Genomic DNA, 144,179 nt, shown 5'->3' with positions numbered 1-144,179 from the left:
AATCGACACGGGTTTCTCCTGGTCTTTAGGAAGGAGGGTTTAGCACGGAATGCGGATGGAGCAGGCTCCGGAAGCCTGGAAGTGGACAGTTTTCATCGGCGGGGATGAAATGGAGGGGATATTCAGATTTTAACGGCAAAGATGAGGACTTCTGCGATATGGCAGAGAAAAGTTGTTTCTTCAGCCTCTTTGCCGCTGCCAGAAATTGTGTGCTGGGGCCCATCACGAGAGGCCTTGCCTAAACTCTCAGAACTGGGCAATGCGGGCACCTTTGGGACGGGCCGAGGAATGATTCGCAGCTCGTTCCGTTTCCATTTTTCCCAAATTGGGGGTGGCAGGTTTATATTTCCAAAACATCACCCGGACCCCCATCAAGCCCGCTCGACCCTTTCAGACAACAAAAGAGTTCACCAAAAGAATAAAATGCAAAAAAAAAAAAAAAAAAGGACAGCACACACGTCTCGGGAATTGAGGGGGTGGGGGGCAACCAATAATAATAATAATAATAATAATAATAATAATAATAATAATAATAACAATAATAATAATGTTAATAATAATGTTAATAATAAAATAATAAAAATAAAATAATTAATAAAATAATAAAAATAATAAAAATAATAAAATAATAAAAATAAAAAAATAATAAAAATAATAAAAATAATAAAAATAATAAAAATAATAAAAAATAATAAAAAATAATAAAAAATAATAAAAATAATAAAAATAATAAAAATAATAAAAATAATAAAAATAAATACAGATACAGAAGCCCACAGGCGTCGCCTCCCAGCCGCATTTAGCCCCCAAACCTTTCCGCAAACTTTTTGTTGAAAATGATGGACAAGACGACTTCCGAAAGAATTTTTTTTTTTCGGGCGAGAGTTGCTTGAAAGAACGAAACCAACAAAGGTGTCGATAAAGACCATAATCCCAAATAAGCAAAGTGGTAGAACCTGTTTCAAAAAAAAAGGAGCATAATTTCCTTTGATATATTTTTTTAAACCAGCCTGCAATCTGGGGGAAAGGCGGACTTTGACCCCTTTAGAGAAAGGGGGAAGGTGCTGCCAAGCCGAGGCCACCCTAAGCTATGCCAGGCGTTGTCAGAGGCGAAAGAAATACAATGCAAAACAAAACAAAATGGTGGGGAAAGCAGCCCCTTGGCCTGAATGGTTGTGAAACCCCAAGGCCCGGTTGAGGCCGACTTAAAGCAGATCAAACATTTCTTTCTTTCTTTCTTTCTTTCTTTCTTTCTTTCTTTCTTTCTTTCTTTCTTTCTTTCTTTCTTTCTTTCTTTCTTTCTTTCTTTCTTTCTTTCTTCCTTCCTTCCTTCCTTCCTTCCTTCCTTCCTTCCTTCCTTTCTTTCTTTCTTTCTTTCTTTCTTTCTTTCTTTCTTTCTCTTTGGCTGGGATGAAATTTAAAGTATCTTTAGCAGCTTCCGGATCCAGGAGTGGGGTTGAAAACCCTGGCTCCTACCCATTTCCCTGCCCACTCCAGCAGTTTCCCTCCCTCTCGGGATGGCCTCAAGTGGGTAACGGGCGAAAGTGAGTCAGTCAAAGCGCCCTATGCGTGTAGTTCTTATTGTACAATACAATACAATAGCAGAGTTGGAAGGGACCTTGGAGGTCTTCTAGTCCAACCCCCTGCCTAGGCAGGAAACCCTATACCATTTCAGACAGATGGCTATCCAACATCTTCTTAAAGACTTCCAGAGTTGGAACATTCACAACTTCTAGAGGCAAGTTGTTCCACTGATGAATTGTTCTAACTGTCAGGAAATTTCTCCTCAGTTCTAAGTTGCTTCTCTCCTTGATTAGTTTCCACCCATTGCTTCTTGGGGGAATAGTTTCACTCCCTCTTCTTTGTGGCAACCCCTGAGATATTGGATCACTGTTATCATGTCTCCCCTAGTCCTTCTTTTCACTAAACTAGACTAGCTTGTGGATGAAAAATCCTCCTTTGAAAAGTGCTTTCGCGCACCCGCTATTCAATCTGCATCAATTACGGCGCAGATCCCACCCGAACTGCTTTCAGGACCTTATAGACTAGATGAGTGTGTAAGGTAGGTGTGCCCCTTATATTTGCACTCTCAAAACTTACGTTTTTTTCCCCTATCTGTTACACTCACATGCACACACCTAGCAGCTACTTTCAGGACCTTATAAAATAGATGAGTGTATAGGTAGGTGTGCCCCTTATATTTGCACTCTCAAAACTTATGCTCTTCTCTCTGTTACACTCACTCACACGCGCGCACACCCCTAGCTGCAGTCCATTGGCGCTGGATTTCGTCAGCTGCCATCCAGGGACGCCCACGGCGTAGGGGACTGGCAGTTCTCGGCCGGTTCGAGACAAAATGCTTTATTTTCCGAAGCGGCCCACGCCAGCCCCTCCTCCAGACAGCCCTGGCTCTGACACCCCGTCTCTCTTGGGGGTAACCTTGGCTCTGAAAGCGCCTTCCGTCCTTCTGGTGCTTCCTGGCCTCAGATCTGGAGCACCAGCCGCCACCCCGAAATCCCCACCCGGTTCCCCCAACTTTAAACCAGGTTTCCTTTCAAAGGGGAAAGAACTTCAGGGATCCCTTCGCAGATGCCCTGTTATTTGCCACCAAAATCGCAGCTTTGCGTCTTGTGGCTCGGGGTATTTTAGCCATCTCTCTCACGCGCGCACACACCCCGTAACCCCCCCTCCCCTTTAAAGGCATAAAGCCAAACCCCGAATGTAAAGTGAGACCAAGCTACGTTTTCTCTCCGGGGCTCCCGAATAAAATCCGGCACTCCAATAGTTCCGTGGACAGGAGAAAAGATAGCGAAGCTGGCTTCCCTAAGTGCCAAGAACCACTTAGGGAAGGAGATTTGCTGCCTCCCGCCTGGCACGGGAATCTGGTTGGTTTCGACGGGGTTTGCTTGTGCGGAGAGCCAACTTTCCGTAGGGTTTGAGAAAGGGGAAATTAGGATAAGGGGGTCCTTTCCACGCAGAAAACTCGCTCCTCTTCCTAAGAGAGTTCTCGGACCGGCTCTTGCCGTCCTTGGTCTCGAGGAAGGCCTGGGCCAAGGTCGAGCCAGGAGCCCCAGGTTCCTACCTTAGGAGCGCCCTTCAAATCTACTTTGTTGGGGGAGGGGGAAGAACAGATCGCGGGGTATTGGATGACTCCAGCTATCCGCCCATCTCTTTCTCTTCCCGCTTAAAAGTTCGGCGGCTTCATTTCAGAGGCTTCTCGTCGACCGAAATAATCTCTGTCTCGATTCTGCAAGCCGATCTTTATTTTAAAGGGATGCGTCTCCCTTTAAGATCTTGGACTTGGGGTACACTTCATTTTCCCACCACCACCTGGGGAAAAGAAAAGGGGGCCACGAGGAGGTGGAGAAGGAACCTGGGGAATGATCTTTTTAAGGAGGCAGTAGCGAGAAGTGCCCCATTTCGTTCTCGAAGGGGGAAATGTTTGTTTTTATATAGAATATAGAATTCTTTATTGGCCGAGTGCGATTGGACGCACAAGGAATTTGTCTTTACACACTTACACACTTGCCTTGCCTTTATCTCTGTGTGTCTATATGTTCAGTGGGAAGATCTATGTCCGTAATTTCTCTCACACACACGCCACCCCTGCTTTTTCTCTTTATTTTGCCGGCCTCCAAATTTCCTCCTTATCCCTTCCCTTGCTCTGCTCCTTCCTTCCTTCCTTCCTTCCTTCCTTCCTTCCTTCCTTCCTTCCTTCCTTCCTTCCTTCCTCCCTTCCTTCCTTCCTTCCTTCCTCCTTCCCTCCCTCCCTCCCTTCCTTTCTTCCTCCCTCCCCTGCCCTCTCCTTATCATTTCTTTATCATTTCCTTCTCCTTTATTCTTTCTTTCTCTCTCCCTCCCTTCCTTTCCTCCTTTTTCTTTTCCTTCTTATCCCTTCCCTTGCTCTGCTCCTTCCTTCCTTCCTTCCTTCCTTCCTTCCTCCCCTGCCCTCCCCTTATCATTTCTTTATCATTTCCTTCTCCTTTATTCTTTCTTTCTCTCTCCCTCCCTTCTTTTCCTCCTTTTTCTTTTCCTTCTTATCCCTTCCCTTGCTCTGCTCCTTCCTTCCTTCCTTCCTTCCTCCCCTGCCCTCCCCTTATCATTTCTTTATCATTTCCTTCTCCTTTATTCTTTCTTTCTCTCTCCCTCCCTTCCTTTCCTCATTTTTCTTTTCCTTCTTATCCCTTCCCTTGCTCTGCTTCTTCCTTCCTTCTTTCCTTCTTTCCTTCTTTCCTTCCTTTCTTCCCTCCCCTTTTCTTTTCCTTCTTAGCCCTTCCCTTGCTCTATTCCTTCCTTCCCTCCCTCCCTCCCTCCCTCTCTCTCTCTCTTCCTTCCTCCTCACTTTCTGAATTTTCCTAGAATTAATTTGGTTAATGAATTGTCTTTGTTTCGAAATTATTTCTGACACCTCCGTACATCTCATTATTGGGACTTTTCCCGCATCCTCCGCCTCCGTTTGAGGAAGCCTCGGCTCACAGCAAGAGTCACAAACTGAAAACGAACGTGGATTTTTCTGCGGGGGACGGGGGACGGGACGCTGGCAGGAACCCCACCATCTATAAAACGGCACCTGTGAGATTCCTGCCTTTAGCTGAAGGGAGTAACTTCTGAGCTTGCTCACTTGGGCGTTTAATAGGGCGCAGCTGAGGCGCAGATTGTCCCAGTGGCAACCAGTTGAATATTTGAGGGGGGTCAAACCCACTTGTTGCTTTGTTAGCGCCATCCCCACCAGATTTACTCCAAAGTAAGCCGACTAGAGTCCAAGGGTGGGTTGCAGTTTGGACCCACTTTTCAGCGCGTGTGGTTGACTGAGCGCGGTAAAACTTAATGTTGAAGAGTTGGGTATAGGATCGCGTTGCGCTGTTATTACCTTGTGTCACTCCTTTCTCCCTTTTTGGGTAGCCAGCCCTTTTGTTGAAGTTGACATTTAGGGATCCACTCCAGTCTATCCCAACGGTGTTTCTCCCCCCCCCCCCCCCGACGCCGCTGGATTTCCTGTTTTTTCTTTGAAGATTGCGCTTCTCATCCGTGAAGCTTCTTCAGCTTCTTGGATGAGAAGCGAAACGTCTTCAAAAGCAAAAAGAGTCCAGTGGCCCCTTGAAAAAAAGCCCCTTTGGGACAACCTCGTCCTGGTTGACTGAGAGTCTCCATAGACACTCTCCAGCCTGTGCTAAATGCCCCCATCCTACTCAAGGTTATTGTATTCTTCAATTAGATCTTCTAATCCCTAAGAAATATATTGAAATTTTGCGGCAAAAATGATTGTCCTGTGTATCTCTTGGGGAGGGAGCGGAGAATCCATAAAATAACTTGTAGAGGAAGGGGGGATAAACCCAATCAATTTGAAAGACGTATTGAAATGCAAATAAAATATTGCATCCTGTGGTGGATGCAACAATAAATAAAGAAAATGTCGACTCTTTTTTTAAAACGTGCGAATAAAACCGATTGAAATAAATTTAGGAGCTTTTCGCTTTTGAAGCCAGCCAGGAAGAAGAAAATCATACAGGCATTTCATCCTCCCAAAAATATTAAAGCGGTTTATTTCTCCTCCTCCTCCTCCTCCTCCTCCTCCTCCTCCTCCTCCTCCTCAACCACCACCACCACCACCACCACCACCACCTTCTGTAAAAGTTTGGAGCAAGTAAAAGTGAAAGGGGGAGAGAATGGCCAGAGCAAACTGATGAATTTTCTTGTTTTACCTTTAACTTTACAGAAGTTTCCGCATCTGTATATTATATTGTATTGTATTGTATTGTATTGTATTGTATTGTATTGTATTGTATTGTATTGTATTGTATTGTATTGTATTGTATTGTATTGTATTGTATTGTATTGTATTGTATTATATTATATTATATTATATTATATTATATTATATTATATTATATTATATTATATTATATTATATTATATTATATTATATTATATTATTATATTTATTATATTATATTTATTATATTTATTATATTATATTATATTATATTATATTATATTATATTATATTATATTATATTATATTATATTATATTATATTATATTATATTATATTATATTATATTATATTATATTATATTATATTATATTATATTATATTATATTATATTATATTATATTATATTATATTATATTATATTATATTATATTATATTATATTATATTATATTATATTATATTATATTATATTATATTATATTATATTATTATATTATATTATATTATATTATATTATATTATATTATATTATATTATATTATATTATATTATATTATATTATATTATATTATATTATATTATATTATATTATATTATATTAATTATATTAATTATATTATATTATTTCCACACGCTAATGAAAATTATAAAGGATACACAATCCCGATCTGTCTGCGCGAAATCTTGTACTCGCATTTGCAGACCATACAAACGCGATACACAATACGAAAAAGCTGCCTTAACTCTAAAAAAAGTTAGAGGCAAGGCTAAACAACGGCAGGGAAGTATTTTTCTAATACCCAGAATTTACATTCACATATGATCATTTCGGAAAACAACCCAAAAAGCTGAAATGTTTTGCACTCCTAAACCACAGGAGACCGATCTGGAAAGTGAGGAAATTTAATTGTGCACCATGAATATAATTTTTAATGCGTTCTGCCTTTATTATTATTTTTATGGTCGGGATCAAAAACTTCAGGCTTTTCAAAAGAAGGGGATCTCAGCCTTCAATTTGGGAGGAAGGAAGGAATATTGTAGGTATCCCATGCATTATTTATAAGGTTATAGTCGCACAGTCAGCCAGATGTTCAAACTGGATTTGGCATTTTTGTCCACCCATCGAGTCCTTCCCAAGGACCTGGGATAGGCAGATGTGGATGTTTGGCGTCGCAGAATGTAAGCTGTTCCGAGTAATAGCAAAAGGCAGCTTTTGCTATTTTGTCAATGCCGATGGTATTTATTATTATTACTATTACTATTATTGGGATTGCATGCTGTTGTTTACTCGTGAGTAAAAATCCCATACTCTCTTATGTCCACCCACCAAGGATAGCCTTTTAGTCCTCACCCTCTTCTTCCTCGCTATATACAGACCGGAGGGGAAAATTTAGGTTCCCGGGTTAAGCATTCGGGCTGGACTCGCACGGGCCCAGAGCTCTCCTTCCACGACGGGGCGACGGGGCCCTCACAACTTTCCCAGACTTACAAACTCATAAGGCCAAGGCTTGCAAAAACGAGCTCCACATATTTTGTCTTCGCATAAGGTGGCCGCGGGGTTAAGTCGTGGCGTTATTTCTTTGCCTATGGCAAACTTGGATACGGAATTAGATAGCCGTGGGAATCTAACCCTCCCTCCCTTTCGCTTTTTTCAGAAAGTATCTGAAGGTTCAGCTCTCCACCAGCTCCGATATCGGCTGATGTGACTTTTTGTTCTTTCTTTAACGCTGAGAAAATAGAATATCTGAAGGAAATAAGTTGCATTCCCCAAGTCTTCTTTATGTGGCTTCTCAAAATCCGGATGTGGCGTCCTTCTGGTTTTGACTATCAAAGACTTTTCCTTCTCCATGAAAGGAAAGACTTAAAATGAGAATTTATATAGGAATCCTTTATGATACTGGAGTTCATATTATAATTCGTGGATTCAATGCCATTTAATTGTATGTATGTATGTATGTATGTATGTATGTATGTATGTATGTATGTAGAAAGTGGGAGGGAAGGAGGAGGAAGAAGAAGAAGAGATCGATAGATACGATAGATGAGAGATGATGGATGAACGGATGGATGGATGGACAGATGGACGGACGGACTAGATAGATAGAAAGATAGATGACAGACAGATAGATAGGTAGATAAGTAGATAGATAGATGATAGATAGATAGATAGATAGATAGATAGATAGATAGATAGATGATAGATAGATAGATAGATAGATAGATAGATAGATAGATGATAGATGGATGGATGGATGGATGGATGATAGATAGATAGATGATAGATAGATAGATAGATAGATGGATGGATGGATGGATGGATGGATGGATGGATGATAGATAGATAGATAGATGATAGATAGATAGATAGATAGATAGATAGATAGATAGATAGATATGATAGATAGATAGATAGATAGATAGATAGATAGATAGATAGATAGATAGATAGATGATAGATGGATGGATGGATGGATGGATGGATGGATGATAGATAGATAGATAGATAGATGGATGGATGGATGGATGGATGGATGGATGGATGGATGGATGATAGATAGATAGATAGATGATAGATAGATAGATAGATAGATAGATAGATAGATAGATAGATATAGATGATAGATAGATAGATAGATAGATAGATAGATAGATAGATAGATAGATAGATAGATAGATAGATAGATAGATAGATAGATAGATAGATAGAGATGAGAGAGAGAGAGAGATGAGAGAGAGAGACAGAGACAGAGACAGATGAGAGACAGAGACAGACACACATAGACATAGCTAGATAGCTGGCTGGCTGGCTGGCTGGCTGGCTGGCTGGCTGGCTGGCTGGCTGGCTGGATGGATGGATATAGATGAGAGAGATAGAGAGAAAGAAAGAAAGAAAGGAAGGAAGGAAGAAAGAAAGAAAGAAAGAAAGAAAGAAAGAAAGAAAGAAAGAAAGAAAAAGAAAAATATCTGCCTGGCAAAGTGCTAAGGACATGGTGCCCCCTTTCTGTTTCCCATATCCTAATTCGATAAATTCCGTATTTCTACATTTATATCCCACTTTTTTTTTACAGGCGCTTCCAAGGGAGAAAGGGTTCCCGGAAGCTGACCCTTCCTCTAACCTGCGAGGGAGGACATTCCGAGACCGAAACTGCTCCAGTTTCCCAGCTGAAGGAAGAGCAGTCCCAGCCCCGGGCGAAGCAGCTCCCCTCTGGGACCCCCGAATGTCTTAAGGGTCGCCACGAAGCGGCCTTTTTCGGGGATCAGGGAGAGGCACGAGATTCCCCCTCTCCAAGGGGGCGGGAAGAGCCCCACCGCCCCCAGTCTCGGCCGCAAGGTCTCTTCTCCTTCGGCCCCAGACTTTCCCGGAGGTTTTCCAGGCGGAGGTCTTGGGAAGTTCTCGGCCTCTCCCAAATCTGGCCCCGGCTGCCCTCCTTTCGGCCGGGGTGGGCGGGGGGGCGCCAGCAGAGGCGCCGGGATGGATTTTCCCCGGGCACCAATCGATCGCCCAGGAGAGGAAACCAATCTTTACGTGTCGGAGCTGGAGCGTTTATGATGGATCTGCGGAATGTGGGAGTGGAAGGAATCCAGTGGAGCCCGCAGAAGGACCGGTCCCACTCTTTCCTTTCCTCGCCTTTTTCATTCGCGTTTTCATACTTTACTTGTACATGTTCTGTCATTCTCCCTCCCTCCCTCCCTCCCTCCCTTCCTTCCTTCCTTCCTTCCTTCCCTCCCCTCCCTTTTCTTATCCTTCCCTTATCTTTCATTTCTGTATCCATTGTTCTTTCTTTGTTTGTTTTTCTTCCTTCCTTTCTTTTTTCTTTCTCTCTCTCTCTCCCTTCCTTTTTCTTTTCCTTCTTATCCCTTCCCATGCTCTGCTTCTTCCTTCCTTCCTTCCTTCCTTCCTTCTTTCCCTCCCTCCCCTCCCTTTCCTTCCCTTTCCTTATCCTTTCCTTATCTTTCATTCCCTTATCCATTATTCCTTCTTTCTTTGTTTTTCTTCCTTCCTTCCTTTTTTTCTTTTTCTCTCTCTCCCTTCCTTCCTTTTTCTTTTCCTTCTTATCCCTTCCCATGCTCTGCTTCTTCCTTCCTTCCTTCCTTCCTTCCTTCCCTCCCTCCCCTCCCTTCCCTTTTCTTATCCTTTCCTTATCCTTTCACTTCCTTATCCATTGTTCCTTCTTTCTTTCTCTTTTTCTTTCTTTCTTTTTCTCTCTCTCTCTCTCCCTCCCTTCCTTTTTCTTTTCCTTCTTATCCCTTCCCTTGCTCTGCTCCTTCCTTCCTTTGCTCCCTCTCTCCCCTCCCCTTCCTCCCTCCCCTTTTCTTTTCCTTCTTAACCCTTCCCTTGCTCTGTTCCTTCCTTCCTTCTCTCTCTTTCTTTTCTTTCTTTCTTTTTCGGCCTTCCTCTTCCCTTCCTGAATTTTCCTGGAATTAACTTCCCGTAATCTCCAGCCCAGAAAACAACTTGATGCCTACCTGAGAAGCTAAAATGATTCCTTTTAGTGCAACAGCTCAAATGGGGGCCTTTGGAGTCACACATCATGGGGAAGCCAAGAACTGCCTTATTTGCAGGGGGAAGCATTTGCACTTGTGCCCAGATAGCTTTGATCTCAGAACTTGTTTCACTGAGAGATATTTTCTGTGAAGAAGATTGAATATCTGCCTCAGAGAGTTTGCAACAAATGACAGAATGTTCACTGCCCCAGTAATACCCCAGAGTCAGCATTACATCAAATACTATACCAAGTTCAAGGATCTATTAACATGGTGGGAGAATTGAAAATATGCTTTCAATTATTTCAGCCAACTATTTTAAATTTTTGCTGTTCATAAGCCACGGAACCTATAGGTGTGTGTGTGTGTGTGTGTGTGTGTGTGTGTGTGTGTGTGTGTCTGTCTGTCTATATCCTGAAATATAAACAGAGACAGAACCTACCCCAGACATTTTGGCTATGCCCACATATTTTGCCTGTTATGTTGGTTGGGACTAAGGATGCTGAGTTTACCCGGGCAGCATAATTTGCACTGAGCCAGTCAGATATATGGATGAAAATGCTGGACAAAATCCTTCCTTCATCCGTGCAAGCTCATTGGCTGACTTTGGGGCAGTTCCATCCCCTAAGCCAAGGAGCCAATCAAGTGCAGCAGGTAAAAGTGGAGCAAGCCAGAAGTTCATTGTGCCATCCCTTGCTTCCCTTCTCTACATCTAAATGATTAACTATATATTCATTCTTAGCTGCCCACACTAATGCTGCATGTAACGTTGTAGCCTTTAAACTAGGTGCAAAGACCTCATCATAGTCATTGGCTGCCTGAGCAAACCCTTGTGCAACTAACCTGGCTTTATGGGTTACAGTCCCATCTTCACTATTTTTAATTTTGAAAATCCATTTACAACCAATGGCATGTTTACCTGGTGGTAACTTTACATTTTCATATACTTCTAACTTTTGCAATGATTTTAATTCCTTTTCCATTGGATCTTTCCAAGCTTTCTGTTCTTCAGTTGGATATAGAGTTAATTCTTGGTAATTAGCAGGAACCTTATTTGCCTGACATGCTATAGACGCCTGATACCTGTCAGGTGGTCTCGTTACATGAGTTGAACATCTAGGTATTTCAGGACTCACCAGTGGACTCTCCTGTATAACCTGCTCTTGTTCTGGTTCGTCCTGTACTTCTTCCTTAATTTCTTTAATTACTGGTTTTCCTACCTCATCATTAGGGACTACTTGGGTGTCGATAATTACATTATCATTTGTTTCTAATTTATTCCACCCCATGTGTTCTATAAACCTAGCACTAGCGCTACAGTAAACCTTAGCTGTGCCTTTCTCCCAAAACCTAAATGATCTATGGTTAGCCTCATTTCCTACAAAAAATAACTGTCGAGCTCTATGTTGCCCTTTCAGTCTCACTTGTGATGGTATATGCACCCATGCTGGGGCTTCCAAATGTATGTAGGTAACTCAAATCTGGTTTTCTGCCATGCCACCTAGTGAATGGCAATTCACCGGTTGTTGTATTCACCACATTATTTAAAACATGGTTACTACACATCATAGCTTCACCCCACAGTGTTTCCGGCAAACCTGAATCAGCTATCATAATTCGAGCCATGGCCTGTAATGTTTGCCCCCTTCGTTCTACAAATGAGTTATGTTGTGGCCTATAAGAAGCAGAACATTTGTGCTCGATTCCAGCTGTTTTTAACATTGTTTGGAATTTATAATTGGTAAACTCAGTAACTAAAGTAATAACCTTGGCTTTCATCTTTCTTTCTGCAAACCTCAGCCAATTAAAGAAATGCTGAAACGTTTCTGTTTTGTTTTTCATTAAGTAACAGAAACCGTATCGTGAATAATGATCCATGATATTCAAAATATAACAGGCACCTCCCAAACTGGGTTTCTTAGGTCCTATTATATCAGCAAAATCAACCTCCAGAGGTTCTTTTGTTTTAAAACCATTCAGTCTGTTTGCTGGAGTAACTTTGCTTTTCTCCTGATTGCAAACATTGCAGTTTAAATATTTTCCACATGGTTTTATTTTTACTCCCTCTGCCAACTTAACAGTTTGTTGCAGCAACTTGAAATTAATGTGCCCCATGCGTCTATGAAGTAAATATATACATTCATCATGGGGTTTAACATTATGATCAGCTGTGTTAGCCATCTGGTATAACATACAAACCATTTTTTTAAGTAGCAGTAACCCTGTTATCCTCCTTTTCAATAATACAGATATCTCCCCTAAAGGTTACCATATAGCGAATGTTAACCAGAGCCCTAACCAATAGTAAGTTGAACTTCAGGTTAGGTACATATATCATTGGTAACTGCTCATTTAGGAATGAACAATATGCATTATTTTCACCAGATGCCCTCACCTTCCATCCATTTGCCAAAAATACATGTTCTTTGCACGTGGTCATTTTTACAAACCTTTTTCTATCTCTAGCAATGCACTGTGATGCTCCACTATCAACAACCCACAAATCATGGTTTACAGGCACATTGCTAGACATAGCCAAAGTAGACTTAGCTAAGTTGACATTATCATTTTTTCTAGCTCTTCCGGCATTCTGTTGTTTTGCCTTTTTACAGAATCTAGCTATATGTCCCTTAGCCCCACAAGAAAAATATTTTCGAACAGTATAAGCAGTAGAAGGTGACTCCTCATGTTGTGGTGGTTTCTCTCTCAGTTGTTCTCTTTTCATCCTTCTTCTAGACTCTTCCAACAGTCGTGCAGTAATGTCAGTCAATGTTCATTTTGGGTTAGGACTTCAAGAGAAGATACAAAAACATCATAACTCTCATCCAGTGATGTAGCTCAGAAAAAAATAGTTCTTTTTCATGTAGCTCCTGGAAAACCCCTTTCATAAAGATTAAATGAGCTAACATATCTCCACCTTTCAGAAGACGTGCCCTAAACATTTTGCGTGTGAGATGTATGTGTGCACCTACAGTGTCACGTACATAAATCCTCTTCAAATTTTCCCAACATCTTGCAGCAGAATTTTCTCCACGAATATGTACTAATTGTTGGTCATTCAGTGTTAGACCAATTATACACAACACCCATTCGTTGCATCGCTGAAAATCTGCTATCTTCTTGGCATCATCACCATTATCTAGATCCCAAGCAGTTACATCCAGTGGACTCTGTACAGCATCCCATAAACCTTCCCTACGCAGGAGTAGACTGCATTTCATAGACCAGGAAACATAGTTTGTTTCATCCAACCGGATTGTCATCGAGAAGCTTGTTGATGGGTCGCTCGCAATCTTCTCCTGGATAGTAACAATCACTAATGAAAACAGCTGTCTATATTTGGTATTGCGTATCAACACCAACTCTTCTTTAGCTACGTCTGGTATAACCTGGGTCCATAACCAGTGTTAGGTAAGCTCCCCGTTGGGAGAGAGAGTGCGTTCAGAGAAGCGTTGTGAGAGTAGTGTTGGAGAACACACAAACCAGCAGTTTAAATAGGCTTTTACTTTCGTGGAAATAGAGGTATCAGAGTCCATCAAACAGTCCAAGTCATACACGGTTAAGACAGTCAGTCATCATTTAAGGGATAATCCAAATTACACAGTCCATAATCATACAAACAGTCCGGTACACAAAGTTTGCTAGCAGTTGCAAAACTTACAATAGCTCACACGGATCACTATACGGCACTTCTCACAGCCAGCTTCCAAACACTCAGATCAGATCAGCATCTAACAGTGATTTTGGCTCCCTCTTATGGCTGATTGAGGAAACAGCAACCAATCACATTTACAGCATGATTTAAAGAAACAGGTACAGCATTGTTTTACATATTGCCAACCCAACCATTAGAATTATATTCCTAACAAAGTCCACAAGTCTTAAAGTGGTCAAGGTTGAAAACCCATGAACAAGAAAGAAAACTAAATAAATAAATAGGCCTGAGATCAAGAATGACAGGGACACACAGGTGATACCAATTGCTGTCCCATCTCTTCCTTCTTTTCAGTTTTATAAAAATATTTCTTTGATACAAAGGAATTGGTAGAGCAGTAAATGCTCCAGTTTGAATATGTATGCATTCTATGTATTTCCCTTTTCTTTTCTCCCCTCCTCTCCCCTCTCCTTCCTCCCTCCCCTCCCTTCCTCTCCCCTTCCCTTAGCCGCTCCCTGCCCCTTCTCCTTACTGCCCCCTTCTCTTCTCTTCCCTTTCCTTCTCCCCACTCCTTCCTCCCTCTCATTTCCGATCCCTCTTCTTCCCTCCTCTCTTCTCCTTACTCTGTCCCTCTCCCCCCTCTCTTTACTCGCTCCTTCCCCTCCCTCCCTCCACCCATTCCATTTCTCATCCCTCCCCTAACCCCCCTTCCCTCTCCTTCCTCCAATTTCCCTTCCCTCTCCTCTCCCTTCTCTTCCCCTCCTCTCCTCATTTAGTCATTTACTTTCTCCTCTGTCCACCTGAAAACAAAATGGTGCTTATTTTCAAGACTTGAATATCTTCCCACACACACATTACAACCAGGATGAAGAGCTACCACCTACCTGGGCCAGTGATTGGATATGCAAAATCCATATATTCAAGTCCCAGTTGCTGCAGTTACAAAATATTCCTCCAGATCCCCCATCTGAAATTTTGATAAGCGGCTGACAATTCTGTCTTGCCAGTCGTCAGCAACATGGGCTACCTGGTGAAAAGCAGCTTCTTAACTGGCCTCAAAAGCAATCCTGCTCTTCTGTAGCCTTGGTCAGCTGTGAGGACTCACCACAGAAGAGGCTTCGGCCTTCAATGTGCCGCTTCCCTGCATCACAGAGCCATTTTGTTGAATCATGCAGCGTTACGGGATGAAGGACTGTTGATATGTACTTTATTCAGCCGTGCTACGTTGAACAACAAGGCTGCATCTATTTAATAATTCATTTTTTTGCAAAGAAATAAATTATTACTATTAATGGGCGATTAATAATAAATTAATCCACCTTGGATAAGGGCCAGGACGTTTCCTGACCTGTTTCTTAACCAGTTTGAAAGTTGGGCTGAAGGGAAGGGAAGGAACTGAAGCCATGACAATTCGAGATGGCTGGGCGGTTTTTTCTTCTTCTTCCTGTTTGAAACGCTGGGAGGGAAGTAAAATGTGAATTCCTGCAGCATTTTTCCAAGCCAATAAAAGATGCGCGATCACATATGTTCCATTAGAAAGAGTGAGAACACTGCATTGCCAAAGTTTATTTCTTCAGATATTTATAACTTGACCCGTATCAATAGATTTGAGTGGTTGGCTCTATATATAACCATTCAGAAGATTTTTTTAAATAAAAAAAAAACCTACCAAGTGAGGATGTAGGGCAGGGATGTCAAACTCGATTTCATTGAGGGCTGAGTTAGAGTTGTGTTTGACCTCAGGGGCCGGGCTGGGCTGGGCGTGGCCAGCTTGACATCACTCCTGTCAGGGGCCCAAGCATTCCTGCCAGTGAAAACAGGCTCCAAAGCTCCATTTTCAGCTGCGACAGCCTCCTGCCATCCTCTGCCAGTAAAAATGGAACTCGGGGGGTGGGGGGCAGCGCGTGTGCCCCCCCGAGCTTCGTTTTCCCTAGCAGACAGCAGCAGGAGGCCGTTGCAGCTGAAAATGGAGCCTGTGGCCCTCCCGAGATCTGCTTTTGCTGGCAGAAGCACTGCAGGCTGATCTTTTGCTGTTTCTAGGGTGGCCCCACGGGTCAGATCTAAGTACCCCATGGGCCTGATCCAGCCCCTGGGCCTTGAGGTTGACACCCATGCTGTAGGGCCAGGCCAGAGGTGGTATTCAGCCAGTTCGGACCGGTTTGCCCAAAGCGGTAGTAGAAATCATGGGTGAGCCATCTACCTGCCCCGGCTGTTTGCCGTCATATTTAGGCACGTTTTTGATGTCGGACACAAGTGTGGAAGGCGTGCGGGTGAGCAAAGCGTATGCACAGAAGGCCAGGCACATTCATGGAAGGGGTGCGAACCAGTGGTAACAAAATGTGAAACCCACAACTTGGCCAGGCAATGAAATAAAGTAAGCAGTTGTGCTGGAACATAGATGAACATAATATCCAAGTCCCGATGAAAACAAGATCCAAGCAAATTAATACCATGGTATTTCTGCCTTAAGATTCCCATTGATGTATGATGCAAAAGTGAGACAGATGTGTCCAAATGGCAAAAATATAAATACAGGTAGTCCTCAATTTACGACCACCGTTGAGCCTGAAATTTCTGTTGCTAAGTGAAATATTTAGGCCTGTTTGCTCCCATTTTATGACCTTCCTTGCCACCATTGTTAAGTGCAATCACTGCAGTTATTAAGTTAGTAACACGGTTGTTCAATGAATCTGGCTTTTCCCTTGACTCTGCTTCTCAGAAGGTTGCAGAAGGTGATATTTGGATACGGCAACCATCATAAATAGGAGTCCATTGCCAAGCACCTGAATTGTGATCACGTGATTGTGGAGATGCTACAACGTTCGTAAGTGTGAAAACTGGTCATAAGTCCCTTCTTTCAGTGCCCTTGTAAATTTGAATGGTCGCTAAATGAAATGTGGTAAGTTGAGAACTACCTGTAATTAATTTTTTTGTCGTTCCTATCACCCATCTCCTCCCACTTATGACTGTATGACTGAAACTTTGTTGCTTGTTTCCTTACGATTTATATTGATAAATCGTAAGGAAACACAGCTGACTTTTGAACACCATTTGTCAACTGTGACCAGGGGGGCATTTGCCCAGGTTCGCCTGGTGCACCAGTTGCGTCCCTACCTGAACCGGGAGGCTCTCACAACAGTCACTCGTGCCCTTGTGACCTCTAGACTGGATTACTGCAACGTGCTCTACATGGGGCTGCCCTTGAAGAGTATTCGGCGACTTCAGCTTGTCCAGAATGCAGCCGCGCGAGCGATCTTGGGTGCGCCTCGGTTCACCCACGTAACACCTATCCTCCGTGAGCTGCACTGGCTGCCTGTTGGTCTCCGGGTACGCTTCAAGGTGCTAGTCGTCACCTACAAAGCCCTTCATGGTATTGGATCTGGGTACTTGAGAGACCGCCTACTGCCAATTACCTCCACTAGACCAATTAGATCCCACAGACTAGGCCTCCTCCGAATCCCATCGGCTGGCCAGTGTCGACTGGCGACTACCCGGAGGAGGGCCTTCTCCGTGGCTGCTCCGACCCTCTGGAACAAACTCCCCGTGGAGATTCGTACCCTCACCACCCTCCAGGCCTTCCGCACAGCCCTTAAAACCTGGCTGTTCCGACAGGCCTGGGGCTAAAGACTCGCTGCCCCACTTCGAACGGTATGATTGTTGTGTTTTTTTTAACTATGTATGGTTTTATGTTTTGTAACTTTGTTGGTATTTCCCCTCCCTTTCTGAGTTGTGAGCCGCCCTGAGTCCCTTTAGGGAAAAGGGCGGCATACAAATAAATAAATCAAAAATCAAATCAAATCAAATCAAATCAAATCAAATTGTTTCCTTGTATGATTTGATTGCTTATTTGTACCCTATGGCTATCATTAAGGGTTGCACCTTGTGATTCATGACGAAGGTATCTTTTCTTTTATGTACAGGGTCAGGGTTCCAAATAGCATCCAAAAGTAAGTCAGAGTCCAAGGCAAAGTAATGCTCAAAGTTCCAATTTATTTGGCACATCTGGGAAAGCTTCCCGGTTTTCCACACCTGGCTGAAAGTTCAAGGTCTTGCCCCCACACCCACAAGTCCATCACACGGTCCAATCTCCCACTGCCATGCTGGCAGTTCCACCCATCCAGTTTCGGTCAGGTGCAGAGGTGCAGAGACAAAGGATGACCTTGGCTTTCGAGAAAGAATTTTGTTATGGCTACATCGCATCTCACTCCTTACAATCCCCCTCTCCCATTTTCCCACAATAGAGAATGCATAGTCGAATAATAGAAAGTGTGGCAGGCCAAAGATCCAAAAGAAAGGATGGCTGCCGGCCTGACACTGAGAGCCTATGCACCAAAGGGAAATTCCTTGGGTGTCCAATCACACTTGGCCAATAAAGAATTCTATTCTGTTCTGTTCTGTTCTGTTCTGTTCTGTTCTGTTCTGTTCTGTTCTGTTCTGTTCTGTTCTGTTCTGTTCCGTTCCGTTCCGTTCCGTACTGTACTGTACTGTACTGTACTGTACTGTTCTATTCTAATAGTGAAGTGACTGTTGGAAACTCAGCATCATTTGCTGTCTACGTGCAGAGAAAACCAGGGATCAATTATGGAGATGTTTCATCCCAGCATACACCAAAATTAGGCGACCCAATGGGGTGCAGTGGTGAAGTTGCTGGCCCAGGAAGAGGCAGAACCCAAGTTTTAGTCTCCCAAAGTTCCCAATTGTGTTTTGGTACCTACAGTCCTTCTTTCTCAGCCCAGCATATTTCACAAAGCTGTTAGGAAAAAACAAATAGGAAGAGGGGGGCCTTACGTTTCTGACCGTGGGGTGCCTTGAACTCCTGACTGTAAGGTGAAATATAAATCTAATCGATCGATCAATCAATCAATCTGGCTCGACCCCTGCGGTTTCCCCAGCTTGACCTGCTTCCTTGACCCTGAGACCTTTGCATTGGCTTTCCAGGATAAGGAATTATAGGGATCCAGGGGTAGCCAATGCAAACCGCAATAGGTTAGCTACAGTGGTGGGATGTTGGTGTTTAGAAGCTCTCCCACTTTTGGGGATGATAGAACTTATTTTCTGTTCCTTTTTGTGGTGTTGGAAAATGGCTTCTATCTGTCTGTCTGTCTGTCTGTCTGTCTGTCTGTCTGTCTGTCTGTCTGTCTGTCTATCTATCTATCTATCTATCTATCTATCTATCTATCTATCTATCTATCTATCTATCTATCTATCTATCTATCCTCTATCTATCTTTATCTAATCTCTATCTATCTATCTATCTATCTATCTATCTATCTATCTATCTATCTATCTATCTATCTATCATCTATCTATCTATCTATCTATCTATCTATCTATCTATCTATCTATCTATCTAATGTCTATTTATCTCTATCCATCTAATGTCTGTATATCTATCTATCTATCTATCTATCCATCCATCCATCATCTATCTATCTATCTATCTATCTATCTATCTATCTATCTATCTATCTATCTATCTATCATCTATCTATCTAATCTATCTAATGTCTATTTATCTCTGCCTATCTAATGTCTATCTATCTATACTCTATGTATGTATGTATGTATGTATGTATGTATGTATGTATGTATGTATGTATCTATCTATCTATCTATCTATCTATCTATCTATCTATCTATCTATCTATCTATCTATCTAATGTCTATTTAACTATCTATATCTAATATCTATCTATCTATCTATCTATCTATCTATCTATCTATCTATCTATCTATCTATCTAATCTATCTAATGTCTATTTATCTCTATCTAATGTCTATCTATACTCTATGTATGTATGTATGTATGTATGTATGTATGTATGTATGTATCTATCTCTATCTATCTATCTATCTATCTATCTATCTATCTATCTATCTATCTATCTATCCTGTATGTATGTTGTATGTATGTATGTATGTATGTATGTATGTATCTATCTATCTATCTATCTATCTATCTATCTATCTATCTATCTATCTATCTATCTATCTATCTATATCTAATGTCTGTCTATCTATCTATCTATCTATCTATCTATCTATCTATCTATCTATCTATCTATCTATCTATCTATCTATCTATCTATCTATCTATCTATCTATCTATCTATCAATCTATCTATCTATCTATCTATCTATCTATCTATCTACCTACCTACCTACCTACCTACCTACCTACCTACCTACCTACCTACCTACCTACCTACCTATCTATCTATCTATCTATCTATCTATCTATCTATCTATCTAATGTCTATTTATCTCTATCTATCTAATGTCTGTCTGTCTGTCTGTCTGTCTGTCTGTCTGTCTATCTATCTATCTATCTATCTATCTATCTATCTATCTATCTATCTATCCTTCCTGTATGTATGTATGTATGTATGTATGTATGTATGTATGTATGTATCTATCTATCTATCTATCTATCTATCTATCTATCTATCTATCTATCTAATGTCTATTTATCTCTATCTATCTAATGTCTGTCTATCTATCTATCTATCTATCTATCTATCTATCTATCTATCTATCTATCTATCTATCTATCTATCTACCTACCTACCTACCTACCTACCTACCTACCTACCTACCTACCTACCTATCTCTCTATCTCTCTATCTCTCTATCTCTCTATCTCTCTATCTCTATCTCTATTTATCTAATCTCTATGTCTATATAGATTGGATTGAGTGACTAGTCCAAAGTCACCCCTGGCTTTCATGTCTAAGGCTGGATTATAATTCACCATTTCTTGGTTATTGACCCAAAGTCACTCAGCCAGTTTTTATGCCTAAAGTGGGATGGGACTATAACTCATGATCCTGCCATTTCTTGTCTGGTGCTTTAACCACTAGACCAAACTGGCTTGGTAGAAGAGCAGATTCAGTCTGCAGAATTCTCTGCGAATCGTACTAGAATAAAGTAGGAAAGATTCTTCTCTACTTGCCTCTCGGGAGATCGATTGTCATTTAAAACAGGCTATCTTAGGGATACATGGATGACATGCTTTACTTGGCCAGTGAAGTAACCCATTTTATGGATTCAAACAATATGCTGCTGCTTGGGTGGGGTTCATGCATTAGTCTAAGCTGCAGGGAAATGAACCAAGGGTAATACTAACCATACATTGCATGCAAAAGAGCCCTGGTAGCGCAGTGTTTAGAATGCAGTATTGCAGGCAAATTCTGCTCACAGCCAGCAGTTTGATTCTCACTGGCTCAAAGTTGACTCGTCCTTCCATCCTTCCAAGGTTAGTAAAATGAGAACCCAGATTGTTGGGGGCAACATGCTGACATTGTAAACTGTTCATAGAAGGCTGTAAAGCACTATGGGGAGGTAAGTGCTATTGCTACGTTGTGCAAATGCAACTGGAAGCTTTTAGTTGTGTGCGACATGCCAACACTGCCCTAAACAAGGAAAGGACCTCTGCACATATTTCATTTATTGACATGATTATGGAGGAGGGGTAGGTGACTATGACAGCTTTAAGACTTGCAGACTTCAACTCCCAGAATTCCTGAGCCAGCAAGAACTTCACAGGTTGCAAAGTTGCCCTGCTATAGAGGGAAACTTTGTATTCCAGATGGGTTACATGGGTCTTGTCCCTAATGTGTTCTACAGCAGGGGTCTCCAACCTTGGCAATTTAAGACTTGTGGACTTCAACTCCCAGAATTCCTCAGCCAACAAGCAGTAGTCCACAAGTCTTAAAGTTGCCAAGTTTGGAGACCCCTACTCTCAGCAATGCCGAGACATGTGGGTCTCCCTGGTCAGCATGACTGGGGAATTCTGGGAACTGAAGTCCACATACCTTAAAGTCCCTGCGGTGGAGAAACACTGCTTTAGAGAAGAGAGGCAACTTGCCCCATCCACCCATTTGGTTGCCTGTCAAGGATCTCGAATTCATTTCAGCTTCTCACCGCCAACCTGACAATTCCCCACTCAGCAAAATCAGACAGTGAAAAGATTTCTGAGCTTTTTTGTGTCCCAAAATCCAAAAGTGTCTGGCAGTATCTTTTCCAAGTGACAAATTGCATTAAATTGTAAAATTAAGTACCATACTCATGAATCATTTAACAAAATGTGCCAGTCAGAAAAGGTGACACTGGAATCCTTCCAATTTTTTGTTAACAAGACTAGTACGGCTCTCTTACAATAATAAGGGCTGAGTTTTTCATAGGCTTGGTGGGTGATTTGCTACAAGATATGGTACACTCTGCCAACTGAGATGACCATCATTGGTCAAAAGTGAAAGAAATCATGGTGAAGATGTCTAACGCAGTGTTTTTCAACCACTGTGCCGCGGCACACTAGTGTGCCGTGACATAGTGTAAGGTGTGCCGTGGGAAAAACACCCACCGGGTGTTTTTGCCTCGGGACATCTCTGTGTCCCAAAAGTTGCTTTCGGGACACAGGGATGCCTCTATTAAGTCCCTGCGGCCCCGAATATCAGCTTTGTGTTTAGAAAAACAGGCCCAGGTTTCGCACTGAGTAAGTAAACAGAAATATGAACAATTATAAAATAATTTCTTTTTGTTTATTTGATTCCTATTCAAGAGAATTACTTTATATATAGTCAATATAGGCACAGAGTTAAAAATTTTTAACATTTTCTAATGGTGGTGTGCCTTGTGATTTTTTTCATGAAAAAAGTGTGCCTTTGCACAAAAAAGGTTGAAAAACACTGGTCTAACGACAGCTGTTCACTGCAAATTTTGGTATAGTGATTAAGACGCTGGCTTAGAAACCAGATGACTATAAATTCTAGTCCTGCCTTTAAGCATGAAAGCCAGTTGAGGAATTTGGGGCCAATCACAGGAGACTGTGAGTTCTACTCCCACCTTAGGCATGAAAGATGGATGGATGACTTTGGGCCAATCAGAGGAGGTGGTGAGTTCTACTCCTGCCTTAGGCATGAAAGATGGATGGATGACTTTGGGTCAATCACAGGAGACTGTGAGTTCTACTCCCACCTTAGGCATGAAAGATGGATGGGTAACTTTGGGCCAATCAGAGGAGGTGGTGAGTTCTACTCCCGCCTTAGGCATGAAAGATGGATGGATGACTTTGGGCCAATCAGAGGAGGTGGTGAGTTCTACTCCCGCCTTAGGCATGAAAGATGGATGGGTGACTTTGGGCCAATCACAGGAGACTGTGAGTTCTACTCTCGCCTTAGGCATGAAAGATGGATGGATGACTTTAGGCCAATCAGAGGAGGTGGTGAGTTCTACTCCCGCCTTAAGCATGAAAGATGGATGGATGACTTTGGGCCAATCACAGGAGTTGATAACTTCTACTCCCACCCTAGGCATGGAAATGGATGGGTGACCATGCCAATCACCAGGAGGTGGTGGCTTCTAGTCCCACTTAGACAGGAAAGTCTGGGTGCTTTTGGGCCAGTCACTCTCTCTCAGCCAAACTCACCTTGCAGAATTGTTGCAGGAAAGATAGGAGGCAAAAATATTAGGTACATTCACTGTCTTGAATAGACCAAAATTTCTAAAAAAGATAGCATAGAAATATAATAGTTATATAGCATATTGATATTATAATAATTATTGGCACAGTGGGTGCCATTCCAAAAAATCTTGGACAGCACTTTGAAAATCTGCTTATTGACAAAATGTCCGTCTGTCAATTACAAAAGGCCATACTGCTTGGATCTGCACATATGCTAGCTACACCGATACATTACAACATCTTAGGTTCTTGGAAAGAACTCAATGCATATGGAAAGCCAATATCAGCTAAGAATTGGCAATTGCGACTTCACACTGTTGTGTGTGTATAATCACAATTTTGAATAGTTCTTCCATGATGGAAGATCTCCCACTTAAGGGGGAAAAAATTATTGATTTGTGGAAAAGAATATTAGATTAAATCAACCTGACACCTGATCCAACAGGCCTCTTCCTATACAGCAGGGGTGTCAAACTCAAGGCCTGGACCCCCAATCTGGACCCCCACAGATCTGGCCTGTGGGGCCGCCCTGGAAACAGTGAAGGACCTGCCCACGGTGCCTTTGACAGAAAAAACAGAGCTTGAGACAGTGGTGGGTTTCAAAAATTGTTCGAACCTACTCTGTGGGCGTGGCCTCCTTTGTGGGAGTGGCTTGCTGCCCATGTAACCAGATATGAAGATGTCGACGACACATGTCAGAACCACCTTAAATTACCTCACACGCAGCACTGGGATGCATAAGAATAGGATGTAAACTTGTTTTTTAAAAGGCATCTTTGGTTTGCGTTAAAACAACTTCAACACACGCAATGTTCTGATTGCACCACAAACGCAGCAGTCATCCTTACCTTTCACAGAGGCACTGAGTTTTATAAATATGAGCATGATAGTGTAGAATAATCATATCCAAGGACCAGTGGTGGGTTTCAAAATTTTTTGGAACCTCTTCTGTAGGTGTGGCCTACTTAGCAGTTAGCCATAGCAGTTAGACTTATATACCGCTTCATAGGGCTTTCAGCCCTCTCTAAGCGGTTTACAGAGTCAGCATATCGCCCCCACAGTCTGGGTCATCATTTCACCCACCTCGGAAGGATGGAAGGCTGAGTCAACCTTGAGCCGGTGAGATTTGAACCGCCGAACTGCAGATAACAGTCAGCTGAAGTGGCCTGCAGTACTGCACTCTAACCACTGCGCCACTTCGGCTCTTTCTGGGTCCACTGGTGGAACCTCTTCTAATCGGTTCGGTAGATTTGACGAACCGGTTCTACCGAATAGGTGCGAACTGGTAGGAACCCACCTCTGGCTTGGGAGTGCTGCGGGCGGCTCTCCCAAGCTCCATTTTTATTGCAGCTGAAAATGGACCTCATGAGGGCCACAGACGGCCCGCCAGAGGTCCGTTTTCACTGGCAGAGGGTTGCAGGTCGCAGTAGCTTCCCAAGCTCTGTTTTCACAGGCAGACCGCTTAGGCCTCCACAGGTGCCCCTGGCGTGAGTGACATCGAGCTGGCCCCCCTGGCCTCACCCACCCCAGCCCCCCCTGAGGTCAAACACAACCCTGATTTGGCCCTCAATGAAATTGAGTTTGACCCTCCTGCTATACAGGCAGCCCTCGACTTATGGCCACAGTTAAATCTCAAATTTCTGTTGCTGAGTGAGACCGTTGTTAAGTGAGCTTTGTCTCATTTTACGGCCTTTCTTGCCATGATTGTTAAGTGAATCGGGCCTCCTCGTTGCCTTTGCTTGTCAGAAGGTCACAAAAAGTTGACCACAGGACCCGGGGGACACTGCAACCGTCATAAATATGAGTCAGTTGCCGAGCATCTGAATTTTGATCACGTGACTGTAGGAGTGCGGCAATGGCCGTTAAGTGTGAAAGATTGTCATGTCACTTTTTTCAGAGCCATTGTAACTTTGAACAGTCCCTAAACAAAACGGTTGTAAGTCAGGGACTATCCATATTACCCTCGCTAAAAGCAAAGGCCTTTGGAGAAATTCTGAAATTTAACTTTTGTCCCGAATGGTATATTTTTTAATATTTGGGGCCTGTGGGGTAAACCTAGGTGGTGGGATTGCAAATAATATGCCCCAGAGCAGTTGTCCCCAACCTTTCGGATCTCAGGGACCACTGAACTCATAATTTTAAATCCCCCAAACCACTAATATGATCTGCCTAATGACTGGCTGGGTGGGCGTGGCTAGGTGGTCATGGGACTGGGTGGGCGGGGCCAAATTCATGTCACTCATGTCAAGGGGCGCCTCACTGGCCTCTACTTGCCCCTCCCTTCCCAGCTACTCCTCGCGTGCCTGCCTGGATTCCTTAGGACCCCAACAGGAAGCAGTTGTTGGAGCTAAGCAGCCACCACGAGAAAGCATTAGCAAAATAGCTGGCTCAGTTCAAACTGGATCTGACCGAGAAGGAGACTCAGCAGAAGCACCTCACTGAGGACTATGAGCACAGGTTTTCCAACTAGAGGGAAGACCTGTGGGAGTGCAAGGCCAGGTACTGGCACCTGGAGGCTCAGCGTGGTGAGATGGTCAGCCAGTTCCAGGCCATGATACAGTCCCACTGGAACGAGGCTCTCTGGCTCTTCGCAATTAGTGGCACTTCCCTCCAGCCTTCGCCCAAAACCTCACACCAGGAGGCTGAAGCAGACCCCAAGTCAGAGTTTCTGCCCCCCTCTGCCACCACCCCCAAAAAACCCCATATGGGGGACTCTCTGCAGCAACACAAGCATTCATTGCACGTATCTGGCCCAGGGGATGTAGTTTGAGGATCCCTGATTTAATGTAATATAAAAAATACAAATAATTTTTCTGCAAACCACCGAAATTTTCTCAAGGCCACCAGTCGATGACTGCTGACCAGGGGTGGGTTCCTGCCAGTTCTAACCTCTTCTATAGAAGAGGTTCCACAAATATACAGTGCCGTTTAGAACCGGTTCCAGCTCCCTCCCCCCACCCATCTGCACATCATCAAGGTGAAGAGCGAGAGGAGGAATCCTGGGAGTTGAAGTCCACAAATCTTAAAGCTGTCAAGTTTGAACACCCCTGGGGTTTTTTTCCTAAAGGGTTAGGAGTACAAGGGTCTTGTAACTTGACAGCTTTAAGATTTGCGTGCTTCAAATGCCAGAGTTTCTGAGCCAACATTTGGTTTGCTAAGAAAAAGCGTTGTTAAGTGAGTTTCACCACATTTTACGCCCACCCAATCACATGGCTGGCAAGCCACTCCCACAAAGCAGGCCACACCTACAGAAGAGGTTCTAAAATATTTTGAAACCTACCACTGCCGCTGACCCAGAGAAAATAATTGTATTGCGCATGGAAAAGAGCCAAGACAAACCACTCCAAGAATCTGTAATTAATAAAGAAAAGAGAAGAAAAGTTTAAACATGCCAAGGCTATAGAGGAAAGAAACTTCTTCGAAAGGCCTCTTTTAGGACTCAGGATCCTTCCATTGTTTCATGTCTTTTTCTGGGAAAGAGTGCCCCTCCCCCCTCCCTCAACCAGCCCCCACCCCATCCATGCTTTAGCACATTTTCTTCCCCTTTGCCTAATGACATTGTATTGATTAAATTGGAGCAACGGGGTGTCACTGCCCAGTGGAAAGGCGAACAGGCAAGCACAGCTCAATTATATTTTATTAATTACAGAGCGGAGGGAAGGAAGGTCCGGCTCACACTGCACAGAAAGCCAAAGACCTACTGCGGCCAATCCAGGCATTTTAGAAAGGGGGTGGAGGGGTGGAGGATGGGTAAGGGGGTGGGGCTTTCACAGGGTGGAATTATTTCTTTAATAAAGGAAATGAGGAGGAATGCTTTATACTCAGCTCTTTGCCTGTACTTTGCAAAGTTATAAGACATAAGCCTACAGAATATCCTTGATGAACGGCCATGATTGAGCCCAAAATCTCTGTTGCTAAGCAAGACAGTTGCTCAGTGAGTTGCACTCCATTTTACAACCTTTTTTGCCACAGTTCTTAAGCAAATCATGGCAATTGTTAAGTGAATCGTGCGGTCGTTAAGTGAACCTGGCTTCCCCCCATTGACTTTTGCTTGTTGGAAACCAGCTGGGAAGGTTACAAATGGTGATCACACCATCCCGGGACATTGCAACTGTCCTAAATACATGCCAGTTGCCAAGTGCCTAAATTTTGATCACATGACCATGGGGATGCTACAATGGCCATAATTGTGAAAAACAGTCATAAGTCCCTTTTTTCAGCATCGTTGTAACTCCAAACCATTGCTAACCAATGGTTGTAAGTCAAAGACTATCCTGTATCTATATGTATAAAAGCGAAATACCACTCACGCATCATCACAAAATCTCCAGAACCATAAAGCCTACAAACTTGAAATTTGTCATGTATGTTCCTCTTGGCTTCCATGTGCTCGCTAAGAAAGGATTTTTCAAAATGACCATCACATCATTACTACTTCTTATATTATTATTATTATTAACACACTGATGCTAAGGCATTAGATGTTCTACTCCCTCTCCCCACCTGAAAAGAACTCTGTTCCAACTGCCACTTAGGCATACGTGTGGCGAGTATGTGACTCATCCGGCTTTCAGGCTGGCAGTTTAGACATTGTACTCCCAGTCCTCACCTGAAAAACACTCTGATGGTAAAGAATTATACAGAGGGAGTGAAAGGGATAAGATAGGTGAGGCCTCTGTGCGGCAAACCTAAGGGAGAGAAGGGGAGATCAATGGAGCCAGGCTGAGGGAGAGAAGGGGGATAGGAGAAGAAAAAAATGGGGCATGCAGAGGGTTTGGGAGGCCTGCAGAGTGCTCCTGGGGGCTGGGGAGGCAAAAACTTTTTTAAAAATTTACTTCTTGCGTCTTATACTCCAGTATGTCTTATAGTCCGAAAAATAGTGGGGCATGGGTATCTAGCTAGCAATCAATATGGAAAAAGGCAACAATCGTAGGCCAACAGAAAAGAATAGAATAACAGTTGGAATGGATCTTGGAGGTCTTCTAGTCCAACCTTTGGCTCAAACAGGAAACCCTACACCACTTCAGACAAATGGTTGTCCAATCTCTTCTTTAAAACCTCCAATGTTGGAGCTCCCACAAATTCTGTAGGCAAGTCTTTCCACTGATTAATTGTTCTAACTATCAGGAAATTTCTCCTTAGTTTTAGGTTGCTTCTCTCCTTGATTAGTTTTTATCCATTGCTTCTTGTCCTGCCCTCAGATGCTTTGAAAAATAGGTTGACCCCCTCTTTTTTATGGCAATCCTTCAAATATTAGAACACTGTTGTCATGTCACAAATAGTCCTTGTTTTCACTAGACTAGATATAACCAGTTCCTGCAACCGTTCTTCATATATCTTAGCTTCCAGTCCCCTAATCATTTTTGTTGCTCTTCTCTGCACTACTTGTAGTTTAAATATCTTTTTTATATCGTGGCGACCAAAACTGGACAGACAGTAATACTGGAAGGAAATTAATTTATTTGCTTCCTTGCCATCATAAATTGTCTGGTCGCATTTTTTTCTCATTAACAAATGTTATTAAAAGACATAAGCTTTTGTGAGCTGTAACAAAAGCTAATAATGTTTCTTAATAAAACATGCTAGTTGGAAAAAATGTAATCAAATTGTTGTTGATTTGCTATCATAGCAAGTAGCTTTCTTCCTACAGTGTGTTTTTAAAGGATTCGGAGGGGGGGTGGGGTATTGCAGGTCTGCGGAAAGTGGAACATATGAACTATAAAGAGAGGTTCCAAGAAGCAAGAGAGGAGATTAACGCAGTTCAGAGCAAAAAAGACAGGAAGAAATAGCTTTTGTGGGAGAGATCTAGTTGGTTTCTGCAAGAATGTTCCAATCCGAAAAGCCAGCAAAGGGGAAGAAGCAGAGATGAAAATATATGAATCTCTAAAGGATTCCAGATATCAAGGCGTTGAGAGAGAAAGTACAGCACCTTTTGAAAAAGCAGGAGATCGATGGGGCTTTAAAAAGACAACCCAAAGATAAGGAATGATGGGTACTTCAAGCCAAAGCAGGACAAGAAGCAATGGGTGGAAACTGATCAAAGAGAGAACTGATCTAGAAATCAGGAGAAATAGTCTGACAGAACAATTAACCAGTGGAATAGCTTGCCTTTAGAAGTTGTGGATGCTTCATCACTTGTTTTAAAAAAAGATAGCAATAGCAATAGCAGTTAGACTTATATACCGCTTCATAGGGCTTTCAGCCCTCTCTAAGCGGTTTACAGAGTCAGCATATTGCCCCCAACAACAATCCGGGTCCTCATTTCACCCACCTCGGAAGGATGGAAGGCTGAGTCAACCCTGAGCCGGTGAGATTTGAACAGCCGAACTGCAGAACTGCAGTCAGCTGAAGTAGCTGCAGTGCTACATTTAACCACTGCACCACCTCGGCATGATTCGACAACCATTTGTCTGAAATAGGGCTTTCCTGTGGGGGGTGGGGTTGGACTAGAAGACCTCCAAGGTCCTTTCCAACACTGTGATTCTGTTATTCTATGTGATGTGTGCTCTGCTACCCTCTGTCCCAGAGGGAAGCATCACAACCAACAAAGGAAGGATGTTGTTGTTGTTAGTTGCAAAGTCATGTCTGACAGATTGCGACGCCATGGACAACTTTCCCCCAGGTCTTCCTATCCTCTAACATGGAGTCTATTTAAACTCACCCCGACTTCTTCGGTGATTCCCTCCAGCCACCTCATTCTCTGCCGCCCCCTTCTTCTTTTGCCCCCAGTCGTTCTCAGCATTAGGCTCTTCTCCAGGGAGTCCTTCCTTCTCATGAGGTGGCCAAAGTATCTGAGTTTCCTCTTCAGGATCTGGCCTTCTAAAGAGCAGTCAGGGTTGATCTCCTCTAGGACTGACCGGTTTGATGGCCTTGCAGTCCAAGGGACTCACAGAAGTCTTCTCCAGCACCAGTTCAAAAGCCTCAATTCTTTGGCGCTCGCCTTTCTTGTGGTCCAACTTTCACAGCCATACATTGCAACTGGGAAAACCATAGCCTTGACTATACACACTTTTGTTGGCAGGGTGATGTCTCTGCTTTTTAGTAAGGAAGGATACAAGCACCCAATGGGCTTTCATCTATTTTGCTCATCTGGATTGGGGGTTGGCAGCTGAATAAGAGATATGAGTCTCCTAAAGAAACTGTTTTCCTCTTCCACTTAGTTTGCAGACTCAACCAAGGCCTGGGCGAACCAACCTCATTGGGAATCATCTAGGAAGGGCTAATGAATAGAACTGACCCATTATTGGAAGACGTTTCGCTTCTCATCCAAGAAGCTTCTTGGTTGAGAGGTGAAACGTCTTCAAAGAAAAACCAGGAAGCCCAGTTGCCTCTTGAAAAAGCACATTTGGGGCAACCATGACCTGGATGACTGAGAATCTCCATTGATCGATCCATTAGTGCCTCTGCTGATAAAGACATCCTCAAATTGAGCTCAGATTCAAGCCATTACATGGTCACATTCATAAAGTGATTTTAGCAGCAATAGGGACATGCTTTACTTCAAACATGATTGACAGGCTCCACCAAGACCCAGGAGATTCCTGGCTGGAAATAGTAGCTTCATGGTATTCCAGGAAATGAACAGTTGTCAGGAAATAGTAATTGGGGATTTATATTGGGTCAGATCTGAAGCGTTTGCACTCTTTTTTGCTCTATCACTTTCAGAAATGGACATAGCAATAGCAATAGCAATAGCAGTTAGACTTCTATACCGCTTCATAGGGGTTTCAGCCCTCTCTATGCGGTTTACAGAGTCAGCATATTGCCCCCAACAACAATCCGGGTCCTCATGATTTGCCTGTTAAGCAACCATTGTTGATGGGTGTTTGTTTACGTGCGTCGTATTCCTGCCTTCCCATTTAACAAGTTTTGCGCAAAATAGGAGGAAGGGTGCTCTATATGCCAGTTTGAGCTCCTGAATTTAATCTCTCAAAATCAACCAATAAATTAGACTGAAATCTTCACCACCCATCCAGCCCTGTCAACACCAGCCTATCTACCTGAAATGAAACTACTGGTGCTCTCGCATCTGATGCTACCCCAGTTTGATTCTACATATTGCAGCATGGTCTATCATATTTATTAGCTTTATAGTCCACCTTTCTGTCAAGAGCTCAAGGTGACAAACATCAGTTTCTCTATTTAGTTTAACCCCACAGTGGCAAACCTCTGAGTAGGTTAGACTGAGAGGGTCACTGCTTTAAAGTCTCCAGTGACTCTCCATGGCTAAGGGTAGACTTGAACCTAGTTCCTCCAAGTCCTAGTCCAACATCTTAACCACTACTAAAAGTTCCCTGATCATGGAATATCTAGATGCACCTTGCACAACCTAGTCAATCTTAGTGTCAGGCCTGAAAGACATCTTTTGCATTGGTGCTTCAGGCCTGCCACATTTAATCCTGTGAGAAAATGTGAGGGGGGATTATATGGCGTATGGGAGATATATAGTCAAAATAGCATTCCTTTCTCAGAAAGTCAAGGACATCGTGCCCTGCACCATGGAGTGATGTGACTGGGAGGCATCTCCACTTTTGGATGGTGCCTCATTGGGCCATGTGATGGGCATGTGGGTGCTGGGCAGGGACTTGGACTTTCTTTTGGGTGGGGAAAACCTGGAAGCTTTCAGATTCTTGTTTTCCCAGTTGTGCCAGTATGACATCTCTAATAAAATGGAACTTTGAGGAACCTCAAGCCTTGGAGTCATCTTTAGTTGGGGGTGTTACTTGGAACCCTGACACCTAGCTGGTTTCAAAAACAAAGTGGAATTGAACCTGGTTAGTACTTACTATAGATGAAAAGTTACCAGAAAATGTCAAAGCCGTGGAGTGGAAATAACTTCCTAGAAGAAGGCACTTCTGAACTGTTTCCAAAACACCACATGGACCTTTCCCTGAAATTACCAGGAGTTAATTCCAATATACTTCACCTTTCTGTTCGTTGTCTGTCTTCAGTGGAGATGTTGCCATATTCTGCAATACTATTAGGTGCCACAGGAACAATGGAAGCACCACTTGCATGCCTTCCTCCACTTGTGGGCTCCCCACAACTATGTGGTCTACAGTTCAAAAGAGAACCATGGTTGGAAATGACTTTAGATATCATCTAATCTAATCCTCACCTTCAGTGTGGAATCCATTAAGACCAAGATTGTTTCTCAATCTTGGCAATGATGAACTTCAAGTCCCAGAATTGCCTACTGTAGCGAGCTATCTGAGAATTCTAGGAGTTGAAGTCTATATATCCTTTTTTTATATATATAATTTTTTTTTATTACATAGACAACATATACACACAATAGAAAAAGAAAAGCAAAATAAAAAATAAAAAAAACAAAATAAAAAAAAACCAAGCCCATCCTCACATACAGTATGTCGTTTGGTTACAGGTCTTTTAACATTTATCATTCTTATACATTCATTGTTTCATTTAATAGATTACAATTTAGTATCGTTTCTTATTCCCCTACCTGTGACAGTCCATCCCAGCTATGTTTCCCCCCACATACACAACCCGTATCTCTCTGTTATATATTTAATAGACACAACAATAAAATAAAATTAAAAAGAAAGAAAAAGAAAAAAAAGAAAAAAACACACAAAAAGAAAAAAACACCATCATCACATGCAACATGTCGTTTGGTTACAAGTGTTTTAACATCCACATCCTCGAATAATATTTACCATCTCAAACTTTTCATCTAGTAAAATTAAAAACCTCATTTTCATTCTACAATATATATTCAGTTAACATTAGTATTATTTTTTTCAGAAAACATACATGTTCATTATTGTCCTTGTATTTCATACCTTCAAACAAAGATCTTATTCCTTCATTTTTCATCAAAACGTCACTGCATATATATACCAGTTTTCAATTATTCCCTTGTTAAAATTGTTTATCAGCAGCGAAATATCATTATAATACGTTCTTAACATTATACATGTCTATATATCTTGAAGTTGTCAGTTGAGAAACACTGCCCTAAAGCATCTCTGATAGATGATCATCCAGCATCAATTTGAAGACGTCCAACAAAAAAAGAACTCACCATGGTATGTGGTAGGCTATTTAATTGACCGACAACTCATGTGGTCAAGAAGCCTGATGTCTTAGCTGAAACTCCTTCCATTGGATCTGGTCCTTCCATTGTCCACTTTTCCTTCTGTGTGGCAACCATTTATGTATATAAAATGATGGCTATCATATTGCCCCTTACGTTCTTCTGCAGGTCAAACCTCCTTTTAAGGACTTTTGATAAGCCTTGGTTTTCAGACTCTTCTCCGTTGTGACAGCCCTCCTTTGAATTTGTTCCAATTTGTTGCTGTCCTTTTAGGACAATGTTGCCCAAAGTTTAAACAGTTCTCCAAGTGAAATTTGAACCAGGGCAGAAGAGAATAGCAATAACAACAGCATTAGACTTATATAGCGCTTTTACAGTCCTCTAAGCAGTTTCCGGAGTCAGCCTATTGCCCCCAACAATCTTGGTCCTCATTTTACCCATCTTGGAAAGATGGAAGACCGAGTCATCCTTTGTGCCAGTGAGATTTGAACTGCCCAACTGCAGTTGAAGTAGCTTGCAGTACTGCACTCTATCCACTGCGCCACCTTGGCTCTTGGAATAGAACAATTATTTCTTAGGATCCAGACTTTATGCTCCTGTAGCATTTACCTTTTTGGCAACTGCATCCTACAGCAGATTCAAATTTAGCTTGTGATTGATAAGGATGATCTGATCTGAGATTGCCAAGTTTGTCTTTTAACTTAAATATCAGTACTTGGGACAGTTCCGCTATTTAAATTCATCAAGGCCCAGTCTTCAAGGATGCCTCTTCTGTCTCCAGATAGGCCAGAGACTGATCCAAAAATATTCCTCAAGGAGCTTTTTGTTAGTTATGAAGTCGTGTCTGACCCATCGCAACCCCATGGACAATATTCCTCTAGACCTTCCTGTCTTCTACCATCCTCTGGAGTCCATTTAAGCTCATACCGACTGCTTCGATGACTCCATCCAGCCACCTCATTCTCTGTCGTCCCCTTTTTCTTCTGCCCTCAATCTTTCCATCATCAGGCTGTTCTCCAGTGAGTCCTTCCTTCTCATTAGGTGGCCAAAGTACTTGAGTTTCCTCTTCAGGATCTGGCCTTCTAAAGAGCTGTCAGGGTTGATCTCCTCTAGAACTGACCAGTTTGATCGCCTTGCAGTCCAACGGACTTGGAGGAGTCTTCTCCAGCACCAAAGGTCCTGATTCTTTGGCGTTCAATCTTTCTTAGGGTCCAGCTTTCACAGCCATACATTGCAACTGGGAAAACCATAGCCTTGACTATACGTACTTTTGTTGGCAGGGTGATGTCTCTGCTTTTTAGTATGTTGTATAGATTTGCCATAGCCTTCCTCCCCAGGAGCGAGCGTCTTTTAATTTATTTACTTTAATTTCCTCAAGGAGCAGCACCGTATTAAGCAGGTCATTGCTCTGGTGGTATCCTATGGAGCCAAAGTACCCCTATAACATTGATCCATCTAAGTCCCAAAACGGGGCATGGGGAGGGGCTTCACGAGACCCCAGAATTAGGGGACATTTCCATATCACAAGAGTGATAGGGACAATAGAATAGAACTGGAGTAGGAGATAGTTGCCATTCCTTCACTAACTGTATTTAAACAGAGTCTGGATGTCAGTTATCTGAAATTGCATAGTTGCAAGATCCTGCGTAGAACTTCCTGCTGAAACCAGAAAGACAGACTAAAAGACTTCCAAGAATCTGAATAAAATACTATTTTTTCAATGGATCCCAGAATTCCTCTCTCGGTGTACAGTTCTGTCTCATCACCTCCCTTCACTCTCTAGCCACACTCTAAGCCTACCAAAGTTGACATAGCATGATTCATTGTGCTAGCCATGGTTTGTTTACTCATTATTCTTTTAATAAGTCGGAACGGATTGCCTTCTGTTCTAAGCCAACGTTTCTCAATCTCAGCAACTTGAAGATTGTGCACTTCAACTCCCAGAATTGCCCAGCCAACAATTCCCAGCAATTCCCCAGGCAACCCAAACAAGCAAACACCTTAAGGTTTAGAGCACTGAACAACATGTTCTAAAACTATGCCTCAGATTGAAGTGTCAGTTGGTTGCAGAAAAATCAAATCCAGAAAGCACACACAGATAACGGATTCAGCTGCATTCATTAACTTCTTTATATACATAAGAATAGATGAATAAGTGTACAATACCAACAGGTGGTTCTTCCAAGTAAACACAAGGCAGGAGAGTTACAGGCAAACACAAGCAGTTAGTTTCATTTCAGTGGACAAGCCCATACAGACTGCTAGTTTACTTCTCAGAACAGCAGACTGCTTAAGTTTCTGTTTCAATTCTCTGCACAGACTCAGATCTATGTAAGCTCCCATTGGCTGACTTAGTTGCTATGCCCCTATTCATTGGCTGACCTTGTTCCCATGTCTCTCCCAGTCTTGAATATTTTAACACAAAGGTAGCCCCTTTTCTTCCATTCCAAAAGTTAGAGGTAGCCTTTCCAGTATTGTCTGCTGACGATATCACCCTAGCCTGGTAATGAAACATCTGCAGGAAAACTACCAAACTCAGGGAGCCAAGAACCCAGTTCAACACTGAGCTACTGATATTCTCTACTGTTTCTGGTATTACAGGAGGACTCATCTTGCTCTGGAAGATTATTGTGAGATATTTGGGCTGTCCTGTCCAATCCCCTGTTCAGGGCATGGCTTCAAAATCAAACCCTCCCAAATAGGTGGCATTCCAGTCTGGCTCGAGGACAACCGAGAAAAGATCAAAATGGTCTTACAGGTGGGAGCTTTTCTTAACGCTCAGGTGGGAAAGACCAACCTCCTGCCTGTTCAGGGGGTTCTAAGTCTTTTATATTAACTTTCTCACAGAATTGATTTCTGAGATGAAAATAAGCTAGGTTTTGCTGAAGAGCAAAAGTGTTTGAGATACCTTTGGTTGAACCTCACAGGAGAGAGTCTAAGCGGAATCAAGCTAGGCGGTATTTGGTTGGGAGGCACCAGAGCAATAGATGGGATGAAGGGACACATCCAGGTGTGGTCCTGTCATCTGACAGGAGGTTTTCCAGCTTTCCATCTATTGCCAGTGTGGTTCCTCTGGTGTCCCCCACCCAAAATATTACCCAGCCTGACTCTGCTTAGCTTCCAAGCTAAGTTACAACATCCGAATCATGATGTGAATATAAGGTAGATAGATGATGTTAGATAGGCAGACAAGCAGGCAGAGAGACTTAGAGACAGATAAGATAGATAAGATGATGATAGATAGATAGATAGATAGATAGATAGATAGATAGATAGATAGATAGATAGATAGATAGATGATATAGATGGATGGATGGATGGATGGATGGGTGGATGGATGATAGATAGATGATAGATAGATAGATAGATAGATAGATAGATAGATAGATAGATAGATAGATAGATAGATAGATAGATATAAATAGAACAGATGAGAGATGGGAGAGAAAGAGAGAGAAAGCTAGAGATACAATCTCAAAGGTGCTTTTTCAGGAGGCAACTGGACTCTTTTCTTTTGTTTTCTTCTTCTTCTGAGGATAGTGAAGAGTGGAAGGATCCTGTCAGAGTCGAAGAAGCTTCTTGGATGAGAAGTGAAAGGTCTTCAAAAGAAAAAACAAGAAAGTCCAGTTGCCTTCTGAAAAAAAACACCTTTGGGACAAGCATGCCCTGGATAACTGAGAATCTCTAGAGATACAATCCTTTATCAGTATGGATGACATCTGGAGAACCCTGGGGAGGGAGAGGGGAATAGGTAGCCTTATATTCCATAGGTTGCCTTAACTTATATTCAAAATATTGGGTAGACTCAGAACAAATAGTAACTGGTCCTAAGGATAGATGTCAGTCTCCCCAAGTTTAAAAAAAAGAAACCTTTTTTTGTTGTTTTGAATGACTTTCGTTCTTAAAAGTAGTTAGCAGCCTTGACACACACACCCCACACACACACCAATGGAGAGCAGCGCCGTGTAAATCAAATAAATAAACCGGGGCTGCTTTTCCACCTAGAAGGTAAATATCATCGAGGAGGGACCTCGAATCTTTAACGCAGGGGTGCCCAAATTTGGGAACTTTAAGACTTGTGGACTTCAACTCCCAGAATTCCCCAGCCAGCCATGCTTCATTGACAGCGTGCTTGTGTTGTTGTCGTAGTCATTGTCGTTGTTGTGGGAAGGAGGGCCCTTTCTTTTTCAAACTCACCCTCTCTCCCCCCCTTCCGAGCCAGACCGTTGGACTTGCCAAAGTTCACTACCACAATATCAACAGGGAACTCGGGGCTGAACTTGGGCAGCTGCTGCTCAGAGGCTGGCGGGGTGGGGGGTGGAGGTGGGGGGGGTGGAGAGCGAAGAGGGAAGGACGGGGGTCTTCATGAACAGCTTCACACGTCGGCCAGAGCTCAGCAACGCCCGGCTGTGGGTTCCTCCTTCAGCCTTCGACGGCTAGGCTTTTGTCCGCCTTGAGTTTGGGCTGAAGACCTGTTTGAAGCGAGCCTCCGGATACAGCGCAAGGGCTGGGCGGAGGGAGTTGTGTGTGTGTGTGTGTGTGTGTGTGTGTTCGCGCGCGTGGGGCGGGGGGGGGTTATTTCAAACCGTGCCCCTCCATCCTCACCAAGCATCCTTCCTCCCCCCTCCTCCCTGAAGGCTGCCTACAGAGCATCTGCAGCCTCAAGTAAAAGCTTTTCATCCCCCCCCTCCATTCCCAGCGAGCTGCGCGATCGATAAGGGCAGCGCAGGAGGGGGCCGTGCCGCGGAGCCGGAGAAGCCCCCCCCCTCTCAGCGCCCTCAGCTAGCTCCAAAAGCGGAGAAGCGCGCGGGGGGGGGGGGGGAGGCAGGACCGAGGAAGGGAGCTCGGTTTGGGACTGGGGGGGTTGTGTGTGCGTGTGTGTGTGTTTGTGCGTGTGTCTGTCTGTCTGTCTGTCTGTCTGTCTGCAGGGCGGACGGAAGGGCGATCCACACAAAGGCAGAAGTGGAACAAGACGGGGTGGGGGGGGGGAGTGGAGCGCAGTGGCGGCTGCTAGGCTGCTGGGTGGACATCAGGCGCTCTCCCCGACCTGGATGGATCGAGCAATAAAGCAGAAACGCCCGTGATAGATGGACCGGGAGATTAGGCGCGATGGAGTGCCGTGATGTATGGCTTGCTGATACAGTCCGGGGCGGAGGGGCCGGCAGGCAAAGAACTGAGTGCCGTCCTCCCACCTCCGCCAACCTGTCCCAAGACAAGCCTTCCTACTCTGGCTTTCCTCTATCTGCCTTCCTCCCTCGCTCGCTCGCTTGCTTGCAAATCTCTTTCCCTCTTCTTTCTCCAGGGACCAATCGATCATCTTTCCATTCTTGCTTCCTTTTTTTCCTCAGCTTTCTTCTTTACTGGAACCTTCCTTCCTCCCTCCCTCCCTCCCTTATTTCCTTCCTTATTTCCTTTCCTTCCTCCCCCTCCCTCATTTCCTCCTTTCCTTCCTCCCTCCCTTCCCCCTCCCTTTCCTTCCTTATTTCCTTTCCTTCCTCCCTCCCTCATTTCCTCCCTCCCTTATTTCCTCCCTCCTTTATTTCCTTCCCTCCCTCCCTCCCTTTCTTCCACCCTCCGTTCCCTATCTCCTTCCTTATTTCCTTTCCTTCCTCCTTCCCTTATTTCCTCCTTTCCTTCCTCCCTCCCTCCCTCCCTTATTTCCTCCTTTCCTTCCTCCCTCCCTTCCCCCTCCCTTTCCTTCCTTATTTCCTTTCCTTCCTCCCTCCCTCATTTCCTCCCTCCCTTATTTCCTCCCTCCTTTATTTCCTTCCCTCCCTCCCTCCCTTTCTTCCACCCTCCGTTCCCTATCTCCTTCCTTATTTCCTTTCCTTCCTCCTTCCCTTATTTCCTCCTTTCCTTCCTCCCTCCCTCCCTCCCTTATTTCCTCCTTTCCTTCCTCCCTCCCTTCCCCCTCCCTTTCCTTCCTTATTTCCTTTCCTTCCTCCCTCCCTCATTTCCTCCCTCCCTTATTTCCTCCCTCTTTTATTTCCTTCCCTCCCTCCCTCCCTTTCTTCCACCCTCCGTTCCCTATCTCCTTCCTTATTTCCTTTCCTTCCTCCTTCCCTTATTTCCTCCTTTCCTTCCTCCCTCCCTCCCTCCCTTATTTCCTCCCTTATTTCCTTCTCTTCTCCCTCCCTTATTTCCTCCCTCCCTCATTCCCTTCCTTATTCCCTTTCCTCCCTCCTTTCCCCTTCCCTCCTTTCCCCCTCCCTTATTTCCTTCCTTTCCTTCCTTGCTTACTTCCTCCCGCTCTTATTTCCTTCCCTCCCTCCCTCCCTTCTTTCCCTCTCCACACCAACATATCTCAGCGCTTTCCCAACACTTCCAGTCGGCCAACTCCGGGTGGGCCGGCTTCCCCTTCCCAACCTGTAGTGGGCGACGTAGCTCAGCCCGCCCCGGAGGGCCTCAGGTTGGGGACGGCTGGCGTCGAGCCTGCGCTTGGCTCAACCTCCAGCAGCCAGAATTGATTTTCTCCAGCCTCCTTGCCCGAGCCGCCACCGCCGCCTCCTCCTCTTGTCTTCTCCCTCGCCGCCTTCCTTCCCCCCGTGCAGCTGCCTTCAACTTTCCCATTTTTCTCGCGTGAGGTGGAGGCAGAGCCCGGCCGCCGCTGGGGCACCGGAGCCGAGAGTCCCGGCAGGCGAGGGGAGCCGGCAGGTGGGCGCTCCGTCCTCTCCCAGCGGTGGGTCCGAGGCGCGAGCAAGCGCGCGGCCCTGTGGCTTCGGGGCGCGCGCGCGCGCGTCCGTGGGCGGGAGAGGCGGACAGTCCGGGGCTGAGGAGCCGTGACGTCAAGGCGAGAGGGAGGCAGAGCTGAGAGGCAGCGCGGCGATTCGCAGCCCGGGCGAAGGTTGGAGGAGGCGGAGGCGAGAGCAGGAGTGAGAGGCGAGCGCCCAGCTCCGCAGCCTCGGGCAGGAGGGGAGCCGCCGCCGCCGCCGCCGCCGCTCGCGTGTCCAGCTGTCGCCGCTGCTTCTCCCGCTGTGGCTGCTGCCGCTCTGGCCGCCGAGGCTGCGGGCGTCGGGCCCCGCGGATGGCGCTCTCTTGAGATGGCCGGCCATCTGGCTTGAGGCGGCGGGGCAGGAGGCGGGAGGCGGAGATCCGGAGGGGGCGGGCGGGAGGGGTGGAGGAGGCGGGGGGGACCCTCGCTGCCAGGGGGAGACCGAGCGAGCGATGGAGCTGAACCTCGACGGACTGGGCAACCTCCACCAAGCCGGGGAGCTCTTGAGCCCCGCCGGGGCGCACGCCAGGCAGCCACCGCCTCCCCCGCCGCCTCCCCCGCCGCCGCCGTCGACCCACCGCAACTTGGTCTCCTCGCACGGCCGGCCGGCCATGGTCTCCAGCATGGCCTCCATCCTGGACGGGGCGGGCGACTACCGAGCCGAGCACAGCCTGGGCGGCCCGCTGCACCCGGCCATGAGCATGGCCTGCGAGTCCCCGTCGGGCATGAGCACTTACACCACGCTGACGCCGCTGCAGCACCTGCCGCCCATCTCCACCGTCTCGGAGAAGTTTCCCCACCCGCACCACCACCACCACCACCATCACCACCATCACCACCCGCCGCACCAGCGCCTGGCCGGCAACGTTAGCGGCAGCTTCGCCCTCATGCGCGAGGAGCGCAGCCTCGCCGCCTCCATGGGCAACCTCTACGGCCACTACCCCAAAGACATGCCGGCCATGGGGCAGCCCCTCTCCCCGCTGGCCAACGGGCTGGGCGGCCTCCACAACGGGCAGCAGTCCCTGGCCCCCTACGGTCCCGGCGGCCACCTGGCCGGAGACAAGCTGCTCTCCCCCAACGGCTTCGAGCCCCACCTGCTCTCCCGCAGCGAGGAGCACCTGGCCCGGGGGCTGGGCGCGCCGGGCGCCGGCATGATGCCCGCCCTCAACGGCCTCCACCCGCACGCCCACCCGCACGCCCAGGCCAACGGCTCGCTGCTGGCCGAGCGGGAGCGGCAGGTCTCGGCCTCGGGCTCGGCGGGCGGCGGCGGCGGGGCCGGCCAGGTGGAGGAGATCAACACCAAGGAAGTGGCGCAGCGCATCACGGCCGAGCTGAAGCGCTACAGCATCCCGCAGGCCATCTTCGCCCAGCGGATCTTGTGCCGCTCGCAGGGCACCCTCTCCGACCTGCTGCGGAACCCCAAGCCCTGGAGTAAACTCAAGTCCGGCCGGGAGACCTTCCGCAGGATGTGGAAATGGCTGCAGGAGCCCGAGTTCCAGCGCATGTCTGCCCTCAGGCTGGCCGGTAAGGGGGCTGAGCGGGCGGGCGAAGCGCCGGGGAAGGGACCCAGAGGGGCGCGCGGGTCGGGCTCAGCCGGCTTGGCAGGCGGGGACGCAGGAAGCGAGGAGCGGGGCGAGCCAGCAACTGGCAGGGGGGCTGGAGGCCGGGAAGGAGTGGAGGAAGGGAAGGGAACGCGGCGCCTTGCTCTGGGAGTCTGGACCCGGGGGGCGGGGGGTGAGGTAGCCGTGGCGCCCAGGGCATTCCAGTCTGCGCCCAGCACGCAAAGCCTTTGTTTTGGCGCTTCAGCCGACCCCTGGCTCACCCTCTTCAAGGCGCGTGTGTGAGTGTTTGTGTGTTTTGTGTGCGTGTGTGAGTGGGAGTGAGTGGTGTGTTTTGTGTGCGTGTTTGTATGTGAGAGTGGGTGTTTGTGAATGAGTGTGTGTGTGTGTGTGTGTGTGTGTGTGTGTGAGAGAGTACAGTATGCCGATCCACGGGGCGCACCCCGCGTCGGGATCGATTTTTGCTGGAGCTCCATCAAATCTTCCTTTCCACCGCACCTCCCTTCTTTTCCCTCGTTCCGCCTGGGGGTGGGTGGGTAAGGTCTCCCCGAGGCGCTCGGCGTTCCTTGCCTTGCGAAGGTGCCGCTGGAGAAGCGTCTGAAGGCGCAAAGTGTCCGTCGCTGCCCGGCTGAGGGAAAGGAGTTTGGTCCGCGGACTGGTCAGCAGATATGCCTCCCCTACCCACCCACAATCCCGCTGCTTAAAAACGTTCGTGGTTGAGGAAGGACTTGCCCTGCTGCGTATTTGGAATCCGTTCCGTTCTGTCTTGGGATGTCAGGAGTTGAAAAATCAACCCACCTAGAAGGAGCCAGGAGAGGGAAAACGGGGGTATATGATTGGGCATAAACAGATGCACCACATCCTCTATGTCTACACGGGTGTAGGCACACGCGCGCCTAACAATGCGTGGAGGCGTCCCTACAACCCACGGCCAGGCGAGCAGATCGTGTTTGAAGGGAAGATTCTGTGTGTGTTTTTCATCCACGCGCCTGTCCATCCATTCCAGATCTTTTCCCCTCTCTGGACGAGTTCCGCAATAGGTTCCGGTGGCTGGATCCGCCAACGGTTCAATGCCTTGTGGGAACCAGGCCATTGTCTTAGCCGCGGGGTTGTGCGAACTAGGAATCCACTTCGAGCCGGTTTCTTTGTTTGGACACCGCGCGCTCGCTCGGCCAAGGCAGCTGCTCGGTAAACCCTGCTTTTGAAGATTGAACGCGGGGTGTAGGAACCGTGTGTGCGTGCGACGTGTGTGTGTGTGTGTGACAGAGTGTGTGTGTGTGTGTGTGTGTGTGTGTGTGTGTGAGAGAGAGAGAGAGAGAGAGAGAGAGAGAGAGAGAGAGAGAGTTGCAGGGTGCGGGCACTTGTAGTCACCAAATAGGTTGCTCTAGATCAGGGGTCTCAGGGGGCGCCTTAAACACTCAGAGCTACAATGGTCCTAACTGGAAGCCCCCCACCCCACCCCTTCAATTCTGAACCAGAAGTCCGGTTCCCCCTCTATAGAGTCTCCTCCCGGCATTTTTTCCTCTAGCTGTCCTAACCAAAAGCCCTATCAATTGTAGAACTGACCCGCCATAGGGAGTCGCAGCAGAGGGATGAAAGAGCCACATGCGGCTCCAGAGCACTTTCGCTCTCGCCAAGTCAGCGGCAGGATCTCGGCTACTACTTTTTCAACTTATTTCATGTGCTGCTAGGTTTGCTTGTGTTTGTTTATTCAGGGTGAGTGTGTGTGTGTATATGTGTGTGTGTGTGTGTGCACCCCGAACACCTCTTTGGACACCGCCTTTGCCAAAGGGGAATCACAGAGGGCCCCTGTGTACCGATTCCCACGCCCAGTTATTTGTGGCGGCAAAGGAAAGGAAGGGCAGAGTTAATTTCTAGTATTATTATTTTTTAATTCTCTGGGTGAAAAGAGAAGATGGGCATCCTTTCGCCTATAGTCGGGATATTCGGTGTGTGGTGCTTTAAATTATTAGTGTGGCCTCCACGCATTTTTAAGAGAGAGAAAAGGATTGTTGGGGGAAATAGGCTGACTCTGTAAATTGCTTTAGAGGGGGCTGTAAAAGCACCATGAAAAGCGGTATAGAAGCCCAAGTGCTATTGCTATTAGTAGCTTTATTTTAAAAATCCACATTCCACTATTATTAGGTGTTAAAGGTGTGTGAGAGAGAGAAGGGATGAAAGGGAATACCTGGAAGAGGGGGGGGGAGGATCCTTAGTGCTCTCTGAGCTTGGTTGTTTTCTTGCAGGCGTTTCATTACTCAAACTAAATGACGCACCATCATGCTAGTCCACATGATGTTACCTAATTTGGGTAATGAAACGCCTGCAAGAAAACAGACAAGCTCAGAGCGGCCCAAGGACCCTCTCAGCGTGTCAACCCTGAGCTACAAATACGCTCATCCTCAGCGCCCTCTGTTCTCTGTGAGAGATGAGTCTCCTCCAAGAAATATTCACTGCTCAGGGTATCTCGCCTTTCTCTGCCTGGCCCAAACGTCAATCTTGCCTGAGGAAGTAGGTGGTCTACTTTAGGCAAGATCTAGGAAAGAAAAGACAATTTGTCCATGAGAAAATGTTGGTGCTCCGCAGAAAAATTACTTGCATTTTTTAAAAAAATATTGCACTAAATACTATTTATCTTTTAAGAAAATTCATATTAGTGGTCCGCTGGGTTTAAAATGGTGAATTTAGTGGTCCCTGAGGCCCGTCTGCTTTAAAGTATCCTGAATCGCAAACCCAATTTACTTTTGCTAACAATGACCTATGTCGTCTCTAGAAGGACAGGATAATGGCTGGATAGGCCTATTTGTTTGTTTCGCCTCTAAGGTATACTGCCCCTGAACATGGGAGCTCCATTGCCTTATCATACCTGATCCTGGTGGGCAGACTGTTCTCCTCTCCTCCCGGGGGGGGGGCTTTCTAAAGCCGTAGGGTCACTTTGGCTGTGGGTAGAGGAGGAGCGGGGGTCGGAGGAGCGGGGGTCGCCTTGATTTCTGTCTTGTCGGAGAGCAAATAGTTAGCCTTCTTTTTTGTCCTTCTTGAATCTGTTGCCAGATCGATTCCGAGGATGAGACGGAATTCTTGTGGAATGGGAGCGGGAAATCGGGAAATCCCCCCCCCCCCGTTTGTCATTTGGAAGCCTAGAGTTCAAAGGTGGGGGCTCTGGGGATCCAGCCCCTTCCTCTTTCTTGAGACAACCTCCCCTTCCTCCTCCAATGCAGGGATTCCCTCCCCCCTTTTTTCTTTAGCTGCTGCTTTTTTGGGGGGAGGTATTTTGGGCAGTGGGAGGATGGCTTATCTCTTTCTTTCCTACAATCCTTCTTTCCTTCCTTCCTTCCTTCCTCTTTCTCTTCTCCTTCCACTCTTTCTTTTTATCTATATACCCATTCTCTTCACCCTTCCGTAGCTTCCCCCCACCGTAGCTTTCTATTAGTTTTCCATAAACAGCCCTCGTTTCTTTTTTTCTGTTCTTTTTTCTTCCTTCCTCCCCCCCTCCTTCCTTTGTTGCTCCCCTGCAAAGCAAAAAACGGGACAAACCTGACGAATTTTGCTACCCACAAACACACCAGGCCTAACCACACGCAGCCCTGCAGGTCCAACAGCCTCTGACCTCTTCTTCCCCTCCCTCCCTCCCCTCCCCTACCCACCCCACCCCTACCCACCATCATTCTCTCTTTCCTCTCCCTCCAGCTTCATCCTCCATGCTCCTTCATGGGGGTTTCTGCAAGTTGTGGACTAATGAGAGTTGATGTAGCCACCATCTTGACTTATTTAACCACAATATGCAGACACTCCAGATGTTATCAATGGCGGCGCAGATCAATCCTCTTTCTCTCTCTATATATATATATAGATATAATAGCCAAAAAGGTAAACTTGGCTAAAAGGAAACAACAGCTACATTTTGGCTACTTCTGTTGAGGAGGAAACCAATTTCATCCAGGAGCTGATAGAACATAATTTAATTGCTTATCTTACTTATCAATGGGAGAAAAACATATTTTAATAGCCTTATTAGGAACCTTTTATCTCCTCTTAGATAGTTCTCCCTCTTTGCCCCAGTTTCTCCTGCCCTGGACTTCAACATCCCCAGCTATCACTGTCACATTTTCTTGTGGCGCTGAGTTAGTGAGTTCCGTGTTTTATTCTTTACTTCTGTCCTTATTCTCTTCCTCCCCTTCTCCCTTCCTTCCTTCCTTCCTTCCTTCTTTTGTACACCTCAAGGTAGCACATATAATCTTGATCTTGGGTTGACCCCCAAGTTCTTCTACTGTAAGGAAAAACACATTTTTCTCCCCACTGTTCATACATGCCCACGTTTAAACACAAGCACTTCTAAAGATACACCTGAGACTGTAACTGCGATGCAGCATTATCACACTATTATTATACACACCCAACACACTATAAGAAAGACTTTCCTCCCACATTGCTTGTGTGGCTAATCAGGCGCCAACACGATGTCTTCATTCTTATAACTTCTGAACCGTTGCTGGATTTGGGGGCAGGTGAAAGCAGCTTTTCCATTTGGGCAAACCCGACCTCTTGGGTTAACATATGGTTCCATGTACTGTGCGAATCTGGAAAATGAGTAATTCCCCGGGTTAAGCTGATGTCTTCTATGGTGCTAACAAACTATGAACAATTGTCAAGAATTTCTGCAGGAAAACTACCAGGCTCACACTGACAGGGGCTTGATCCAAAATGCCAGCCAGGAATTCTTTCTCCAGAAAAGAAACGTCCTCTAGGTCTAGGATAAATGAAGAAGTTGGGAGGTCTTTACGTGTGACCCATTTCTTAGGCCATTTCCCACAACCTGGTGTCCAGAAGGGTTGGACTACAACTGCTATTTCCCAGCCTGCAAAGACTTGGCACCTTCTTATCTGGTTTGTGAACAGAATTTTCCTTCTCCCTCCTTTCCCTTCACTCAACCCCCCACCCCACCCCAATCGATAACATGGCCGATTAACTCCATCCCCACCTTCTCCCTCCCGCCTTTTCTGCCTTTGTCTTCTCCTATCAGGGCTCCACCATCTCTGTCCTTCTCTGGTGGCCATGGTGTTTCGTCTTACCAAGGTGTAAGCCTAGCTTTCCCTTTGCTCCCTTAGAACCGAGGAAATGCAGACAAAGAGGCGTGCAAACTCTTCTTTTTTTTAAAAAAAAAATCCGGCTCTACCTTGTCCCCTCATCCTTGCTTTCATTTCCGCCCCCCCCCCCATGTTTTATTTATTTTATTTATATTACTTTCCACTTCCACTGAACAGTTTGAGATCTGGGTTTTAAACAATCAAAATCCACATACTTGTTATAATATTCATCTCAATAATATTAATAATATAACTATAGATCAATACAATTGCAATAGTCCATAACATCTTCACCATCAAATTCTCTCCATCTTAACATTTACATACATACATACATACATACATACATACATACATACATACATACATACACACACACACATACACATACACATACACATACACACACACACACACACACACACACACACACACACACACACACACACACGCTTTAAGCCCAAAACCCAGCCTGAAGATAGCGAGTGAGACCTGGCCTAAACATTGCCAAAATAATCTCAATCTTACATGGGAAAAGACACAAATATAACAAGACCAGCATACACACACACACACACACACACACACACACACACACACACACACATCCTCCTTTCTAACTTCTGTTTTTATTGTCTAACCATTGGTAAAATACATCCCACATCAAGAAATATTCATTTTTTTTCTTTTTCTTTAATAGTCTTCCCTTTCATTTTGGTTTACTTTCTTCCTGCAGTTCGGTTTGTACGTTTTCTGAGAACGGTAAGGGTTTTCCTTTAGTGTTGAGGTGTTGCTTGATGGCAGACGGTGGAGGAAAAAATAAGAAGGGGGTAAAAGATGAGGACTTGAAATCATATTTATCTATTGCAGAGTTGTGACCCAGCCATTGTCACCCGAAGAGAGGCATGTTAAAGTGTTGTAAAATAGAAACCATTAAGACATCAAAAGCAGTGCGATTCCAAGAAAAGTCAATCCTGAAATAGGACTTTATTTAATTCCTTCCAGGCAGGGAGAGCTACCTATAGGATTTTGGGTAAGAAATGTAAAAAAAGCCAAAGCTGGATGACTGAACAATCAAAACCATGGGTGATATAGCCAAATACATACAGTGATAACAGTAACAGTTTTGGCTGCAGCAAATGATACGGTAGATGTAAAAGAAAACACCACTGAGATATATGTGTGATATTCTAAATCTAAAAGAAATGCGAGTGGGAGACAGACACACAGAGAATTCAGATTTTAAAAAAAATCAGCTAGATTGTTCCAACCATTCATAATCTGATTTTATGGGGGATTTTTTTTTTTTGCATGCTTAAATTTGAAGGATTGGACGCATTCCGATGCTGTTCCTATCCTGCCCACTGTTAAGAAAATGAGCGGAATAGTCCCAGCTTTAAAATAAGTCAAGAACCCTCATTGGTTTAAAGCGGTCTTCCTTAAATATGGCTGCCCTGAATTCAGCGGGATCTACTTTGAAGCTCGAGCCTGTAACCTTTTCAGTCGTTTCCCCTCCTTTCATCCTCAAAAAAATATCATTTGGAGCGGATCAATTGCCTTTCAATAGGGCTCTTGTCATGCTCAGGTGGTAAAAGAGAACTAAATAAAGCCAATAGTGACATCCGTTACTTATTCCCAGGTCTTGCGTACAATTTAGAAAGACAGATCAGTCAGGGTAATGAATATAAATGGAAAGCTGATATTACGCTGTGCCTAACACGAAGCCCAGCACTAGCACATAATCTGTTAAGGGCCCTTCAAGATAAGCAATAATTCACTGGATAAAAAAAATAATGACTGGGGAAAGAAGGCACAAGGATTCTCAGCACACTTAAACGTTCTGTACAGAGCTGAAGATTTCCATTATGGAATGAGTTGCTGTATAAGTCCCCCCCCCCGCCACATCTGGACACCCGCAGCTTTTCTTGCAATGGGAGCGCCTCTGATTTTCCAAGACTTCCCATCGTCCACTGTGAAATGGGTGTCTTGAAAATGGGAGGCTCTGAGTTTGGAATTTGGTCTCTCAGCTCCCCGAGCCAATCTGAGTCCCCCTCCCACAATTCAGTGCCAATTGGTGGCACTGAATTCCCCCTCCCTATTATCCAAGATCGACCCTCCATTGCTGAGGGAACTACTATTATCCTCCCTTTGCCCACGCTTGGTATTTTTTTTGTTTTGTTTTTATGCTATTTATTACTGTGACTTTTCAAATTTTCATCACTTTTATATTGGCTATTTTATCTGTGGTTGTTTGCTGCCAAAAATCCCCATTGGCACAGTTAGGCTGTTCTATAAATTTGATAGATAGATGATAGATAGATAGATAGATAGATAGATAGATAGATAGATAGATAGATGGATGGATGGATGGATGGATGGATGGATGGATGGATGGATGGATGGATGGATGGATGGATGGATGGATGGATGGATGATTGATAGATAGACAGACAGACAGACAGACACAGACAATAGATAGATAGATAGATAGATAGATAGATAGATAGATAGATAGATAGATAGATAGATAGATAGATGATACATAAATGATAGACAGACAGACAATACATAGATGATAATAGATTGGTATGTATGTATGTATGTAGGTAGGTAGGTAGGTAGGTAGGTAGGTAGATGATAGACATACAGATAAGATAGTAATAGAGAAAGAGATGAGAGAGAGAAATGAAACACACACATACATGCGGGCGCATGTGTGTGTGTGTGTGTGTGTGTGTGTGTGTGTGTGTGTGTGTGTAAAGTGTTATGTCAAAGCACCCGGTGTGCCCAAATATGGGAGGGAGCATACTGCTTCCCTTTTGCCTTTCAGCTTCACCCTAGGAGCCTTCCAGGCAGAAAACCATTTTTGTGTTTCATTTGTGCTGATAAATAAATAAATCTATACTAGTCTCCCTTTATTTATTTATCAGCACAAATGCTCTGTGTGTGTGATATGAAAGACTGATATATACAAATGACAGAGAGAGATCTATAAATATGAGAGAGGGGGGAGGGAGGGAGAGAGGGAGGGAGGGAGGGAGGGAGGGAGAGAGAGAGAGAGAGAGAGAGAGAGAGAGAGAGAGAGAGAGAGAGAGAGAGAGAGAGATGTACATGACACCCTTTTTCTCATTGATCCCACAACAACCTGGAACAGGGGGAACAGGCTGAGCATGAGAGACTGATTCATATTCCCCTAATGAACTTTTGTGGCTAACAGAGGATCTCCCTGTTCTTGAGTCATATACCGCACCTTCTCAGGCTCTGTCTTTAACGCCGGGGGAAAGCATGATGCTGGGGATAAACTTCCTGTTCAAGCCCAGAACTGTTGACCTTGGTGCAACAGGCCAATGGAAAGTTTGTGAAGGCGCTTAAAGTGCGTACGTCAAGAAATGTTGTAATATCAATCTCTTGTTGAGTCCTATTGTTCTTCTGCAACAATAGAAAGGTGGCTGGGTCTGGAGCTAAAGGTGCCGTCCCAGGTTTCTCTATTGTTGTTGCATTAACTTCTTACAGCTAGCAAAGGAGACCCATAGACTCCTGTGAATCTACAGCCGGTTTTTTTCCCCTTCCTTCTGCAATCTGTTGCCTGCCAATGTAAATTGGCTATTATGTAGTGACATATACAGAGAAGCTGGGGCGATATCGTTCTCTAAGGCAATGCTTCTTAATCTTAGCAGGTCGAAGAGGGATGGACTTCAACTCCCAGAATTCCCCAGCCAGTAAACTGGCTGGGGAATTCTGGAAGTTGAAGTCCACCCCTCTTCCAATCTGCTAAGGCTGAGAAACATTGGTTTTTTTAGTATAGTATAGCCTTTATTGTCATTGTACGCAGTGGTGGGATTCAGTGTTTTTTTTTTTGCTACCGATTCTGTGGGCGTGGCAGGGGAAGGATGCTGTAAAATCCCCATTTTATTAATAATAATAAATGAAAATCTCCATTCCCTCCCCATTTCAGGGGAAGGTTACTGCAAAATCCCCATTTCCTCCCGATGAGCTGGGAGTCGGGAGGCAGAGAACAGATGGGGGCGTGGCCAGTCAGAGGTGCTATTTACCGGTTTTCTGAACTACTCAACATTTATCCTACCGGTTCTCCAGAACTGGTCAGAACCTGCTCCACACCACCTCTGATTGTACGTCACGTATACAACGAAATTGTTCCGAGGTGTATAGAGAGAGAGTGCATGATGATGTGCAAAGCCACTGCGTTTCCTGCTGGTCGACTGGAATACTTTACTTATTAAATGTAGAATAAGAATGACAACCCATGGACTCCCTTCCTAGGAGCCACCCAGCTGGGGGTGATGTTTGATAGGAAAAAATGCCAAGACCATCATAGGGACAACAGGACAACTCTTCCAATGCATAGCTAATTTATTGTGTTGTCCTTTTCTGCCATCACATTGAACAATGCTCTTACATCCATGCACATAAAGAGGTGCAGTGGGCCAAATAAACTGTTTCTTATTCAGGTGGGTTGGAATTTACCCTAACCCTGTCTTACTGCCCCATTTATCTCTATTTACTTCCTTTGTTATGATCATACCTATTCTTTTTTTTTAAAGAATAGAATTCTTCATTGGCCAAGTACGATTGGACACACAGGGAATTTGTCTTCAGTGCCTATGCTCTCGGTGTGCATAAAGAAAAATAAAATAGAATACATTCATCAAGAATCATAAGATACAACTTTTTTATCTTGTACATGTTTGACAAATAAATAAATAAATTTCAGGTGATGAATCTACAAAGAGATTCACAAGGCTCACTCCCACTTCTATGGGTGTCTACTCCCTGATATCTGGGCTCTCGCCACTGGTGAATTCTAAACCCAGTTCAACAAAATCTGATGGCTGTGTTTGATCGAATATGTAGTTCTTATCCTGAGTTGAGATGATGGTTTGGTTCATGTAACTAGGAGGATATCAGTAACAGTTAAATGTAACTAACCAACCATGTTGTACCTGGGTATATAGAGCCTGTTGTATAAAGCACAGTGATTGTTTCTATCAGGATTAGAAAGGCCGGTTGTGTTTTAAATAAGATTAGTTGAAAGACCAGCACAGTGTTTTCTCAACCATGGCAACTTTTAAGACATCTGGACTTCAACTCCCATAATTCCACAGCCACCCATGCTACCTGGGGAATTCTGGGAGTTGAAGTCTACATGTTGCAAAGTTGCCAAGATTGAAAAAAAGATAGGTTTAGTGGATGCATTTACATCATGTCGGTAATTTGGATCATTGTGCAATCCACAAAATGGATTAATTCACTAACCGAATGATATCACATAGGGGTTTTTCTGGTATCGTTTTCTCTGATTTAAGGAAGGAGGAAAAACCATCCATTTTGAATCCACTGGATTCTCACCAGCACTTCTGTCCAAACAGAGTGAAACCAATTGGGGTTAGCTTCCTCCTGACAGGGGTAGTGACCACACTTCAAGGTGTGGTAAAAAAAAAAATCAAGATGGCGGTGACAACCGTGTGATCACTGCGGGGATTGTACCATTGTAGTCTCTGTCTTGACTTTTTTATTTTGTTTTGTTTGAGTACCCCATCAGGGGAAGTCTACAGCAGAATTTCAAAGCATACCTTTGACAACAAGGCATCCAAGAATGCATAGCAGTCCTTTTTAGATCAGTGTCTTTCAAACTTTAAGATGTATGGACTTCAACTCCCAGAATTCCCTGGTGAACTTGCTGACTGGGGAATTCTGGGAACAGAAGTCCATACTTATTAAAGTTGCCATGTTTTGAAAAATAGTGGTCTCCATACTTGCCATTCATTCACACAATGCATTTCCTAGACATGGGAGGGGTAATGACACCCAAATAGCACACCTGATCATTTGCCCTCTTTTTACATGACTCCGGTCTCATAAAAACCAAAGAACTCAAGATATAGTCATCCAAAGACCATGCAGTAAAAACATTCAGCCTTAGGCTTCAGAAAACACTTAAAGAAATCTACTCAAAAATAACTCCCAAGATTTACTGAGATATATCCATAACAAATATGAACAGAAATGGTAATTCAAAATGTGTCCCTTTTGGTGGATGGATGGATGGATGAATGGACTTTAAGTTTTTTTGTGTGTGGAACTACATTTATATTTGATACATTTATTATTTTTACATTTATTCTTAGAGTTATCTTTATTATGTATTTACTATCACCCATAACAGGTGGAAATAAATCCGTAATTTATAGTAGGTCATATGTTCTTGATTTCTTGTGAATCTTGGGAGAGAAAGTATAAAAATATATTTACACTATATATTTACACTGCATATATTTATATATTCTATATATTTACACTGCAAATACAACATAATTTATTTTGATAACTAACACAAAGAAGCAAGTATGTGTCTGTATATGTGCTTGTGTATTTAAAGGGAATGAAACATATGTGAATCTCACAATAATATTTCTAGAATATTAGAATAATTCCAATATCTCTTGGAATATTTTTAGAAGGATTGTCTTTTGTGAAGTGTGGTGGATTAGACCATGTTTTAAGTTTACTTATTTTATTAAGAGTAGAGATTTGGTAGAATTTTTGTGTGTGTTTTTTTTTTAAAGGATAAAGGGCTAGATCAGAATTGTGTGTGAAAAATATGAAAAAAGGAACAGATGTCCACGCAGAAAGTGATCGATAGGAAGACAAGAAGAACAGATTGGAGAAAAAGAGGAGGAGGAAAGAAAAATCTTTCAGGGCGCGCGCGCACACACACACACACGCACGCACACACTGACACCGACCAGCCAGGCTTTCCTGAAGTAATTTATGTAGAAGCAATCCACATCGATTCTAGTGGAATTTATTTAACTGCTGTGGTGGAGAGGTGGTGGGAGAGAGAGCAAGCAAGCGTTATGCCTTGCTGTTAACCACGTTCGGCTAATCGGGAGTTCGTAGGCCGCAGTGTCAGTGAGCCAATCTGACGCCAGGCAATATATAAAAAGCGGTTCTTTAGAAATGAGGTGGGGCTTGGCGTGGTGAGGGTGGCCATTGATTCAGCTGGAAGTCTCCATGTGGGTGGTGGGGGGGATGGAGGGAAGAGAAGGAGGGCAGAAAAGAAAGAGAAAGGAAAGGAATCAGGGAGGAAAGAGGAGAGGAGAGGAAGAAGATAAGGAGAGTGGGAGGAAGAAAAGAAGGAAAGAGCAGGAAATGAGGGAGGGAGGGAAGAAGAAAAAAGAAAAGAAAAGAGGATTGGTTGCAGAAAAGGAAATAAGAGATAATAGAAAAGATGGGGGAAAGTTACCAAAGGGTTAAGAGAATGGATATATAGATTTAAAAAAAAGAAAGAGAGGAAAAGAGAGGAAGGAGAAGGAAAGGAAGGAAAGGGAACGGATGGGAAGGGAAGGGAAAGGAAAGGAAAAGGGAAAGGGAAAAAGAAGGGGAAAGGGAAAAAGAAAGGGAAAGGGAAAAGAAAGGGAAAAAGAAAGGGAAAAAGAAAGGGAAAGGGAAAAAGAAAGGGAAAAAGGAAAGGGAAAAAAGAAAGGGAAAGGGAAAAAGAAAGGGAAAAAGAAAGGGAAAGGGAAGGGCTCCCCGCCATTCCTTCTCTCCCTGTTTTCCTCTCTTCCCTCCTTTAGAAACGCGCGTGGCTCTCCTGAGAGTCCACGAGGCACCACCAGCCGCGCGCCGAGCTGAACCCGGACCGGCGGAGACTTGGGCGGCGGGGCGCGCTCGGCCGGCGGCGCTTCTTCGGACGGGGCCCGCCTTTTCCTTCCAGGTGTCTCAAGCGGATGATTTACGGGGGGCGAAGGACGCGTCTTCCTCCTCTTCTTCCCTCGGCCTCCGTGTCGAGAGCGGTGCCGGCGGTGTTTAATTAGGGCGGGCGAGTGGCATCTTTTAGTTCCAGTCGATGCCCTATTGAAAAGCCGTTAATAGCATGCAAATTGTCCCCCAGCCTTTACAAGGTTCTGGTAAATAAAGATTTAAACACTCGCCACAATTGGCTCTTTAAGTACCCCCGTTGTTCACTCTAATTGACCGTCCTGTTTTATTTCCGATGCTGCTAAATAAATAATAATTTAAAAGGTGGAGAGGAAAGAGCGGGTGGGGGGGGAGGGGGACCCACAGCAACCAGGAGGAAAGTGGAGCCGCTCAGGATCCAAAGCGACCTTGAAGGACTCCAGGAGACGGAAGGGTTTTGAACACTCCCGCCCCACACGCAGAGGCACCCCGAGTTTCTGCGTGGACTCAAGAAATCAGCCCGACCGCTTTATTCTTGAGTAGTCGTGATCCTAAGCATTGGGAGAATTAAATGTACGGTTCACCCTCTCCGAGGCATTTTTAAAAATGTGGTGGTGGGGGGGGGGTTGCGTAGGTTTAAAGGATTATTTAAAGGATTATTGGTGCTGGAGAAGACTCCTGCGAGTCCCTTGGACTGCAAGGCGATCCAACCAGTCAGTCCTAGAGGAGATCAACCCTGACTGCTCTTTAGAAGGCCAGATCCTGAAGAGGAAACTCGGATATTTTGGCCACCTAATGAGAAGGAAGGACTCATTGGAGCCTAATGCTGGGAACGGTTGAGGGCAGAAGAAGGAGAGAGAGAATGAGATGGCTGGATGGAGTCACCGAAGCAGTCGGCGTGAGCTTAAATGGACTCCAGAGGATGGTAGAGGACAGGAAGGCTGTCCATGGGGTCAAGTTGGATCAGACAGACTTCACAACTAACAACAACAGGATTACGTCCACCCTGCTTTTTTTAAAAAAAAATCAGGCCTGGGAGCAAGCAAATCGGAATCCTGTATTATTTCTGTATTTGTCTTTTGGATATAAATACAGTTTCGCCTTGCAGTTTCTAGTTCCTTGTTGCCAAGAATCACGATCTGAAGCGAACGACCGCAGTCGGGAGTTTTAAAAAATACAAACCAAATTTGATTTCATCCGCATCAATTAAAATCAAGGCGAGGAAAAAAAGCAAGTTTGCCATCCAAGCTTTATTCGTGGTGAAAACATTGCAACTCCGTGATACCATAATTTGGGGAAAGTTTAGGAGGGGAGTCTCTCTTCCTCCCTCCCTCCCTCCCCCGAATTTTGCACTTTTGAAGGATGGGGATTCTTAGCTCCTGGCGACTCGGTTAGATTTACTAGGAAGCCAAAACTGGTTGGTATCATTTGCAAGCCAATTCGGACTCCAGGCCTACATTTTCACCCTCTCTTTTCGCCTCCTCAAACTGACAGCTCCTCCTTTGATATCCGAGGCTGCGTTTCTCCCAGCCGGTTATTTGGGCGCAAACAAAGGAAGCGGACTGAATTTCCAAGAGGAAAATCCGAGCCACCGAACACAGCTCCTCTCCTACAGCAAAAGGTTTGGATGAAGAAGCCAACGAAAAAGTGCCTACTTTTCTTAAAAACCTTATTCCCCCCTGCACTCGCCCCTCTCTTACACTCACATACTCCCACACTCACACAAACAGTTTCTAAATTTGTCTGGGTCTTACCTACCTCGCGGTGCTATATAAGTATCTAAATTTTAATTGGGAGCGGAATGGTTGGAAAATGGAACGACTGGAACGAAACGAAAGCAAACCGGGCCATCACTGATTAACAAAGCAATGTTTAAGTATTTTAAACAGCGCATTAAGCTCCGATTCCCTAGATTTGTGTGCCGATCTTTCTCGGCTCCGAAGGGAATTTCTCCGGATAGCGTTTTAAGAAACCTGATATGTTTTGAAGTTATATTCAACAAACAAAGAATAAATACGAAATAAAACTGAAGCAAAATATAGTGCCTGCCTGCCTGCCTGCCAGCCTTCGTCTGCAGTTTCTCCGTCCAGCTTCCCTTCCTTGCGGTCTCTAAAGGAACTAAAGCGGACACTTCAAGAAGGGGAAATATCGGAGGCCTATGAACCTGGTTCTCTTCCCCAGATGGAAGAGAAGTTGTCCGCATCTGAGATTTCTTAGTCACCCTAGTCCTGCAAATTGCAACTCCCTTCGGACGAGCAAATGCGAAGCCAGAGTCTTAGGGATACTTAATAGAGAATTCTTGTTTTGGAAACCGATTTGAAAAGGGTTCTGACTGGTGCCAGCCTCCGTCTCTGCAGAAATAGATGTTTCTGAAAAGGATGAAGCAACCCCCTCCTATTATTCCCCCTCTTTTCTTCTTCGTAGTATACCCATTGGGGAAGTCAAATCGAATTTATTTTATAGTCTAATTAAAATTTTATTTTGTTTTATTTATCTCCCTTCTCCTCCTCCTCCTCCTCCTCCTCCTCCTCCTCCTCCTCCTCCTCCTCCTCCTCCTCCTCTCTCTTTCACTTCCAACCAGCCTGCCTACCTACCTACCTTCCTTCCTTCCTTCCTTCCTTCCACCAGTTTTCCCAGCCTCCCCTCAGTCTGCAGCTATTTCTTTTCTCCCTCCTTTCTCTTCCCCACAACTACCTATTAGGCATCCAGAAGATATCGCCGACGTGGGGGCCCCACCATTTGGATGAGCCCAAAGATCTCAAAATGCAGAGCCCTCCGTCCTCCGTCCAACCTCAAAATAATTTCAAAGATACCCCCCCCTCCCACACACACGCACACCTCAGTCTGGTCCCAAATAAATGCATTTATGACCTAAGGCGGAGGAAAAGAGGTCACTAGGCGAGAAGGGTGTCCTTTTCTTCCCGCAAGAAAACCAAGTTTGTAAACTCTGACTTTTAAAACACTTTCATTTTTTTAAAAAAAATGCCCTCCCACCCACTGCCACCACCAAAACCACATATCCACGCCCGTTCAGTCAACACAGTCGCCGAGCCACAAACCCAGCCACCCGTGGATGGTTTATCCACCCCATTTGTCCACCCAGAAAAAAATAGGTTAATTGAATAAAGCCACGGTTAAATTAAGCATGACGCGCGAACTCCGACTTCTCCGGGTATTTCTATACCAGGCACGCTTTCCCGGGAATAGGCCTCTCTTGAATGCGACGGGAGTGAATTTTAAGCAGAGCGACCCGGGGTCGGACAGCTCCTCTAGGGGTGGTTCCTTCTTCACCCCCACCCCCCAAGAAAAAAAAGGGGGCTTTCTTGGGACGGAAGTGTCCGAGATTCCTGAAAATCTCGGCAGCGGCAAGAGGCACAGACCCGGCGTTCACAAATAATCCTCTAAGGATTGTTTATTATTTATTCATTATTTATTTAGTTTGTCAAGCATGTACGAGATAACAGGTATAAGTTATAAACATGGATATGAACACAGAAAATGGGTACGATAAATGGGGACAGTAGGACAGGGGGGGTAGGCACGCTGGTGCACTTATGCACGCCCCCTTTATGGACCTCTTAGGAAAGGGGTGAGGTCCACGCTAGATAGTTTAAGGCAGTGGTTCCCAACGTTCCCAATTTGATTTTTAATGGGGACAATTGGAACCTTGTTTAAACCAAGTTAATGGCCTTTTAGGCTTCCTCCCCATGAGTAGAGTTTGCCGACTGGCGACCCCCCCCCCGGGGGGGGGAGAGCCTTCTCTGTTGCTGCTCCGGCCCTCTGGAACGAGCTCCCCGTGGAGATCCGGACCCTTACTACCCTCCCGGCCTTCCGTAAAGCTACTAAGTCCTGGCTGTTCCGGTAGGCTGGGGGGCTGTTAAAGCACCCAGCCCTGTCTTAATTGTGACTGTTGTGGATTTGAAAATTGTTGTATTCTCTTATTTATTCCCTCCCCTGTTTATTGTGAGCCGCCAGGAGTCCTTCGGGAGTGGGCTGCATACAAAACCAATAAACCTAAACCTAAACCTAGAGTTTATTTTTTGAGTAAAGTAAGAATTATATGTTTGGGGGGGGGAGAGATCAGGATTTTAGAGATGCTTAGGTGGGGCATGGCCAAAAAAAGCTTGGGAACCACTGGTTTAAGATTAAAGTAATGGGGGTTTGAAGATGTAACAACAGAGTCGGATAGTGCATTCCAGGCATTGACCACTGAAATGTATTTTCTGCAATCGAGTTTGGAGCGGTTTACCTTGAGGTGGTACCTATTGTTTGCCCGAGTATTATTGCGGTTGAAGCTGAAGTAGCCGCTGACAGGTAGGACAGCAGACAATTTTGTGTACTACACTCAGGTCAGACCGTAGTTGTACGTTATATAGTTCCAGATCTGTGGAGCCGGGCGATCTTACAGGCTAAAAATCAGCAGGGTTACATCTACACAGTCTGTTAATTGTGTGAGATCAGAAGGCATATTCATTTTCAGGCACCTCCGTCTTTTTTACGTAGTAGCATGAGATACCGCTCCTTGATTTACCTGGAGTCGCCAATCTCTATTTGCGTTGTTGTTTTGGTAGTGGTTTTAATTGTTACAACGGCCCAGCGTCTCTGGTTTGCATTTGGGGTGGGGTGGAAGATATATCCCGGTGTTTCTCAACCTTGGCAACTTGAAGATGTCCGGACTTCAACCCCCAGAATTCCCCAGCCAGCTGGCTGGGGAATTCTGGGAGTTGAAGTCCGGACATCTTCAAGTTGCCAAGGTTGAGAAACACTGATATATCCCATGAATTGAACGAATAAATACTAACTTTCCCTATAGTGATTGTGGGAAAGTCGTCTTACTTTACTACAAGCTACACAGGTTTGACTGCTTAGGAATGAAATCCGCTGACTTTCATAGGACTTGATGTGGTCAGGGAAATGCGCACGGAATTGCAGAGCCAAGCGAGAAAGCAATGCCGATGAATATAATATTGAGTTGAAAATGTATTTGAATGGTAGTAATAACATTGAGTTCATTGCCTTGAAAATGCAGGATGTAAAACACTACCAGTTGATGTGACAGGCTACGGTTGCTACTTACCATACTACGAACGGCTACTACTACCACTAATAGAAACTATATATTTTCCTAGCAGCTCAGTCCTATACGCGCTTAAGCAGCGGTAAATCAGGCGGCGTTGAATTGGGTTAGCGCCCGGCTAAGGTTTCCTTCGATTGGCGTTTATCGCTTATTTACTTGGGACTAAATGCCAATTAAATCGCAGATAGGATCCAGGGAGCCGTGGCTGGAGGATGGGGCTCTGAACGTTAAAATTCAAAGGAAGCAAGATAGATCTGTGGAGCATTTGAAATTCACCGGGAATACGGTAATACATCTTTTGAAAACATCATAATGATGTTAAAAACCAGAAAGCGTCCGGTAACACTTTTGAAGACCAGCAAATTTCATTATAAGGCAAGACAACCGGTATAAACCTGACAGCTTATAATGAAGTGTTTCCTCTTGACAGATGCTACTAGACGTTTTCTGATTTTTGGAACAAAAATATCCCACACAGGCCTGCAATAATGTTTAGGGATCGAGAGACGAGGATTTGCGGGTTTTGTTTTTTTAAAAACGAAAATGAAAAGGGAGTTCTTAAAAAAATAACTTCGTGAAGACAAAGTAATATCCTAATCTATTGCAGGATACAGGGATAAAATAAACATATGTGCAGGCCTTTTCAGTACTTGATAGCAGAGAATCACAGATAAAATTAAGGGTAGTTTTATTATTTTTAAGCTCCCAATTTCAGCTGGCCGGCACCGGCGCCAAAGTATTTGTGAATTAGTAAAGATCGTGTGTGCGTATGTTAAAACTCTTCTTTTTTTTTCCCCACCCGACCAAAACATAGAAGGAGTCATTCTTCCAGGCCCTCTTCGGCAGCGGCTGTAGCTGGTTCGCCAGGGATTTACTCCCCAGTAGTAGTAGGAAAATCAGCTCCGCTGTTCTTTTTCCACGCCTCCCTCCCTGGAAAGAAACCCGGCCTGGGCCACCGGCTCCGCAGGCGAGTTGCATTACAGGATCCTAGATCTGTTGGAGGGATTCTGGCATCATTCTCAGAGTGAACGTGTATTCCAGAAGGCCCAAGTTGTGAGGGGAAAAAAATAAAAATAAAAGATAAGGGGGTGGAGAGGAAAGGAAAAGGTAAAAAAGGAGCATAAAAAGAGAAAGAGAGGGAGGAGAGAGACAGACAGACAGACAGAGACAGAGACAGAGAGTGAGAGTGAGAGACAGAGACATAAATAAGGCAGGCAGACAGGCAGACAGGGAAAGAAAGAAAGAAAAAAGAAAGAAAGAAGGAAAGAAGAGAGAAAGACAGAGATAAAAAGCCAGACAGGGAGGGGAAAAAGAAGAAAGGAAGAGAAAGAAAGAGAGAGAGAGATAAAAAGGCAGGCAGACAGGAAGGCAGGCAGGGAAAGAAAGAAAGAGAGAAAGAAGGAAGGAAGGAAGGAAAAGAAAGAAGAGAGAGACATAAAAAGGCAGGGAGGGAAAGAAAGAGAAAGAAAGGAAGAAAGGAAGGAAGGAAGGAAAGAAAAGAGAGAATAGAGAGAGACATAAAAAAGGCAGGCAGGCAGGTAAAGAAAGAAAGAAAGAAAGAGAGAGAGAGAGAAAGAAAGAGAAAGAAAGAGAAAGAAAGAAAGAAAGAAAGAAAGGCGGGTGATGCGAATGTGTATCTCTCAGAGAAAGAAGGAATATCCAGAATGAAAGCCAAAGAAAGAAACGGAGAAAAGTGACGAGGAGGAAGAGTGGGATATTGGGGGGGGGGGGGGGGGAGGAGAAGAAGAGCGGTCAAACTCAGCGCGGGGCGAGCCAGTCTTCCTTTGGGGAGGGGTGTGTGTGTCAGTCCCTGTCAGATCGAGAGCCAGAGTTGGCGTTTCTGCCTTTGCTCGGCCGGGGCGGGGACGGAGGGAAGCCGCGCCGCCGAAAGGCGAGCCCCAGGGGACGCCGTCGGGGGAACCCAGCCGGAAAAGGCTCCGCTTTTCCTCCGTTGGCACCTTTTGTGTCTGGAGAGCTGCGCGCTCCCCCGCAGACACGTGCGGAGGGGAAGAGGATGAGGGGAGGAAACGCCAGGGGGAAAGGGACGGCCCTTTGGGAGGAGGGGAAGGTGGAGGCGAGAATAGCGGCGATCGGGACTAAGAAAGTGGGGTGTGTGGGAAGTAAAGGGGTAGCCAAAGGGGGCGTGGAGCGTGACTCTCTGGTTCCATACTCCCCCTCCCTCCCATTTCCCAGGGATCTGCTTCAGGCCTTTACAAATCAAGGATTAAGACGAACAGCTTAATAGAGTTGGAAGGGACTTTGTAGGTAATCTAGTCCAGGGGTCTCCAACCTTGACAACTTTAAGCCTGGAGGACTTCAACTCCCAGAATTCCCCAGCTGGGGAATTCTGGGAGTTGAAGTCCTCCAGGCTTAAAGTTGCCAAGGTTGGAGACTCTGATCTAGTCCAATCCCCCCCACCCAAGCAGGAGACCCTACACACCATTGTAGATGGCACAGATGGCAGTCCAGTCTCTTCTTGAAAGCCTCCAGTGATGAAGCTCCCACAACTTCCGAAGGCAACTTCTGTTCCATGGGTTGATTGTTCTCAGGGTCAGAAAGTTCCTCCTTGTTTCCAGGTTGAATCTCTCCTTGGTTAGTTTCCATCCATTGTCTGACCTTCAGGTGCTTTGGAAAATAGCTTGACCCCCCCTCCTCTCTGTGGCAGCCCCCCCAAATATTGGCACACTGCGATCATGTCTCCCCTGGTCCTTCTCTTCACTAGACTAGCCATGCCACCAGCCTCCTCTTCCTCGCCTCTCCCCCCCTCACTCCCCAGTCTTTCTCCGGCCGGTGGGGCTCCCATTTGCCTGATTGCCTTTAAACGCGTCATTATCCCGGGTGAGGGCGGCCGGGCGCGGGGAGGTTGCTTAGGCCTCCCTAATTCATCAGCATGTCCCTGATCGATCCATCGATCGATCGATCCCTGGCTTCCTCTCAGCTGCAGCTTCCGCTCGCCGCGGCTCCTCGCCCTGGGGGCTCCCGAGACGGGCCTGACTCCGGCGAGGGAGGGGGGGGGGGCAGGCGAAGATCCTCTCGAGACGCTCCAAAGCGAGAGAGTCCGGGCTGAGCAGGAGGGGGGGGGCGGGACGGAAAGATGTACTCTGCGTATAGCAATAGCAATAGCAGTTAGACTTATATACCGCTTCATAGGGCTTTCAGCCCTCTCTAAGCGGTTTACAGAGAGTCAGCATATTGCCCCCAACAACAATCTGGGTCCTCATTTTACCCACCTCGGAAGGATGGAAGGCTGAGTCAACCTTGAGCCGGTGAGATTTGAACCGCTGAACTGCAGATAGCAGTCAGCTCAAGTGGCCTGCAGTACTGCACTCTAACCACTGCGCCACCTCGGCTCCTGTATGCTCAGGAGTCGCGGCTGCTTTCGCCCCGGGAGTGCTTATTGGCACAGCCTGCTTCGCCTTGGTTGGCTTTCGCTGGCTCGGGCCTCCCGTTTATTATTGGCTTCGTTCCATCTCTGCAGAATCCAGACACGCGAAATCGACCATCGGGTGACGCGGGTTGTGTGAACGCAGCAGTCTTTGAGCGTTGGCTGGGGAAAGAAAAAGGGCGCCTATTGAAGATGTGCCTCCCCCCACTTCTCTCTCTCCAGGGACTCGGAGCCTTGACAAAAATCTGGAGATGCCAAATCAAGCAAGGAAAAAGAAATGAAATTGCAAACGTCAAAACAATTTATTCCCCTTGCAAAAAGGCTTCCCAGAAAAAGACAAAAAAATGAGACGTTTATTTTCACTACGGTTCCAATTTGGAGATCTGACAAACAAAATGCATGTTTGTCAGAATTTCTCACCAGCCACAATTAAATGTAGTTTCTTTGAGGATGACACCCACATCCCAAATTCCAAGGGGGGCATATTTAAATAGAATAACAGAGTTGGAAGGGACCTGGGAGGTTTTCTAGTCCAGCTCACTGCTCGGGCAGGAAACCCTATACCATTTCAGGCAAATGGTTGTCCAATCTCTTCTTAAAAACTTCCAGCGTTGGAGAATTCACAACTTCTAGAGGCAAGTTGTTCCGCTGATTAATTGTTCTTATTGTCAGGAAATTTCTTCTTAGTTCTAAGTTGCTTCTCTCCTTGATTAGTTTTCACTCATTGGTTCTTGTTCTACCCTTTGGAGAACAGCTTGACTTCCTCTTCTTTGGGGCAGCTCTTGAGATATTGGAAGACTGCTATCATGTCTCCCCTAGTCCTTCTTTTCATTAAACTAGAGATACTCAGTTCCTGCAACCGTTCTTCCTATGTTTCAGCCTCCAATCCCCTAATCATTTTTGTTGCTCTTCTCTGCACTCTTTCTGGTGTTTTTTTCCTGTTCATTTTTCCTGTTCAGCTCAAGCAGCCAGCCTGGGCTCCAGCTGTTAAGGAAAGACACAGCTGCCTTCTTTTAAAACCCCAGCTGGGTCGTCTGTAGCCTCTCCATAGACTGTTCTCAGTCTTAATTCTTACTTTATGAGTTTCACCGCACTTCCATTTATAAACAAGGCTTAAATTGCAGCATATAATTGATGGTTTGGCCCATTTGCCAAGCAATCGCTTAATTAACCACATGGCATTCGATAAGCCACAATTTACTGGGTTCATGTGACGCACTAAACCATTTTTCATGGTTTACTAACCACCGCAGCTGAGTTAATGCAGGTCAAAAGCGAACCCATTGAGGCTTAAGGTGATGTGCCACCCTGGCCTCTCTGCATTGTTTGCTGACATATTAGATCTCTTTCCAGCAATGTAGTTTGCCTGTATCAGAGGTGGCCTGCATGATCAAATGCTTCCCCCACCATAAATATTCCCTTGTAGAACCTGATTTTTTCTTCTCTCTGCCTGCTTTAGAGCAGGGGTTTCCGACCTTGGCAACATTAAACAATGGAATTCTGGGAGTTGAAGTCCACAAGTCTTCACTTTGCCAAGGTTGGCCATCCCTGCTAGAGAGATTTAATTCTAAATTACATTTCTATTCTAGTCTATTCTATCCTATTCTATTTTACTCTACTCTATTCTATTCCCATGTTCTATTCTCTTCTATTTTATTCCATTCCTATATTCTATTCTATTCTATTCCTATGTTCTATGTTCTATTCTGTTCTATTTTATTCTATTCTATTCCTATGTTACATTCTATGTTTTATTCTGTTCTGTTCTATTTTATTCTTTCCATGCACTTCAAAGAACAGAGCAGAATATTTCAACTATTGATGGGGGTCAGAAGAAACCTCTGGGGTGAACATAAAGGGCAATTGTGAATCTAATGGCTGGGTTTGTAGAATTGCTGAACTCCCTAAAGGGTAGCTTGCTAGGTTTTTTTTAAAGTGGATTTAATATGTGTATTGTGTGAATGTAAACTATAGAGATAGTTTATAATGCAGTGCATGAAGCTGGTTCAGGGAAGGTTTGAATGTTGTTGTTTTTTTGTTTGTTTTTTTAGCCATTAGGCCAAACCTAATGCCAAGCAGGGTTCAGGGTGGCAACACTGGTCTTTCGTTGCTGGCATGTTAATTAGTCTAAATACAAGTAACGGTGTGGTTACATCAGCCAATTTTCTTAATGGCCCTCCTCGGAATTGCAGAGCTGAGAATCTGGGGTGAGGCAGAAGCTGCATAAGAGCTTAATCCGGCCCCTTTAAGACCCAGTAGCTTTCTTTCTTTTCTTTTTTTTCTTTCCTTCTTTCTTCCTTCCCTCCCCCTTTTCTTTCTTTCCTTCCTTTCATCCTTCCTTCCATCCTTCCTCTATGTCCCTTTTTTCTTTCCTTCCTTCCTTCCTTTCATCCTTCCTTCCGTCCTTCCTCTATGTCCCTTTCTTTTTCCTTTTTTCCTTCCCCCTCCCTCTTGCCCTTTCTTTCCTTCATTCCATCCTTCCCTCCCTCCTTCCTCTATGTCCCTTTCTTTCTTTCTTTCCTTTCTTTTTTCCTCCCTTCTGCTCTTTCTTCCTTTCCTTCTTTCCTTCCTTCCCTCTTTCTTCTCTTTTTCTTTCTTTTCTTTCTTTTTCCTTCCTCCAGCTTTTTCTTTCTTTCCTTCCTTTCATCCTTCCTTCCATCCTTCCTCTATGTCCCTTTTTTCTTTCCTTCCTTCCTTCCTTTCATCCTTCCTTCCGTCCTTCCTCTATGTCCCTTTCTTTTTCCTTTTTTCCTTCCCCCTCCCTCTTGCCCTTTCTTTCCTTCATTCCATCCTTCCCTCCCTCCTTCCTCTATGTCCCTTTCTTTCTTTCTTTCCTTTCTTTTTTCCTCCCTTCTGCTCTTTCTTCCTTTCCTTCTTTCCTTCCTTCCCTCTTTCTTCTCTTTTTCTTTCTTTTCTTTCTTTTTCCTTCCTCCAGCTTTTTCTTTCCTTCCTTCCTTGTCCTTTCTGTCTTTCTTTCTTCTTTCTTTTTTCCTCCCTCCTGTTTTCTTTTCTCTTTCTTTCTTTCTTTCTTTCTTTCTTTCTTTCTTTCTTTCTTTCTTTCTTTCTTTAGTTTTAATGGATTTATGGCTTGTGAGGGCCAGTTTCATGTAGCGATTAAGGCATCAGGTTAGAAACCAGGATGCTGGGAGTTCTAGTGCTTCCCTTGGTACAAAATCAGCTGGGTGACCTTAGGCCAGACTCTCTTTTCTCAACCCTACAAAGGAGGCAATGGAAAATCACTTCTGAAAAAAAATCCTTGCCAATTAAACTGCAGAGATTTATCCAAACCATCTCCAAGAGTCAGACACAATAGAATGAAAGTATTCTATTAGTATGGCTTAGCACTGGGATGGCAAATCTATGGCATGTGTGCCAGAGGTGGCATGCAGAGCCCTCTCTGTGGGCACTTGTGCCATTGCCAGCTGCTCTTCTGGTTTCCAGTGCAGCCAGCTGGTCTTCACAGGCGCTGGAGCACCGGAAAACAGCTTGAAAACACCCCCAAATCAGGCCATTTTTGGGCCATTTCTGGGCCTTTTTAGGCTGGTTTAGCAGGGGTGGGTTCCTGCCAGTTCTAACCTCTTCTATAGAAGAGGTTCCACAAATCTACAGTGCCGTTTAGAACCGGTTCCAGCTTCCTCCCCCCGCCTGTCCGCACATCATCAAGATGAAGAGCGAGAGGAAGAATTCTGGGAATTGAACTCCACAAGTCTTAAAGCTGCCAAGTTTGAACACCCCTGGGTTTTTTTTTTCTAAAGGGTTACGGGTGCAAGGGTCTTGTAACTTGACAGATTTAAGACTTGCATGCTTCAAATGCCAGAGTTTCTGAGCCAACATTTTGGTTGCTAAGCAAGAGCGTTGTTAAGTGAGTTTCACCACATTTTACAAATTGGCCACGCCCGCCCAGTCACATGACTGCCAAGCCACTCTCATTTGGTCACATGGCTGGCAAGCCACTCCCACCCAGTCACATGGCCAGCAAGCCACTCCCACAAAGCAGGCCACACCTACAGAAGAGGTTCTAAAAAATTTTGAAACCCACCACTGCAGTTTTGGGACCATTTTTGGCCCTGAAAACAGCTTGAAAAATGGCCAAAAACCAGACATGTGCACGTTGGCCAGCTGGCCTTCTGGTTTCCAGCACGTACACATGCACATGCGTTCTGGTTTGAGCACTCAGTGCTGAAAAGGTTTGCCATCACTGGCTTAGCATGTTGCACAAAGGGGGCCTATTTGCTTAATCTAGGGTCCTATGTACAGTGAGAGTCCCTCAACTGAGTTTGTTCAATAATTGGCTGAAGCTTATTTTGGAAACTCAGGCCAGTTTCAGAAAGCTGATCTCTGGATGTTAAAAAAGAGGGGAAAGGATTCCGTGTTCAGAAAAGCAAGGGGATGGGTTATTTGAAGAAGAAAAGACCAAGATGGTGGCTATGATCATGTGATAAGTGTCCCACTCCTCTATTGTTGGCATCACATGTGACTTTGGCGTGAGGTTTGGCTGCCATCTAGACTTTTTGGACTCTCTCTATAGGCACCTCTGCAGAAATACTATATATCTCTATGTACCTTTTTAGGGCCACATAGAGGTAGTCCTTGTCTTATGACCACAACTGAGTCCTTGTCTTATGACCACAATTGAATGTTATGACCATAACATTCCTCTTGTTAAGCAAGACATTTTAAAGTGAGTTTTGCCCCATTTTACTATCTTTTTTAACAGATTTTTTATTATTTTTTCCTTTCTACAACACCTTAGTCATTACATCAACATTGTTATGTCATCATACCTGTACATGTATATAATATTTCGCTTCTATATTTCCGCTCCTTTATACACAGTTCTATATATATTTATATATAGTTTTTTTGGCTTCATTAATTTTATTCTTGTTTTGCAGCCATTTGTACCAATTGTTCCAAATTTCATAATATTCCGACTCTTCTTTATCTTTTAATTTCAGTGTTAATTTGTCCATCTCTGCACAATCCAAAGTTTTTTTTATCACTAATTCGTGCCCATTTTACTATCTTTTTTGGCCTTGGTTGTTAAGTGAATCACTGTAGTTGATAATTTAGTAACCCGGTTGATAAGTGAATCCGGCTTCCCCATTGACTTTGCTCATCAGAAGGTCACAAAAGGGGATCACATGATCGCAGGACACAGCAACCGTCATAAGTATGAACCAGTTGCCAACCCTCTGACTTATGAACACATGATCATGGGGATGCTGCAAAGGTCGGATCTGTGAAAAGCTAGCATTTTTTTCAGCATTGTAACTTTGAATGGTCACTAAATGAACTGTTGTAAGTTGAGAACTACCTGTCATATGGCCACTGTGACAGCAACAACTTTGTTTATCTTATGGGCAGCCACTGGTTGTGTCTGCGCAATTACCTGAACGTGGTCATTGAATTAGCTTGGTTTTTTTTTTATCCTTTGCACAGCAGATTGAACCAAAAATTAAGCAAATGATTTTGATTCATACAGCATATTAAGCCCACATGTAGTAAGCTCACCACACAGACACACTGACCAAGTTTAAGTGCAGTAAGGTTCAACATATTTTGTGAAGGCAACTGCTAAAGTTTGTTCCCAACTTTCGTAAGCAGCCCATTCTCTTTTATTAGTTTTATTGTTATATAACATACATACATACATTCATACATTCTTGTAAGCCTCCTTGAATCACTATGTGCAAATAGACAATATAAATTTCGGTCTAAAAGTGAATGAGTTGGGTGGATTAACCCATGACGAATGCTAAATATAGGTACTCTTGGCTTTGCAGTGGGTCAATAGACTTCTGAAGAAAATCCCCATAGCATTTCTTGCCCAGTACTTATTAGTTTTATTTCATTATCAAGTTTTATTACTGTTATTGATGAATAGCTAATCATGATTAATCCTCTATAGAAATCCCCTATCAGGGAAGTGGCTAAAATGTTCTCCAACTCTTTACTAGTTCTCTTCCATTTAAGAAAGCATTCTCAGTCATGTGATAAATCAAGGGAAGTTGAGAGAACATGCTGTCTATGTATGTTCAGACATGTGCTAGTATGTAGTGGGCTTGCACCTACAAAAGGCTTAAGTCTGCCAGCAGTCAGTTTTACAGAAAACATGATAAAACATGCAGAGACTCTGGAAAGAGTGCAGAAAAAAGCAACAAAGATGATTAGAGGACTGGAGGCTAAAACAAATGAAGAACAGTTGCAGGAACTGGGTACATCTAGTTTAATGAAAATAAGGACTAGGGTGACATGACAGCAATGTTCCAATATTTGAGGGGCAGCCTATTCTCCAAAGCACCTGGGGACAGGTCAAGAATCAATGGATGGAAAGCAATCAAGGAGAGAAGCAATCCTAGAACTAAGGAGAAATTTCCTGACAGTGAGAACAATTAATCATTGGAACAACTTGCCTCCAGAAGTTGTGAATACTCTCCAACACTGGAGATTTTCAAAAAGAGATTGGACAACCTTTGTCTGGAATGGTATAAGATCACCTCCTTGTGCATGGGGCTGGACTAGAAGGCCTCCAAGGTCCCTTCCAACTCTGTTGTTCTGTTAAAGGCTCTGATAGGATCTTCCAATCTAACATCTCTATTATCACATCTCAGTCTACAGGTTTTTGGTCACATGGTATTGAAGGTCAAATGTGAGGATATTTTGCGGTTACTACTCAGTGTGCTGGAGAGTTTGTAAACTGGTGTCTCTTTGGTGTTTTCCCCTCCTCCTCTTTCCCCTCCCTTTCCCCATTACAATCAGTTGTAACTGCAGGCTGCCTAATTTGTCCTTGCTGTCTTTCCTGTTAGATTATTTTCCCACGAACAGAGGCGGGTGAGGGTTTTTAAAGGCAGCGAAGGAAGCATTATTTGTTTGTTTCAGCAATTCCTCCTTCTTTAAAGAGATGGAGTCATCGGGGTGGGAGAGAAAAAGGAAGAAGAAATCAGACCGATAAGCTTCGGCTATGGTAGATGAAACAAACGGGCCAGAAATCTAAAAAAGAAAAAAAAAATCAGCTTAGCGGATCGATCGATTCAAAGCACAAAACAGCAAGCGTGGTATTGACAAATACATCTCCTCAACGCCCCCGCCCCCAAATCTGGGAGGGAGGGAATGAAAGGGTGGAGAGGGGGAGAGGGAAGAGTTGGGAGGACAAAGGAAGAAAGAAAGAGAGAGAAAGACACAGAGGTGGAAGAAGCAGAGTGCATAACCTAGGTGTTTTCTTGCATGCGGTGTGAAATATGGGTGTCATAAACACCCAGCTAAAATATTTTCTGTCTCTAGCATGTAAATATGTGGCTGTGAGTAATAAAGAGCAAGGGAATAGAAATGCAAGGTGATCTATAGAAAAGGAGATCTCTCCATCTGAATCTATACCCACAGACGATTTGCAAATTCTTATGCTGTGTGAATGGGAATGCAATTCCTGAGCCACAAGCTGGAAGGGTAGAAGATGCAGGCCAATGGAGTGAAATAGTAATAGTAATAGCAGTAGTAATAGTAATAAAAATAGAATAGAATAGAATAGAATTCTTTATTGGCCAAGTGTGATTGGTCACACGAGGAATTTGTCTTTGGTGCATATGCTCTCAGTGTACATAAAGAAAAATAGAATACATTCATCGAGAATCATAACATACAACACTTAGTGATAGTCATAGGTTACTAATTAGCAATCGAATTATACTAGGAAACAAAACAATACAAGTTGTAAAGATACAAGCAACATGGTGATAGTCATAAGTGGGAAGAGATAAGTACTAGGAAGGAAGAGAATAATAATAGTAATACAGTCTTACTAGGTAATATTATATATAATATACACGAACATTAACATATATGAATTGGATCAGAGATTTCTCCACCTCTGGGGATTCAACCCCCCCCCCCCCAATCCAGTGAAATAAACTCGCAATATAGCCCCAAAAAACAGGCAAGAACAATATTTTAATATTTTAACATTCTCTGCCAGGAACATTATGGGAGACAATAGAAAAAAACGGAGGGGGCGGAGATAGAAACCAGGCACTTTTATTATAATTTCTCGCCATTTATAAGAAAGCAATCAAGTGGCACCATTTCTTACAGCAGTTTTCAGAAGATCTCGTTTCTGTGGCATAATTTCTATAATGTTGATCCCTTGCCATAATTTACTTTTATTGCATTCATTTTTTTTTAAAGGAAAATTGCAACTCTGAGATTAAGTGGAGGATCTTTGCTGTTAGCAAAGATTGGCTGTCCAATCTTCTTCCTCGGACCTCAGTTTTGATAGAAAACAGCTATTTAAGAGGCAAAGAATATTCCTACCCCTCCCCTTTCCCATTAGAAAATAGTGGTTGGTCTAATCATCTCTTTCAAAATGACTGGGATTTTATTATTAATAATAAAAAATAATAACAATGGAAAAATAGGGACCTTTAGACTTCCTGCATAGATGGAAACATCTATGGAAACTCCCTAAAACTCTCTCTCTCTCTCTGTCACTAAAATACTATTTAAACCCAATTTAAATGGTCTCAATAATTCCCTTCCTTCCTTCTTCCTCCTTCCTGTTAGAGAGGCCTTGCAACTTTTCCAGGCTGCCATTGGCAGTGATGAATTTCTATTAAATAGCACTATTAAATCTATGCTGGAAAACTCTTGACAGCCATTAAATAGCATTAGCGAGATGCAGAACAGAGACTGCATAAATTCTAAAACATGCAAGTCAAAGATGATTTCTCCTTTACTTTGGTTTTGCGCATTCAAAGAACCTCTCCCCGGGTTTTCTATCACGTCCGTCGCTCTGGTTTGGAATCCCGTTGCGATTCTGTGCAAATCCGGGTAAGCGCTCTCACTGCTTGCGAACATACGAGACAATCGTCACCACCATCCCACGTGGAAATGGCCCCAATTCCATAATTCACTTGCTTCTAAATCGAATTGACACGCGGCTACTCGTCCCGAGGGGGTCTCTGTTGCTCGTGAAAAACGCACAAAGGAAGTGAGGAATTGAAACCACACTGGAAGCGTAATTGCGAATTTACGAGTTGGATTAATTCCCACTTTGGGCTTGCGTAGTGTGTGTGTTTGTGTGTGTGTGTTTTTTGGCAACCTCGGATCTGTGTTTTACATCCTTTTCTTTGCTACTTGCTCTGCTCCCTCACCCTTTGGGCTTGCGGAGTGTGTGTGTTTTTGTGTGGGTTTTTTTGGCAATCTTGGACCTATGTTTTCATCCTTTTCTTTGCTACTTGCTCATCTATTAACCGGAAAATAAGGCTCCGGTTTTTTAAACAATTTATCTTTAAACTGGAAGGGCTGTCCTAGCTTTGCTGAGAGTAAAAGGAAGCCAAGGCTTATTTTTCTATTTCAACTTCCTTTTGGGAAGTTAGGTTGCTTTCCAGCGCGTGTAGTTGTGTATTTACACTCTTCTGACGATCGGGATCCCCGGACGCTTGCGTATTCCCAAACAAGCCAGGATGGAAACATTTTATAGGAAAGAAGAAAACTAGAAACCTGGGTAGGTGGAAATTTTAGCTCTGTTCCTCGGACACACGCATTCCCTGAGAATTACTGTACACACGAACTAAGGCTAGGATCGCGCTGTACACGTGCACATATACGTGGGAACGAGGCCAATTCCAGTTAAGAGAGCTGTTTAAGGTTTGCCTCGGTCTCTTCTCTAATCCTGGGCGGAGACAAACAGAGAAGACGGCTGGTGCCGTTAATTAATTCTTCGTCTAGTTAGTTGAACCGATGGGGAACTTTTGGATCGATGAATGCAGAAGTAAAGGCGTCCCTTTCAGGTTGGTGAGTCTTGTTTTTAATAGGAGAGTACAAAATTGCCCGCGTGTGCAACCCAAAGACTATTCTGCTGATTTCTCAAGGCAAATTGCATTTGCCAGACTGCGACCTTGATGCAGTGCTAGAACGTACCGGTAGTAGCTACTTAGAAGTTCCGTCCTCTCTCCCCCCCCCTCTTTACTCTAATGCAAGCAGCCTAGAACCTGCCTCCCAAGCGACGCCCACGTACTTAAAAGAAACAGAATTAGAAGGGATCTTGGAGGTCATCTAATCCAACCCCCCCCTGTTCACGCAGGAGACCCATTCTAGGGATTCGAACTGCCGAGGTGTCCTAAGCACTGACAAATTTTGGTGCCCCCCTCCTTTGTACATACTGTGCAAATCTTCATTGGTTTCTTTTTTTCCTTTCTCAACTTTGGGGTGCTTCCTTTGGGCCTGGTGCCCTAAGCACGGGCTTAGTCTGCTTAATGGTTAATACACCACTGCTCAGGAGCCCCAAGCCCCCAAGTTCAAAAGAATAAACCTGCAATTTGTAGACTACGGAGCTAGAGAGGTGCCAAGGGGTGGGGCCTAAAAGAAAGAGAGAGGCGGGTGCTGGCGCTCGGCAAATTGGGGGGAGCACTGGGGGGCGGGGAGTCATTGCTTGAACTTCTGGACTGGTGACTTTGTGAATGGATGCACTTGAGTTGGTGGCTTGGGTAAATCTTGGTTTGGGGTGCAGTGACCATACTGCACAGCCTTCATTATAAAGGGGGAACACTTTGCTTCTGAAACCTGGTCTTTAGATTTATTTATTTTTCAAAAAAACACTGACTTTTGTCCTTTACTTTGGTTGCTTAACGTTGACTGTACCACTTAATGCGCACTCCTTCGCATTCATATGAAAAACAAATGGGGAAGTTGGTTTGTCTTTTAAAATCAATATACACATGCTGTTTAATTTTGGATATTTTTTTTAATCAGACTATGCCGTTTGTACAGTTTTTCTTGGCTTTGCTCTTGAGTTTTTCTTTAGAAAGTATAGCTATAAAAATAATCCTTCCGAGCCTCTTAAAGACTTTCTCAAGTCGGTCCTTCAATTTTTCCAAGAAAACATGGTCAGTGTACTTTAGGGGTGTTTGTGAGTTCACTGGCAGCTTGATGTCAGAATGCCAAGGGAATCCTAGCTGTGCAAAGCAAAATAATTTATGCTGATACCTAATCAGATACGTTCATATTCCTGTCTTAACCTGGAGTTCTAGGTGTCCTGTAACAAAGCATATAATTTATCAGTCAAAAGCTATAAGTTGGCAATTCAACCCCTTGAGTCTGAATCCCACCCACTTTTGCCATTTCACCTGCATTATTACTGCAATAACAATCCCGTGAGCTAGGTCTGCATTCCTTCCCCATCCTCTCTGTAATATGGACATTCACACTGAACTGGAAGGTCCCCTGGACAGAAAACAGCTTACTTCTGAGTAAATGCACAATAGCATCCAAGAGGTAGCATCCTTGGAAAATAGGTGCTGGGATGTCCAAATAAAATATAGTTGGAAGATGCCTCCCAGCTGAATCCCTGCTATTCCATAAGGATTTCAGTCTATTCTCACTAGATGCCTGTTTTCAATTGAAATATCTCAAGTTTTGAAAAGAAAGTAAGGCAGAGGAGGAAGCCAAAACATAATCCTTTAACTGTGAGTGTATCTCCAAACAGTATTGCTTCTGTCCACACACAGATATGATATGCCACACTTAGACCTGTGAGTAACATTTCAGTATATGATATGGAAGAAAAGAGTTAAACATTGCAGCTGATTTCAGAATAATTTCAGCTTCCTTCCCTCTTTTGGTCATCAATTACATGCGTTCATAAATGGCGCTTTATTTCCCCCCAATTTATTTTCTTGTATGACAAGACAAAGCAAGGTCTCTATTTAATGGTTTTGTACCCATAACACTTTCAACCTGGTTAATGAATAAATCCATTTTCTGGGATCTCACAGTACATCAAAACTAAATTGCAGATTCTGCCAGTCATAAATGTACCTGTTTCCTTAAAAACAGAAAGGGAGGGGGGCGTGTTAAATTTGTGATTGATTTACAACATCATGTGAAGTTGCAACCCCAGCGACTCTCCTGTAAAAGCAGTGGAGCCTTTAGTAATCCACCCAGCCTGCTCGGGAGAAGCAAACAAGTGGATTGTGGATCGTCCCCAGGATCTTTTCTTGAAGCAAGAATAGAAGCAAGGAGGAATGGGAAGGAGAGGAAGGAAAATAACATTACAAAGATGTTAGGGGGAAAAAAAACACAATAGCCCTGAATATATTTCTAAGATCTGAGTAGAGGAAGAATGTATAAAAGAAGCTGTTTTCTTTTTTTTAATGTATGATTTCTATCTAAGCCTTCATGTTGCAGTTTGTATGGTCATTTTGATGGTTCCCCACCAAGGGGGGAAAAAAGAGCTCTTTGACTTCTGACTTCCTTTAATGTATTTGAATGTCTGTTTGCATGAGGCTATCCCATTATCCCCAATGTTTGATTCTGGGCTCCATTAATTTGTAAAGTTCCCAGTATGAGCTTTCACTAGGAGAATGAGAAAGATTGTGTCCTCACTTCCCCATCCCTCCCTTACATTGGATTGATGGCTTTCAAGCATGTGGGCTCTGTTTTCCTTCTTTGCACCAAAGACAAATTCCTTATGTGTCCAATCACATTTGGCCAATAAAGAATTCTATGCTATGCTATGCCATGCCATGCCATGCCATGCCATGCCATGCCATGCCATTCTATTCTATTCTATTCTATTCTATTCTATTCTATTCTATTCTATTCTATTCTATTCTATTCATAGAATATTAAAAAAACCCAAATCTTTTGGAGCCCAGTTGGAAGGATTTTAAATTCTTCTTTGCTCTTCATTACCCAAATACAAACATATTCCAAGTGGCAGAAGAGTAATCTTTTTCAAAATGGCCCAGCCTTCCTGAAACACAATTCTAAATGTGTTGATTCTCTTTCTCAAGGTTTCGTAATTTTCCCTAGTGGTAGAGAATATTCCAAGAAGGCCATTTTTTTTAAAAAAAATGATGGTGGTGATCTTCCTAGCAATATTACCTACTTAAAGATGGGGGAAATTACAGGCCCTTTTTTAAAATCAGCATGCTGTGTCAGTTAGAAGTGGGTTACAATGCCTTTCTATGCCTGTTTACTCAGAAGTAACTTCATTTTCCATTCTTGAAAATGCCAGCCTAGAATTTCAATTTCAATTTTACTTGGGTCGGAAACCCCATAGAACTTAATAGGCTTACTTTCAAAAAGATATGCATCGTAAACCAATATGCAAAGTGTAGGAAAAACAACAAAGTCAGAAAGATTTGGCTGTGAACTGGAGTAAAGATATAAATGCAGGGCGTTTAAAATATTTTCCCAGGAATATTTAATTGCGGAAAAGAGTTTTTGGTTAAAAGGTGGAGGTGATTTTAAGCAATGGTCACTAAAAAAATAACATCTTCAAGGGGTCACATAATTAATTTTAAGCCTTGATTCCTATTATTTTAGAAGCCGCTTTGAATTTGTACCTAGAACTGCGTGCTGGAATGGTATAGGTATAGCAAATGAACCTGTAAAGAAATTCTCATGAATGTTTCATTTCTAGGATTAAGATTTCCCAACTTGTTTTGTTTCATTAATCTCAGTTGAAGGGAAGGGAGAGAAGAAGAAAAAAGGGAGGGAGGAAAGGAAGGAAAAGAAGGAAGGAAGGAAGAAAGATGGCAGAAGGAAAGCTTCCACTTAAACATCTTCTAATTTACTATTTCATGTGTTAATTATAAATAGAAATATCCTCAGAACCACAGCTGCCCCACCTATTAGCAGGACTTAATTATGATAAATAATTAACAGATAAATCTTTGCTGGCTACTCCAGAGGCCTTGTTAAATTCATATCAGGCTTTCCATTTAATTCCCTTGCAGCAAAATAAAATATTTTTTTCTCTCTGCTTGCTTGAGCTCTGTTAGTTTCAATTTCTTTCCCCTCTCTTTCTCATCCATCTTTCCAAGTCCTTGTTTTTAGTACCATCGACTGTATTTACATCTCCCTATATTTTAATATAAAAAGATATAAATATAAAAAAAGCAAATTAGCGTTCTGTACATAAGCTAGCACATGAAATTAAACATAATGGTTTTTCCATCTTCCTGCTTTTTCTCTGCCTGCTGTGGTATTCTCACATTGTTCATTGTTTTTGTGCTGAGTTTTCACATTTCCTTTACAGAATAAGAGAGTTGGAAGGGACCTTGTGGGTCATCTAGTCCAACCCCCAGCTCAAGCAGGAGACTCTAACTTTCTTCCTCTGATCTTGTTTGTTTCTTTGCAAAACACACCTTTTATTGTCCTTATTTTATTAAGTAGTATTTCTTTATTTACCCACTAAAATGTCCTTTCCTTCCCTTTTCCCTTCCCTTCCCCAACCTGTTTCATCTCTCCCTGAGCTTTGCCTTCCCCGCTGCCCGTTGCCACTGGTACCTTACTGGAGAGATAACAGAGATGTGGAAACTTCTCTGGTGACCTTTGAATCAATTTGAAAAAGCTCATTTAACTGATAAGTCCTGAAAGCCACAAAACTAATTTGAAAATACATCTATTAAAATCCCATCGCTGGTGCCTGAGCAGGGCTGGGAGGCGGTCGCCCATTTCTCTACCCGCCACCCTGTCTGCTCTTGGTCGGGACCGTTGGCAGAAATGGTCAACAAAGAAATTATACTTTTAGTGGGGGTGGATGGGGGTTATGAAGGTTGAAGGATACAAAGGCCTTTCTCCTCTTTTATTTTAATGGAAGAGGCTGGGCCAGGAACCATTCATTCCCCCCTCCCCCCAGGAATCGGAGACAGAATGTTGAGTTTAAGTAAATGCAATATGTTTTTATTTAGAAAAGCTGAACAGTAAGGATAGGCTTTGTTGAAGAAAAAACAGAAATCTCAGGATTTCTATTAAAATAATTCCTATAAAAATAAATGTTTCCCTTTTGTGCAGCAGGTAAAAGTTTAAGGTGTAACCCATTTCACGTTTGTACCAAATTTTTCACACAACCTTTAACCAAGTCAGGTGTTTAACCTGACCATATTTAACCACCTTCCCCCAAAATAAGAGGGTCTTATTTTCTTTTGACCCCCCGAAATAAGCGCTTGGCCTTATTTTCAGGGAGGTCTTATTATTTTTGAGGTTCAGGAGGCGGTGAGCATGGTCACCTCATGGCTGCTGCTGTGTTGCAATATTTTTCGGGGGAGGGCTTATTTTCGAGGGAGGGCTTATTTTCACGCATGCCCTCAGAAGCCTGATTGGGCTTATTTTCAGGGAAACAGGGTAGCAAGCATCCAAAATAATTAAAATTAAAAGTTGTTTTTCTTTTGTGCAACAGGTTTAACCCAGTTCCCTTTTGGTACACATTTGGCCTACTGCTTCCTTTCTCTTGTCTATCGGCTCATCACAAGAGACCATCCAGACAGAAACCCAATATTTTTACTGTTGCATTTTAACAATTGCTTTACTCTTCCAATAGTTTCACTACCGTACCAGGTAACACCATCAATGCGCTGTTGATGTTACCTAGTTGGGTAATGAAAGATCCACGGGAAAACAGCCAAGTTCAGAGAGCATCGGAGACCACGCACAGCAAAACGTTTTGGAGTAGGGGTCTGCCATCACCTATCCCTTTGTCCTCGTCCCACTTTGGGGGAGACTATCCCCTGGCTTGAGGTATGCAAAATACTGTATTTTGATGTCAGAATGTTTGGACTTAGAAATGTCCACTCTGAGTTTGGAATACTGGTAATTGGTTTAGCCTTAAGAGAGAGAGGATGGTCTAATTTTGAACTGGATTGTTTCTAATGCAGTGTGCTTCAGCAACAAACTCAGTTTGCAAGGTTGAATTCAGACAGGGTTTAACAAGGATGGCCTTCCATTTCTGGAGTGCAAAAATTCAGAGTTAGATTAGAACAGGGGTGTCAAATTCAAGCACCATGGGCCGCATCCATCCCATGGGGTGCTTAGATCCAGCCCACAAGGCCTCTCTGGAAACAGCGAAGGACTGGCTTGTGGTGCCTCTGCCAGCGAAAACGGGCTGCCGATCTCCATTTGCAGCTAGGATGGCCTCCTACAACCCTCTGCCAGTGAAAATAGAGCTTGGGAGGGCTGCTTGTTTCCTCTGGCAGATCGCTTGGGCCATAACAGGCTCCCCCAACACGAATGACGTCAAGCTGGTCACGCCTACCCTGGCCACGCCCGCCCCCCTGAGGTCAAATGCAACACTGATGCCGCAGTGGCCCAGTGGTTAGAGTGCAGAACTGCAGGCTACTTCTGCTGACTGCCAGCTGCCTGCAATTTGGCAGTTCCAATCTCACCAGGCTCAAAATTGACTCAGCCTTCCATCCTTCCCAGGTGGGTAAAATGAGGACCCAAATTGTTGGGAGCAATATACTGATTCTGTAAACTGCTTAGAGAGGGCTGCAAAAGCACTGTAAAGCGGTATATAAGTCTAAGTGGTATTGCTATTGACGTGGGCCTCAATGAAATCGAGTTTGACACCCCTGGATTAGACGGTAGCAGAAATACACAATGCCTAAGTTTTGCTACCATTCAGTGGACAACTGACAAGTTAAAACCATTTGTTTAGTGACTATTTAAAGTTACAATGGCTCTGAAAAAAAGTAACTTAGAACTGTTTTCACACTTACGACCATTGCGGTCACATGATCAACATTTGGATGCTTGGCAACTGGCATGTATTTATGACAGTTTCAGTTTCCTGTGGTCAAGTGATCACTTTTTGCAACCTTCTGACCAGCAAAGTCAATGGCGAAACCATGTTCCCTTAACAACCGTGTTACTAACTGAACGACTGAGGTAGTCTCCTTAACAACTGTGGCAAGAAAAGTTGTGGAAAGGAACAAAACCCATTTAGCAACGGTCTCGCTTAGCAATGAAAGTTTTGGGCCCAAAATTGTCGGCGTAAATCGAGGAGTATCTATGGAGTGACTCTGGATAAGGCCATGGATTTCCTAGTGAAACCGAAACTTCCTAAGTTACACCTGGATGTAGAGGTCAAATGGCCGTCTTCTAATTTTAGAAATTATGTCCCTAATCAAGCTGCAATAAAGGCAGTACAAAGGGATGGTTCTGAATGATGTTCTCAAACAATAAAAAGAATGAAATGAGGGCTTAATCTGCTTAATCTGTTGTTTAGAAACAAACAGGCTGTAATTGGTAGGAAGAGGAAATAGCACCATAAATAGCTGTGTGTGTGTTTGTGTGTGTGTGTGTGTTTCTGTGGCCACTGATTTCCATCGCAATTATTAATGACCCAACGCTGGGCCTGTGAGCCAAGAGACAGGCTGGATTTGCTGATTGAATGGAAATTTGAAAACTCGTTAATACCTCAACTGATATAGATCATCTGGAGGAAGATTTAAACTTGGCTAAGGAGTGACTGATGGATTTTAACACCTCTTGGATCTTTAAATTATGTTTATCATACAGTAAAGCTAAAATGGAGTTTGCCTTGGTCGCTGGAAAGCCAGGGGTGAGATTCGCAAGTTATCTAGACCGGTGTTTTTCAACCTTGACAACTTTAAGATGTGTGGACTTCAACTCCCAGAATTCCTCAGCTAGCTTAGGAGTTGAAGTTCACATGTCTTAAAATGGTCAACGTTACAAAACATAGGTCTAGATCAGGGGTACCAAACTCAAGGCCCGGGGGATGGATCTGGCCCACAGGGTGCTTAGATCTGGCCCGCAGGACCAGCTTGGAAATAGCGAAGGACAGGCCCATGGTGCCTCTGCCTGGGGAAATAGAGCTCGGGAGGGCCGTGGGCAGCCCTCCCGAGCTCCATTTTCCCTGGCAGAGGGTTGCAGGAAGCCGTCGCAGCTGAAAACGGAACGTGGGAGCCCGTTTTCACTGGCAAGTGCCCCCAACGCGAGTGACATCGAGCTGGCCATACCCACCCTGCCCCGCCACGAGGTCAAACACAACCCTGATGTGGCCCTCCAATGAAATTGAGTTGGACACCCCTGGTGTAGTTGCAGAGAGTAGATTCAGATTTGTTCATGAAGATGTCGTCTTTTTATTTTGCGCATCTTCGGTTGATCTGCTTCTCACTGGCTACAACTGAGGATGTTCTTTTATGGCAACTCAACGGAGCTGCTGGCCTTTTGGCTTGGAGAAAACAGGTTTGGAGTCAACCGGTCTAATTCAGAATCCGCTAGAGTTGAGCTGCAGATCCTGAAGCCATAGGACCACTTGCGATTCCCCCAGGCCCTAAGGGATGGCCGCGGAGACTTTCAAAAATTTCTTAATCAGACCCATTAAAAATTTATCCCTTAGTTAATGCTTGCATTAGTTTTGCTTCATGCCCTTGGATTCCTTTTTTTTTTTTTTTGGATTCTGCATTTTATCGATTGCTCGCCTCCTTGAGTGCTCAAATGGAGCAGAGAAGCAGGATATAGATGAAATAAATTGACTAAATTGTAATTTTTAATGCGATTGGGGTGGGGTGTGGGGGAGAAGGAACTATGAAATACTCAACTCTTTGGGTTTTGTCCTGGTCCATCTCACTCTCTTTTGGAGGATGGCCTCTGGCATGTCAACACGAAGCTCAGGTCCAGCCTGAATCTGCAGAAAGCAACGGACACTGTTCTGCACCAAAAAAAGAGATGGATTTTCAGACTCCTTGGCATTGATAATTGGAGTAGCCACTCAGTTGGCCTCTTTGGTTCCACTTCATTCGCTCATCCCTCCGAACCCCATCGCTCTTCTGTTTAAGGAAGGCCCATCAAGGCTAAAGCAGAGTTTGTGGTGTAATCCATAAAGGCAATTGCTTTTATTTATTTAGGAGATTGATATCTTGCCCTTGGGTCAGTTAACCGCTAATAACAAATTGCAATACAAGTAATCCTCGACTTGCAACCATTTGCAAGGAGGTTGCAAGGATTTAACAACCATTTGAAGTTATAACGGCAGATTCAGCCCAGTGGTAGGTTCCTACCTGCGCTGCTACCGCTTCGCTTTGTGCGCACTTCGCCCGAACCGGTGCAAACTGGTAGAAACTCATCTCTGATCCCATGACAACACCCCCGCCGGGACACTGCATCCATCATAAACATGACCCAGTTTTGATCAGGTGAGCATGGGGATGCTGCAATGGTTGCAAGTGTGAAAAATGGTCGCAAGTCACTTTTTTCAGTGCTGTTGTAACATTGAACGGCCACTAAATGAACTTGTCAAGGTCTACCTGTAGAATTCTTATCAGGAAATTTTTCTTCTGGTGTAAGGATTCGGGCTGTGAATGTTGTTGCTTATGGGGAATGGCATGTCTGTGTGTAAAACAAAGGGTGCGGCTTTGATTACACAGTTCCAAACACCTTCTTGGCTTTTTTTGCCCCTTGTGTAAATATTCCCCCCCCCCCCCCAGAGGTGGGTTCCTACTGGTTTGGTCCGTTTTGGCCGAATAGGTAGTAACTCAGCTGGACATGTGATCATACTGGTTCTATCCTGGGCGCCGCCATCTTTATTTACTGTTTTGCACATGTGCAGAACAATCTTCATTGAAAAAATGTTATTCCCCCCCCTGTTTTTTGCAATCTGTTTTTTTATTTAAAAAAAAACTATATATATATATGAAATCATATATAAAATGATCTCATCCACTACATACAGCATAGCAATAGCAATAGCAGTTAGACTTATATACCGCTTCATAGGGCTTTCAGCCCTCTCTAAGCGGTTTACAGAGTCAGCATATTGCCCCCACAGTCTGGGTCCTCATTTCACCAACCTCAGAAGGATGGAAGGCTGAGTCAACCTTGAGCCGGTGAGATTAGAACCGCTGAACTGCAGATAACAGTCAGCTGAAGTGGCCTGCAGTACTGCACCCTAACCACTGCGCCACCTCGGCTCCATATAAATGTCGTTTGGTTACAAGTGTTTTTGCATCCATATTCTCAATTACATTTACAATCACAAAATTTTCATCTAATATAACTAAATACCTCATTTTCATTGTACAATGTATATTCAATTACAATTAATATCTTTTTTTCAATAAACCTAATTCCCTTACATTCTTGATTGTCTGTTTAATAACAATATACCTTTATATAATTGCAGATCCCGATATGAAAGAGACTTACCAACCATTTATATTTGTATATCACTGTTTTCAATTATGTATAATCCCACCAATCAACTACCCTTTATTAATGATGTGTGCATGCGCAGACCTTTCTAAGTGCAAATGCGCATGTGTGCACATAATTTTTGGGGCATCGAATTGGTAGCAATGCCGGCAGGAAACCACCCGTGCCCCCCACCCCTGCCTGCACACATAAAAACTAAAATTGGGGATGTGGAGAATGGAGCAAAACACTTCAACAGAGTCTATGTGTTATTGTGAGAGGATGACATAAATGAATCTCAGGAAATCTGCCACAACTTACAACTATTCATTTAGTGACTGTCCAAAGTTGCAGCAGCACTGAAAAAAGGGACTTCCAACCGTTCCTCGCACTTAACGACTGTCGCGCCATCTCCACGGTCACATGATACTAAATTTCGGGCACTTGGCAACCGCCATGTATTTAGGACAGTTGCAACGTGACAGGGTTGTGTAATTGCCATTTGTAACCTTCCCAGCTGGCTACCGACAGGCAAAGTCAAGTGGGGAAGCTGGACTTGCTTAACAACGATGCGATTCACTTAACAACTTCAGTGATTCGCTTAATAATGGTGGTGGAAAAGGTGGTAAAATCGGGCATGACTCACTTGACAACAGACTTGCTTAACAATGGAAACTGTGATTGTAAGTTAAGCATTACCTGTATTTGTAATCCTGAGCAAGGGATTGGTTGCAGATCCATTTGTAACAGAGTGTCTGTTAATTAACAGGATTAACATGAAATATTTATATAATGAAATTAGGAGCCGTGGTGGAGCAGTGGTTAGAGTGCAGTATTGCAAGCTAACTCACTGTTCACTGCCAGGAGTTTGATTCTGACTGGTTGAAGGTTGACTCAGCCTTCCATCCTTCTGAGGTTGGTGAAATGAGGATCCAGATTGTTGTGGGTGATAGGCTGACTCTGTAAACCTCTTAAAGCACTGTGAAGTGGTATACAAGTCTAAGTGCTATTGCTATTGTTGTTAGTTGCGAAGTTGTGTGCGACACATCTTGACCCCATGGACAACGTTTCTCCAGGCCTTCCTATCCTCTGCCATCCCATGGAGTTCATTTAAGCTCACGCTGACTACTTCGGTGATTCCATCCAGCCACCTCATTCTTTGGCGCTCAGCCTTTCTTATTGTCCAACTTTCACAGCCATGCATTGCAACTGGGGAAACCATAGCCTTGACTATACGCACTTCTGCTATTTACTGCTCAGTAAATTCTCTCTGAAATCAAATCCTATTCATTTTGATGCAACTCCCTTTCAAGCATACATTGAAAAGGCTGTAACTATTTTAATTTCTACTTTGCCATTCGTCTCTCCTACCTTGTCTGTGAAAACAATGTCTTTGTTTTCCCTGGGAAAATTCAGCCAATTGGAGAACGGGGGAATACTGTAACCCATTTGCCCAACATCCTGCTGATTTTTCCAGCTTCCTCCTGAAATGCATGCTACTTTGACTTTTTGGTGTGCAAAGGAAAAAGCCCCCCCCCCCACCTGAGAAATATCATAGGTGATTGCTTTGTGCCGTCCTCCTTAGGAGAACAAAACTTCCCAGCTGACGTTGCCTTTAAAAAATGACCTCCATACAAAGCTCCTGCTTTAGGTGAAGAAGCTATAAATCATGGGGAGTGGGTGATAGATTTCCAATCAAATTTTTCTTCCCACAGCCCCCTTCAACCCGGCTACAGGAGGAGGCTCTTGTTCTCACCTTCCCTTCCTTTCCCTCCTCATCCCTACCTCCGTCGTGATTTCTGTGCACACGGGTGGGTGGAGTAACACACACACACAAAAAAAACCCCCCTCCAGGATGGAAAATTGATCCCTGAACCTGTCAATTTTATTGAACAGCCCCCCCCGCCCCCCCGAGTAGTTTTAGAAACAAAAGTGTTGAATGTTGTGGCTGGCCTGCTTTGATTGCAACACGATCAAAGGGAGGTGTGTGTGGGAGTGGGGGAGGCAGAGGAAGCCTGGCGAAAAATCTAGGGAGGGAGGGGGAGGGATTGCGATCGAGGAAGGGGAGGCATTGGGTGAGTGATGGGAACTGGGGACGTCTCTTGACAGGTGAGTAGAAAAATGACTGGTTGGGCCTGGATTTGGGCCTCTTGGGTGCAGGGTATTGGAAGGGAAATTGGAGGTCCTTGCTCAGCACAAGAGCTAAATGTAGGATTTTGAAGGTGTTGTAGCATCTTTGAGGGACAGTTGGCTGGGCTGTGATTAAACATGTCCTACGAAGGAGGCCCAGCTGCCCCCCAGGGGTGGGTTCCGGCAGAGACTGTTACTGGTTTGCTCAGGGACGTGCTGTGTATGTGTGTGTGCATGCACAGTACAACTAAAATTGCTTCGGCATGTGCGTAGAAGCAAAAAAACAAGATGGCGGTGCCTACGGCGCTGCCAGGAGAACTGGTTCAGGGATGTGGCAGGCCTGGGTCTCTGCCGGTTCCAGCGACCCAGGCCACCAAGCTACTACTGGTTCAGCCTAACCAGTCCAAACCGGTAGGAACCCACCACTTCAGCTGCCTTTTGTGCAGCCTGTTCTGCGGATCTCAATTTATACAAACTGTGTTTCTCAACCTTAGCAACTTTAAGCTGAATAGACTTCAATTCCCAGAATTCCCCAACCAGCTTCATAATGTTTAGTTTAGTAATATTCAGGAGTGTCTATAGAAATATGTGGTACTTTCAGAGTAGCCAGGCATTCTTCAGTGGGGTGTACTGAAAAACAGAGCAGGCATGCACACACGAGTATGGTCGTCCTCCTCCTCCTCCTCCTCCTCCTCCTCCTCCTCGCCATTGTCTATCTACCGCAGGATGAAGGCCTCTTCTACATGTTTCCAACCAATACGGTTTTGAGCTTTCTTTTGCCAACTGGGCCCGCAATACTTGCTGTTGTCGTCGATCCATCTTGTTTTAGGTCTCTATTTTGGAACACAAACATATATACACAAAGACACACATCTTGTTGCTACTGCTCTTCTGGAATGTTTGTGCTTTCCGTTATGCAAGTTGGAGGTTGAAAGATGCGAACGAAGAATTCTGAGTTAGCACACACAGCCAACGTTCACTTCTGGAACAGATTTTAGCAATCCTCCTTTAGATTCTTTTCAATTTAAATGTCCTTTAAATTACAGGGAAAAAACCAGAATCAAGGGTAGGAGAAAAACAACAATAAATCATTGGCAGGATTTATTTACCTTCTGTTCTGACCTAGGTTTCCCAAGATCATGAAGCAGACTCCTTGTCCCAATAAAACCTCTTTTATTTAGGTTAAAGGGAATTCCTCTCCAGCAAAGTCCCGGCCAACAGTCTTTCATGAGTTTTCACAACCACAGATCTTTATCAGGCTTGGAGAGCTGCTAGGCCGATATCTTCCAAACACCATGTTGTAGCATCAATTACTTGGCAAGAAGTCAGGAACAGATCTTTACCCTAATGAATTGAACCACGGTTCGCCCACATAACACCGATCCTCCGTGAGCTGCGCTGGCTACCTGTTGATCTCCGGGTGCGCTTCAAGGTGCTACTCACCATTCATAAAGCTCTCCATGGTAGTGGATCTGACTATTTGAGAGACCGCCTTCTGCCAATTACCTCCCTTCGTCCCATCAGATCGCATAGAGTAGGCCTCCTCCGAATTCCATCCGCCAGTCAGTGCCGACTGGCGACTACGCGGAGGAGAGCCTTCTCGGTTGCAGCTCCGACGCTTTGGAACGATCTCCCCGTGGAGATTCGTACCCTCACCACCGTCCACGCCTTCCGCACAGCCCTCAAGATCTGGCTATCCCGTCAGGCCTGGGGATAAGACCTGTACTTTGCCCCACCCGAATGCTGAATGAATGTTGTGTTTTATCGGTTTATTTTTTTTTATTCACATTTTTTTTCTTCTTGTGTTTTGTCCTACACTCCCTTCCCATTAATTGTAAGCCGCCCTGAGTCCCCTCAGGGAAAAGGGCGGCCTATAAATTTAAATAAAATGAAATGAAATGAAACTAATTGTCTCCTACAAACTCCCCTCCCCTTTCTCTTCTCTTTATTCCCTATGGGAAGGGCCATTCACCATCCTCCTGTGCCTTTACTCCCAAGTTGGCCCTTGTTCCTTAGCTGTTCCTTTCTCCTGGCAGCTCTGCGCATGCACACACTGGGAACAGGCTCCAGCTGTTCTTCTGCCCCACTGATCTCCGACTCCGAAGGCAGCTGATAATTGTCAGACTCATCTCTGCCTCTGACACAGAGCACCCATCAGAGGCTTCCCCAGACTCCAGAACTGGTCCATGTTCCTTCCCAACCTCCTCGCTGTCTGAGTCTGCCACCATCTCCGCTGGCGGGCCACAACAGGTCCTGATCACAGCTTCCTATTGTCACTTGAATGAAGGTACAAGATAGGGTAAATGGATAACTGTCTTGACTACCCTGTAATTCAAGACGTTCATCAGAACATTCTATCTTAGATTTGGTCCTGGCCAGATTGACTTCATGAGCTGAGCATGCATGTTGAAGCACACAAAGTGCTCCCAGCCAATGTTTTCTGTGCGGCTCTGGATGGTTTTAAGAAACATTTTTCTCATTAATATTAAGATCTAGGCTACAGCCATTGATATTTTTATGTTATTTTCCCCTTGAGAAACATCACTGTGGATAAAGTAGATGCCAGAAGTTGGGACTTTGGAATTTGGCAGATTCCAATTTTTGTCTCTTCTTTCAAGTGTGTGTGTGTGTGTGTGTGTGTGTGTGTGTGTGTGTGTGTGTATCTATCTGAAAAACAGTCTGGTGGGGCAGGAAGTCCTCTTAGTGTCAAAAGAGGCATTCCCTAGACACCACATTATGTACCTTTGACTTATAATTTAAGTTTAGTATTCTTCAATCTAACATTCTCAAATTCTGCTAGAGATAAGACTTTCATCCCCCAATACAGCCAGTGGTTAAGCTGTCTGAAGGTGTTGGAGCCCAACACCTGGAGAATCAATTTTTGATTCCTGGTAACTGCCTGGATACTTCCCTGCATTTTTCTTGACCGCAATTTTTCTGAAGTGGTTTGCCATTTGGCTGCTTCTTAGGACTGAGAGAGAATTATTGGCCAAGAGAACCCAGCCGATTTTTTGCCTAAGGCAGGACTAGAACTCACGATCTCCCAGTTTTCTAACTTGATGCCTTAAGCACTACACCAAATTGGTTCTGAACAACAGAAGGCATTTTTTGCTTACTTTACTTTGCAAATTCCCAGAGTCTTAAGGAAAGACAAGATTTTTTGACATGTTATTCGATGTTTAACTGGAAATGCTTGATACTTCCTGCAAGCAAAGCATATGCTCCACCCTTGACCTACAGATAGCCTCTTGATGAACAAATGAAATTATGGGTGCATGTAGCCCACCATTATCCACTCTAAGGGTCACTAGGCATCTCTTTCTCCAGCCAGGCTGCCAGAGGTCCCTTTTCATTAGAGACTGAATCTCCTCTTGACCTTTTTCTTGCAAAATCACTGACCCACAGCCCCATACCACTCTGTAAGCCTAGATTCAGCTCCACTGTCATTCAAGAGAGTATGAAATCTGCAAGCCGTTGCAATAATGTGCATCATCCTTTCTTTAAAAAAAAAATCCAGATGAATGAAAGATGGGGTTGAGAAACCTATTCCTGTAAAAGAAAGCTAAAAAAGCTTGTAAAAAGAGAGCATAAGCCTGCGGCAGTTAAAAAAAAAAACTGCTGTACGGCTAGAACGAAGAAATAGAGAGACCATGGAAATGAAACCCAAGAAATTCTCCTCTTTACAGTGTTCCTCAAACTTGAGCTGTCCCTGGACTTCAACTCCCAGAAACCCAATTGTGGTTGGTTGTAAGTCGAGGACTACCTGAAGTGATTCCGTTTCTTCTTTTTCTCCTCAAAGGACAAAAAACAGGGATCATGGGATCTGGTGTTGGCTTTCCACCTCCCATTTTGCACGGGCCTGATTTCTTCCTTGCGTCATTCTGGAGTGTTTTTGGGAGGGTGGGAAATGGCACAGAACATTCCAATAAAATTGTGCGAAGATCGCAGGTTAGCAGCCCGGGCAGAGGTGGGTTCCTACCAGTTCGCACCTATTCGGTAGAACCGGTTCGTCAAATCTACCGAACCGGTTAGAAGAGGTTCCACCAGTGGACCCAGAGAGCAGGCCACACCTACAGAAGAGGCTCCAAATTTTTTTGAAACCCACCACTGCTACACACACACACACACACACACACACACACACAGACTGACACAGAGAGAGGGAGAAAGAGAAAGAAAGGAAGAAAGAAAGAAAGAAAGAAAGAAAAAAGAAAGAAAAAGCGTGAGATGAAAGAAAAAAAGAAAAAAGGGACAGAGAGACAAAAGGAAGGAAAGAGAGAAAGAGAGAGAGAGAGAAAGAAAACACATGGCCGGCAAGCCACTCCCACCAGGTCACATGGCCGGCAAGCCACTCCCACAAAGGAGGCCACACCCACAGAGTAGGTTCCAAAAAATTTGAAACCCACCACAGCCCGGGGGAATAGAACTTTTGGGATTTTGTTCTTGGAAACACCTTGGCTAAAAAACACCTTCAGCTCCAATGAACCAAACCAGAGGTGGTATTCAGCCGGTTCTGACTGGTTCTGGTGAACTGGTAGTGGAAATTTTGAGTAGTTCAGAGAACCGGCAAATACCACCTCTGGTTGGCTCTGCCCCCATCCCAGCTGATTGGTGTGGTTGGTCTATTGCTGCCTCCCAGCTGATTAGCTGGGTCTTCTTTTGTTGCCCTGCACAAGAAGAATGGAGCTGGAAAACTGGTAGGGTGGGGAGGGAATGGGGATTTTGCAGTATCCTTCCCCCAGGAGTTGGGAGGGAATAGGGATTTTTGCAGTATCCTCCCCTAAAGTGGGGAGGGAATGGGGATTTTGCAGTATCCTTCCCCCAGGAGCTCGGAGGGAATGGGAATTTTGCAGTATCCTTCCCCCAGGAGTGGAGAGGGAATGGGGATTTTGTGGTATCTTTCCCCCAGGAGTGGGGAGGGAATGGGGATTTTGCAGTATCCTTCCCCCAGGAGCAGGGAGGGAATTGGGATTTTGCAGTATCCTCCCCTGGAGTGGGGAGGGAATGGGGATTTTGCAGTATCCTTCCCCCAGGAGTGGAGAGGGAATGGGAATTTTGCAGTATCCTTCCCCCAGGAGTGGGGAGGGAATAGGGATTTTGCAGTATCCTTCCCCCCGGAGCGGGAGGGAATGGGAATTTTGCAGTATCCTCCCCTGGAGTGGGGAGGGAATGGGGATTTCACAGTATCCTTCCCCCAGGAGCAGGGAGGGAATGGGAATTTTGCAGTATCCTTCCCCCAGGAGTGGAGAGGGAATGGGGATTTTGTGGTATCTTTCCCCCAGGAGTGGGGAAAGAAGAGGGATTTTGCAGTATCCTTCCCCCAGGAGCGGGAGGGAATGGGAATTTTGCAGTATCCTCCCCTGGAGTGGGGAGGGAATGGGGATTTTGCAGTATCCTTCCCCCAGGAGCAGGGAGGGAATGGGGATTTTGCAGTATCCTTCCCCTGCCATGCTCACCAAGCCACGCCCACTAAGCTACGCCCAAAGAACCGGTAGTAAAAAAAATTGAATCCCACCACTGAACCAAATCTCCAATTCCTCTTTGCTTTTTAGGTGATAGTCATGGAGGGAGAGACCACCTGGGTTGTCCTCAAACCAGCAGTGCTGATCCTTTTCTTTATGCTGTCTGTGCGGCCTTGTCTCCTTGTAGCTGGATTCAAAACCCTCCACCGCCTCCTGGAAGGCAGCTCGGCTCATTTGCATTGGTGGGATAAAACACCAATTGTGTCATTTTTCTCCTGACTGGCGACTGAGGTTTCCCCCTTGCCTATTAGCTTTAATATCACTTAAATATTTCGACAGCTTAACAGGGACATTGATTGCTCATTACTCCAGACGGGATTTTGATGGGGCTGAGAAGATGTTGCCAATACTGACTGGGGGCCAAAGTACAGGTAGTCCTCGACTTACAACTGTTCATTTAGCGACCATTTGAAGTTACGACGACACTGGAAAAAGTGACTTTTTATTTTATTTTATTCGGTGTGTCAAACTTGTATAAGAGGACAGGTATAAGTATAAACATGGACATGAACAAAGGAAATGAGTACAAATAAATGGGGACGGTAGGACAGGGACGGAAGGCACGCTGGTGCGCTTATGCACGCCCCCTTATGACTGGTTTTTGCAGCATCCCTGTGGTCATATGATTAAAATTCGTTCACTTGGCAACTGGCATGTATTTACGACGGTTGCAGGGCCCTGAGGTCTTGTGATCCCCTTTTGCGACCTTCTGACAAGCAAAGTCAATGGGGATGCCAGATTCACTTAACAACTGTGTCAAGAAAAGTCGTCAAATGGGGCAAATCTGATGTAACAACTGTTTTACTTAGCAATGGAAATTTTGGCCTCATTTGTGGTCAGACGTCAAAGAGCACCTGGATTTTGAAAGGAGGATTCCCCTCCCCCCCCGCCCGTTTGGAAATGCTCTTCGCAAACCTCATTGTGCATTGTGGGGCAAAGCCTGGGCTTGCACATGCACAAACAGGGTTGAGCAGAGTGGAAGTCAATGTGTTACATGAACCAGGGTTTGGTGTTCAGACGTCATGGGGTTTCTTTGGGCACAGAGTAGGACTGTTCAACTGCAATTTGGTTGCAGCCAATGGTAGGAGCTGGGCTGATCCGAGCAGTTGCTGGAAATGGTACCTTTGAGCCTTTTCAGATCAGTGGTGGGACTCATTTTTTTTTTACTACCGGTTCTGTGCACGTGGCTTGGTGGGCGTGGCATGGCTTGGTGGGCATGGCTTGGTGGGCGTGGCAGGGGAAGGATACTGCACAATCTCCATTCCCTCCCGATCAGCTGGGACTCGGGAGGCAGAGAGTACATGGGGGCGGGGCCAGCCAGAGGTGGTGTTTACCGGTTCTCCGAACTACTCAAAATTTCCGCTACCGGTTCTCCAGAACCGGTCAGCACCTGCTGAATACCACCTCTTGTTTCAGATCACTAGAGAAATAGCAGCGGTGTCCCAAAAGTCACAATGGCAGCTGCGGCAGTGTGATTGAAGCTCCACCTGCATTTTGTGTGAAATGTGACTGCCATCTTGCCTTTTTTACCATACCTTGTATGGAGGGGTGGGCAACTATAGCCACTTTATGACCTGTGGACTTCAAGTCCCAGAATTCCTGAGGCAGCAACTCATTTTACTCATTTTACCCATTTTACGACCCTTGCTAACCTCCTTTCTCCAGACCTATTTTCTCCTTCCCTTTCTTTCCCTTTTCTCTTTCCTTCTCCTTTCCTCTCTCTCTCTTTCTGTCATATGAAAATTTAATAATTGTATTTTCAAACCCCTCTTTTCTTCCCCCTTGGAGGACAAAGTTTTGTGTTCTCACAACTTATCCTTAAGAGATGTCTTAAGCTGACCCCTCTCTCCCTCCCCTCTCCCTCTTTCTCTCTCTCCCTCCTTTTCTCTCTCTGTCTCCCCTATTTCCCTCCCTTTCTCTCTCTCTCGCCCCCTCCCTCCCCCTCTCCCTTTCTCTCTCTCTCCCGCCCTCCCTTTCTCTCCCTCCCTCCCTCTCTCCCTTCCTTTCTCTCCTTCCCCTTTCCCTCTCCCCCTCTTTCTCACACGCACTATAGTGGGAGGCTTTTGCAATACAATTAGATGGCGAGGTTGCTTTAGCGTGTGCTTATCAAGGTGAAAAAAAATCTGTAGAACCCCCCCCCCCCCCCCGGCCATCTTCCTTATGTTAGGAATCTTCTTGGTAGCATCCCTGATTCTCAACAATTTTTGCATCCAGAAAGCATGCCTCATTTTGAGGCCGCTCTTACAGGCACTTATAAGATTTGACACTTGAAATCAAGAGTGCCTGCCTTTTGCACCTTTTAAATTTACATTTCCAGCTCTTTAACGTCTCCAAACCATTATCAACAAGCCCTGCTTGGCCCTGCCCCCCACCAAATTCCTTCCAGTTCTCCACAATTAACTCTTGAAAATGCCGCAGGGAGAAGAGCTAATAACATCTGACGGTGTATTAAGAGATGCTCAAAAGATGCTCATTTCAAGCTAGAGTAAGCCTGCCATCAGACACTGGAGGGACCAGGAAATCCTGAATCCTTCTACAGTTCCAGCTTCATCCATGCTCCTTTCGAGTTAATGTTCATGACTTCGAGAGACTAGTTTCAATTTTTGGAGGGGTGGGTGGGGAGAAGACCAACAACCACTTTTGAAGAACATCTCTAAGGGGAAGTATATTTTAGTTCATTTGGAACAAATTGCTGTAATGCAATTTTGGAGGTTTCCAAGGTGGATGGGGATGTTAATATAGAGGTGGAGAAAATTCAAGACTGAGCCTGCACAGATCTATACTTTCTCAATCTCCTGAGGTTCCCATCTACAAAAAATCAGAGGTTTTCTGTCTTGCGGGGTAAACTGCATCTGTGTTTGAGCTTCTTTTTATTGAAATGTCCTTTCTCGATGCTATACGCCTGTGTTTCTCAACTTTGGCAACTTTTAGGTAAGTGGACCAACTCTCAGTGTTCCCCAGCCAGCCATGAAAAAAAAGAAAAGGAAAGAAGGAAAGGAAAAGAAGGAAGGAAGGAAGGAAGGAAGGAAGAAAAAAGAAAGAAAGAAAGAACATCTACAGGACCATAGGACTCTAGGAAACATAAATCATACAAAGAAAAACATAATAATAACATCATAAAACAATTTGAGAAACAAAACCCAAACTCTAATGCATACCAATTTTCTTGTTGCCAAGAAATTACCTGGGTGTCTCCATGAAGTCACCAGGAATCAAATGACTCAAACTAGATTTTACCATTTAAAAAAAACGAGAGATAAGAGAAACACGTTAGTATAAATTGTGAAAGCCTTTGAAATGGCAGTTCAAGTCCTCTTCATTTTTCACACCAAATTGCAGGTGATACAGTCCTCTTCAGTTTATTATTGTTTTTTATTTGTGCTTTCGAGTCAGTTTTTGACTCCTGGACACTGTCTAGATCAGTGGTTGCAGTTTTTTGGGGCAAGGTTTTTAAAAAGCAGTTTGCCCCTTTCTTCTTTGTAGGGTTGAGAGAGAGGACTGGCCATTTTTATATGTATCACAACCACAATTGAGCCCAAAATTTATGCTGCTAAGTGAGACAGCTGTTAAGTGAATTTTGCTCCATTTTACAACCTTTCTTGCCACAGTTAGAATAGATTAGAATAACAGAGTTGGAGGGGACCTTGGAGGTCTTCTAGTCCAACCCCCTGCCTAGACAGGAAACCCTATACCATTTCAGACAAATGGTTTATCCAACATCTTCTTAAAAACTTCCAGTGTTTGGAGCATTCACAACTTCTGGAGGCAAGCTGTTCCACTGATGAATTCTCCTTACTGTCAGGAAATTTCTCCTCAGTTTTAAGTTGCTTCTCTCCTTGATTAGTTTCCTCCCATTGCTTCTTGTCCTGCCCTCGAGAATAGTTTGACTCCCTCTTCTTTGTGGCAACCTCTGAGATATCGGAAGACTGCTATCAGTTGTTAAGAGAATCCCTGCAGTTCTTAAATAGTAACCCAGTTAAGTGAATTTTCCCCATTGACTTTGCTTGTCAGAAGATCACTAAAGTTGATACCATGATACCAGGACACTAAAACTGTCATTAATACATGCCAGTTGCCAAGCATCCAAATGTTGATCACATGACCATGGGAACACTTCAACAGTTAGAAGTGTGAAAAATGGCCATCAATCACTTTTTTCAATGCCGTTGCAACTTCATATGGTTACCTAATTAACTGTTGTGAGTTGAGGAATACCTGTACTCTTTTATGATTCCCAGGTTGGTCTCATTAAGCTGCTGAGATATTTTGGCTAGATGGAACTTGGCCTTTGGGTCTGACTACCTGTTAGAATGTCTATAAATAGTTTCCAAAATTGGGGACAAGTATTCCTCTCAGTATATGTTGCTGGGAAATTAAATAAAGGCAAGAGATGGCTGCTATGCTCATATTCTCCTGGCTGAGTGTGTTCTTTGGTGAGCCCAACTGCACTCTTCTTAGGTATCACAGGAGGATAATCCTGAATTTTCCCTAAATAGACACAGAGGAAAAATCAAGCTGAAAAACAATGCTTCTCCATCTTATTTTCTCATAAAATCTAAGATGTCTGGCTCAGTGGCTAAGATGCTGAGCTTGTCGATCAGAAAGGTCAACACTTTGGCGGTTCGAATCCCTAGCACCACTTAACGGAGTGAGTTCCTGTTATTTGTCCCAGCTTCTGCCAACCTAGCAGTTCAAAAGCACATTAAAAATGCAAGTAGAAAAATAGGAACCACCTTTGGTGGGAAGGTAACAGCGTTCCATGCACCTTTGGCATTTAGTCATGCCAGCCACATAACCACGGAGACGTCTTCGGACAGCCCTGGCTCTTCCGCTTTGAAACGGAGATCAGCACCACCCCCTAGAGTCAGGAACAACCAGCATATATGTGCGAGGAAAACCTTTACCTTTACCTTACCATTTTAAACATTTAATTTAAAAAAAGCAGTCATTTTTCCTCCAGATAAACAATTGTCTTATATTCCATAACTCCTGCCATTAATAATCTGTGAAATAAACAAATGGCTCATCCCTCTCTTGCCCTTTCATTGTTGAAAAGGAAACCAAGTTGGCATTTATGGATATTACACCCCTTTCCCCGCCCCCAAAACCCACTCTGAGAATAAAAATAGAAATGAGTAAATACTGAGGGGGAGGGTGGCTAGAATTCTGATGCTGTTTCAAAGATTAAATGAAAAGACCTTCGCTTTTCTGCTTGAATTGATAGATGCCTCTTTTTGAAGCTTCGGAATACTGACATCACGAAGGTTTATGGTTCAGAAAAATATGGATTTGTTCAGCCCGTGATGCTAGAGCATTTTGACTTAATATCATCTCACTTCAGTAGCTTAGAATGAAAGTAACTCTGTATAGCAGTATTTTTTAACCTTGGCAACTTTAAGACGTGTGGAGTTCAACTCCCAGAATTCCCCAGCCAGCTCTGCTGGCTGGGGAATTCTGGGAGTTGAAGTCCATACATCTTAAAGTTGCCAAGGTTGAGAAATATTGTTCCATTGGGTGCGCAAAATGTCATCTTCTTTCCACGACACTCTTGTTGATCAATGTGAAACTGCACGGAGCATAACAGAGAGAGCTCTCGGTCTATTTATCAGGTCTGACAGGCATTTCCCAGGTAAAGCTGCACTCCAATGGCAACATTTAGCATTCCCTGCTAAAATAGGATAAATAGGAATGATTCTGCATACGGCTTCCCATACACCAGTTCAACGGCAGCGCAGGGCAGGCCCAGAAGCTCTGCTTCTAATTACGCTGTCAAATTTCCCCGGCCTTGGAATGTACTTGGCGAATGAATAATAATAATAATAAATTTGAAAGAGCCCATCGATTGGTCTCTCTAATGAATAGCTTTGGCTTGGGGTATTTCTAGTCGGAGGCCCGAGCCACAAGTAGATTTATTGGGAAGCCCCAGTGGCTGGGTCTCGCTCGCTCGGCTGTGCCAAGAGGAAATATCTCTCCATCAATCTGCCTTCCAGACTTTGGAGCCAAACACTTGAGGACGATCAGAGCCTCACCCAACCACCGGTGGCTTGTTATATATCTCCAAATGACTTGTTAGAAGGTGTGAAAGCACAGTCAGCCTTGGCTTTGCCAATCCATGTAAAAATTATTGTTTCTGGACGCTCACACCGGCTGACGGTGCCAACTGTAATCAAAATCGTTTGCTGCTGAGGCTGTGCGCCAAAGCAGAAGTGAAAAATCTGTGGTGTTTTTTTTTGTTTTTTTTTTAAAACTCAGCTGTCTTATTCCCAGGATGGGGTTACAGATAGTCCCCGACTTACAACAGTTCATTTAGTGGCAGTTCAATGTTACAACGGCACGGGGAAAAAAAGTTGACTTCTGACCGTTCTTGACAGTTCCAACCTTTACAGCATCCCCATGATCGTGTGTCCAAAATTCAGATGCGTGGCAACTGGTTCATGCCGTACTTCTGAACGTTGCTGTGTCTCGTGATCAATTTTTTTGACCTTCTGAAAAGAAAGGTCAAGGGGGAAGCCAGATTCACTTAACTAACTTATCAACTGCAGTGATTCACTTAACAACTGTGGCAAGAAAGATATGTCTAGGACTAGGAGCAGGGGTGGGTTCCTGCCAGTTCTAACCTCTTCTATAGATGAGGTTCCACAAATCTACCGTGCCGTTTAGAACCGGTTCCAGCTCCCCCCGCCCGTCACACACCATGCTTGCCCTGCCCACTGCTCACTGATTTGCTGGCTCACCAATCGCCCCGCCCACCTCTAAGAGTCCTATCTAAACCTTAAAGTCTTAAAGCTGTCAAGTTTGAACATCCTTGGGGTTTTTTTCTAAAGGGTTAGGGGTGCAAGGGTCTTGTAACTTGACAGCATTGACTTGCGTGCTTCAAATGCCAGAGTTTCTGAGCCAACATTTTGGTTGCTACGCAAGAGCGTTGTTGAGTACCACATTGTACAAGTTGGCCACGCCCACCCAGTCACATGACTGCCAAGCCATTCCCACCCAGTCACATGACCAGCAAGCCACTCCCACAAAATAGGCCACACCCACAGAAGAGGTTCTAAAATTTTTTGAAACCCACCACTGACTAGGGGTGATATGATAGCAGTGTTCCAATATCTCGGGGGCTGCCACAAAGATGAGGGAGTCAAACTATTCTCCAAGGCACCTGAGGGCAGGATAAGAAGCAATGGGTGGAAACTAATCAAGGAGAGAAGCAACTTAGAACTGAGGAGAAATTTCCTGACAGTTAGAACAATTAATCAGTAGAACCACATACCTTCAGAAATTGTGAATGCCCCAACACTGGAAGTCTTTAAGAAGACTTTGGATAACCATTTGTGTGAACTGGTGTAGGCTTTCTTGCCTAAGCAAGGGGTTGGACTAGAAGACCTCGACATGTAAACTGTTTACAGTGTCCCATGGTCACAGGACCGTGCTTTATGTTGTTTTTTCCCATAAACCAGCATTTGCTTCCATTTTTTGGAAAAATTGGCTGATAGCGAACAATTGATTTGCTTAACAACCGCTTTAGGACCGCTGCAAAAACAGTTGTAAAATGTATTTGGTCCTATAGATGACCCATTTTATACCCATCACAATGTATGACTGTAATGGACAGTTCCACTATGGTTGTATGTTGAAATCTACCTGTAGTCTTACTGCAGTGGGAGGGGTGAAATTCAGCCTTTAAGGGGAGGGCAGTGATGGGATTCAATTTTTTTTACGACCGGTTCTTTGGGCATGGCTTGATGGGCATGGTAGGGGAAGGATACTGTAAAATCTCCATTCCCTCCCCACTCCAGGGGAAGGTTACTTCAAAATCCCCATTTCCTCCACATCAGCTGCGATCAGAGAGTAGATGGGGGTGGGGCCAGTCAGAGGTTGTATTTACCAGTTTTCTGAACTACTAAAATTTTTTGCTACTGGTTCTCCCCAGAACTGGTCAAAACCGGCTGAATACCACCTGTGGGGCTGGGGGGGGGGGAATTCTATTGAGCATTGATGAGAATTGTGCACCCTTTCAAAAATTAAATAAAAAGTTAAATGACATTTAAAGACTTCCTCAACAGAAATCCACTCTTGGTGTGTGTTTGTGTGTGTGTGTGTTTGTGTGTGTGTGTGTGTGTTTTATATCTCTATTTAGTTTTTTGGGCAAGAATACAAGATGTGATTTTCCAGTCTCGTCTTCTGGGTATTTAAAAAAAAAATTCCCAACCTAGACTACAAATTCTGGGATCTTCTATGGTGTCATAACAAGGTCTGATCTTTCTTAGCTTTTCACGCTGTCACCTTCCGTGGTTTCCTTTATCAGAGATTTCCCCTTTCATGCCCCTTGTCCCCCCAATTTTATCTCACGGCAGGGGTTTCCAAACTTGACGACTTTAAGACTTCAATTCCCAGAATTCCCCAGCCAGCCATAGGAGTTGAAGTCTTAAAAGTCCACAGGTTTGGAGGCCCCTTGCCCAGGGGTGAAATCCAGCAGGTTCTGACAGGTTCTGGAGAACCGGTAGAGGGAAATTTTTGAATAGTCTGGAGAACCGGCAAATGCCACCTCTGGCTGGTCCCAGAGTAGGGTGGGAATGGGGATGTTGCAGAATCCTTCTCCCAGGAGTGGGGAGGGAATGGAGATTTTACAGTATCTTTCCCTAGCCACACCCACCCAGCCACACCAGGCCCACCAAGCCACACCCACAGAAATTCAATAAAAATTGAATTTCACCACTTCCCCTGCCTTAGACATGATATGGGTGTCATCTCACATAAAATAACTTAAGCCCCCCCCTCCCCCAATTGCAAAAAAAGCTTTAGGTCATTTTGTTTTAAAAAGTGTGTGTGTGTGGGGGGGGGGTTTGGGGGGTAATTAATCAGGTGTGGGATGTAGTCTTCAAGCCCCAAACCTTCCTTTTTTTCCCCTCCGCTCAGGTTTTGGCCCTCAGCTCTCCATCCAGCCTTTCTCTCACATCCACCACATGTTCCGCCTCCCCTCCAGCCCCAGTCACTCTTCTCCTTGCACCAGGTATAAATTGAGCTGTCAGACTTTTCTCCAGGTACCCTCTGGCACCCAGGCAGACTTCAACTGCCATGTTGTGTCACCGTGGGAGTTTATTAGGAGTATTTGCTTCATGTTGTATTAGCTGAGGCTGACTCAGAAGAATTAGATATTGAGTGGGAAGGGAAGAAAGGCTTCGTTTACTTTTACCATTTACTTTCTTCTTTTCCATTCACACCAGCCTTCCTTCCTTCCTTCCTTCCTTCCTTCCTTCCTTCCTTCCTTCCTTCCTTCCTTCCTTCCTTCTCTCCCTCCGTAGATGCCACTTCCCTCCCTCCCTCCTTTTTCCACTACCATCTTCCTTCCTTCCTCCCTCCCTCCCACCTTCCTTCATTCTTTTTGTCTGAAGTGGTATAGGATTTTCTACCTAAGCAAGGGGTTAGACCTCCAAGGTCCCTTCCAACTCTGTTATTCTATTCTATTTTTCTCCTTCCTTCCTTCCTTCCTTCCTTCCTTCCTTCCTTCCTATCTTCCTTCCTTCCTTCCTTCCAATTCTCCCTCTTCCTCATTCCCTCCTCCATCCCTCCCTCCTTAGATGCCACTTCCCTCCCCTCTCTCCTTTTTCTACTACCATCTTCCTTCTTTCCTCCCTCCCACCTTCAGGGTGAAAATGGCCTCCCCTGGCCCTCCCAGAAAGGCAAAAAATCAGCTGCCGGGCACATGCATGCGCGCTGGAGATGACACCTGGTGTGTCACCAAATATGGCTCCACGTGCTGCCTGTGGCAATGCTTGCCATAGGTTCGCCATCACAGGTATAGGATGTCCTGCCTAAGCAAGGGGTTGGACTAGAAGACCTCCAAGGTCCCTTCCAACTCTTGTTATTCTATTTTTCAGCTTCCTGTCCTCCCTCCCTCCCTCTCTCCCTCCCTTCCTTCCTTCTTCAACCGAGTTCATTTCAAAATAAGCCCAGATCAAGAGGGCAGCCCATGGCTTAGGAGCTTTTTGTATTGTTTTATATCCTAATTTGCCGAGTTCAAAGGAAGATTTAATTTGCTTTGCGGCAGACAGTCTGCTTGGGCGAGCGGGCTTTCTCAGGACATACCAGCTGCATACTAATCACTACTATTGGACGGAGAATGCCCATCTTCAGCTGCCTCTCTACTGGGACCAGTCCCCATAGCCAGGCAGAGGACTTCTGACCCAGTTTCCTGCCTCCCACAGATGTCAGGAGGAAGGGGTCTCTTAAGAGACCCCATGTCCTATTTCTTCCACCTTCCCCTTTTATTGGATTTCATTACTTGCTCTTGGGGGCAGATCTGTGGCACAATTAGCCCAACCCAATGAGGCATGAAACCTCTCAAGAACCTGCAAAAGTCTGACATTCTGGTATCATCTCACTGGAAATGGAAATCCCTTGTTCATTCAAGTTGGCATGACCTTCGTTATAGGTCAGGATCACATCCTTTCAATAAGGAGAGTCAAATTCCGATGGAGGTGGAAGCAGAGAAGATAATGGACAGCATAAGGCAGGAGCAGGCAACTATGGCCACTTCTGGACTTCGACTCTCAGAATTCCCCAGCCAGCATGGCTGGCTGGCTGGGGAATTCTGGGAGTCAAAGTCCACAAATCTTAAAGTTGCCAAGGTTGGGAAACAACACCCCACCCCTGGTGTATTATTTCTGTCAGCTAAAAATGATGACCATTCACTGCTGGCTCAACCATACCCTTGCAGCCATAGCCACAGACAAAACCTACCTTCCCTTTCACTTTTGTGCCTTCTGGCCTGACTGACAAGGCAAAGTATGGAGAAAAGAGTACGGGGTGAAGAGCAAGAGAACATTGATGATGTTACCTAGTTAGGCAGTGAAATGTCTGCAAGAAAACAATCATGCTCAGAAAGCCCCAAGGACCTCACAGTTCAACCCTGAGCTGCAAATATTCTATACCCGTGATGGCGAACCTATGGCGCGCGTGCCACAGGTGGCACATGGAGCCATATTTGGTGGCACACCAGCCATCAGCGCCAGCGTGCATGCGTGTGCCCGGCAGCTGATTTTTTCCCCCTTCTGGGAGGGCCAAGGGAGGCCATTTTCAGCCTCCCCAGGCTTCAGGAAAGCTTCCGAGGGCTGGGGAGGGCGAAAAACGACCCCAATGGCACAACCCCCAATGGCACAACCGGAAGTTTGGAAACGATCCATTTCTGGCTTCAGGAGGGCTTCCGGGAGGCCAGGGAAGGCCGTTTTCACCCTCCCCAGGCTTCAGCAAAGCCTCCGGAGCCTGGGGAGGGGTCGTGCATGCGCAGTTGGGTGGGAAGGAATAAGTGGGTACACAGGCATGTGCAATAGCGCGTGTGCACGCAATTTTGGCACGCCATGAGAAAAAGGTTCACCATCACTGTGACCCTAACCCTATACTGTCAAAATAGATCCTTGTAAACCATAATAGATCCTAATAAACCATAATAGGCCTCCTTTTCATTTCTGCATACATCACCCATCTGTCCCCTCCAAGCCTTTCCTGGATCTCCTCCTGTCAAGGGTTAAACAGCTGCTTTTAAAAAAAAATGTTTTTTCCTGCTTCATCCATGCTGTCCCACCCTCCCTTCCTTAGTTTTGAGGCTAAGAACATTTCCTGGGTCAGCTTCAGGGATGCTGTGCAGGAGCCAATAAAGACTTTCTAGCTTTAACCGCAAGCAGAACGGCCTCACGCTATAAAGAACCGCAGGCTATTCTCCAGAGGCAGATCCTGCTGTCTCAAGCACAAAGCTAATAGGGGTGGTGGGGAGCGTGCCCTGACTGTGTAAGGGAGCGAAATAAAGCTTCCCACATTTGTGTCCCAATTTGTTTTTTTTTTTAAGTTTTTTATTTTTATTTCTCATACATACACTCACAAATATACAATCTCATAACTATTATTAATAATATGTGTTATCTTTTAACACTTATAACAATTTTTCCTCCCACTAAAGTTAAAAATATAACCGAGATTTCTTTTCTACCATCCCATATACACCCATCTTATTTTACAACAATCCTACTTCTTCTTTCCTTCCTTCCCTTCTTTTCTCCTTCTCTAATTATTTCTTTCCTCATCTCCTTTCCCTTCTCTTCTTCCCCTTCCTCTCCCTCACTCCTCCCCTCTTCTTCCCTTTTCTCTCCTACTCTTACTTCCCCTCCATTTCTTCCTCTCCCCTTTCTTCTTTCCCTCTCCTTTCTCCTCTCCTCTTCCTACCTTTTCCCTCTACTCCTCTCTCCATTCCCTCTTTCCGTGGTTGTGTTTACATATTTTCCTCTTCAATCTGGTGTATTTTTGGGATGGCGTCCCAGCAAACCTGGTTCTGTATTTACATAACAATCTTAAATTCCCGGTGTGTCCCACATTTGTTGATTGGTTTGCAACTCAAGCAAGGGAAAATGCTCTTTTGCATTTCAGTCTGCTGTGCAGTTCTTAATCAAAGGCAAGAAACTTTTTTTTTTTTTTTTTTTGGCTGAGGAAGGAACATTATCTCCTTCCTCCCAAATCATTCCCTCTTTCTCTCTTTCTCCCCCCCCCCAGCCCAGTTGATTAAGGAAGAGACAGATGGCAGCTCCCACGTGCCTGGGGTCTTCACTGATTACTCTCAGGGGCCTGCTGCAATTAGCCCAAGGGCAGTGGTGGGATCCTACTGGTTTAACAACTGGTTCAGTGATTATGTGTGCACAGTTTTAAGAAAACTTACCTTCCGCGTTACTGCTGAGGTGGGGCAAGGCGCTCAGCCACGGTAATCAGCTGAGAAGATATAGGTCAGTAAAGGGCAAGGGAGGGCAGGCCCACCTGATCGTCGGAGCTACTGGTTTACCTGAACCAGTTCGAATTGGTAGACTCACACCCAGGGATGAAATCCAGCAGATTCTGACAGGTTTTGGAGAACCAGTAGCGGAAATTTTGAGTAGTTCAGAGAACCAGCAAATACCACCTCTGGGCTGTCCCCAGAGTGGGGTGGGAATGGAGATTTTGCAGTATCCTTCCCCTGTCACGCCCACCAAGCCACACCACGCCCACCAAGCCACGCCCACAGAACCGGTAGTAAAAAAAAAATTAAATTTCACCACTGATCCCATCCCTGCCCAAGGGCCTTTGGGGACCCAGGCTGGACAGGTTGCCCACCCTGCTTCAGTAGATAACGAGAGACTTGGGCAGGAGCCAGAATGGGACAATTCACTATGGTAATCTTGCTATGGCCAATTTTCACCACTGCCAATTTGCTATGGCCAGCTCAGCATAGGACATTTCCCTATGGCCAATTCCCCATGGAAAGACTCACTGCAGGACAATTCAACCATGTTGTTTGATTATTTAAAATAATTAAACATATTGTTTTAATTTTTGTCATTCCCATTTCCTTTTGCCCCTCCTTTTTCTTCATTTCTTTAATGGTTCTAATTTCACAATTTCTTCGATATTATCATGTACTGTATATTATATTATGTAACATTTATCCTGTGGCAAGTTGTCCCTCAGTGAGTGGCAGTGACGCCTCCAATGGATGACTCTGCTTAACTGTTTACAAAAAGCCTCTAAAAAAGTGCCCTCTACAGGAGGAGGCGAGAGAACCCCGTGCCTCATCTACATAAGGAATTGTTTGGCTTTTAACCCTTGCTTAACTCTGCTCAAGTGATCATAAAGATAGACTAAATGAGGCACGTGGTTCTCTCGCCTCCTCCTGCAGAGGGCGCTTTTTAAGAGGCTTTTTTAAACAGTTAAGCACTAAGCAGAGTCATCCACTGTGACTCTGGCAGCAACTACCTCAGCCTTTTTCCTTTTAATTTTTTTTTCTTTTCATGATGACAGTGGTGAGGCTCTGCCTCCCCTGACTGCACGTCACTGGTGAGTGGACCCTAGCGAATTGGCCATGGCACAGTTGGGTGTGGCGGGAATTATTGGGAAGAGCTCAGCTAGGGTAACTTTGGCATGAAAATTGATGATGGGGAAAAAGGCCACTGCTGAGGGTTCTCTTGAGTTTGCTTCTTGTTTAATAAGAGAGTAGTTTATAGACATTAGAAGAATTTCAAAAATAAAAATAAAAGGAGAAGAAACATTGGATTGTCTCTTTCAGTCTTTTTAGTAGCATGAGTGTGTTTTTGCACAAGTCTTTGACTCTAAGCTAGTCTAGTGAAGAGAAAGACCAGGGGAGACATGATAACAGTCTTCCAATATTTGAGGGGCTGCCAGAGAGAGAAGGGTGTCAAGCTATTTTCCAAAGCAACTGTAGGCCAGACAATGAATAATGGATGGAAACTGACCAAGGAGAGATTCAACCTGGAGACAAGGAGGAACTTTCTGACCGTGAGAACAATCAACCAGTGGAACAGAAGTTGCCTTCGGAAGCTGTACTATTTCAGATAAGTGGCTGTCCAGCCTCTTCTTAAAGACCTCTCCTTGCTTCTCTCCTTGATTAGTTTCCATCCATTGTTTCTTGTCCTGCCGTCTGGTGCTTTGGAGAATAATTTGACCCCCTCCTCTTTGTGGCAACCTCTCAAATATTACAATACTGCTATCATGTCGCTCCTAATTTTTCTTTCCTTTAGACTAGCCAAACCCAAATCCTGCAGCCGTTCTTTGTATGATTTAATCTCCAGGCCTTTGATCATCTTAGTTGCTTTTCTCTCAACTTTTCTAAAGTCTCAACACCTTTTTTGTAGTAGGGTGGCCAAAATTGGTTGCAGTATTCCAGGTGTGGTCTTACTAGGGTTTTATAAAGCGGCACTGATAGTTCATGTGGCTTATGACAATTACTCATAGTTACGACCATTTCAGAATCCTTGTGGTCACATAATCAAATTTGAGACTCTTGGCAGCTGGTATGTATTTATGATGGTTGCAGTGCCCCCCCGCCCCCCCAGGACCATGCGGTCCCCTTTTGCAACCTTCTGACAAGCAAAGTCGATGGGGAAGCCAGATTCACTTAGCAAGCCTGTTACTAACTTAACAACTGCACTGATTCACTTAACAACTGTGCCTAGAAAGGTTATAAAATGGGTCAAAGCTCACTTAACCAACTTGTTTAACAATGGAAACTTGGGGCTCAATTGTGGTCATAACTCAAGCACTACCTGTATGGCAATACATGTTAAAAATGACATGTATTTTTGCTGCAAAAAATAGAACCTTTTCAGTCTTCAGATAATGTATTCACCAACTGGTGGTCTGTGGACCAGTGCTGGAATTCATTTTTTTTTTACTATCAGTTCTGTGGGTGTGGCTTGGTGGGCGTGGCATGTCGTGGTGGGCGTGGCAGGGGAAGGATACCCTAAAATCCCCATTCCCTCCCCATCAGCTGGGACTCGGGAGGCAGAGAATAGATGGGGGCAGGGCCAGTCAGAGGTGGTATTTACGGGTTCTCCAAACTACTCAAAATTTCTGCTACTGGTTCTCGTTCTCCAGAACTGGTCAGAACCTGCTGAATACCACCTCTGCTGTGGACCACTGGAGGTCCGCAAGAAAATTTTGGTGGTCCGCAGAAAAATTATTTGCATTTTTCATATTGCACTAAATAGTACTTATCTTTAAAAAAAAAAAATCATATTAGTGGTCTGTGGGATTTAAAATTATGAATTTAGTGGTCCCTGAAGTCCGAAAGGTTGGTGACACCTGAATTAGTGACCTGTGTTAGCAGATGATGGGCAAGAATCAGAAGATGTCAGATAGCACCCTTTTGGGCTAAGGCTTTTGATTAAAACCTGATGAAGGGAGCTGTAGCTCAGGATAGCTGTTCCTTTTTAATAAAATTGGTTAATCTGGAAAGGTGCTACTGGCTTCCTTCTGATGGTTGACTTCCAAGAGAAATGCAGTTCTAGAACTTGGATATAACATCGGGCCTTCACTTGAGCATCTTTGGGGGGGAAAAGAGGATTAGAGAAATGAAAGAAAAAATAACTTTGTTAAGGGTGGTTTGCCTTGTCTCCACAGCAGCAGTAATTCTGAAGGACATCTGGGACGATCCAGCAAAATGAAGGGGGATGCACAGGGTTTTTATTTCTATTGAGTCATTTTTTAAAAAAATTCCAACAATGTAAAGTATGCACAACAGCTCTCTTTGTGTAAGAGAAGGTTGGATTGGGTGTGAAAGAAAGGGGAAAAAATATTGTGTGACTGTGAAACCATTCCGCCCCCTACTGGCCAAGAACATATACAGCAATTAGACTTGGGTTTTTTTCCCCCTCTTGTTTCAAATTGGTATAATCTTATTGTTGCATGTAAAGGAAATCTGTATGATGGCGTGTTTCCCAGATCCCAACAACAACCACTAGAATAAGCTATAATACAGCAGGGTGAGTGATGCTATTCTCCCCCCCCCACAAACTAACATTTTGATTGATTGATTATGTGTCATCAAGCCGTTTTCGACTCCTAGCAACCACGTAGATAATTTTTTCTCCAAGACAATCTAGTCCTAACCTGTTCTTTCACGTCTCGTCTCCCAATGGGGCGCTCATCGCCTCTGTTACTGAATCCATCCATCTTGCTCCTGGTTATCCTCATCGTCTCTTTCCTTCTTCCTTCCCCAGCATCAGAGCCTTTTCCAGAGAGCTGGGTATTTGCATAATGTAATATCATGTTTTCCCGAAAATAAGACAGGATCTTATTTTCTTTTGATCCCCAAAATAAGTGCTTGGCCTTATTTCCCGGGAGGTCTTTTTATTTTTGCGGTGCAGGAGCCCCCTTAACCTCGGCCTATGAATCAGCTGATCCAGAGAGGGCCAGAAGTTCTGTCTCTGTTTCTGACACAGCCGCCACTAAGAGAAGGGTAGCTAGGGTTTGCGGGAGCAGCCTCCGCGAGGCTGTTCCACATGGATGGCAGGTACACGCGGGCCGCATGGAGTATGTTCCCTCCTTGCTCTCAGAAATGGCAGCCACCAGCTGCGCATGCGTTTAAATATTTTAGGGAAGGGCTTATTTGGGGGGGGGCTTATTTTAGCGCATGCACTCAAAAGCCCAATTGGGCTTATTATCCAGGGAGGGCTTATTTTCAGGGAAACAGTATTTCTATTCTGAAATAGGATAATTAAACCTGGGGATTTGTGCTTGTGTGAGAACTCTGGGTTGCCACAAAGAAGAGGGAGTCAAACTATTCTCCAAAGCACCTGAGGGCAGAACAAGAAGCAATGGGTGGAAACTAATCAAGGAGAGAAGCACCTTAGAACTGAGGAGAAATTTACTGGCAGTTAGAACATTTAATCAGTGGAACAGCTTGCCTCCAGAAGTTGTGAATGCCCCCCGACACTAGAAGTCTTTAAGAAGATGTTGGATAGCCATTTGTCTGAAATGGTATAGGGTTTCCTGCCTAGGCAGGGGGTTGGACTAGAAGACCTCCAAGGTCCCTTCCAACTCTGCTATTGTATTGTATTATATTGTATATGATTTGTTCAGTGATCCATCCGTTCATTTCCTTGGTTATCCATGACATTCAGAGTAACAGAGTAACAGTTGGAAAGGACCTTGGAGGTCTTCTAGTCAAACTTCCTGCTCAAGCAGGAGACCCTGCCTGTACCATTTCAGACAAATGGATGTCCAGTTCTTTTTAAAAGCCTTCAGTGATGGAGCACCCACAACTTCTGGAGTCAAGGCGTCCCACTGATTTCCACTGTCACGAAATTTCTCCTTAGTTCCTGGTTGCATCTCTCCTTGATTAGTTTCCATCCACTGCTTCTTGTTCTGCCTTCTGGTACTTTGGAAAATAGGTTGTTCTTTGTAGCAGCTCCTTAAATATCGGAACACTGCTATCGTGTCACCCCTAGGCCTTCTTTTCACTACATACCCAGTTCCTGCAATTGTTCTTCATACGTTTTAGCCTCCAGCCCCCTTAAAGATTTTTCTTGTTCTTCTCTGCACTCTTTCCAGGGTCACAACATCTGTTTATATTGTGGTGACCAAAACTGGATGGAGTATTCCTAGTGTGGTCTTACCAAGGCATTATAAAGATGTATTAACACTTCACTTGGTCTTGATTCTATCCCTCTGTTAATGCAGCCTAGGATTGCATTGGCTTGTTGGTGGTGGTTTGTTCTCCAAGCTTGCTGTTAAGCGTGGCACGACAAAACCGCGCTTGACTAAAGCGTGCCCGATTAAACCGCGTCGCTGATGTCATCAACAGGGCGACAACAGTGAGCGCGGAGAAAGAAGGGCGCTTTAAATAGCGCTTTGAAAGCAAGCCGATTCAAGTTAAGGTAAGGGTTAGGTTTAGGGTTAGGTTTAGGGTTAGCTTTAGAGTTAGGTTTAGGGTTAGGTTAAGGGTTAGGATTAGGGTTAGGTTTAGGGTTAGGTTAAGGGTTAGGGTTAGGGTTAGGGTTAGGTTAAGGGTTAGGATTAGGATTAGGTTTAGGGTTAGTTTAAGGGTTAGGTTTAGGGTTAGGTTAAGGGTTAGGGTTAGGGTTAGGTTAAGGGTTAGGATTAGGTTTAGGGTTAGGTTAAGGGTTAGGTTTAGGGTTAGGTTAAGGGTTAGGTTTAGGGTTAGGTTTAGGATTAGGTTTAGGGGGGTTAGGTTTAGGGTTAGGGGTTAATTTTAGGTTTAGCGTTTACCGCATGCTTCTGTCTCCGCGCTGTTGTCGCCCTGTGATGACGTCAGCTACGCGGTTTTGTCGAGCGCGGTTTAGTCGAACGTGGTTTTGTGGTGGAACCGCTGGTAAGCTTCCGAATGTCTCGTCAATAGGCTTGGCAACATCAGCAGCGGGACTTCAGTTGAAGCCTGGAAATGATGTTGATGAAACATTCGGAAGCTGAATAACAAGCTCAGAGAACAAACCACCGCCAACATCTACCATCTGAACTACTAATGTTTTCTATCATTTCAAATTGCATTGGCTTTTTTGGTGACTAGCATACTGCTAGTCACCAAAAGAAGAAGAGTGTAATGCTGGGAATGATTGAGGGCAAGAGAAGAAGGGGACAACAGAGAATGGATGTGGCTGGATGGAGTCACCGAAGCAGTCGGCATGAGCTTAAACGGACTACAGAGGATGGTAGAGGACAGGAAGGCCTGGAGGAACGTTGTCCGTGGGGTCGTGAGGGGTTGGACATGACTTCGCAACTAATAACAACAGCAAGCATACTGCTGAGTCATATTTAAGTGATTGTCCACTAGCTTAGTTTACTTTATTGTCATTGAACCTAACTAGGACTAAACTAGGACTTTGAGATTTCTCTCACAGCATCTCCTCCATTAGCAAAGTTCAAAAACGTCAATATTTTTTCCTATCCTTTAAATCCCACTTTCGTTTCCAGAGAGTCTCACAGGGACCACACCATGGCTTGCACAGTTCTGATCTTGGTAGGAGGCGACACATCCCGGTGTCTAAATAACTTTTCCAAGGCCTTCATGGCTGCTCTATCCAGTGCTAGACTATGGTATATTTCATGACTGCTTGTTCCTTCACCCTAAACGGCGGAAGCTGTATACCATTTTTGTATCTTCGTTGTCAACTGGGATTTTTTTTTTAAAATACTTTTTTTATTTTATTCACAATAAAATAAAAATACAAACTACAAAAAAAGAAAAAAAGTATAAGAACAAAGCAAAACAAACAGGTTTTCGCGGGTGTTAGTATGTAGGTCTTTGGTTATTCGGGTTTTCTCCAGCGTAAAATTGGAGGTGTCTTGGCGACGTTTCGCCGAAGTCTCATTCGTCATCTTCAGGCTTGGTGCTTCCAGAAGCTCTTTGCTCTTTGCTCCTGGAAGCACGAAGCCTGAAGATGACGAATGAGACTTCGTCGAAACGTCGCCAAGACACCTCCAATTTTACGCTGGAGAAAACCCGAATAACCAAAGACCTACATCTATATATATCTATATATCTCTATATATCTCTCTATATCTCTATATATATCTTTGTCTCTGTCTCTGTCTCTGTCTGTCTGTCTGTCTGTATATATGTATGTATGTATGTATGTATATATCTATATCTATCTTTCTATCTTTCTATCTATCTATCTATCTATCTATCTATCTATCTATCTATCTATCATCTATCATCTATCATCTATCATCTATCATATATCATCTCTACTATCTATCTATCTATCTATCTATCTATCTATCTATCTATCTATCCATCCATCCATCCATCCATCCATCCATCCATCCATCCATCCATCCATCCATCCATCCATCCATCTAATATTTATCATATATTTTAAGGATAATAGTTCCTCCCACTTCAAAGCAGGCCTTCAATTTATGGACTTCTACAATTCTGTTTACCCAACCAATTGGACCTAACATCTGTCAACTATATTTTAAAAAAATCGTAGTTAACAGGAAGAGCCAACAGCAATGTTGAACTTAAGGTGACTACCAACTTGTAAGGTGGTGCAATAATCTGCCTGCCCTGTACCAATCCAAGTAAGGAGTAGTGTTTGACTTTCTCATCTCCAGGTGAAGCCTGGTGGGAGGGCAAGGCAAGCTAAGGAGATCTCGCAGTTAATTTGCCCCTCCTTGAAACAGCAGGAAAGAATTTGACTCTTGAGGTAGAGCAATGAACAAAAGGGTTTATCCAGGATAGTGGTTCTCAGATGTTTTGTTTTCAGGATCTCTTTACACTAGTGGTGGGATGCTTCGGGTTTAACAACCGGTTTGGTGAGCACGTGCTTTGCGCGTGCATGTGTTTAAAGCGCTCGTGCGCAGCACTGAAAATGGAGCATTTAGAACAGTGTTTCTCAACCTTGGCGACTTTAAGCCCTGTGGACTTCAACTCCCAGAATCCCCTAGCCAGCACAGCTGGCTGTGCTGGCTGGGGGATTCTGGGAGTTGAAGTCCACAGGACTTAAAGTCGCCAAGGTTGAGAAACACTGATTTAGAAGCTCAGCTGCTTACTTTCCAAGTCAGCAACGGTAAGTAAACAGCTGGGGGGGGGGATCAGCTGTGCATGTGATTGAGATGAGCTAGAAAGCAGGAAATAAAGGACAGGGTATGGCAGAGGTGGGTGGGCGGGGCCAACTGATTGTCGGTGCTGTTGGTTTGCCTGAACCAGTCTGAACGGGCTGAATACCACCTCTGCTTTACCCTCTTAAAAATAGATGAAGACCACAAGGAATTTTTGTTTATATGGGATGTATCTATTAGTGTCGACCATGTTAGAAATTAAAAGGTAGATATTTTAAAAACATGTAGTCATTAGTTCATTTAAAAATATCAAGAATACACTCATTACCAGTAAACAGACCTAACTCTGAAACAGAAAATCTCTGAAAAATGTGCATACCATAATTATACTCCTAAACCAGGAGTATCCAACTTTGGCAACTTTTAACACTTGTGGACTTCAACTCCCAGTTGAATCATCATGGTTGGCTGAGGAATTCTGGGAGTCAAAGTCCTCTAGTCTTAAAGATGCCAAGTGTGGATACCTAAATTTACTATCTTAAAATATACACAAGCATGATTAGCATTCGGAGCGATAATATCATGCAGCCCTTGGGAAATTCCACTGCATGTTCACAAGAGATTTAGAGTGAAAAAAGACAATTAATGTCTTAATATTATTATGAAAAGAGTTTTGATTGTGAGGATCCTCCTGAAAGGGTCCCAGAGACTCCTGAGAGTCCACAGGCCACATTTTAAGAATCATTGGACTAGTTACCTGATCTGGGGTATGATGCTCTTAGTGATCGCTAGATGGCACCAAACAGATAGAAGTCATAACTTTTTCAAAAAGATGTTTGCAACCTAAATTTACTTATTTATGTAGCTCAATGGTTCTCAACCTGTGGGTCACGACCACTTTGGGGGTCGAACGACCCTTTCACAGGGGTCGCCTAAGACCATTGGAAAACACATATTTTTGAAAAAAATACGGAAAACATAAAATAATGTTATGGTTGGGGTGGTCACCACAACATGAGGGACTGTATTAAAGGGTCGGGGAATTAGGAAGGTTGAGACCCACTGATGTAGATACATATGGCTGCCTTCTCACCAGTGTGACTGGTGGGCAATGAGTGATGGGCAATCAGTTTTCCAAAGAGTTATCTGAGAAATTGGGACTGTGAAAGGTAGTAGGCACGCATGTATGCACCTACATAAATTGGGGGGGGGGGCGAGGGGGGGAGGCTGGCAGTGGCCTTCAAAATAAAAACAATGCAGCTGTATTGCATTCTGTTTTATTAATTACTATGGGTTTTTTTTATGTAAAATGTAACCAGGAATGTTCAGAGGTTATGCATCAAGAAGTAAAGAAGCATTTAGAAAAAAATGGCAACATTGGACATTGAATATGATTTATATGATAAACTCCGTATGGACCTTGACTATTAGTACACCTTTGTTGATATCCTAGTCTTTGCCTTGAATTTCTCCCATCTATCAGAGAAACTTCTTCTTATTGTTAAAGATTGGATGGCATTACAGTTGGTAACAAGCAAGGCTTGTGCCTGTTGATCCTGCATAAATCCAACTGAGTAAATTTGGGTTTGTGCAATACATTGAATCGTTCTCTAATCAAACCACCCGGACCATAGGTGAAGGTAAAGGTTCCCCTCGCACATATGTGCTAGTGGTTCCCAATTCTGCGGGGCGGTGCTCATCTCTGTTTCAAAGCCGAAGAGCCAGCGCTGTCCGAAGATGTCTCTGTGGTCATGTCACTGGCATGACTAAATGCTGAAGGCACACGGAACACTGTTACCTTCCCACCAAGGTGGTTCCTATTTTTCTATCTATGTGCTTTCGAACTGCTAGGTTGGCAGGAGCTGGGACATGTAACGTAAGCTCACTCCGTTACACGGTGCTAGGGATTCGAACCGCCGAACTGCCAACCTTTCTGATCGACAAGCAAGCGTCTTAGCCACTGAGCCACCATGTCCCATGACCAGGCCACACCATTAAAAATAAAAGAGGTCAACACTAACCACATTTCACGGTGGCGTGTTTGCACCCGTTAGATTCTTTAACCTGGTTAAAAAATATGTTCCCTGCCCCTTCCAGTCATCTGCTGTACCTATTGACAGAATTCAGAAATATAGGCCCGAGTTGATTGGGCGAATTGTGAAGCTCATAAATTCAGGCCTGATCTGCAATTTATTGCTCCAGGCAGTCAGTTTTAACTCTTTTTACCACGCTGCAAACTTCTGCCTTGGAGTGGAGATTCTCAGTCACCCAGGTCATAGTTGTGTCAAATGTGCTTTAGTTTTTCTTCAAAAGGCAACTGGGTTGTCATTTCGCTTCTCATCCAAGAAGCCTCATCAGTTCTGATGTGGGGGAATGGAAGGATAGGTTCTCATAGGATGGGGAATGGAATGGAAGGATTGTATTTCTGATAGCAGATGAGCACAATTCACAAGCCTGACTTGGGATATCCCCTCTCTCTTGCTCTCTCTCTCTCTCTCTCTCTCTCCCCTCTTCTCACCTTCCTCCCCAAATACTATATTATAAATTATAAATATTATAAATATAGTATTTTAAATTATGTTTTTTGTAAACTTGTCCAGATGGCAGATGAGCACAATTCAAAACACACTGACGATGCCTCTTCGAATGGTGATGAAACGTTTGCAATCAAATTGCCAAGCTCGGAGAGCAAACCAACAGCCTAATTGTATTTCTTTGCAGGCCTCTGGTTGTTAATACTCTCCCTGAGAGCTCTTTGCGGGTTTATCTGTGCCCTCAGGGTCTCCTGAATCAGGGTGCCATTGGTTGTGGAACTGTTGCAAGGGCTGCGTTGTAAACTGGAGATAGGGGGTGTCTTATTCCTCCCCCACTGTTGAGGGAGGGGTGTTCAAGTCTAACTGTGGGAAATTAGCACCCATCCGTCTCCTAGAAAAATGAAATATTTTAGGAAATACTAGAAGGACAGAATATTTTCCCTAAAAGGGGAGGCAGAAACTCACCACCACCCCATCTTTGTCAATAGGCCATTAAGGCCTGGGCCAGTCTATTCTACATAACAAAGATCTACCTCCTTCAGGCAGAGCCATAGTAGGAATTGCCCAAAGCCCTTTCTTTACATCATCACCCAGCAAGGCTCAACCAAGCTTGGAACTCAAAAAAGCAACCCACAGAGTTGCCCTTGCATGGCCCCATGGGAGTCCGATGGTTCACCCACAAAACCGCGCTCGACTAAACCGCGCCCAACTAAACCGTGTCGCTGATGTCATCAACAGGGCGACAACAGCGCGGAGACAGAAGCACGCTGTAAACCCTAAACCTAAAATTAACCCCTAAACCTAAATCTAACCCCCCTAAACCTAATCCTTAACCTAACCCTAAACCTAACCCTTAACCTAACCCTAAACCTAATCCTAACCCTTAACCTAACCCTAAACCTAACCCTAACCCTTAACCTAACCCTAAACATAACCCTAACCCTTAACCTAACCCTAAAGCTAACCCTAAAGCTAACCCTAAACCTAACCCTTACCTTAAGTTGAATCGGCTTGCTTTCAAAGCGCTATTTAAAGCGCCCTTCTTTCTCCGCGCTGGCTGTTGTCGCCCTGTTGATGACGTCAGCGACGCGGTTTAATCGGGCGCGGCTTAGTCGAGCGTGGTTTTGACGGGTCACGGAGCCCGACAACCAATCAGAATACAAGCTCAAATTCAAAAGCCCAGAGAGGGCATAAATCCCAGGCACTCTCAGCATCTTTTCTTCGCCCAAGATCTTCCAGGCATGTGATCCTGTCCACCATTAAAACCATTTTTCCAAGCAGCCACTATGTTTCCAGTGTCTTTTTCCCCCCACTTGGAACTGAAACCCAGATGGACATTTCTTCCCACATAGCATCGGGCGGGTTCTTTTATCCCTCTTTCAAACCCCTCCTCTCTGTCCAAAGTGTGGACTATCCAAAGGGGATCCTCCATGTTCCCCTCTTACTCTGCCCCAGTTTTTATTTTCTTTTTGTCGGCCTGCAGAGTGTAAGACGAGGCCTGTTCGTGCCTGTCGCTCCCTTGTCCCAGTTACCACCAGCAGGTGTGAAACTGAACGCTCCCCTCCCCGGCTATCCTTTGTATCTGCTCCAAACCACCAGCACTTCAATAAAAGAGAAGGGAGGAAGAGAAAATTACAGGTTTGGGTTGCCTCAAGAGGGCAGAGGGATTGGGGGGGGGGGGACACAAGTGCCTTGACAGGCACAATGGAAGAATTGCTTTGCCCTTAAAATCAGGGCTATTTAGTGGAATGCTTAGAAGGGACCCCCGCAGGGAGATAATCGTCCTCTCAACAGCTAAGACTCTTGATTGTCTCTATTATACCATCCTTCTCTTTTAGAAACAATTCCAGGGAGGCTTAGGGGTTTTTATTTTGGTTTTTTTTTGCTTGCCATGAAACCTGAAAGAGAAACAGTCCGGGCAATTGGTACCTTGTGTCCCCAAAAATAAGACCTTCCCCAGATAATAATAAATCTATTCGCTAAAATAAGCCCTCCCCTGAAAACATTGCAACACAGCAGCAGCCCTGAGGTGACCACGCTCGCCTCCTCCTGCACCACAAAAATAACAAGATCTCCCTGAAAATAAGGCCAATTATTTTTTTTGGGGGGGGGGTCAAAAGAAAATAAGACCTTGTCTTATTTTCGGAGAAACACTGTAGTAGTGGCTGTTTCATCCCTCTGCTGCGGCTTCCTGTTGCCAATCGGCACCACAATTTTGAAAGGAGTTTCTGGCTAGGAGGGGGGGAGCAGGTTCCGGTTAGGATGTTTGTGGCTCTTTGGGTGTTTAAAGTTGCCGACCCCTGGTATAGAGCAGGGATGGTGAACCTTTTCAGCCCTGAGTGCCCAAACTGAAACATGTGCATGCATGTACACGCACCGGAGAGTCAGAAACCCAAAGATCAGCGTGCTGATGCACATGCGCACATTGTTCTTTGGGCTTCCAGCACGTCCAAGCGCACTAGTCAGCTGTTCTTCGTGCGTGCCAGAGCGCTGGAAACCCAAAGACCCAAAGGTGGCATGTGCACCGGCCAGCTGGTCTTCGGGGTTCCTGCACTCCAGCACGTGCGAAGACCAGTTAGCCGGTGTGCATGTGCATGCTGAAAACCAGAAGAACATCTGGCGACAGTGCGCATATCCACCCCTGGCACGCATCCCATAGGTTTGCCATCATGGGTATAGGGTTTCCTGCCTGAGAAGGGGACTGGACTAGAGACCCTCTAAGGCCCCTTCCAACTCTATTATTCTGTTCTGTCTGGACTACCTTGAAGAGTTGACAGTCAGGTTTTTTTAAAATAAAATTTTTATTTTCAAACAGGCATAAACACACGAAACATATAACATAAAAAAACCTCTTCAACTACATACAGTGTGTCGATTGGTTATGAAATCTTTCTCCGTCCTTTCCATAGTCATCGCTTGAGCTTTATCAAAAATCACTTATTGTCAATCAAATATCTTTGTTTACATTATTATTGTCCTTCATTTGTTTAATTATCACTATTGTTTCACCATTTTAAACAGGGTATTCTAAATATGTATCCATTTATATTATAAGGATTCATTATATCACCTTCAATATACCCAATAATAAATAATTTTTTTTATATCCTATTCTAAGTCGTTCTATTATTTTAGCATTGATAACGTGCTCTAATAATTTTCAATTCCACGTTTTTTCCAGTCACATTTTGACAGTCACATTTGTTTTAATAATCTGAGGACTCGGTGTACTGTGAATCCCTGCAGATAGCTGGGATTATACAGGTAGAGGATTTTTTTTTTATCACACACTACATGGACCTCCCTGTACGTAGTGGAAATGAACACAGGTGATTCTCGACTTATTCTGCCCTCAGGGGCTTTGAATATACTTTTTTATTTTCCATTTTCATAACATATAATCACATGTATACTATTACATAGCCGATATCCTATTGTATTAAGTAGTAATTACATCAGTTCCTCTTGCCATCAACGCCCAGAAAGATAAAACCCCATTATTAGCTTTTCTGCTCTCCATACACCTCTTTTTTCTACCTCTCTCCTACCTCCTTTCTTTTCTACATCATCCTTTTCTACTCTACTTCCCCTTCCTTTCTCCTTCTCCTCTCTCTTCATTCCACTCCTCCTTATCCTCCTCATCTTCCCCCCTTACCCTCTCTCCTATCCCTCTCTTCCTATCTTTCTTCTCTCCTTTCCCACTCTTCCTCTCATTCACTTGGTGTATTTCAGCTTCTGAGCAAACTCCATTCTATGTTGATGGTATTTATGCTTCCATATCAATATACTTAACATATCTTAGTTTTAAAGAAAAAATATGAGAAGACAGTATACATGTGCAATCATATTACATTAAAATCTAACACCCCTCCTCAAGCCTAATATACTTCCCTCCCTCCCACCCTTCCCCCCAACCCCCCCCTACCTTCCCTCCCCTGACTTCCCAGAACCCATACACGGTATAAATCTTTAACAAAAACCGTCTAAAATATATTGGAAAAAAGAATAGAAAATTGATAACATCTTTACATTGAACTTAGCTCCTCCTTGCTAAGCCAAGTCGGTGATTCTCGACTTATAGCAATAGCAATAGCAGTTAGACTTATATACCGCTTCATAGGGCTTTCAGCCCTCTCTAAGCGGTTTACAGAGTCAGCATATTGCCCCCAACAACAATCTGGGTCCTCATTTCACCCACCTCGGAAGGATGGAAAGCTGAGTCAACCCTGAGCCGGTGAGATTTGAACAGCCAAACTGCAGCTAACAGTCAGCTGAAGTAGCCTGCAGTGCTGCATTTAACCACTGCACCACCTCGGCTCTGATGATTACAGTTGAGCCCAAAATTTCTGTTGCTAAGTCAAACGGTTCTTAAGTGAGTTTTCTCCCATTTTATGACCCTCCTTAACAGTTGCTAAGAGAATCACTGCAGTTGTTAGTAATTTCGATGGTTAAGGGCATCTCTGGCTCTCCCATTGACATTGTTTGTCAGAAGGTCACAACTGGTGATTACATGACTCTGGGATACTGCAACCGTCATAAATATGAACCAATAGCCAAGTATCCGAATCTTGATCCCATGACCATGGGAATGTCGCAACAATTGTAAGTACGATAGCAATAGTACTTAGCCACTTCACAATGCTCTCTAAGCGGTTTACAGAGTCAGCATATTTCCCCCAACAATCTGAGTCCTCGTGGTTGTAAGCCTCTTTTTCTGTGCTGTTGTAACTTCAAATGGAGCATAAGATGAGGACTCGCTCTATTATGTTGGCGTTTGTTCTGATGGATCTCATAAATCCACTTCTATAGAAACTTGAGACTACGATCGGTATATCTCTTGCCCCACGAATCCCCTTTATGTCTGCATTGACCTTAGCAGTCCGTGGCTGTAAACATGAGTGAGCCGATACGTGTGGCATGTTTTGTACACTCAAGATTCTCAGAAGGGGGAAGGATCTCGGACTGCGGGGCCAGATGGTTGGGAAGCTGCAGTAACCCCCCCTATAAGGAAAGGTCATAAGGTCTAGGAACTTCTCATTGGAAAGAAAGGCAGGTGAAGGGAAGTGAGGGAGAAGGAGGATCAGGTTGCTCCTGAGTGACCTCTTCCTGTACATTGAGCCAAAGGCTTTGCGGTTTGGTGAAGAATTCAACAGAAGAGATGGAAAAAGACAAAGATTGAGCCTGACCCAACACATGTTAGAGCCTATATTAGGGATTTCATCAGTGGTGGGTTATGGCTGGTATGCTCCGGTACGGCTGTACCGGCGCCTGCTTGGAGCACTAGGTACCGTTCCGGTACGGTGCTTTGGAGGGCCCGCCCGCCCACTCTCCTTACCTGTATTTGACCCAACCGGGGCCATTTGTGCACACACACACAATGTATGGCGCCTGTGCGATGCTCCGCTCCATGTGCGCAGAACACATGTATGCGATGTACCAGTTGCGACGGGATTCCGGAACCCGCCACTGGATTTGGTTACAGGTTAGCCCTCAATTTATAATCGTAATGGATTCTTCTGAGCTGGATGAGGCACAGCCTTGCTCTGCCATCTGGCAGGATGAGTCGAGAAAGCTGAAGGAGATGGACAGGTCCTTGTAGCTGTTTGGATGGCCACCTGTGTGTTCGGTCTACTGTATGTAGCAATAGCAATAGCAGTTAGACTTATATACCGCTTCATAGGGCTTTCAGCCCTCTCTAAGCGGTTTACAGAGTCAGCATACCGCCCCCACAGTCTGGGTCCTCATTTTGCCCACCTCGGAAGGATGGAAGGCTGAGTCAACTTTGAGCCGGTGAGATTAGAACCGCTGAACTGCAGATAGCAGTCAGCTGAAGTGGCCTGCAGTACTGCACCCTAACCACTGCGCCACCTCGGCTCTATGTCTCTCCTAACTTCTGAGGGCCTCCTACGGGAGAGCATTTGGTTGAGTCCAAGCAGAGGTGAAGCATCCTTGTATGAGAGGGTGCTTCTGTATGCCTGGAAGGAAGTGGTGGTCTGTTTCCTTCTCAAAAAACTATCATTGTGTTCTGATCTCTTTTTCCCAAGATCACGAAGCCGACTCCTCATCCCGATAGAACCTCTTTTATTTAGGTTAAAGGGAATTCCTCTCCAGCAAAGTCCCGGCCAACAGTCTTTCATGAGATTTCACAACCACAGATCTTTATCAGGCTTGGAGAGCTGCCAGGCCGATATCTTCCAAACACCATGCTGTAGCAGCAATTACTCGGCAAAAAGGCAGGAACAGATCTTCACCCTAATGAATTGAACTAATTGTCTCTGCAAACGCCCCTCCCCTTTCGCTCCTCTTTATTCCCTGTGGGAGGGCCATTCACCGTCCACCTGTGCCTTTACTCCCGAGTCAGCCCTTGTTCCTTAGCTGTTCCCTTCTCCTGGCAGCTCTGTGCATGCGCACATCGGGAACAGGCTCCAGCTGTTCGTCTGCTTCACCGATAACCGATTCCGAAGGCAGCTGATAACTGTTGGACGGCCCTGGCCCCATTTCTGCCTCCGATGCAGACCCCTCGTCAGAGCCTTCCCCAGACTCCAGGACTGGCCCATGTTCCTCCCCAACCTCCTCACTGTCTTGAGTCTGCCACCAGCTCCGCTGGCCGCTAGCAGGCCACAACATACTGGGACCAATTGCTCTATTTTAGCCTTATTCCAACCTTCCCATTTTGGAGAAGGTTTTGGAAAAGATGATCAAGATGCAGATGCAGAGGCTCCTAGAGGAAACCGATGACCTTATCCCTTTCATACCAGGATTCAGTACATGGATAACAACTTTTACAAAGGCCTTAAAGATCTAGCCCAGGGGTGTCAAACTCGAGGCCCGTGGACCAGATCCCACCCTCGCGGTGCTTAGATCTGGCCTATGGGGCCACCCAGGAAACAGCGAAGGACCAGCCTGCGGTGCTTCTGCCAGCGAAAATGGAGCTCGGGAGGGCCGCGTGTGGTGTCCCTTTTCACTGGCAGGAGGCTGTCACAGCTGAAAATGGAGCTGGGGTGTGTGTGTGTGCCACGTGGGGCTCCCTGAGCTCCGTTTTCTGTTGCCCCGTCCTGCGTCATGTGATTGCCATTTGCGATCTTCCCAACTGGCTTCCTAACTAGCAAACTCAAAAGGGAAGCCATATTTGCTTAACAACCACATGATTCACTTAGCAGCCATGGCAAAAAAAAAAAGATTGTAAAATTAGACAGGGCTCATTTAACAAGCACCTTGCTTAGCAATGGAAATTCAGATCCTGTTCTGACCTAGGCTTCCTGATACAGTAAAAAAGCACACAGTCCCCAAAACCCTCTTTTTTATTTCAAAGGCTGTTAATTATGTTCATTCGCAGCCCCTAATGAGTCCCAAATAGTTGTAAAGAGTCCTACAGTAGGTTGCCAAAGTCTTTTGGGAAAAGGCCGATAAATACCCACCTTTATCTTCCTTAAAACACTGCCAAAGACTTAATTGACAATTAGCTTGGCAAGGCCACATGGAGCAAAGAGTCAAAACGGAGCTCCAGAAGGTGAACTGACCAGCATGAACCAAGTTGCTTCCTGCAAAGGCTCACGTGCCTTTGCTCCTTCTTTATGTCCTGTGGGAGGGGCCAATCACCTCCAAACCTTACTCCTGAGTCATCCCTTCTGTCTTAACTGTTCTTGCCTTTTGACAGCTCTGCGCATGCGTGCACTGGGAACAGGGGGAGCCTGTTCCTCTGCTGTCAGACTCTGGAGGCAGCACATAACTCCCAGATGGCCCTGGCCCCCTCTCCGCCTCCGACGCAGCGCCCTTGTCCAGGCCTTCCCCAGATTCCAGGACTGGCCCATGTTCCTCCCTGACCTCCTCGCTGTCCGACTATGCTGCCAGCTCCACAGCTGCCAGTGGGCCAAAACAGGTCCCAATTGCGGTGGTAATCCGAGGACTACCTGCCCGGCCTTCTTCTGTATTTTACCCAACCTTGGTTACATCTGCAGAAACACCCCCACCCCCACCCCTCTCACCTGATGGTGAGATGGAGACCCCCAAGGCAATCATCCGTGGGGAGATGAGCACATGAAATAGCCCCATCGGTTGCAGCTCTGGAGACCCACAGTATGTAGTAAATTCAACTACAGCAGCTATTGATTCCTACTCTGTGGAACAGTAATTATATTGAACTGTGAAGAGACATGTTAAGCTGCGGAAAGCTTTCTCTTCTCCTCCGTGTTTTTTTTTTTTTCCTTTTAACCTCTTAAAAAAAAATGAAGAATCTCTTTAAAATGTGTATTTATCAGTGTTGCACGCAGAGGATAATGGCCATTTCATTAATGGGGGAAAGGCAATCTGTACATGCTTTCAAGCTCTTTCTGTCTTAGTTTAACATGCAGCAAAGCCTAACGGGGGACTCAAAAGCACACACACCCCTCTCTGTAAATTAACAGTCTTCTCCCTATCTTCAGATGTGTGGGTATGATTGTGGTGTGATTGTGTAAATCTGAAAGATCTACGCTCCATGTGTAAATGTCCTGCAGGTTGGGGCAAAGACCCAATGAATTTGCTACCCCCTTTCTAGCGGAAGTTACCAAATATTTGAGAAGGAACAACAACATCAGATATTCTAAGGCAGTGGGTCTCAACCTTCCTAATGCCGCGACCCTTTAATACAGTTCCTCATGTTGTGGTGACCCCCAACCATAACAATATTTTATGTTTTCTGTATTTTTGCGGAAATATGTTTTCCGATGGTCTTAGGCGACCCACGTGAAAGGGTCGTTCGACCCCCAAAGGGATCCCGACCCACAGGTTGAGAACCACTGTTCTAAGGTATACTATCTTGGAGCATGTTTAGCAGTTTGTCAACACTCTTTCATAGCTGTTTTCCCATGAACTGAAACTGCTTTTGCCACCATTAGGACACGGCATCCTCTTTCAAATCGGAGTGGAGTGGGGAGTGGAGTGGAGTGGAGTTAGAGTTAGCATTAGAGTTAGAGTTAGAGTTAGAGTTAGAGTTAGAGTTAGAGTTAGAGTTAGAGTTAGAGTTAGAGTTAGAGTTAGAGTAGAGAAGAGCAGAGCAGAGCAGAACAGAACAACCACAACAATAATTAAAACACAGGTACTCCTCATTTAGCGACTACAATTCCAACCAGCAGCTCAGTCATTAAACGAAGAGGTTGATAAGTAAAACCGCGACTGGGCTTACAATCATATTTCAGCCTTCCTTTACTTCACACAGACATGTGAAGGTCATAAATGTGAGGACTGTGGTAAAGTTTGCTTTTTCATCACCATTGAAACTTTCAACAATCTCTAAACAGGGCAAGTTGCTCAACGGCAAACTCTCTTTAAGGCAGAGGTCCCTTGTGGACTTCAATTCCCAGAGTCTTTGCTGGCTGAGGAATTCTGGGAGTTGAAGTCCACAAGTCTTAAAAGTCGCCAAGGTTGGAGACCCCGGCTTTAAGGATTGCTCTGGAGCCGTTCCATTGCCCTTTGATTTAAATGAACTCACAAGCTTCCCAGTTGGTTCAGTTCCTAGCAGATCGGCACACCTGCAAATTTTGGCTCAGAAACCTGGCGAAGTCAGCCTCCGTGGTCTTCGGCCCCTTCTTGCTGGTTCCAATTGTGTCTATCACAGTGATGGGTAACCTTTTTGTCGTCACGTACCGAAAGCACGTGCCCGTGACAGCACGTGTGTGGGCCCGCACCAGTGGTGGGTTTCAAAAATTGTTGGAACCTACTCTGTGGGTGTGGCCTCATTTGTGGGAGTGGCTTGCCACCCATGTGACCGGATGGGAGCGGCTTGCTGCCCATGTGACCGGATATGAAATTATGAATTAGTACTTAGGTTGGTCCAAGTAGCTGTTCAGAAACTCTGGCATTGAAGCATGCAAGTCTTAAAGCTGTCAAGTTACAAGATCCTGTCCCAGTGGTGGGTTTCAAAACAGTTTGGAACCTCTTCTGTAGGTGTGGCCTGCTTTCCGGGTCCACTGGTGGAACCTCTTCTAACCGATTTGGTAGATTTGACAAACCGGTTCTACCGAATAGGTGCGAACTGGTAGGAACCCACCTCTGGCCCGCACCCATAATGCAATGCGCGCGTGACCCCTGCTCCGTGAACCCCACCCCCGTGCATGCGCCCCCGCCCCCCCTCTTGCCCATTTTTGGCTTCCAGGTTGGAGCAGGAGGCTTTCCAGGCCCAAAACAAGATGCAGGGGGGCCTCGCACGGCACCCCCCACCCGGATTTGGTTTCTAGGTTGCTGCAGGAGGCTTTCCAAACCCAAAACAGGGCATGCCCCTCCTGTGCCCCATTTTGGGGCTGGAAGGCCTCCTGCACCAACCTGGAAGTCAAAATGGGGTGCGGCAGCACTGCGTGGGGCCCCAAAATGCAGTGCGAGCACCCCTCGGGCATGTGGCCCTCCGCCCCATGCATGTGTGCGTGTCCCCCCCCACATGCACCCTGCCCCCCCGTACATGCGTGGCAGAGAGCTAGCTGGCGGGAGGCGTGTGCATATGTACAGTGGATCTGGGCTGGGGCGAGGGGGCTCTATGTGCCACCTGTGGCACGCATGCCATAGGCTCACCATCGCAGGTCTATAACCTAACTTTACAGCATAGATTCTGCCGCTTTGTTCTTTCAACCCTGTCTGGACTTCAGCATTGACCTCTGCCGGTGTGAACGCTCTCAACTAAATCAGTGTGATTCTCATGTCTGTTTTCTGCTCATCACCTGCCACAGGCTGAATTTACTGGGTGGATTTTTGTTTTCGCTTTCTGCTTCTACAGCATCAATGTCTTTTCAAGACCGGATCAATTTTGTGCAGTGGGAAGCCGGCTAAGGGAAAGAGGGGAAAGGAAGGGGAAATGAAAGGGTGTGTTTTTTAAAAAAATTGTAGTGAAATGCTTTGATCCAAATTTCGATTTGCAAATCTATGTCGTTGCTATTGGTTTATATTTTTCCTTCGGTTTTAATTTCCTTTAAAAAATGTTGGTATCTATTTAAAAAAAACAAAAAACTGAAAGAAAATATTAATGTTTTTGTGCCCCCAAAAAGGCTTATTTTTGTTTGTTTTCCTTGCAAGCATCTGATGGTCATAGGGTAGGTGGTTCATTCATCTGCTGGGGGAGGGTTTGATGGAGGTACACAGCCCGCATTTTTATCTTTACATGAATTAAATGTCAGTTGGGACACATGAAGTCTGAAAGAGAATATCAAGGCCTTTGGCAAAAATGTCTTCTCCTGTCCGTGCTGATGTCTCCTGCTGCACCCTATTCAAACCTGAATTTCGTGGGTTTTTGGTGCAATGCAAAAAAAACCTACTGAACCTGTTCATGAGCAGGTGAATGATGGCCTGATGCAGACTCTGGGAGTAGCCATCTCACCTTCAAAATGTAGAAATTGTGGGTTCTTTTTTTCTAAGAGCAAACTGAATGTTCCCAGGAGACATTCTGGAGACATTTTTCCTACTATTAATTCTTCACGGAGTTCTTGGTGCCCTTTGAACTTGTTTGGGTTTTTTCCAGACATTTCATTACTCAACTAGATAGAATAGAGGAGAGCGGAGCAGAGCAGCGCAGTGTAAAGTAGAATAGAAAGAATAGAATAGAATAGAATAGAATAGAATAACAGAGTTGGAAAGTACCTTGGAGGTCTTCTAGTCCAACCCCCTGCTCAGGCAGGAAACCCTGTACTATTTCAGACAAATGGTTATCCAACATCTTAAAAACTCCCAGTGTTGGGGCATTCACAACTTCTGGAGGCAAGTTGTTCCACTGATTAATTGCTCAAACTGCCAGGAAATTTCTCCTTAGTTCTAAGTTGCTTCTCTCCTTAATTAGTTTCCACCCATTGCTTCTTGTTCTACACTCAGGTGCTTTGGAGAATAGTTAGACTCCCTCTTCTTTGTGGCAGCCCCTGAGATATTGGAACACTGCTATCATTGTCTCCCTTAGTTCTTCTTTTCATTAAACTAGACATACCCAGTTCCTGCAACTGTTCTTCATATGTTTTAGCCTCCAGTCCCCTAATCCTCTTTGTTGCTCTTCTCTGCACTCTTTCTAGAGTCTCAACAGCAACAGCACTTAGATTTGATATACTGCTTCACAGTGTTTTTACAGCCCTCTCTAAGCCGTTTACAGAGTCAGCATATTGCCCCCAACTATCTGGGTCCTCATTTTACCAGCCTCCGAAGGATGGAAGGCTGAGTCATCCTTTAAGCCAGTGAGATTTGAGCTGTCAAACTGCTGGGAATTGTAGCCTGCAATACTGCATTTTAAGCACTGCGCCACCATGGCTAGATAACATTGTCAGCGCTAACACTTCCCTGGCACTGACGATGTTACCATGCTGGGTAATGAAACATCTGCAACAGAACAACCAAGCTCAGAGAACACCAAAAACTCCACTGTTCAACCTTGAGCTGCAAATATTCTCTTCCACTGGTATTAATACTTCTTCATGGCGTTTTCCTGATCCTTGATTGATGACACTTTTCGAAACAAAAAAACAGAGACTCCATTTCTGGGTTTTATCCTAAGTTGGATTGTTTTCTGAACGAATGTTGTGCCAAAATTGTGCATTCTATACACTTGAACCAGTCTTTCTCAACCTGACCCTCCATAGGTTGGGGACTACAATCCCCATCATCTTGGATTATTGGCCACATTGAGAGTTGATGGGAAATGTAGTCCAAAACAGGTGGAAGACACCAAGATTTAGGGAAGCTGTAGGAGATCATTTATGAGGAGATAAGAGTTAAAAGGTTACTAGTTACTGGGCTGATTGGGAACTTCAGGGGTGGAGTATCTGATTAATTCCTCCTGTTTTCATAAAATCTTAGAGTTGGAAGGGTCCTTAGAGATCATCAACTCTTCCTCAGTACAGGATTTGCAAAAGTATCTCTAAGAAGATTTTTCCTGAATGGAGCAGGTGGAGTGAAGAACATTTCAAAACTGCCATTAAGCATTTCTCCAATTTAAATGCACAAATGTGCATAACATATATATATATATATTTTAAAAAAACATGGTTTTCCAGACTTTCCTTCAGGAATCACTGTGCCTGTCTCAGCTCAAGGCAGGATTTACAGTTTAATCGATTTAAATACTAATGATTCTCTCTCACAGGGTAGCCAGTCAGGGAACATGTGATATCAATAGGAAGCCATAATGATTCGATTCAGACAAAAGCTCTGTGAACTAATCATGATAAATGAGTACAGAATTTGAGCTCAGACATTTTGCTATTTAGTTTTTAGGTATAAAAACCTCATTTCTAGCCCTCTTCAACAACAACAAAAAAAGCAGGTGGATAGCTGCAGTGTGGCAATCTTACACTCCAGAAGAAGATCAGAGATTTTTACCTTAAATCTCACCTATTTCTGCTTGAGGAATGGAATCAGAATATTTGACACAAATAGACCCTCCCATCACATTGACACTATACAGATAGCCCTTGACTTACAAAAGTTCACTTAGTGACCATTTGAAGTTATAACGGCACTGGAAAAAGTGATTTCTGACCATTTTTCACGCAGCATCCCCCATGACCAAAATTCAGACGCTTGGCAACGGACTCGTATTTATGACGGTTGCCCTGTTGTTGCAGGGTCGCGTCATCACTTTTCGCGACCTTCTGACGAACAAAGCCAATGGGGGAAAGCCAGATTCACTTAACGACCGGGTTACTAACTGAACCCCTGCAGCGATTCACTTAAAAACGGTGGCAGGGAAGGTCGCAAAATGGGGCAAAATTAACCACAACTGCCTTGCTTAACAACACAAACCGGAGACTCAATTGTGATCATAAGTCAAGGACTATCTGTACATTAGTTATGGGTTTTTTTTAAAAAAAAAAATCCCAAAATTTTGAATAGAAGGCAGTGCTAATGAATGAAGGCCAGTTTGCGGTAGTCGTGGATAAGGCATCAGATTAGAAACTGGAAGATTAGTTCTAGTGCAGTGTTTCTCAACCTTGGCGACTTTCAGTCCTGTGGACTTCAACTCCCAGAATTCCCCCAGCCAGCTGGCTGGGGGAATTCTGGGAGTTGAAGTCCAAAGGACTGAAAGTCGCCAAGGTTGAGAAACACTGTTCTAGTGCTTAGTCCTGCCTTAGGCACGAGGCCAGCTGATCTTGGGCCAGTCACTCTCTCTCAGCCCTAGGGAAGAGGCAATGGCAATCTACTTTCTGAAAAGCCTTGTCAAGAAAAAAAAGAACTGCAGGGACTTGTCTGATAATTGGACACAACTGAACAGAAGAAAAAAAAACAAAATGCTAATGAAAGCCTTTTGGTGTATTCCTTTATCTGGAGAATGGGTCGTTGCAAATGTTGTATGGGGGCGTAGCGGGTGGGTGGGAGGAGAAAAATGGAAAACAGGCTTGATGTGCATGAATTTGGTAGCTATGTTATTTTCTTCTCTCTCTCTCTCTCTCTCTTTTCTTCCCCCCTTTCCCCCTCTTCTCCTTTCAAAACCACCCGCGTAGCCTGCAAACGCAAAGAACAGGAGCAACAAAAAGACCGGAATCTGCAGCCGAAGAAACAGCGCCTGGTCTTCACCGACCTTCAACGCCGCACCCTGATCGCCATCTTCAAAGAGAACAAGCGACCTTCCAAGGAGATGCAGATGACCATTTCGCAGCAGCTGGGCCTGGAGCTCAACACCGTCAGCAACTTCTTCATGAATGCCCGCCGGCGGTGTATGAACCGTTGGCAAGAGGAGCCAGGCACCAACCCCGGAGTCCCCTCTTCATCCACAAGCACTTTTTCCAAAGCATGATTTCTCTCTTTAATTTTTCATACGCCTCTCATAACCCTTGCATCCCACCCCCCTGAACTCCACCCAGAAGAGAGCCCATTCCCTTCTCCGTGTGTCTGCTCCCTTCACCTGCATACTGCATATACGTTGAGCAACGAAAACGCACCGTGCCCACTTCATAACCATCCATGGTTGGATGCCTCTGGGACATCCCAGATCTTCCAGAGGCATCCCATAGCAGCCTCCGTCTTTGACCCCCCTCAGACCTTCCCATGTGTGAAAGGGCCATTTCATCTCCTCATCTGGTGAGCAACTTCCTCCCAAGCCTTGGGTTTAGCTGAGGGACGTCTTTCCTCCCTTAGAAGTTTCAGCCAGCAAGTAATTATATTGTTCTGGTGGCAGAGGGGGAGGGATCTGTCAGGAGCAGCTTAAAGAGCAGAAACTTTGATTTGAAAGCTGTCATTGTGGAAACAAAATGTTTATCCCAGAGGGCCTGGCTATCTGAGGAGCAAGTGAGTGGTGTATGCCTTAAAAAACAGCCCAGCACTGGAAAATTGAAGGGAGGGCAAGAAGCAAGTAACTTATTAATTTGTGAAGCTGATTCAGCTCTCTCAGATGTATTTTCTAGATACCTGTCCAACGTAACTGGACCTTGTCTAATTTCTGGGTTTTAAATTCCAGACCAACTTATCGTTCCTACTGGGGTTGTCTTTCACCACCGAGATAGAAGTGAATTGTGGGGTATTTTAAAGACTCATACCAAGACCCTGTTAACATCTGATTCTGTCTCGCCTTTCTATTTCAAAGAAAGGTCATTTCTTGTGAAGCTGAAAATGACCCCACCTCTGATATGGGAAAAGGCATATGAGAGGGTCATGTGGGAATCGTTTAACCTTTGTACGGAGACGAGAGCTGCAATTGTTTATCCTGAAATGAGAGTTCAGTGATGCCATGTGTGAATGTAGATTAGGGGGTTGCTCAGTTTGCAAGTCAAGGATGCATATAGGGCCTGAGATTTTTTTAAAAAAAAACCACAATCCTACTGAACATCCTTCATCCTAGTAACAGTGGGAAAATGCATGAAAATCCATTCCAGGAGAGAGAAAAAAACATCTTCAAAATGTTGTCATGTTGTCCTCATGTACATTTCCTACAGCTCAGCCCTCTTTTTTCTCACCTCGTGTCCTCCACAACAGTCTTCACACTCCAAGCAGTCCCCGTGAAAATCCACCAGAGGTCTTGCCAAGTGCATCCCGGCACACAGTCTGAAAGTTATCGAAACCAAATTCAACTCTCGAAAGAAGACTTTTTTTTTCTTTCCTTTTTTTTTCTTTTTTGACGATTCCTCTCCAAGGAATTCCAAGCCAAAGTGTCAAGGGGGGAAACCAGAAACTCTGACGAAAAACGATCCCCTCTTTTCTCCCTTGAATGAGTCATGTGGAATCCAAAGCGAAGTTGCACTGTGTCACCTAGAGAAAAAGCGGGTCATGAAGCACATTTTACGTACATAAATCGGGTAATTAAAAAAAAAAAAAGCTTTAAAGAAATCATCAAAGCGAAGCAGTGCAGGAGCTGAATTTTTATTTCCTGGACACTGGATCGACAGCTGACCTTCCATTCAATGTTGGTTTCATTTCAAAGGCCAGCCCCAGCTGAATGATTTCCATCCTCACTCCTCTTTTTTGCCTCTTATCATCCCCGTTTTCTGCCTCCAATACATACAGGATGGCACGAAGGGGAGAGAAACCATGATAGTATATGTGGTAGGAATCAGACTGGGCAAGTTGAGTTGAGCAGGGGACAAATTATGAATCTGTTTGCTAAACGGATCGATAGATTCACATGGGGAAGACATATACGCCCCCCCCAGTCCTTTTCCGGCCCCAGCTCCGTACCCTCCCTGGTGAAAATAACAAACTACAAAAAAAAAAAAGAAACTTAAAAAAAAAGGAATCCTGGCAACGTACGAAAGATAAGTGACTATTTTTTGTGTGTGTGCCAATTAACAGCTTGCCTTAAAAATAGAAGATGGATACCAGATGATCGTCCTCTTTCGCTTGGAAAGAAGGGCTTGGCTTCAGTAGCATCTGACGTCATGAATCAGGAGCGTTTGCAAGGCAAAAAGAGAGAAAGAAAGAAAAAGAAAGAATTGGTCAGCTTGATGAGAAATAGCATCACCAGTTAAACCTGTATGTCTGGCTGGCAAAGTTGAAGCCCCCCCCCTCCCCTTTTGCCTACAGAGCCAGAAAAAAAAGGCTTTTGAGAAGGTAAAGAGGCCGCACAATGGCAGCCTCGCCCTCTCCGTGCTAAATGTGGGATTCTTTGTACGTGTGTGTCTGTGTGTGTGTCGTTTCTTTGTTTTATTATTTTTTAACGGGACACTATCAAATCGATGCGGGTAATAGAGCACCATCCTTGCGCAGTGGTTTATGCGTTCACTTTATGTTGAAGACAATGTGTCGAGCGACCCTTAGGCACCTTTGGGAATGGAACAGAAAGAAAGAAAAAAAGAAAGAGAGAGAGAGAGGAAAAAAAAAACCCCAGAACCATCAAAAGTTTATTCTTTGAGCAGAAAAGGAAGAAGGGGGAAAAAAGAATGAAATGACTCCTAATATTTCCTATCTTCAGCAAAACATTTTGTCCCGGTCTTGACTGTTGGGTGCTGCCAATCAAGGTGTGGGATGGAGTGGGAACTTATTTGGACCAACCAAAGAAAACTGGAAAAGGGAAAAAAAATAGCAAATGCTGATATGTTTTATCAAAACACACACAGAGAGAGGGGGGGGGGGATACTGCAGGAGGACAACACCCCCCCCCCCGAAATTGCCTCTCTCAGACTCACTGAGTGTCCATCCCCTTCAAATCTACCCCAACCTACCGCATCATCTTGTCTTGTTGTGAGTTGTCGATGCTAAAGAATGATGGAGAAGGACTCTGGTGGATTTCCCATACCTGGTTTTTGTGAAGTATTGAAGGGCTGAGAAGCCTCACTAAAGGAGGGGGGGAAAAAATGGAAAAAAAAAATGAAATGAAATAATGTAATGAAATGATGGGGCCTGAACTTAGTAGAAGAACCGAAGGGAGGGGGAGAAAAAAAATAAAATAAAAGGAATAATTCTTATCAAAAGAACGACCCCAAACATGCAAAGACATTTTTAGTGAGAACCAGAAAATATAGGCTACCTCACTTGAGTTTTCGATTTTTGTGATTTGAAAATCACACCTGATACCAAAGATTTTGTTCTCCTTGCCTGGTTTGTGCTGGATTACACACATTTGTACCCCCCCCCTTTTTTTTCTTGTTCCCTTTGTGATTCTCCATTTATAGTTCGTAGTCACAGACCTTTCCTCATTCCCCCCCTCACCCCCCCCATATCCTGTGCTTTCCAACTTCCCGAGAGAAAGAAAGAAAGAGAAAAAGAGAGATAGAGTGCTAGAAGCACGAATGAAAACTTGGAGTGATAGCTGAGTGCCTTTTTTCTTGTACAAAAGGTGTAAAACCATTTTTCTGGTTTTTCTTTTTTCTTTTTCTTTTTCCTTTTGTTTTCTTTGTCCTATAAGTTCATGAGATATTACCTCAGTTCTCTTAATCAGAGGGATTCTGGCAACTCTTGTAGCTTTTGGGTGATGGGACAAAAGCCATTCCCTGGGTCCTCTCTTCCTGCCCTCCCAACTCCTCCCCGCCCCTCCCCTCTCCCCAATGTTTCACGTGCAATGCACATCTAATTCAGTAGATGCACAAGAAACAGTGAGGTGTGTTCTTCTTTATTTGTGATATTTCCATCAGAAAAGTTTAGTTGATGCTCCAACACTGGAGGTTTTAAAGAAAATATTGGACAGCCATTTGCCCGGAATTGTATAATGTCTGTTGCTTGGGCAAGGGGTTGGACTAAAAGACCTCCAAGGTCCCTTCCAACTCTTTGTTATTCTGTCTTCTGCCTCCAGAACTCTGCATCTCTAATGGGCATCCTCTGATTCACTGCCACCCAACCACTCAAGTAGGACAGTAGAGTGAGATGCACAGCCCGTAGTTGTGCGTATGCTTGGCATACGAAGGATGCTATGTCCAACCCTTCATGTATGCAAGATTCTTGGGGAAAACTTCACTGTGCCCAAATCTCTACCACAGTCCTGGGCTAGAGGGGCTGATCCAGGATTAAAAGTGAGCAAAGCTGTTTTTTCAGCCCGGTACGAATGCATTTGGGAAATCCCAGCAGCACATTATGGGGGTGCATGGCTGCCCTTTACACATGCACAAGTCATCAGGAGCTGTTTAGGGCAAGGGGGAAATAAGATGAAGCTAAGGTTAAAAGGGACAGGGTGGCTCAGTGGCTAAGATGCTGAGCTTGTCGACCAGAAAGGTTGGCAGTTCAGCGGTTCGAATCCCTAGTGCCGTGTAACCGAGTGAGCTCCCATTAGTTGTCACAGCTTCTGCCAACCTAGCAGTTCGAAAGAAGAAAAAAACGCAAGTAGAAAAATAGGGACCACCTTTGGTGGGAAGGTAATAGCGTTCCGTGTGCCTTCGGCGTTTAGTCATGCCGGCCACATGACCACGGAGACGTCTTCGGACAGCGCTGGCTCTTTGGCTTTGAAACGGAGATGAGCACCGCCCCCTGGAGTTGGGAAACGACTAGCACCTATGTGCAAGGGGAACCTTTACCTTTAAGGCTAATGTGAAGAAAGATTGGAGAAAAACTACTCTAAAGTAGGGCTCCCCAACCCCCGGGCTGCAGTCCACTACCGCTACTGCTGAAGTGGCAGGAAAGTGCGCGAAACTTTATCTGCACATCACGGGATTTAGGTTGCGCACACAAAACCATTTCCCCAGCCATCAAAACCACTAAAGCATCCGCTATCGTCACCAGTCTGCGGAACCAAAACGGTTCGGGACCCCTGCTCTGAAACATATCTCTGATCATTTATGCAGTAGTGCATATTATCAAATATGGCACCATATCAAACTAAGCTGGCTACAGGTAGTCCTCAACTTCCAACTATTCGATTAGCGGCCAAAGTTACAACGGCATGGAAAAAAAGTGACTTATGACCGTGATCCCCATGGTCACATGATCAGAATTTAAACACTTGGCCATTGACTTCATATTTATGACCGTTGCAGTGTCCCGGGGTTCATGTGATCCCCTTGTGCTATCTTCTGACAAGCAAAGTCAATGGGGAAGCCAGATTCCTTTAACAACTGCGTCACTAACTTAACAACTGCAATGATTCACTTACCAACTGCGGGAAGAAGGGTCGTAAAATGGGGCACAACCCATTTAACAACTGCCTTGCTTAGCATTGGCAATTTGGGGCTCAATTGTGATTGTAAGTCAAGGACTATCTGTACCTCTCAGTTCAACCCTGAGCTACAAATACTCTCTTCTATTGATCCAGTGTAGGAATATTGATAAGCTGCCCTAATAACTATGTCCCGGGAGTCATTTGATACCTCCCCCCAAAAAAGCTCACACTGGATAAACCATATTGTATGCATAGATCATGAAGTGGATTGAATGAGACCCGCTTTGACCCCCAAATGACCCTGCCTGTGGGAAAGCTAACTGATCCAGCAATGAGGCCCCCAGGCAGCCTTTTTCTCCCCTGCTCTCCTTCCATAATGCAGGCAAGCCCGTGGTGGGTTCTGGATTCCGTTCCAACCGGTATGATTGGAACGGCCCCGGAGTCACCTACATACATGTGTGCATTGCACTAATGCGTTGTAGCATCAAATGACGCTTCCGCAACGCTCCAGCTGCTTGGCGGAGCGTCGCGCGAGCGCTGTATGCACCATGAGTGTGCGCAGAAGCGCCAAAAGCTTAAAGCACAGGTAAGGAGCTTGGGTGGGCAGGCGGGCCCTCTGGAGCACCGTACCAGAATGGTACCTGGTGCTCCGGGCAGGATCCGGTACGCCCGTACCGGGGTGTACCGTCTACAACCCACCACTGAGGCCTCTTGACTCCCACACCTGCAATTTGAAAAATGCTAGTCATAAAATCAAATTAATGTTGTTTTCTCTCCAGAGAACTCAGTTCAAATAATGCAGAGGAAGGACGAAGGGATCGTGATATTTTGATTGGTCAATCGGTACTTGAATTCGGAGTTTATTCGTTAAATTTATATCCCACCTTCTGCGCCACGCAAGGTAGCAAAGTATCTAACGTGGGAGTACTTGGTCCTCTCTGAGCTTGGTTGTTTTCTTGCAGATGTTTCATTACCCAATTAGGTAACATCGTCAGTGCTAGAAGGAAGTGGGGCTTGCTCTAACTACACATTGATGACGTAACCTAGTTAGGTAATGAAACATCTGCAAGAAAACAACCAAGCTCAGGGAACACCAAGGACTTCACAGTTCAGTCTTGAGCTCCAAATACTCTCTTCTATTGGTACATAAAAAGGGACCAGGTGGCTCAGTGAGCTGAGCTTGTCGATCAGAAGTTCGACTGAATCCCTAGCACCGCGTAACGGAGTGAGCTCCCGTTACTTGTCCCAGCTTCTGCCAACCTAGCAGTTCGAAGGCATGTAAAACTGCAAGTAGAAAAATAGGGACCACCTTTGGTGGGAAGGTAACAGTATTCTGTGTGCCTTCGGTGTTTAGTCATGACCACAGGACCACAGAGACATCTTCGGACAGTGTTGGCTCTTCAGCTTTGAAAAGGAGATGAGCACCGCCCCCTAGAGTTGGGAACGAGTAGCACAAATGTGTGAGGGGAACCTTTACCTTATTGGTACATATCTAATGCTCTTGCTTTCTATTACCGACCCACAACGACAACCCTAAGAGGTGGGTTGGCCCAAAATCATCTAGCTGGCCTTCTTGGATAAGGGAGGAATAGAACTTGTGGACTCCCAGGTTCTAGCCTAGCACCTTAACCACTACACCAAACTGCCCTCTCTCATATTCTGTATTGTCTGATGACGGTGCTTGTGCAAATGTCCTCATCCCCTCCCACCACAAACGACCAACCTATTTCTTCACAGAATTACCCCTTCATCTGGCATTTCCCCCTTTTTTCCTTTTGACCCAACACCCAAATGGCTTGTTGATACCAAAGATGTCTCCAGTCAGGAGAAAAATAAATAAATGAAGAAATAAACCAGTGGCCCTGCCTTTCTCTCCAGCACAAACCTGGCAAGCCTTTGACAATGTTCTCTGAAATACCTCAAAAAAAAATATTTAATGTATAGTTTATGTGACAAAATAATAATGATAATAATAATAATAATAATAATTACTTAGCTAGTTTTTGGAATTTGCAACTTGAAGCTTTATACTGTTAAATTATAATTTTTGCAGAGATGGCAAGTGTTACTATGTTGACATGCTCAATGGAAGACATATTGAATGTTTGGAAAGGAAAGGAAAAACTGGTTAGTTTCATGATTTTTTTGTGTGTGTTTTTTTTGTTTTTTAAAAAGAGAAAGATTGAGAGAGAGAGAGAGAGAGAAGGTTCCTTGGAGTTTACAGATTTCGTATTTAAACAAGTCCTTTAAAAGAAAAAAAAATCACAGATAGTAGTAATATCCTATGCTTTGGGGATGTGTTCCTTTTTTCTGCTGAGTCATGTCTTACAAGAGTATTTATTATATGTGTTTATGTGTTCAAATGTAATTTAAGAAGGGGAAAAAAAGACAAAAAAAGAAATGAAAATTTGATTTATGCATGGAAAAAAAACATACTCTTTCTTGAAGTAATGTAATAATTATTGAGATGGGGAGGGCAGGGAGGGCGAAGCTGGGTTTGCCGTGTTATTTGTCTAACAAGATTTAATTTCAATTGGAGGTATGTGCATGGATCAATTAATTTCATGTGACTGTGGACGTTTCTTTGTCAATTCTCTCTTGTTTTATTTGGTTCCTCCTTTTCTTCCACCATTTTCTTTCCTTTGTATATTAGTGCATTGTTAAAAATCCAATGGGGTGTTGGAAGACGTGTCTCTGCAGTCTGCACCAGGGGGTGGGTTCTGGATGGCTTTACTGCCGTTCATTCGTGTACACGCTGGATGCGTGATGCCCGCACATGCGTTGTCCAATTAAAATTGTTCTGTGCATGCGCAGAACTAAAAAAACAAGATGGCGGCGATGGCAACCAGGGAATCGGTTTGAGGGCGTGGCAGGCCTGTGTTGCTGCCGTTTCCAGCGACGCAGGTCGCCGTACCACTACCGGTTCGGTGGAACTGGGCCGAACCAGTAGGAACCCACTTCTGCTCTGCCCATTAAGTGGGAATAACAGCTCATGAGAAAAGGGGGTGCTTGGATAGGACGGATTTCAGTAGTTCCAGCATCAACCAAACAGGAGAACTGTGTCTCGGCCAGCAGCCCTTTTATCATTCCAACAAACTCAACAAATGAACTTTAGCATCTTTTCCCCCCACCCCCAGACTGGTGTGTTCCTTTTTAGCATCCAATCACAAGTGTCTTTATTCAGAAGAGAGAAAAAGAGAATCATTTGCAATGTGTGTGTCTGTGTGTGTGTGTGTGTACACATCCAAATAAGTTGATCGGTCAATCGTCCTTTCTTATGCTCCCCTTGGAGACAAGGGGGACGCAACCGAACCAAGGGCCAGTCTGAATTTATGCTAATCCTCTTTTAGGTCCTTCTTGGGGTGGTCTGGATGAGATAAACACTCACTCACACACACACACACACACACACTCACACCCATTTGAAGATGGACTGGGACAACTCGCCATGGCCAACTTGCCACGGAGAAATCACCACAGGACAATTCAACAAATATAAAAGTTAAATTCATTTCAACGGAACTATGGCCAATAATAATAAAATAAAGAAAACCAATCTAGAAGTATAAGGGTTGCAAATAATTCCAATGAAAATGTCACCGGTTATAAAAGTTAGCGAAATGATTAATGTTGAGTCTTGAGATTAATGCCGTGGTGGCGCAGTGGTTAGAGTGCAGTACTGCAGGCAACTTCTGCTGACTGACGGCTGCCTGCAATTTGGGCAGTTCAAATCCCACCAAGGTTGACTCAGCCTTCCGTCCTTTCGAGGTGGGTAAAATGAGGACCCAGATTGTTGGGGGCAATAGGCTGACTCTGTAGAGAGGGCTGCAAAGCACCGTGAAGCGGCATATAAGTCTAAGGCAGTGTTTCTCAACCTTGACGACTTTAAGTCCTGTGGACTTCAACTCCCAGAATTCCCCAGCCAGCTGTGCTGGCTGGGGGATTCTGGGAGTTGAAGTCCACAGGACTTAAAGTCGTCAAGGTTGAGAAACACTGGTCTAAGGGCTATTACTATTGCTAATTGTCCTGTGGTGAGTTGACCATGGCAAATTTTCCTAGACCTTTTGGAGAGTGATGGGGGACCTCCCTCACCAACCCTGTTTTCCAAGCACTACACTGTTCAGAAGTTCGAAATTCATGTCAGGCAGGAAGCTCGATGGTGGGGGGCAGGTTAGAGGCAGGAAACCCACTACAGGTAGTCCTTGACTTAACAACCATTTGTTTAGTGACCATTCCGTTGCAGCATCCCCATGGTCATGTGATCAAAATTCAAATGCTTGGCAATTGACTTATATGTCAGGGTTCCAAGTAACACCCCCCCCCCCCCAATGAAAGAAGACTCCGAGACTTGAGTTTCCTCAAAGTTCCATTTTATTAGAGATGTCATATTGGCATATCTGGGAAAACCCGAATCTGAAAGCTTCCAGGGTTTCCCCTCCCAAATGAAAGTCCAACTCCCTGCCCACATGTCCGTCACGTGGCCCAATCAGGCACTGCCCCAACTGGTGATGCCTCCCAGTCACACCACTCCAAGTGCAGGGCAAGGTGTCCTTGACTCTCTGAGAAAGGAATGTTATTTTGACTATATATATCTCCCATACTCCAGATAACCCCCCCCTCCCATTTTCCCACGATAGATAATGTGGCAGGCCTGAAGGCCCAATGCAAAAAAATGGCTTCCAGGTCTGACATGATATTTATCATGGTCGTGGTGTCCTGGAGCCCTGATTTTGTGACCTCCTGACAGGCAAAATCAACGGGGAAGCCAGATTCACTTCTCCACCGTATTACTAACTGAACAACGGCAGCGATTCACTGAACAACACTGGCAAGAAAGGTCGTAAAGTGGGGTACGTAAGTCATTTAACAACTGCCTCGCTGAGCGACAGAAATTTTGGGACTCAATTGTGATTGTAAGTCGAGGACTGCCTGTATTCATGTCCTAACAAAGGGGCTGAGGGGAAAAAAAACCCAGCCGAACCAGTCAAGAGAGCAAATGCCAATCCGTGTAAGTGAGATGGACTTATATGGCACAGTATATATTGCTTCTGGTATACACATGAGGAATTTACCAATAAATGAGAGGACTCTTGTTTCGCATGAAAACGTCTCTGATTCAAACTGGTTCAAACCCTGGAAAGCTGCCTCCGGTGAGTAGAGATAGTCCCCCGAACCATTCGTTGAGCGCAGTGGTGGGTTCCAGATCCCGTTACAATCGGTATGCTGCGACGGGGCTGGGTGTCCACCACATGCACGGGCTCTGCATTCACATGCGCACCCATTGCCCTGTGACGCTCCAGCTGCTCGGCGGAGCGTCGCGCAGGCGCTGCACACTGCGCAAATGGCTCGGTTGGGTCAAATGCAGGTAAGGAACGTGGGTGGGTCCTCCAAAGCACCATTCCGGGACGGTGCCTGCTGCTCCCAGCAGGCACCGGTATGCCCGTACTGGGGTGTACTGGCTGGAACCCACCACTGGTTTAATGATTATTCAGAGTTACTCTCATCAGCTAGCCATACCCTTACTGGGATTTGAACCTGGGCTATATTACATACTAGGCAGACTTCTTAGCCATTAGGCCACAGGCTCTTATCCCTTTTGTTCAGAGTTACAACGGGATTGAAAAAAAGCGACTGACACTTACAGGGACACACACTTAACCACTGCAGCATCCCCACAGTCACGGGCTCAAAATTTGGGCTCTTGGAACCAGCATAAAGTTATGACACTTGCAGCCTTCAAGGGTCATGTGATCTCCAAGTGCAAACTTCCGGGATGTCTTATGACAAGAAAAATTAAGTGGAGGAAACCGAATTCATGTAATGACCTTGTGATTCACTTAACACTCGTGGCAAAAAAAAGTCATAAAATCGGGCATGCCTCATTTAACACCGCTTTACTTAGCACGTAGATGCAGGGACAGGCTAATAAGAGTTGTAAGGGACCTTGTAGGTCATCTAGTCCAACCCCCTGCCCAAGCAGGAGACCCTACTCCATTCCTGACATATGGCAGTCCAGTCTCTTCTGGAAAGCCTCCAGTGATGAAGCTCCCACAACTTCCGAAGGCAACTTCTGTTCCATGGTTTGATTGTTCTCACTGTCAGAAAGTTCCTCCTTATTTCCAGGTTGAATTTCTCCTTGTTTAGTTTCCATCCATGCTTGTCCTAACTGTAGTTGTAAGATGAGGACTACCTGAATAGATAGAAGTTGATCTAGAAGGAGGGATCACTGACTCTTTAAATCAGGTGTCCATACAGATGTATGTGCTGTTCTTCTAGAAATGTTCCTGGTTTATTTTTAAGGCACGGTACAAAGGAACCATTAAAAAGCAAATCAGGGGACAAAAGGACTCAGCATTATAAGTAATCCTTGACTTACAACCATTCATTTAGCAACTGTTGAAAGTTACAAGGGCACTGAAAAAGGTGACTTATGACTGGTCCTTGCACTTATGACTGTTATAGCGTCCCTGCGATCACATGATCAAAATCTGTGCACTTGGCAACTGGCATATATTTACATTGGTTGCAGCCAGGGGTGAAATTCAGCAGGTTCTGCTACAGGCTCTGCAGAACCGGTAGCAGAAATTTTGAATAGTTTGGAAAACCGGCAAATACCACCTCTGTCTGATCCCAGAGTGGGGTGGGAATGGAGATTTTGCAGTATCCTTCCCCTGCCATGCCCACGAAGCCACGCTCACAGAACTGGTAGTAAAAAAAATTGAATTTCACCCCTGGTTGCAGCATCTTGGAGTCATGCGATTGCCATTTGCGGCCTTCCCAGTTGGCTTTGGTGAAGCAAAGTCTATGGGGTAAGCTGGATTCACTTAACAGCCACATGATTCACTTAACAATGATGACAAGAAAGGTCATAAAACTGGGCTAGATTCCCTTAATAGCCACCTTGTTTAGCAACAGAAATTCTGGTCCCAACTTTGGTCATGCGTTGAGAGCTACCTGTAGAGTTCGGACGAACCGGTAGTTCGACCAGCACTTGGACTCACTTACCTGCCCAGGCGCTATCCTGTCCTATATAATTATGTTTCTGATGACTTGAGCACACATTTTCGGTTCTGGGCGAACCCATTGCTACATTATGTGATGCCCACCTCTGGCTAGCTATAGTTCCTTTTCTACCACATAAAAGGAAATGAGGATTACCTGCAGAAGAAACAAATTGTTCAGACACATATGAAAAGAACTTACGAAACACAGCAAGGATCCTTGCCTTTTCTGGTTTCTCTTTCTCGTCTGTGACCTCATATCATTCGCAAACAGTGTGAAGAACCAATCTTCCCATAGATAAAACATCCTTCCTTTCCAAACATGTATTGACACACCACTTTTGTTTTTGTTGCCCTAGAAATAATTCCCTTGAACAACAAGACAAGTGCTGTAAATTTTTGGAACAGTGAGGCAGAAGACGAAAAATCCCTAAAACACTGTACCACAGCCAATACAGGCCAATTTTTTTTTCATGCCCTCATTCTCTTAATAAATTGCAGAACCTTTAATAGATCTCTTGGTAGTCTCTTCAGACTGAGATCCCTCCCTGTTGCAGTGTCATCCAATTATGGTTAGTTTAGGGCAGGGGTTGGCAAACCTGTGGCTGTGGAGCCGCATGTGGCTCTTTCATCCCTCTGCTGCGGCTCCCTGTAGCTGGTTGACTCCACAATTGATAGGGCTTTTGGTTAGGACAGGTAGAGGAAAAAGGATGCCGCGCTAGGAAGAGACTCTATGGTGGGGAAAATGGACTTCTGGTCAGCTCCAGAACTGAACAGGGGGCTTCCGGTTAGGACCTTTGTGGCTCTTAGAGTGTTAAAGGTTGTCCCACCCCTGGTTTAGGGTTACATCACCATCTTGAAGTACAGAACCATTACAAATAGCTTTTTTTTTTGGTACACTGAAGACACACCTGGCTGAGTGTGTGTTTTAAGGTGAGCCAGGAGTGTACAACTTCACAATCCTGGGAGGGAGAGACACACGACGTTCTCAGTCCTGGATGTGTCTCCCAAGTACATACAATAAATCTTCTCTAAGGTTGGACTTACACAGTACTTTTCAATTAGTTAAAAAGTTGGCTCATTTGTGATTTGATGTACTGGGGGAACCCTGCCATTCTCTCAACATTTGGGGTGAAGCCGCCCTCTCATTAAGCCATAATATACGATTGGTCTGTTTTGGCTCATTATGTTTCGTAAAGATGACTACAATGGTTTCTTAACCCAGGTTTAAGGTGAAGTGTGCAAACCCAGCCTTAATGTGACCAAAGAGGAAATAATTAAATACATTGCAAATATTCACATTATCTGTGTTAGTTATTTTAATTGCATTTGGATGCAAATTAAATTAAACTGTATTAAATCTTGGTCTTGGCCACTTCCATTTCTTTGCTCTTGGACGCAGCTGTTTGCCGCTCCATTAAGTGTAGCCATTGACCTGGAAAAAGCACAAGTTGTGGACTCTTAGGATAACAACAGAATATCTATCCTCTCCTCCATGATGCTGTCCATGGAGCAGCACAATACAATAGACTACAATACAATAGCTGAGTTGAAAGGGACCTTGGAGATCTTCACTCCCTGCCTGGGCAGGAAACCCTATACCGTTTCAGACAAATGGCTATCCAACATCTTCTTAAAGACTTCCAGTGTTGGGGCATTCGCAACTTCTGGAGGCAAGCTGTTCCACTGATTAATTGTTCTAACTGTCAGGAAATTTCTCCTCAGTTCTAAGTTGCTTCCCTCCTTGATTAGTTTCCACCCATTGCTTCTTGTTCTACCCTCAGGTGCTTTGGAGAATAGTTTGACTCCCTCTTCTTTGTGGCAACCCCTGAGATATTGGATCACTGTTATCATGTCTCCCCTGGTCCTTCTTTCTATTAAACTAGACATATCCAATTCCTGCAACTGTTCTTCCTATGTTTTGGCCTCCAGTCCCCTAATCATCTTTGTTGCTCTTCTCTGCACTCTTTCTAGAGTCTCCACATCTTTTCTACATCGTGGTAACTGAATGCAGTATTCCAAGTATGGCCTTGGAATACTGAGAGAACGAGAGAACAATTATAATGGTAGATTTACTATTGGAAATTATGGCAGAGTGACATTGAGGGAACTACTTGTCGTTGATGATATATGAAACTTAGATAGTGCTGGATTTAGATAGTGCTGGCTCAGGAATTCTGGGAGTTGAAGTCCACAAGTCATAAAAGAGCCCTAGTTCTCCACCCCTGTCTTAAAGGATGAAATTGAAGTCACGGTCCTTTTCCCTCCAATGTAGTGGACTTCAATTCCCAGAATTCCCTAGTACGTAGTCCAGTGTTTCTCACCTTTAACCAGGGGTGGGTTGCTACCGGCATTACTGCTGGTTCGCTTCACGCTCACTTTGCACGGGTGCTGCTAGCTACACTCGCGTGCGCTGCACATTACTTGTGCAAGCGCATGCGCATAACATTATAAAATGAGTAAAAAACATGCTGGCAACGGCATAGGCAACCAGGGAACTGGTTCGGGGATGTGGCTAGCTGGCCATCCCTACCGGTTTGGCAGCCCAGGCCCAATGTCCACTACCAGTTCGCCTGAACCGATGTGAACCGGTAACAACCCACCTCTGCCTTTAACCCAGTGGTGGGATTCAAATAATTTAACAACCGGTTCTCTGCCCTAATGATTTCTTCCAACAATCAGTTCACCAAACTGCTCAGAAAGATAACAACCGGTTCTCCCGTAGTGGTGCGAACTGGCTGAATCCCACCACTGCCTTAACCTTTTTAAGATGTGTGGACTTCCAACTCTAGAATGAGCCGAGGTGGCGCAGTGGTTAGGGTGCAGTACTGCAGGCCACTTCAGCTGACTGTTATCTGCAGTTCAGCGGTTTTAATCTCACCGGCTCAAGGTTGACTCAGCCTTCCATCCTTCCGAGGTGGGTAAAATGAGGGCCCGGATTGTTGTGGGGGCAATATGCTGACTCTGTAAACTGCTTAGAGAGGGCTGAAAGCCCTATGAAGCGGTATATAAGTCTAACTGCTATTGCTATTGCTATAGAATTCTGGGAACTGAAATCCAAACATCTTAAAATGGTTGAGAAACATCGGTCTCTAGAGCATCCTGTGCCCTCCCTCAAATTTAAAAAGTTGCACTCCATTTTAGTGCGGCGATCATTTTAACTTTTCTCACCATGAATTGACTTCTACTGGGGTGCCCATCCCTTCAAGGTCAGCAACGCTTGTGATAATCATGGCAAAACCACCGAGTGAAGACCCAGTCACAGCTGATCTTGGGTTAAAGAAGCAGCAGACCTCTTCACACAACATACAGAACCCAGGAAGCCACTAACCCCATCATGGTGAACTTATGGCACATGTGTCACAGGTGGCACAT

General features: G+C 44.6%; 1 protein-coding gene across 1 annotated transcript; it reads left to right on the top strand.

Annotated features, from left to right (window-relative positions):
- Positions 1-40,542: 40,542 nt before the first annotated feature.
- On the top strand, positions 40,543-128,583 carry ONECUT3 (one cut homeobox 3). Its single transcript, XM_032224180.1, has 2 exons — positions 40,543-41,614; positions 128,291-128,583. The coding sequence occupies exons 1-2, from the start codon at positions 40,543-40,545 to the stop codon at positions 128,581-128,583; spliced, it is 1,365 nt and encodes a 454-aa protein (XP_032080071.1).
- The last annotated feature ends 15,596 nt before the right edge of the window (positions 128,584-144,179 follow it).

This window comes from Thamnophis elegans, chromosome 1 (genome assembly GCF_009769535.1).
Source record: "Thamnophis elegans isolate rThaEle1 chromosome 1, rThaEle1.pri, whole genome shotgun sequence".
NCBI classification, from domain to species: Eukaryota; Metazoa; Chordata; class Lepidosauria; order Squamata; family Colubridae; genus Thamnophis; species Thamnophis elegans.
Note: the sequence above shows the minus strand (reverse complement) of the source record. Positions and strands in the feature narration are given on the sequence as shown.

Excerpts from the sequence above, each read along its gene's own strand:
- ONECUT3 (XM_032224180.1), top strand. The coding sequence starts at position 40,543 with ATGGAGCTGAACCTCGACGGACTGGGCAACCTCCACCAAGCCGGGGAG. Across the intron at positions 41,615-128,290 it reads GTCTGCCCTCAGGCTGGCCG|CCTGCAAACGCAAAGAACAG; the intron begins GTAAGGGGGCTG and ends CCACCCGCGTAG.